Genomic DNA, 107,992 nt, shown 5'->3' on the forward strand with positions numbered 1-107,992 from the left:
AAGCGGCCGTGGCCTTAATTAAGGTACAGCCCCAGCATTTGCCTGGTGTGAAAATGGGAAACCACAGAAAACCATAATCAGGGCTGCCAATAGTGGGATTCAAACCTACTATCTCCCGGATGCAAGCTCACAGCCGCGCGCCTCTACGCGCACGGCCATCTCTCCCGGTGATCTTCCTATTTTACACACCCATTTACGAGATGCGACAATCCTCATTACACTACTGTAATACTTTGTGTAAAATGTGCTATAGGGTTTTAAATTTTGTAACTAAAAGAGATGGTCCATCACTTATTTCTAGTACTGTACAGGGCACTTTTAAACTCATACACTAAGATGGAACATTAGAGAAATATTATGGACACTGCGTCAGGTATTAAAAATCGAATTCTACTATATTTTAGTATGACCAGGCTTGAGGAACTTGAGGTTTAAACGACAGTGATTACAATGAATGAAAATGAAAAGTGCTCTTTATTGTAAGTCCAGCAGTCTTAAATATATATGCAGTACATTATGGCAGACTAGAAAAAGCACAAAGGTGCAAAATTCATTATAAAAACATATGGCACTCATAAGTAAGAAGGTAACAAAATGCAATATTTTCACTGGTACTGTATATAACTCTCGTGTGCCTAGTCTGTGGATGGTCACGCATGCTCACAATAAGACAGTAAAATGGAATGTCACAATTGACACACAGCAGCCTTAAATGGCATATGATGATGATGATGATGATGATGATGATGATGATGATAATAATAATAATAATAATAATAATAATAATAATAATAATAAGTGATACAACCACTAGTGGGGATTGGTGTGGAGGTTAGGAATGTGTCTGTATGAGACTGTAGGGATTTTTGGAATATCACAGTTGTGGGGCAAGGTGTGAGAAAATACTGAATGCTTGTTTTAAAATGGGATTGATTTTGTGTAGACCAGAATGAAACGGTCACCATCAATTATCAATTCTAAGCGGCCAAGTGTGGGAATGAACAAGCGTCCTCAATAAACTTCTTTGTTGCCACTTCTTCTCTTCCAGTATCATCTCCCAGTTTGGGCTCCTCCCGGCCGAATCAGTTGCTATCTGCTACATCTCAGCCATCTCCAAGTCTGCCTCGTGGTCTGTTTCTATTAATCTTTCTTTCAAAGAAGGCAGTAGGCATTCTTATTGATTCCGTTCTCATAATGTGGCCAAATTATCTAAGATTTTTCTAGAACACCAAGCCCACTGTTACAGCCGTAGTTGGAGGCGGAATTAATTCATTTCTGATTTTATTTCTTCTGGTCTTCTGTATGCTCACAATTTAAGATATTTCATTTCTGTTGCTTGTAGTCGACTGTTATTCCTACTGGTCAGGGTTGCAGCTTCTAGTCCGCAGTCAGAAAGGGTAGCATGTAGGTGACACTTTTGCTTCTTGGGAAAAGGTTTTATTCCTTAATAGTTGGGGATCAGAACTTTAGAATGATGTAGCCACTTCAAACCTGCTGCTAATATCATACGTAACTCTGTAGTCAGCTGACAAAACACATCTGAGGTATCTGAACCATTTCAATTTCATGCTGTTCAAGTCTCAGCCAGTTTCACTTCCTCTTCTCATCACCAAGCATTCTGTTTGGTTTAACGGATTTTAATTACAAACTTGTCAAATTCCTCTTTCAACCAATTTAGTTGTTGTATCTCATATTTTCTTTCATCCATACAATTAATTAATCCATTTGAGTACAATTACTCACCTTAAACAAAAAGAAAGTTTCAAGACTGCAACTAGGTTCACAACAGAGCAATGATGTATATCAAATTAATAAAGAAATCTAAGAATAGCAATGACTGTGGTGGTTTAATTGGTGAAATGTTAGATGCCACCATTACCAACACTAACACTACATTCACTAACACACAAAACTAGCTGTTGAATAGGGGAAGTAGTGTGAGACGGGTTAATTGAAGAATGGTCCTGTGATTAACATATCTTGCTTTGGTTCCTCTGTAACTCAAAGAGGAGCAGCATATTTATTTAAAGCCTCTTGAGCAGCATTCGATTTCTGCATACAGTGGGTTTTAATTTGCATCAAATTCAAAAATCATAGGGGCCGTTCTTTCAGGCAATCTGCCACAAAATTTCACAATTTCTAGTTACTGGCTTGATCTTTTCAGACCATAAGCATTTCCATTTTATTAAGTTATTTCAGTATAATTTTTTCACCTTAACAATAAAAAAGAAAATGTATTTATTCAATTCATCCCATCACTGAGGTCAAGTCCACCCCTTTCCCCTGCACCCACATATCCTCTTGTGCTTTGTTTCTGTCCTCTGACCTGCGTCCATACTACTTCTATCTTGTTTTTACACTCTCCTGACCTTCTCATTCTTTAATTCATTCATATTTCTTGTTCTGCGATGGTGTATATTAAAGTTCCAATGTGAAGTTCATGGCCTTATATAACACAAAGTAATGAAGTGGCACTTCAAGAGTTTAGAATAAAAATAAAAGCTTTCTTTTAAATCATATCTCGAGACCCATTTTTAAGATCACTGTTTGACACTGTCTGTATCAAATAGACGACACCCTAGCCCCTGCCCAATCAAATGAAGTTCACTGAAAATGATCTTGCATTTTAATTGAGAGTATGCATGGCTACCCTTGACTTGACCAACACAAAACTAAACGAGGAATGGTGAATATCTTCTTTACCCGCATATTCTTTGGAAAAAAAAAAGGGAAAAATATAATACCCCAGATACTGGCCACATTTCAGCTGCCGAACATAACTTTATAACGTCTGAGTCTCGAGCGTATCCGTCATGTATGGCACCTTGAGGACTCGGGAGAAGAACTGCTTCTCAGATGGCAAATTTACAGTCCAGGGAATGACACGAACACCTCGTCTGTGCCAGCGTTGCACCATGTCCCTGAAAGATAAATACAATACAATACAATACAATACAATACAATGCAATACAATACAGAATTCTTTATGAAGTAATAAAAACTGTTACCAGTCACAAGTCACAACGCAGAGTGATTCACTCCACCATGCATTCCTTTGTCAAGTGGTTAAAATGGTGACATATAATTGTTGCTCTACTTGACACACAATTGTTTTCAAAGATCATACTACTGCAGTTAAGAGTAGGAGCTATGTGCATTATGAATGTATTAAGAACCTTGATAATTCGAAATTGGTTAATTCAAAATCCCACCTAATTCGAAGAAGCTCTTTTTCCCGGAAACATGAAATACGGTTTTGCATATTATTTACATTTTTTAATTCGAAATATGGACGTAATTCGAAGTACAATGTCTGCCTCATTACCGAAATTCAGACTTTTTATTCGAAACTGCCTTTACATTTTAAAACAATAGTATGTTACTGAGTAATTTAAATTCAAAATTTATCCGCGTCATGATAGAACGCATGTTCCGGAACATGGACAGGTAGCTTTCCGCACTTACACTCACTTCGGTGTGTCTACAGTGTGTTTCATAATTGTTAACTTGAATGAAAACGTAGTTCTTTTGTATTCGACCTTTTAAAGAACGCCGTAATATCACGCAGCAGGCAGCGTGCGGAAAAACAGAATCCGTGAACACTGGCGATGCCATCAGTTGATGAAAAAGTGTGGCTCATTTATAATCAATTCGTAGGCACCGAACAATATTGTAATTGCCAATGAAACTGCATTGTTTTCTTTTAATGCCCAGCCCAAACTGTCTTCTGGTTTTAAAGGAGAAAGTGCCAGCTGGAAAAACATACAAGTGTGGGGCACATTGTACACGGAAGCGAAAAACTTGATCCCCTCATCATAGGAAAGTTCGATAAGCCACAATATTTTAAGGGCGTCGGGCACTTTCCGTAAAGTACGAGGCATCTAAAAATGCAAACAGTACAGTAATCCAAAAAAATAATGCATTTGCAGTTTGCACAGAGGCACCAGCATAATTTATCCTCGTCTTTGAATGGTGTGATTTTTTTTCTTTCACTGCGCGAGGTTATGTTTGTCAGTGATTTATCCAAGTGCATTATTTGAACATTGTAAATGCACCTTGTTGGATACATTTCAGTAATAGTTTTTTCCATGGCATTTGAAACGTTTAAACTGTGAATCAAGGTGATTGCATTCATTAATGGGTCTTAGAATACTTTGTGAGGCGGCAAGTGTTTACTTTTCTGAAGTACGAGAGAAGTGCCATGGCGGAAAATTGTACAAGGATAGAGCCATAGGACAGTTCGATTAGCCACGATGTTTTAAGGGCATCAGGTACTTTCTGTGTAAGTACAAGGCATCTAAGATGCACACAGTACAGTAATCCAATGAATAAAGCACTTGCACATGGGAGCCAGCATAGATTTCTCCTCGCTTTTGAATCATGCTTTATTTTTTCTTTCTTTCACTGCGTGAGGTTATGTTTGTCAGTGAGTTATCCAAGTGCATTATTTGAATAATGTAAATGCACCTTCCTGGATACATTTTGGAAATAGTTTTTTTCATGGCATTTCAAATGTTTAAACTGTAAATTAAGGTTAACTGCATGCAGCAACGGGCCTTAGAATATTTTGTAACACGGCAAGGGTTGGCACTTCTAAATTATGAATTGGTGGTTAATTCGAAATCACGTAATTCAAAGTCCAATTTTTGAGTCCCAATGACTTCGAATTAACGAGGTCTGTTGCATGAGTGAAACCTGGCTTTCTCGTCAACTTTTATATGGTGAACTCTGTTCCGGCACAAGACCTCACGGATCCCCTTTGAGAAATTTCAAGGATCAGCTAAAGCATACTATGAAAAGAACTGGAATTAACATTCAATCCTGGGTACGCTTGCTGAGAATCGTACACTTTGGTTACACAATGTCTGTACATCAGTTCTGGTGTTTGAAGAGGAACGACGGCGACAGATAAATGACAAGCACGGAAGCTCCATCAAGCTCAGTTTCGCCAACCATTTTGTGCTTTGGAAGTGGCCAAGTTTTGGGCAAATGTAATATAGTAATTATAACTGTGTACAACATGTATGTTTCTGATACGAGAATAATAATAATAATCTGGACGTATGTTTCGATGATGATGATGATGATTCTTGTTGTTTAAAGGGACCTAACATCTAGGTCATCGGCCCCTAATGGTAAAAAATGAGACAAAATGAAATGACAAATTAAAAATCCAAAACCATCCACTGACCACAATTCAAAATGTGAGGATGAAGAATGAATGGATGGATATGAATTTAAAATGATCTATGGAACCGACCCACAGTGCCTCACATGCACAGAAGCTGGTGTAGAACAATAGTATTACTGACCAAGGGACTGCTGCTATAGCAAAATACTGAATCGATGATACTTGTAGTCGAAAGGGGTCCAAAATCCAAGTCAGCGGTCCCTCAAAATGGTACTTATCGCTAGGAAAGTAGAACCATGGTATTTATCATGTTGCGGTGCTAATCAAGAGTAGCGTAGACTTGCGATATTCCACACATTATAGTACTACTCACAGGTAATGAAATTCACACATGTATTACAGACCTACACTGCTTTGCACATTGTTGCGCCATTTACAGGCAACGCAAACCTATGGTCTTCATCACATAAGTGCACTAACCACAGGGACTCATACTATCCCATGGTGTTCCTCATATAGTGGGTACTAATCATAGGCAAGACAGAACCATGGGATCCCTCATCCCATGGTGTCGCTCATATAGTGCTACAAATCACAGGTACTGTAAAAGCCGTCGCACTCTCATTTGTTACTAATCACAAACCTATTTGGTACCTATTTCCCCGCGTGGTGGTGCTAATCACAAGTAGTTTCAAGGTTCTAATTTGAGCATCCCTTGGTCACCCCTTTTAGTCACCTTTTACGACAGGCAGGGGATACTGTGGGTGAATTCTTCGTCTGTGTCCCCCACCCACAGGGGGTGACGTATGTTTCATGCCAAGATTGGACTACTAAGTCATATGAAACATATCACAAAGTTTTGCGAGTGTGAAAATGTAAACTGCTGAAGAATATGTTTACCTCGGATATGAGTTGCAACCGCCGAAGACATCTATGTTGAATCAACTGTAGGTGTCATCTCAGAAATATAGAGTTACTTATAAAGTTTAATAATGATTTTAAGTATTCCTTTTCAAGTTTATCATTAACCCCTTAACTGAGCATTAATTTTCCACTTGTTGCATATGTATATTTTACTACAGATAATCTTTCATCACTAAATTATTTAATTTATTTTCCGGGTTGAACCGTGTTGTACTTGTACGCATATCACGTTCAGTTTTCCTCACTAAAGGTCGATTCATACATCTCCGGGACGTGACGAAACCCTCCGTGTTCGTATCCGTCCTTCCCGACATGAATATTTCACATCTGTTCTCACACTTCAGTTCCGTGCAGTTGTAAGTCGGCAATCAAGTGTTCCATGATAAGTTTTTATAGTGATGATGAACTGTTAATGATAGCTATAATCTTGGATGAAGAGGAGAAAGAGAGGAAGAAACAGTGGGTACATCCTATATGGAAACGCAGGGGTAAGGAAGGAGAGTTTTCTACTCTATATAAGTACTTGAAGGACGGTGAAGTAAAATTTAATGGATACACTACATTTGCTTTTAATTACTTGAAAAATTAAATAATAATTACTTGAAAAATTAAATAAATGAAATTGTTGATTAATTTTTAATACCCCTGATTTTGCAGGTTGGGGGCAAGTGCCTTGCCGCGCCAAATCGGTGCCTATCTACAGACAGACTGATTTCCTTAATCTTAAAAGCAAAAAATGTTAGTTATCTACCTTCAACTTCTATTTTCTCGCCAATTTCGTCCCATACACACTTCTTCAAACCACTATCCATATATTTCTAATCAGCTAAATTATATAGAAAAGAGTGTGCCTTCACTAATTCAATCAACAGTTAGTCCTTCATTTTGGGAGGTAAAGAACAGTTCAAACGTACACAGATAACCTCAGTACTCGAAGAAAGCAGAGAAGCAGGAAGGCGGGAAGAGAGAGATCACGTCCGTGAAAACAAGAAAATATCGTTGGCGAGCGAATACGTATTGCCGGCACGGATCACAGAGAAGCACTGAAGGTCACGGCGAATAACGTCAACGGAAGTGTTGGAACTTATCCCTTCGTTTACATGGCGACGATATTTTATTTTCATGAAAGATGCCGTCACGTCACGAAAAGCGCGATCACGTCCCGGAGATGTGTGAATCAACCTTAAGAAAACGTTCAAATATTGTCAATGGTTTGGGATTATCCCTGAAGTTAGCATGAACCCCACTAAAGCCGGTAAAATCAAATCTGTTGTGCGGCCCTCCAAATGTAACCCAATCAGTCCGAATGTCTTCAATTTCTTCACATTTTGTCATCATGGAATTCATCACTCGATTCGGAAGAATAATTGTCACTTTTGTCTTCACTTTCATCGCACAGCAAGAGCAATCGCTCAATATCACTGCTAAATTATTTTGTTTGTTTACACTCGGGGGTTTTAGCATGGAAGCCATATTGCTTTGACTGCTGACCACACCGAAAAGGTACACATGGCCATATGAATTCTACATGGAATATGACATTCCATGGAAATAAAATTTATTACTTTGTTGCAAAATAAGACCAACAGATAAACATCTGATACTTATAAGTGGTTCACCCAATTTGCGTATAATTACCATGGTGCTTATAAGCTGTTGATGTAGGGAAGGATTAAGCACGTGTTGAGGACCTATTAATTCTTTTTAATTTTTTTTATTTTAAATTTGCTTTGTGTTACACCAACACAGATAGATATTATAGTGACAATGGGATAGGAAAGGATTAGGATTGGAAAGGAAGCACCTGTGGCCTTAATTAAGGTACAGTCCCAGCATTAGCCTTGTGTGAAATTGGGAAACCATTTTCAGGGCTGCTGACAATGGGGTTCGAACCCGCTATCTCCCAAATGCCATTTTACAACTACGTGACCAAAACTGTGCAGTCACTCCATGATGTATTAACCCTTTCTTGCCCAAGCATTGAACTTATATATATCTTATTACTATATTCTTAACGAGCATTGTCTAACTAAGCTATGTACTGCATTTCAAAATTTTGGGTTGAACCCAAATTGCTTTTCTGGGTATGGGACTTTAAAGTCCCGTCAGGCATCTAGATACAGGTTTCCGGGTGTGAACTTAGTTAAAATAATCATATCACAATGGACACATTTAAAGTACTCTTTTAATAAAAAAAAGACTCAGGAGTACTATTAAATTAACATTTTAATAAAAGGGACCCCGGAGTACTATTAAATCAACAGTTTGTATGACTAAACATAATGACACACACAAATCATATGGTTTATGAGAGAAAAACATGTTTTTTTACATGAACATCTTCACTGTCCTTGCAACTGATCTCAGACTAGCATTTGGTGGTATTCCACGAAGCAGTTCTTCTTCTCAATGAGGCACAGGAATACATTACAATGTGAACATTGGAAATGGGGCCTCGATTCAACTTTTTGGAAGCTGCAAACTTCATATCATCCCTTACCAGGCACAAACTTTGGGTAGTGGATGCCTGTGTTGCCCGTGCGGACATCTCGTAGAATAGAGAAAGCTGTTTTCCTTTGTTTTATATCTGATTTGCATGTAATTGCCTGTCCAGAATTTCTTTTCTGTCCACGTGATACAGCATTTCTTATCTCTTGTGCAACAGAGCATCTGAACTCTAGCATGGTAATTTTGTCAATGAGATCATTATACAGCACGTAGGCATTGACAAATGTAATGTCCAGAACACCCCAAAATATCCTGTGCCACCATGACAATATGTAAAGGCAAGAAAACACCTATAAAACACTTCAAAATTGGCCCTGATAAAATAGAACAAGTGAAACAGTTTTGCTACCTAGGAACCCTGATCACGACTGATAATCGGAGCATATCAGAAGTCACAAAGAGAACATTCCAAGATAAAAAGCATCTGCTGGCCAACAAACATATAGATATTCAAACTCGGAAGGCCTCTGCAAAAACCTCTGTATGGAGCGTGCTTCTGTATGGTTGCGAAAGCTGGACATTAGGAATTCAAGAAAAGAAAAAACTACAGGCAATTGAAATATGGATTGAAGGAAAAATTGCTGGAAAAAGAGGAAGAGGACGGCCCAGCGTGTCTTACCTCAAGAACCTGCTTCTGAGGATGAAGTGCAAGACCTATGCTGAGTTGAAAAGACTGGCTCAAGATAGACAATTGTGGCTGCAGCGACAAGGCTTGGCCTTTAGAATAAAATGATGACCATTTCCTAGACTTTCGGTCCACTGGATACAAGGCACGAAGACGATCTGCAACTTCAACACCAGCCATGAACTGGTTGTAGTCTGACAAGGTCTCAGGACACACTACACTTGTTTTTGAACCATCTTTCATTGTCCTTTGCACAGTTGTGGTTTCAGTTCCATGATAATTCGAAATGAGGTGGACAGCTCTATTATCTTTCCACTTATAAACTCTTACACCCAAATTTGAGAAGCGATAATCATAATCCCCACGAGCCAACCTCTTGTCACCGGGTGAGTTGGCCATGCGGTTAGGAGCACGCAGCTGTGGGCTTGCATCCGAGAGATAGTGGGTTTGAATCCCACTATCGGCAGCCCTGAAGATGGTTTTCCATGGTTTCCCATTTTCACACCAGGCAAATGCTGGGGCTGTACCTTAATTAAGGCCACGGCCGCTTTCCTATCCCATCGTCGCCATAAGACCTATCTGTGTCGGTGCGACGTAAAGCAAAATAGCACCCTCTTGTCATCCTCCAAGTTGTCTGGGCACCCACATCTAGTATGGCAAATCGTCCCACAGGCAAAAGTTTCTTCTGACGAAAAAATGTGCATACAATTTTTTTTTTTTTGCTATTCCACCTATTCAATACAATTGATTTTGTGTTGTTAGAAATTAATTTTACTACAACACTACATTAAAAGGGGCATGTTTCACTTGGTTTCCGAGCATCCTCAGCCGTTGTAACTTATCTCAAGGTTAAGACCTGTCATTGTTAATTTTCTTATAACTAATTTGTACTTTATTATGATTATAAAAACTAAGTGGTAAAATACGTGAACATACACATTTGTAAACACAATGGACAGTTTAACAATTTAAAATGACAGTGCTAAAATAGGGATAGACATTGATTCTAATAACATAATAACGTCCAAAACACAGTAATATCCCCACAGTAATGAGATTTGGCTAAAATTCCCAAGTTTTTTGTTTTTTAAAAACAACTGTTAGTTGACTTATTACATTGTATATATTAAAATTTGAGTAATAAATCCTGTTAAAACTCAATAGTATCTAAAGCTTAATATGCATGTCAAAGAGGTTGGAAATATTCTGCATCATGTATTGGTTTGAGGCATGTTTCTGTAATTTATTAATTGTAAACGGTAAAATGCAACTTGTTGGTAGTTTCATCAAACTGGTCTTGATTTGACGAGCAGACTTTACATTGGAAGCAGTTGTTTTTAAGAGAGCTTGGTCAAGAGGGACATGTCCCTTTTAATGTAGTGTTGTGGTAAAATGAATTTCTAACACAAAATCAATTGTACTGAATAGGTGGAATGCCATTTGGTCCTTGTTTCAATGGCTGTGAAATCCTGACATTCACCTCCCCGCGGTAGAGAGGGGACAATGACTGCATATAAAAATATTTTATATGCTGACGGCTAAAGAATGAAGGGACCGATTATCTCCTGGTATAAGGAGATCCCCTATACTAAGTGCCAACAGTCTCTTTGAGAGTGGATGAGCGGGTATAGGTAAGGGCACTCTATTGTCCTGGGGATAAGAAATTGTTCCCATAGGCGGAGGAATCAGTTTGGTCAACGGCATTAGGATGCAGAAGGCAACTGAAAACCACTGTATTAAAGATCCTGAGAGATATTCCAATAAATTCACATGGCATGGCTGCAATGTCAAGATCAGAGCTGGCCGTGTGGATCGTCATCCTCCGTTCGGAGATGACATCTTAAGAAGAAGATGCAAATTACAGCAAATTTCAATACAGGTCTAAACATGAGAATTCTTCTTCTTCTTCTTCTTCTTCTTCTTCTTCGTTTTGCCTCATGACTGAGCCGTCGTGACTATCATAATATTCAGCCCTCTAGCCGATGAACCATACTCCGCAATCCCTATCTAAGGCTTTCAATGTGGTTGCTCTGAGAGAACTCTGTAGGAGGCCATTCACCATGTAATAAGGAGAAAAAATTGTCGAAGAATACAATCCTTTCCTGTCCCCAAAATGGACTTGTTAACTGCAGAACAATACGTTCTCCCAAACTGTATTCAGTAAATTCTGCATTTTGTTCCCCCTTGCCTCGAAAAACTATGAATGAATATATCCCTGTTGGTCAGCTACACTCCACAGATAGGTTTGCCACTTTTTTATATAAGAACTAAGGGACATTTACTTAAAAATACAGGATTTTTCACAAAAATAAGGGACAGTTCATAAATACTAGAAAATCAAATGTTAGGTACCAATTTCAATTAGATTATAAATAGTTCCATTAACGGAATAAATTCGTAAAAGAAACTAACATACACACTTTTAACAGTATACAGTACAATGCATCTGACATCTTAACTGATGTCTTCGATGAACTTAGAAACTTCACAATTAATGTAGATTTAGTCTCAAACAGCATGAACAATCACGTTAGAAATTGGAGTGGAAGACCTACGGAAGTACGCGGCGGAAGACTGGGAAAATAACCCAGCATGCTCAGCTTTACCAGCAAATGGCGAGGCATCATGAGATTTCCTTCTTCTGAGGCTCCAAAGAGAAAAAAAAATAATGGAGCTTCTTTGAACTTCAATGGCGCTCAAATCAAATACAGATTTTAAAACATTCAGAGACAAAAAAAGACAAATGCTCGTTTTTACGGGACAACAATTTATAATACGGGATGCAAAATTTTCACATCAAATACATGATGTCCCGTACAATACGGGACAGGTGGCAACTCAATCCACAGCTTGTAACTGCGTTTCACTGGCTTCAAAGGATTACACTGTTTTAGCGAGTTTCTGCCTTTGAATAGTATAATAAGATTCATCGACACTTAGTTCCCACATACCATTGTAAACATCCTTATATCCGACATTTAGGCTCTTGATCATTGGTCATAGTTTGTACAGTTTATCCCATTGTTTTGTAGCATTGCATTATTGTCATTCAGGTGCAAAAAGCGCAAAACATCTTCAAATCTATTTCTAGACATAGTCTCAGCTACCACTTTTACACCCAAATCTGCATTTGTATCCCAATAATGCTTCCATGACAGTAAACAGTTGTAATCCATCAGAAAGTTTATCCCAATAAAAGAAAGTAATTCATCTTCTCGTAGGTTTAGAATCTTGCTATTCTGAGTACCATAAAGGTTTGATAAGTTATATCTTTGATGATAGGTTTTACTGACTTTCTACTTCTTCTAGATTTCACGATTTAAAATTGCACAGTGTCAATCCCTATTAACATATTTTGCCTCTTCTACTGTTTTTGTGAAAGACTCACTCTTTAATTTCTTATTTACCTATGCATTGTTTCTTGCATTTTATTCGGCTGATGATGACCCAGATTAGGGTCGAAACCGGTACCGCTTCCGCTCATAATTAAATAGGAATGTAATACTACATTTCGTATTTATTTGTACTGAATACGTTGAACTACCTTATGTATTATTTCAATTTCATTAGGTTTTACCAATGTCAGAAAGATATCTGTTGATGTCCGACAATCTGACAGTAAATCATGGAAGCACCTGCAAAAGCAGAAATGCAGTAAAACATTACGAACTCTAATTTACAATCACTGACTGTTATGCAACTCATTACAGGGTAGTGATGCTAAACAATCATGAATTCTTACCTTCTGGTTGTTTGCACGGTCGCAATGGTTTTTTCTTTTCCCTTTTTTTTTTTTTTTTTTTTTTTTTTTTTTTTTTTTTTTTTTTTTTTTACAATTGGCTTTACGTCGCACCGACACAGATAGGTCTTATGGCGACGATGGGATAGGAAAGCGCTAGGAGTGGCAAGAAAGTGGCCATGGCTTTAATTGAGGTACAGTCCCAGCAATTGCCTGGTGCAAAAACGGGAAACCACGGAAAACCATCTTCAGGACTGCCAACAGTGGGGTTCGAACCCACTATCTCCCGAATACTGGATACTGGCCGCACTTAGCCGCAGCTATCAAGCTCAGTCGCAATGTTTTTGCAGCATTCCTTTTCTTCCAACGGCGATCAGGTTCCGGAAGTCTCTTTGCGGCATTTAGCTCAGGACCTTCTGCAGACGAACTGGGTATAGAACTGGCATCATTTTCCCTTATAGTGTTATCAGGAAATTGATTCTCGGCATTTATAGAACCATTAATAGTGACCACTTCATTTGTACCATCACTTACAAGAGCAGATGCAAACACACAATCAAAATTATTTTGTGAAGCATTACTAGCATTCAAAACATTCAATAAACCGTTTTCATCATCATCTTCACTGTCTATATCAGTGTTATGAGGGCTATCTGGTAAGTCTTCAAGTAATAAGTCAGGTATATCAGCATCTGATATCACATTTGACATGATCACGTAAAAATGGTACCATTATACAGGTTATGTTACTTGGCCACAGAATGTACTCTTGATGCCCGACGGGACTTTTCAGTCCCAAGTAGATCTTTACACTTCACTCACATTACATTCAAACAACAATATATCTGAATTGATAAATACACACTTTGAAGTATTATTATAACAATAGCCACTTCCAGGATGCCTCACTTGTTTCACTCAGAATATAAACATATTTTCGCGTGTCATACTTCACACAACATAAAGGAGAGCCTCATGGCGATTTGAACTGCTCTTTAGCAATTAATGTTTACATTACTGACTTGGCAGTTCTTGTGTGTATACTGCATGGGATAAGAGAGTCCCGACAGGCATCTAGGGTACCCATATAATGGTCCGTTATTGGACATTATAAATTTTCCAGCTAACTCATTCTTGGGGCCTCCACGGTATGCACTAGCCTTGCGTCTTGGGTGGTATGCTAAGTCCCAACTGACGAGCCTAACTTAGCACACGAGGGCAAAACACAGGCAACCAAGAATGAGTTAGCTGGAAAGTTTATAATGTCCAATAACGGACCATAAATATTGGTATTATAAATTTACTCATTCAGGACAAATATTTTAGGTTCCCTATGGGAATCAACATCTACATCAGGCATCTAGGGTTCAAAAATACCTACCAGTACCGTACCATACATTTTATATGGCGAAAAATAGAACCGGGATGTAAAACAGTTACAGAATTCTGTGATTTTATATACACCAGTCTGAGTTTAATCTAGTGTATGTTGACTGAGCGTGGTAGAATCTGACCAGGTTGTTTATGATCGAGAAGCTGAAGAGTATATTAGCCTTTACCGACTTGTTAAGTCCTCTGCACTCAACTGAAAGCTGTTTCTCGCAACACCCACTGGTGTAACAGATGACCTTCTCGCCAGGTTAAGTGATGCTGGCACCAGAATCACTTTTGCATGGCTTCCAAGCCACGTTGGGATTGCGGAAAATGAACTGTGGATGAAGCTGCAAAAGAAGCAGTACTTTTACCTCCAAGACCTATGAATATATCTGCAAAAGATATTTGTTCTCAGCTATGTCAAACCATCTTGGCATTCTGGAAATCGGAGCGGCTATCTATCCGAACTCCCAACAAGCTGAGAGCATTTAAGAAGACAACTACCAAGTGACGGTCCTCTTCCTGACCTTCATGGAGAGAGGCCATAGTTTTGTGTAGGCTGACGATAGGTGATGGACGATCTACGCACTTTTATCTACTCAATAGGGAAGACCCCCCCTCCCCCCCAGTGTGTTCTTGTGATGCCGACTTCACCGTGGCCCATATCCTCACAGAGTGCACCAATCTCTCTGGCCTAAGACGGAACCTTGGCCTGCAGGAAACACTCAAACGCATATCACATTTGACATGATTATGTAAAAATGGTACCATTATACAGGTTATGTTACTTGGCCACAGAATGTACTCCTGATGTCCAACGGGACTTACGCGAGTACTGCTGATCTCGTCATCCGCTTTATGTGCAACAGATGATTAATCAAGGGCATATAAATTTCAAGTGTTCTGTTAATCAGGGAACTGACGTTCCCTTTTGATTCATTAGCGACCTTTTCAGCTTAAAATAACTGTTATTTTTTACTTCATTTCAAAATTCCTTAACTGAATAAATAATTTTGGTTATTTTAAATTTCTTTTCCATTTAATTTGTTCAGAGAGGATGATTACCTAGTTGTAATTCCTCTTAAAACAAAAATCGCCACCACCACATCTTGAGGGCCATGTGTATTTGGTATGATGCTTTTCCACCGAATGGTAAGTTGTAATAATGCACGTCTTGTTTTTGGTGTTCACTTTCTTGCATTGGTTTTTTTTTTTCTCTTTTCTTCCTGATGTTTCTAAGCATTTTATCTGTCATAATGCACATAGCTCCTACTCATAGATGCAACAGTATGATATTTTTTGAAAACAACTGTGCATCAAGGAGAGCATCAATTATATGTCACCACTTTCACCACCTGACAATGCATCAAATTCTCTGAAACGTGTTGTAGAGTAAATCATTTAATAGAACTTGTGACTGGTAACAGTTCTTATTATTTCATAAAGATTTAATTCATAGTCATGGACAAGACTTTCCTTAAAAAATAACATAGTCATGTTTGACAATACAGAATATTTAATTATCTTTCTTCTCACACCACATAACATACAGGCACAATTGATGGTGAACACTTGCTGTGTACTGTTTTCTACATGGCTTCATAATTAATTTTGGTATTATTTTCTTCAGAGAATGGAGCAATGGATATTGTGTGAATTTGTGGAGAATCTTGCAAGTCGCAAAGATGGTTTAACCCTTTCAGATCTAGTGTCCATTACAGAACACACATACAGTGTTACTTTCTTCTTATATTTCATTCGAGTTTACAACTATGGACATTTCTTGTTCGTATCTATGGCCTTCTAATTTTGGTACAGGACTTGGTTGAAAAAAGAATGAAAAATAAGCTGTCAGCAAAACAAAAGAAAAGTTTTTCAATTCTGTGAGTAAGAGAATAAGTCATGTTACATCAGTTCCTCATACAGAGAGATTCATATAAACCTGAGCTACTTAAATAGGTCATAATTTCCCTTTGATAGCCCGTAGAAACTGGAAATTTGTTTTAATGATCTCAGTGGCTCTGGGAAAATCAGTGCCACTGCCCATAGCTGACAATTTTGTTGACTGTCATGACAACAATGAGCACTGTTGGCAAATTAATCATTTGTTCACAGTCTTTAGCTGGCAGTTGTAACGGAATGAAAACGAGAGGGTATTTTTATTGTGAAAAAATACTAGAAGACAGAATCATTGGTTATAATACAACGGGCATTCCGAAGGGAATTCAATGTGCATGATGTTCCAACAAAGGCAACAATTTTATCAATTGTCAGGAAGTTGGAAACAACTGGTGTACTAAACAAAGACAGCGGTACACATAGACTATCATTGAGTGCAGAGACTATTGATAATGTTTGAAAATGCTTTGAGAACTCTCCCAAGAAATCGTTGCGTCGATTGAACCAGGAGACAGGCATTTCATATGCGAAGAAATCGGGGTTGCGACCATACAGACTGCATATGATGCAAGCATCGAAAGCAGCAGATCATGAGAAATGAATGAGTTATTGTCCATGGTTTCAGGGGTTTATTATTCAACATCCACAAATTCTCTCCATAGATTGGTTTACATCTATCAGGTTACATCAACACACAAAACATTGAATATTGGGCTGCTGTAAGCCCTCATATCATCCACAAAACACCACTGCATGTTGAAAAGATTGGAGTGTGATGCACGGTGTCAGCTTCCAGGTTTGCCCCATTTTCTTTGATACGAATGTACACAATGCAGTTTATACGGGCATCTTCAATACATTTGTGGAGCAGCTGGATGATTTCGAACTGTCAGAAGGTTATTTCCAACAAGATGGAGCAATGTGTCATACGTCTAATGTTTCCATGCAACTTGTAACCAGTTTCTTTGATGACTGAATAATCTTAAAAAAATAAAATCCGATCACTGGACTTTATCTTATGTATGTATGTATATATTCTCCCAATTGTGTATTATCATCTCCCAAAGTTGTACATGTATCCTATTATTGATTCAAATGTTATGACTCATTAAAATAGTTCAAGGTTGAGGCGCTGGCCTTCTGACTCCAACTTGGCAGGTTCGATCCTGGCTCAGTCTGGTGGTATTTGAAGGTGCTCAAATACGTCAGCCTCGCGTCGGTAGATTTACTGGCACGTAAAAGAACTCCTACGAGACTAAATTCCAGCACCTCGGCGTCTCCGAAAACCGTAAAAGAGTAGTTAGTGGGACGTAAAACAAATAACATTATTATTATTATTATTATTAAAATAGTTTAAGTTTATATGGACTGTTCTGTAGTACAAGTTACAGATTTAATTTTCAACAATTATTAAAAAAATGAAAATACCATTTTCTGAAATATGTTGATGTAGGCCTATTCATTTGATACTGTCACCATTTTTAAAACATTAAACTTATGTCCTGAAATGCAAATGATCTAGTGAAAGCATACAATAGTGTTAACAGGAAAAAGATGTAGGAAACCCTGAAAACAAAAGGATGTGGAAGACAATCAAGGGAATTAGTTAAAACAATGTATAAGAATTGTTTGTGTCCAGACTCCAGTAGGAAGAAGAGATTGCTTTAGAAACCAAACTGGACTAAAACAGGGAAATGTATTGTCTCCATTTATATTTATAATGGTTGAGGATGAAATTCTGAAGGAAACAAAGGCAAGATATAGAGAGAATATAAAAATATTGTTGTTTGCAGATGACACAGTGATCTGGGGAGTCAATAATATAGAAGTGTAAATCCAGCTAGAGACTTTAAATGACAATCTTGAGAAGTATGGTATGAAAATCTGTGTAGAGAAGAGCAAAACAGTGGTGATGACAAAATAAGAAAGAGAAGGGAAAGGAATCAATAGTATAGGGGACAAAACTTTGAGGATGTTGCCTGCTTCAAATATTTGGGAAGTGAAATAATGCAAGATGCAAGGTTGAATAAGGAGATCAGCAGAACAAGTGGGAAATATGTTCTACCAGAATGTAAGAAACCTAGTGTGGAACCGAGAAGTCCCTATGAAATGTGAAAGAGAAAACGTACACGATGTACTATACCCCCACATTAACGTATGCATCAGAGACTTGGACAGCAAGAGATGAGAGTAAAATTCAGGCTAATGAGATGAAGTTCCTGAGGAGTATGGTAGGGAAGACAAAGGAGAGGAGTATGAAATGTTGAGGTCCAAAAAGAAATAGGGTAGAAAAACTGAGTGATAGGATGGAGAAGAATAAATTGAGATGGTCCGTACATGTTATGAGGATGGAGGAGGGAAGGATACCAAAACAAGTGTTGGAGGCTAGGATAGAAGGAAAGAGAGCAAGAGGGAGGACCAGAGCAAGATGGATAGACTCTGTCAAGAACAGTATAAGAAAGAGAAGACTGGCATGGAAAACAATTACTGAAGAGGAGTGGTGGAAGGAGAGGCGATGGTGGAGAAGTATTATCAACACCCCGACTTGGCAGGAACTGGACAAGGGAAACAAAAAAATGATGATGAGTGTGATCAAAACTGTATTCATGCAGACTGTACTTACATGGTAACTTGGTCCTTGTGTATCAATACTGCTGATAGCCCCAGCAAGAAGAAGGTGAGGTTGTCAAAGAGCCAAGTATTAGCTGCATCAGTCACTCTGGCCAAGAGATGCATCGGCAGACTCTTGTGTCGCGGTCGACCCTCGCCTGCCAAGCCCGAATAAGACTCGAAAGTAAAGTAATGTGGCCGCCAAGCCATGGAGCAGACAATATGAGGATCTGCACGTCGTATCTGTTGATAAAAAAGTAATTTTTAGATTGATACTTTTTCTTTCTTTTTTTTTTGCTATTTGCTTTACGTTGCACCGACACAGATAGGTCTTATAGTGACGATGGGATAGGAAAGGCCTAGGAATGGGAAGAAAGTGGCCATGGCCTTAATTAAGGTACAACCCCAGCATTTACCTGGTGTGAAAATGGGAAACCACGGAAAACCATCTTCAGGGCTGCCGACAGTGGGGTTTGAACCACTATCTCCCGGATGCAAGCTCACAGCTGCAAGCCCCTAACTGCACGGCCAACTCGCCCGGTGATTGGTACTTTCATGATCCGTAGACACCATATAAGCTTTTGGGCTTTTGCCGTGTCAAGAAAATAAGGTGAAATTCTTTACGTTTTTCAGAGAACTTTGCTCTGCATCTTTAGAAGCAAATCTCAACTGTTCACACGTGCAGCAACACAGTGGTGAAGACATAGAGGCCACCCATCAATAGCTGCACAAATCGTGTCCAGTGGTTTTTTTTTTTTTTTGACAGCTGACGTGATAATTTCTTTAACACCTCAATATAGTGGTGTCATTTTTGACAGGTTATCGGCTCAAGCTTCTCCCACGGAGAATAATCCAATGGACTGATATCCAGACTTCCACTTGGCTAGTCAGTAGCAGCGATGAACCGTGGGACATTAGTTGCCAACCACTGGTGCATCATTTTTGCTTTGTGTACATGAGCACTATCCTGCTGAAAAATCCACGATTTCCCTTCAAACAGCTTTGAACTAATACACGGTATCACCTTTTCCAATATCATCTGGTAGATAGCTGCAGAAGTCTTTACTCCACCTTCACAAAAATACACTTTACACTTCCGATCCTCCCCGCCAGGAAACTGCTCACCATACCATGACAGAAGCTAGGTGATGTTCACGCTGCACACATGGAACTTTCTCTCTGGCTTCTTTGGATGACCGCGTGTAAACACAATTGTTTTGCTTGTGAAACAACTCTTCAACAGTGAATCACGATACTGGCCCTCCCCATATGTCCTGAACAAAGCCTGGGATCGAACCCAGTGTATCTCCTTTAATTTTTCAGTTAGTAAATTTCGTGTGTAATTTTATATGCACCAACACGTAAATCATCCTTCAAAATAAGTGAAATAGTTTGTGGAGATATATTCATTTCATGAGACAGAATTGTTTGTTTACGCGAAGGATTGCGTCAAATCCTTGCATGAACAGCACTCACAGCTTCTTTTCTGTGTACACACCTAGTTGTACCCATTTGTTTAAACCATGCTATTGTCCAAAACATAAATCATTCACTGATAGCGAGAGATTCCAGCGTAGAAAAAATTTCCTTACCTCGCTTTCCGCAACGAAGTAGCGCAAATACAGCAATACGATTCTCATACACTCACCACTCCATCTTTCACTGCTGTCTGCTGTTGGCACACTGCAAGCTGGTTGCTACAGAGTCGTGAAGGTGACCTTGAGGACGACGACATACAGCGTTATCATGCTCCTTCATTCTCAATTACCATTTTACAGCGAGTTTAGATTTTACTGACAGAACTTATGGCAGTACTGTGTAATTATTAGCTCCAAGACTTCATGAGACCCTCCCAGAGAATGTCCTTCCAAATAATTGAAAGAATTTTCTCAACACACTACAGTTATGAATTTAAACCTATGAAAACTGAAGTTATACAATTCAATAAAGGTTACAGCAACATTCCAGTAATTAAGCCCTCTATTTCCATTTCTCATAAGACCTATATGGTACAATCGTCCACAATCACATTATGAAGATAAACTTCAGTTTAGGAATCCACAAGCCAAGAATCAGTAACCCAGAATTTCCAACATGATCGCAACGTTTGAATAATTTACAAATCAAATGAATTAGATGAAATGCTTATCTCACTGTTTCAATAATTTGACAGGGGAAGAGGAGCAAGAATGCCTGGCACAAGAAAACCATGTGCATGCTTAGAAAGAAGGGTTGAAGAAATAAGGCCAGTGGGTTGAGCTAGGAAGAGATGGCTACACCAGCTGAAAGATGATGTGGAGAGAAGAGGAGAAAATTGGGAGTCAGTGGTGACAGAGAAGGCATTCCTGGATAGACAATGATGGTGAAGACTTGTTCAACACCACACTACCCGGCATGCTGGAGGGGTTCTATGATGATGATGATGATGATGATGATGATGATGAGTACGAACCTATTTGACTAGCACTCAGCAGGATGTATTTTGAAGAGAAGTGCTATCAATCCTGATTACTCAAGCTCCGATTATAAAAACTATGCTTCCTTTTCGCGTTTGTAGGCGAGATATAGTGTTTACAATGCACTATGTCTTCTGGTATGGTCTAGAATAAATTTGTTACTTTCACTGATCAGTCTCAGTCTCATCCTTGACTTTGACAATATAAAAGTGACCAAGGTATGAGCGATGCTAGTAATACCACTCCTTATACAGCCAGTCCCTGTTATGAATGGTGTGAAAATAACGCTCACAAGGTCGGTTGGTGCGTGAATTTCAGTAGGCTTGGCACACTGATATCTAATAGCAACTTCTGGCTTGGTGAGGAAAGCAATGGGAAACCACCTCACTGTACTGTTATGTGCCCAGGAGGAGGGATTTCATAGTCAACTGCTCGTAGATTGTTTTATCAAGGAAGCAGTTTTATTGTATAAGAAAAGTGGTGACTACTTAAAGAAATAGTGTCACATCCACAGATTTTAACTATTTTTAATGGATGGATTAGAAAGGGAGAGTACTAATGAAAGATGTGGAAATGTGTAGTTTTTAAATTAAAAGGGGATTAAAACTGATGACGCTAAATGCTGCAACTAGTTATGTAATATGAACAAGTTTCTTGAACACAACAGCAAGAATCTCAAGATTTGTTCAAATGATGATAAATGGGCAAAGTATTCTGAAAGTAACAAACATGTTGAATGACTTTCAGAATTGCTTAAAATGGGAGAATAGTTTTTAGCTTTCCCAGGCCATAATGCAATTGTCAAAAGGGTCCCCCACCTTAATTTCAGTACAACAGACAAATCAGAAAACAGATTCAGGTGAAAGGTTTATTGCTAGTCAAGTACAATGTTAGGAATATGTTGTTCTTTTTTGCTAGTTGCTGTACGTCGCACCGACACAGATAGGTCTTATGGCGACGATGGGACAGGAAAGGGCTAGGAATGGGAAGGAAGCGACCGTGGCCTTAATTAAGGTACAGCCCCAGCATTTGCCTGGTGTGAAAATGGGAAACCACGGAAAACCATTTTCGATATGTTCTTCAAGGGTTTAAAGTATATTCTAAGTCAACAAGGTGTTTTTAAAGGAACTTTAGGCTTTTTCAATCATGAAATTACCAGAATTTTGCCCCAGTGTGGCAGCGGGCTCATCAGTTGGTTTCCCACAAATTTCCAAAATGCTGGCAGCTACTGTCGACCAAAATATTATGTGCATTAAAGTTTGGAGGATGTTAATGAAATAACCAATAGACCTACAGAAAATCCAATAACACCATCATTTTTCTAGTTTTGTTTCACATTAGGTCATGCAGTTTTTTAATTTACTTTTTGATATTTTTTATCGCAAGTGAAACACAAAAATGCCTGTTTTTAAGCGTTTCAACAATGCCGCAATGTTAAGACAATGTTTCTCCAAAACCAGTCATCTGATCGAATCGTAATTTTCCGTACATTGCTCAGAATTTAAAAAGAATTGTATTTCTGTATCACTCATGTCCACAGTAAAAAGGAAATGCACTTTTTAATTTTCCATAATTTCTGTCTGTCTGTATGTATTGTATTCATGCTGAGTGGAATGGTAGTTTAAGGGAAAGCCTAAAATTTAATTCTCAAATATTTATGTTATTAGTGATCCAATCGTAATGAAAATTGGTATACAAAGTTGGAAAATAAGTCACTATAATCTAGGCCATAAATAATCTTATTCTCACGGAGTGAAATGGTAGTTAGGGGAAGGCCTACAATTTAATTCTCAAATATTTATGTTATTAGTGGTCGTATCGATAAATACGACATAACTAAAGTTATATAGTATTAAATTTCCGATCATTGTGTCTTATACATTGTTACCGTACCGGCTATAACAGAGATATTCATGAACTTGTATTTTTGTTACTAAGTCCATATCAGTGCAGTCACGAGAAAATAAAACCAAACCAAACCCCATGGCGCAACAGCCCTGAAGTACCATGGCCTACCAAGCGACCGCTGCTCAGCCCAAAGGTCTGCAGATTTCGAGGTATTGTGTGGTCAGCATGACGGATCCTCTTGGCCGTTATCTTGGGTTTCTAGACCTGGGCCGCCACCTCACCGTCAGATAGTTCCTCAATTGTAATCACGTAGGCTGAGTGGACTTCGAACCAGTTCTCAGATGCAGGTAAAAATCAATGACTTGGCTGGGAATCGAACCCGGGGCCTCCGGGTAAGAGACAGGCACGCTACCCCTACACCGCAGAGCTGGCCCACGAGAACATAGGTAAACAGAATTTAATGAAAATTGGTATGTAAAGTCAGAGAATAAGGAACTACAGTCTACATTATAAATCATTTTATAGAACATCCTAATATTGCAGAGTCAAAAGAAAACTAAATGTGAAGGGCTGTAATATAGAAAGCTCATAAAACTGATCAACAATAACATTACATTGATCACTGTTTATTGTGATGTGCTTTGTGTCTTCTGTTGACACTCTTCTGCGATAGATAGGATTAATGCTCAGTATCGAATTTTTTTTTTAAATTTGCTTTACGTCTCACCGAGACAGATAGATCTTCTGGTGACGATGGGATAGGAAGGGGTAGGAGCATGAAGGAAGCGGTTTGGTCTTAATTAAGGTACAGCCCCAGCATTTGCCTGGTGTGAAAATGGGTAACTATGGAATACCATCTTCAGGGCTGCTGACAGTGGGGTTCAAATCCACTATCTCCCGAATGCAAGCTCACAGCTGTATGCCCCTAACCACATGGCCAATTCACCCGGTCGTACCGAGTGTAACAGCCTGCCTGAATATTGGCAGGAAGTAGCTGGGGAGTTAGATAACTTTCTTCTTTAGCATGCCATTCCTCTGGTCCATAAATTTTCTGATACTACTGGTACGTAACACACTGGTTCTTCATAGCATTTGAGCTATTCAATCCCTACTCTGAGGCACCGATTGGGATGAGCAGTGTGCATATTTAATGGCAGAGGAGTGTTAGCGACTGTCTGCAACCTGGTCATTCCAGCTCTGGCTGGAATTTTGGACTGCTGGATCGGCACCGTAGTACTGTACTTCTTAAAATTACATTTTTTTTATTTGATCAACCACCTATTCAGTACATAAAAATCTTCATAATTAGGATTTGATCCTTGTTACAGTAGTTTGAATGGGACATGTTACAGGCATCATCAGCCATCATAACACCTCAAAGTTAGATCAGGATCCTGCTGTTGTTCAAAATGTATTATTGGATTTTATCAACATTTATAATTTTAAAAACTAATTACAAGTTCTTATATTGGAATTGAAAACATTTGTGGTAGTTTAACAATATATAAGACTAATAGCTTGGCTAGAATTGTAGATTGACTAGATATAAACACCAATATCTGATCTTAACCGCCCGACGAAATCGGAGTGCACCTGCAAGACAATTGTCGGTGGAGCTTGCAGCAGTCTCAGGAGTTGCCGTTTCCCAGCAAACTGATTACCAGAGGCTCAGAACAGTAGGGCTGTTTGCCCGACGTCCAGCGGTGTGCGTCCCGCTCACTCCAACACAAAAATAGACCCGTTTACTATGGAGCCGTCAACATCGAAACTGGACCATGAATGGAGGCATGTGCTCTTCAGAGACTAATCCTACTTCAGTTTGCAGAACGATTCCCGTCGCACATTAATCTCGAGAGACCTGGGTAACCGATACAACCACAGGAACATTGTGGAACGGGACCAGTATGGTGGTAGTGGCGTCATGGTGTGGGACGGTATTATATTGATTGGCCGCACGGACCGGCACATCTTCATGGGTGGTCCGAGGAACACTTAACGCTCAGAGATACAGGGATGAGGTACTGAGACCACATGTTCAACTCTTCAGAGGTGCGGTTGGTTTAGACTTCCTCTTAATGGACGATAATGCCCGACCACACCGTGCTGCTCTGGTGGATGAATTTCTGGCTGGGGAAGACATTCATCGCATGGACTAGCCAGCGAGGTCAGCAGATCTGAATCCTATAGAACGTGCTTGGGATGCATTGGGAGGCGAATTGCATCCTGTCAGCCTCCATCAAGGACTATCCAAGACCTTTGCATTGTCTTTTCGGAGGAATGGGAGCGACTGCCACATGAGCTCTTGGACCATCTGACAGAGAGCATGCCATGTCGCTGCGAAGCATGTGTGGTCATTAGGGGTTACAGGGCCTAATTACACCCTATTAACAGCATATTTTGTTATGGAAGACATTGCCAAGTTTTGTTAGCTGTTGTCAGAGGTGTATCTTAGCTATCAGAACCTTTCTGACGCTGGTTTGTTTTTTTTTGGACAAATTGTGCGACATATGGTGTGCGAGTCAGCTTCCGTTTGTTCACCAATCCGTCTGACATTCCTATCAGGTGGTATGCCTCGTTTAGTGATTATGCCTTTTTTTTTTTGCTATTTATTTTACATCGCACCGAAACAGATAGGTCTTATGGCGACGATGGGAGAGGAAAGGCCTAGGAATGGGAAGGAAGCGGCTGTGGCCTTAATTAAGGTACAGCCCCAGCATCTGCCTGGTGTGAAAATGGGAAACCACGGAAAACCATCTTCAGAGCTGCCGACAGCGGGGTTCGAACCCACTATCTCCCGGATGCGAGCTCATAGCTGCGCGCTCCTAACCACACGGCAGTGATTACGCTTAACTTTTGGACACTAGTATATTAATACTAATAGTAAAAAAAATGGTATGGCCACAGTTACAATATCAGTTCCAACATTCGGTTTCACTCTATCAGATGGCAGAGAAGTGATTTGCAGTTGGGCAATCTATGAATCTGTAGCCCAAGTTTTAATTCATTTTATTGGGTAAATACAAAATGTGTTACGAGAGATGTTTTTAAATACTGACATCATACGACATGGAGTCCTGAATGAACTACAGTATTTCCCAGACTTCATAAATCCAACTACCACTGCCGGATTTTAACCCGCATTCCAGCACTGATTCACAGATTAAGCTATTTTTGTAGTCATATGTAAAAAGGAAGACATATTGATGACATTTATTGATACTGAGAAAGCTTATGACAGTGTGCCCATTTAGTTAGTATGGGACACATTAAGGAAAAAACATGTTAACAGAGTTAAAGTGCAAATGATAAAAGTTATGTACAAAAATTGTGTTAGAAGCATGAAAACTAGTATAGGAAAAACAAAGTGGTTTAAAAACGAAACTGGTCTCCGACAGGGAAGTGTACTATCCCCCATACTATTCATCATAGTCATGAATGAAATTCATAAGAACATTAAACAGAGATTGGGAAGACAGGCAACAAAAGCCATGTTGTTTGCAGATGATATGCGGTGAGGATGAAATGGAAGTGCAAAAACAAGTAGATGTATAGAATCAAGAGATAGAAAAATTTGGGATGAAAGTAAGCACAGAGAAAAGTAAAACAATAGTGATGACAAGGAGAAGGAAGGAAGGAAGGAAAGAAGGAAGGAAGGGGAAAGATAAAACTAAATGGTAAAATTCTGGAACTGGTTAAAAGTTTCAAGTACTGGGGAAGTGTGATCACAGAAGATGGAAAGATAACTGAGGAAATTGGGAAAAGAATACAACAAGCAAACAACTTCTACCAGAGTGTAAGGGGTATTTTGTAGAACCAGGATGTTTCGAAGAAATGTAAGAAAGTATTATATTCAACCTATTATGAATCCATACTAACTTACGCAGTTGGATTGTGGACTACAACAAAATAAGAGGAGAGCAAAATACAGGCAGGGGAGGTGAAATTCCTAAGAGGTATTGAGGGCAAGACCAGAAAGGATAGAATTAGAAATGAAGAGATAAGGAAAACGACAGGAATCTTGAAACTTCAAGACAGGATAGAAACAACAAAGCTAAAGTGGTATGGGCACGTGATGAGAATGGGAGAAGAGAGTGTGCCAAAAAAAGTTTTTTCAGAGAATTTAACAGGAAAGAGACCATGAGGAAGACCCCTAAAGAGATGTACAGATTCAGTGTAGGATTGCAGAGAGAAAAAGGGAGGAAAACCAGAAGATATACTTAAAAAAGGAGAAGAGTAGTGGAGAGACAGGCAGCTATGGAGGTCCTCGATTCACAACCCAACCCAGGAAGCTGGAAATGGGAAATTAAGAAGAAGAAGATGATGATGATGATGATGTAACAAAGAATTACATTTCTGATCAACTACTGACACGCACGCACACACCTCTCTTACCAGGTATATAAGGAGCGGGTTAAAAGAGGAGACAACAGCTCGGCGGTAGAGCGCCTCATGCTTCTCAAACGCCTCCAGGATAACAGAAACCAGCTGAAAAAAAAAGTACAGTGTCAGTGTTACTGACCGAGTGCCAGGGAAGACAAACAGTTTTGTAACAGGAAGGCGTTACCTTCATGTTGTCACCCTTGAGGTCAAGAAACATGCGCATATCCAACTTCAAGCACTCCTTGATGGCATCCTCAAATCTTGCAACCCTTTCTTGACCAAACTTATCTCTGAAACAAACGATCAAGAGGCACATGGTGATTTGTTCATTCATAGAGTATAGGAGTGCCCAGATCCATTTTTGATGACTCAGCATTTACAGTATACTATGTCAATCAATCAATCAATCAATCAATCAATCAATCAATCAATCAATCAATCAATCAATCAATTACTACTGATCTGTATTTAGGGCAGACACCCAGGTGGTAGATTCCGTATCTGTTGTTTACCTAGTCTTTTCCTAACCCTAATACTGGTAACTGTCAAATATTCTACACTTTGGTCCCTGCTGTAGTGGCACTGTTGAATATATTCAACATGTTTGTATTTCATCATGTAATTTTCTCAATTATTCAACAGATATCATTACAATCTATTTCTTGTCATTCTCGATGTCCACAGCAGTCACAAGTTCAGTTTCATTCATAATTGCAACCTCCTTGGGTACAATTTCATGGAAATAAATGAGTGCAGTTTGCCGACCGACTGTTTGAACGCCATCGCTGTAGTGTTTGTAAATAAACATTCACGGGCTCTGCTTTGTTATTCTATTTCGTTTTATATCGTAGTTTTCCGTTCGGTGAGGGTTATTAACTACTGTATATATGTTATTTGATTGATTACATACATTTTTAGCAAAGTGTGTGTCAAAATATGGCATCTTCATTAAAGAAAATTAGTGATGAAATACAGCAAAATTTCTTGGAAGATGAAAGTGACAAATCTGTCTGAGAATATTAAGAATTAACCAACAGATTTCAAGTCGTATTTGGAATGTGTATCAGCTATTTCTTCACATCAAATACGGAAAATGAAAGTGATAATGAGCCAACCATACAGCAACCTATCGTAACAACGTGGTCTAAAGTCATGCCTCCAGAGCAAGGCATGACAATACATTTTCCCTAATATTTTCAAAAATATACCTCTCAGAGTGATGAAACATTTGCTAGGTATATTATTTACAATCCGTATAATTCACCTTCTTTGTGACGTGTTTCCATTTTGTGCAGTGTATTGTGTCAATTTATAAAACTTTGTAGATATATTTCATAGCCTGTGGATATTTTGTATTTTATTGAGACAAGTAAAAGCTGCCAAATACGGCTTGTCAGTTCTAGGATTAAGTGATATTAAACAATATGGTATGAAAATCAGCACTGAGAAAAGCAAAACTATGGTGATGAAAAAAGCAATGTGAAAATTGGTCATCAAAAGCCTTGAAATTGTTGACAGTTTCAAATACCTAGGGAGTGAATTAATGCAGAATACAAGGTTGGACATGAAGATTAGCTAGAGGGTGCATCAGGGCAATGCATTCTACCAGAGTGTAAGACACCTTGGTTGGAATAAGGAAGTGTAAAGAGATAATGAACAAAAGGTATTATGAACTCATATCGACCTGGACAATGACAAGTAGGGAGGAGAGTAGAATTCAAGCCAGTGAAATGAAATACCTAAGTATGGCAGGAAAGACACGGGAAGACAGATTGAGAAACAAAGAGGTGAGAAAGGAGTTTGGAATGGAAAACCTAAATGAGAGAATTGATAGGTTGATTTGGATATGTACAGAGGATGGAGGAGGAAAGAATATCGAAACAGATGATGAAGTTCGAGGGAAAGCGAGGGAGAGGGAGACCTAGAACAAGGTGGACTGATTCACTAAAGAGGAGTGCAAGAAGAAGAAACTTGGAATGGTGGAAGGAGAGAGGAAAGTGGAGAAATTCATCTTCCACATTTCCTACTTCAATAACTGGCATATGTTATTCTTATTTGGCAAATATGTTGCTCACTAACAATACCGGCTTAACCCTCTCCCACCCATAGCGTAGTAAAGCATACTTGTACTTCTAGTCGCATGTATGAGCCTTCTATCGGCTGATAGACAAATGAGGCGTTCAGAAGCCAAGCCGACTAACTCCAAAATTTTGACAAATGCAAGTAATAACATGGTTGGGAAGCATCACTGAATATTTGTCAGTACCCAAAACAACTAACTCCACAGTTAAATGAGTTGCCGCCAGAATGCGCTATCTGCTCTGGCAACGGAACATTTTACCAGTGGTTTCAGTGGCCAAAGTGATTAACTACACAGCTTTTCCTTTTATTGAAAAAAGAGGTAAAACTTGTAGCCACATCTATTCTCCAAGGGATTGGTATGATATCATTCTTGGCTGCAGGAAAACAAATATATCCTCACAGAAATGAACCATGAGACCTTGCATTCAACAGAAAACTTATAAAAGTGTATCACCAACAGGAAACAAAGTGTTGAAGGTGAACCAGTTAACTGGCTGACAATGAGATGGATCAGGATTGAGAAGCCTAAACAATTCACTATCAAATTTGAAACTACTTTCTTCACAGAAATGCCGTTTGGAAAAATTATTATCCAGGAGAAAAATGGTCCCTGGAGAGCCTAGCTAATGTTCCATAACATTATCCTTTATAGAACATCCAGACGGATCTCCATGGCAAAAAAGGAGGATGTAATGGACCTCTTGAAGTTTGTACCTCCTATTCATCACCACTACTATAAAAACTTGAAGACTGCAAGAGATTAACCTGTCAGTGATGACGACTGCATCACTTATGCAGAATAGAGCCAAAGAATAATGTATTTGTATTTTAGGCACTTTTCATGTGTATTTTAAGTACTACTTAATGACTTACAATAATACTAGTGCATTGTTCACATAAAAGGGTTTTGTTTGTGCATATTTGTTTAATAAAATGACTTGTATACATACCACTCAGAATACTCTGTCAAAACTTTCAGTTGGCAATCTAACTCCATAGAAAGTGGCTTCTTTAAGGGGGAAAGAGACATTGAAATGTTTTTATATATTTATAAAGTGCTGAATACATAACCTTAATTGTAAGAATATAAATGAGTGTATTGTAAATATGATGAAAAATAAATTGAGTTTTTTACAGATCAATAACTTCAACTGTTTGTACTGAACATGTGTATTTGATGGAGTTAGTTGGCTTGGCTTCTGAACGCCTCAAATATAACTTACTGTTACTAGCATGTGCACTTCCTAGAGACCAAAGATATTAGTTTTCTTCTTTTAAAACCTTAGCAGGCGTATTAGAACAGAAAATACGGAAGGCAGTGACATATTGTAAACAAACACGTCGATGCTTAATTCGCGTGAAAATATTTTATGCGATAACGACAATGAATGTTTGGTGAACGATAATTCTGACTGTGAAACTGTTAGTAGTGGCTTAAGTGAACTCAGTGAAGTGGGAAGTGAAAATGAAAGTGACGATATTTCAGGAAATGACGACGTACACATGCGTGATGATATAGATTGTAGGCCTAACTTTCAGTGGACAAATACACTGTCTTACATCGAACTGGCAGACTTAACTGAAGAGGTAGGATCTTGCCATTCTCTTCCTGTGGGTAGTACAGCATTAGAGTATTTCTCCCTTATATTTGATGAAAACATTTTCGATTTAATTGCCCAGAAAACGAATGAGCATGCTGCTTACTTGCAGCATAAGAAAGGTATAGTTGATACGAAATGGAGGGATACTTCTATTGAAGAAATAAGGGCATATTTTGGAATATTAATCTATATGGGTATTGTTCAGCTTCACGACACACACATGTATTGGTCAGATGACCTTGTGTCTTGCTTGCCTTTTAGTAGTTCAGGTAATACCGCAAAATTGCTTCAAAGACCTGACAAAATATTTGCATTTGGTGTCAGAAGAGGAACAAGATAAGGACAATTTGGATTATTTGTACAAAGTGAGACCAATTCTCAACCTTGTGGCAGTATTCAGAGAAATCTATAAACCAGAAAAGGAACTTTGTGTTGATGAGGCTATGATTGCTTTCAAGGGTAGGTTAGGTATAAAACAGTATATCAAGTCTAAACCTACCAAATGGGGGATGAAAGCTTGGGTTTTGGCAACCAGATCAGGTTATACTTAGACATTGATTTCTACCTCGGAAAGAAATAAAAGAGGAATAAAGATTTGCTGCTAGGTGAACAAGTTGTTCTCGAATTGAGTAGGAAATACTAGGGAAAGTATCATCACCTATATTTTGATAACTTTTTCACTTCACCAAGACTCCTGTCAATATTGAATGACAATAAGACTTATGGTTGTGGAACGGCGAGAACTAACAGAAAAGAATGGCCCTTACCCTCAAAAATATCAAAAGCCTGAAGATGAAAAGAGGGGATTCTAAATTTATGCAAGCTGGAGATGTTACTGCCTCAGTCTGGCATGATAAAAGAGACGTTGCTTTCCTCAGTACCAACAGTAACCCTGCAGTTTCTTTAACCCTGAAGAACGGGGCATGGCAATGAAAGAATTGTTGTGCAAACACCAGAAATTGTACACAACTACATGAAAAATATGGGTGGAGTTGACCGAAGTGATCAAGCACATTCATATTGCGAAGTTGGCAGACCATCCGTGAAATGGTGGGAGTATATCTTCTATTTCATTAGAAACATTGCTATAGTGAATTCATTTATTGTATTTGACCAAAGTAATAGACTCTGCAACAGTAGACATGGAACAACACAGCTAGAATTCAGGACGTAACTTGTCAAACAGCTGATTGGGAATTTCACTTGCCGCAAACGAGTAGGAAGAAAAAGAAGTCTTCCTGACGCAATCACATCTCCAAAACAATTCCATTCCATGGTAAAAATTCCTGGTAGGGTAAAATCGTGTGTGAAATGTGCTGCTGACAAAAAAAGGACTTTATCTGGCAGAAATGTGCAGTCAGCCTTTATGTGTAAACAATGCAACTTGTGTTTGTGCAAATCAGATTGCTTTCTATTGTTCCACCAACAAAGAGGAGTTGACGTTATAAATTAAACTCTACAATGTACCCATTTCCTATATGTATGTACTGTTAACTTCCATTTGGTGAAAGAATCATATTTCTATGTTCATTCGTTTTTGTAAAATATATGTTTTTATAAATGTCTGCATTATCATAACGATGGCTGAAAACAATTGCTTTAATTCTGGGGAAAACATGCATTTTAATATGGGCGGGAAAGGGTTAAGATATGAAATAAATTTTAACACTGAACTCACATGCATTTAAGCAATTCTGAAACACTTCAACCTTTCCGTAAGCCAGTAAAAGTAGTCTGTGAAATATCTACAACTTCCATGTCATTTGCAGATGATATACAATATGCAAGAGGGACATTTATAAACGTAAGAGAATATTTCAATGATCTAACAGAAACAAGAAGTTCCTCAATGGATCACAAATATATCTGAAGGGACAGGTTTCGCTGTGAGTAAATAAGTGATCGGATTAATCAAGTAAATAATAATTTTGTGTGGCTATTTCTAGCCAGGTGCAGCCCTTGTAAGACAGACCCTCCGATGAGGGTGAGCGGCATCTGCCATGTGTAGGTAACTGCGTGTTATTGTGGTGGAGGATAGTGTTATGTGTGGTGCGTGAGTTGCAGGGATGTTGGGGACAGCACAAACACCCAACCCCCAAGCCATTGGAATTAACCAATGAAGGTTAAAATCCCCGACCCGGCCAGGAATCGAACCTGGGACCCTCTGAACCAAAGGCCAGTAACGCTGACCATTCAGCCAAACGAGGCAGACATTAAGTAAATAAAGTTTGATAATGTTTGCCCACATGCTAGAGTAGTAACTGCAATGATCCAAGGGTAACAGGATAGGTTATAATCTGGTGACAACATACAGGATGTAATAAATAGACAATGGAACTTGAGGCCGAAAAAGATAAATTTTAGGCACCTAAATAGGTGGAAAAATGTATAAAATAGATTCTTCTTCTTCATCATCATCATCATCATCATCAATTCCCTTTTCCAGATTCTCTCTGGGTAGGGTAGTGTAATAAAGCCCTTCACCTTACTTGATCTTTCCACCACTCTTCTTCTAGTACATTATTGCTACTGACTCCTCTATTTGCAATACAGTCCACAACAGAGTTCCTCCATCTCATTCTAGGCCGTCCCCTAGGCCTCTTTGCAGTCTCTGTATCCATGAATGTTCTCTTTGGTATGCTCTCTCCTGACATTCTCATCATGTGTCCAAACCATTTTAGCTTTGCTATATCAATCTCTTCTTGAAGTTTACACACTCCCACGCTTCTCCTTATTTCCTCATTTCGTATTTTATCTCGTCTTGTCTTTCCCTGTATGCTACTCAAGAACCTCATTTTAGCTGCTTGTATCTTACTTTGGTTCCGCTTAGTCAACATCCAGGCTGCTGAACCATAAGTCAGTATAGGTTTATAATAGGACGAGTATAAAACCTTTGCACTTCATTGGCACATCTTTGTTCCATACAATGTCTCTCACACACTGGTAGAAACTTGTAGGCTGCTGTATTAAATCAATATCTCCATCCAAATTTCCATCTTGTGACATCATGCTGCCCAAATACTTAACATTTTTCACTACTTCAAGAGGTTCATTTCCTATTTTTATCACTCCCCTGGATTTTCTGTTACCTCTCGTCATGATCAAAGTCTTGCTTTTTAGCAGTACTAATCCTCATTCTAAAATTACCTAGCTCCCCATTCCATAAATCAACTTGTATCTGTACTTCCTCTTCATTATCTCCCCAAACTACAGTACAATGTCATCAGCAAAGAGCATAGACTTTACTTGCTCGTCCATCATCATCTCCTTGATATTATGTAGAATTCTATCCATGATGATAATGAAGAGTAAGGAAGACAATACACTTCCCTGTCTTAAGCCTGTCTCAACTCTGAACCATTCAGTTTGACCCACTTTGGTTCTAACACAGCTTTTGCAATTTTGATACAATGCTATTACCATCTGTATTGTTTCATTCCCAATCTGTGCCTCTGTCAATGTTTTCCATACAAAATTCCTTGGGTGAGAAATAGAAACAGAACAACAGAATGCAAAAGAGAATACAGGCACTGCAAGAAGAAGTGCTCCAGGTGGTTCAAGAAGAGAAAAAGAAATGCTGGTAAAAATTCACTGAATCTCTGCAAGAAGATACAATCGGAAGAAAAAAAAAAATATATTCCAGTGGGTAAAAAAGCAGAAAAACCCAGGTGAAGGTGCTAACTTCATTAAAAATGAACTGGAGGAAGTGATGACACAGAAGCAGGATATATTGCAGAGGTGGCGAAAATACTTTGAACAGCTTTACAACGTGCAAAATGGCACAAGAAGAAATCAAAGAACTAGATTTAGTGCAGATGGAAGATAAGGAAAACGAGGTGTCCACGGCAGAGATTGAGTGGGCCATTAAAAGAATGAAATGAGACAAGGCAGCTAGAATTCACAAGGTCACCATAGAAATGATAATAGCAGCAGGAGCAATTGGTCTACAGTGATTGTATAGACTCTTCAGAGTGATATGGAGAGAAAAGTCTGTTTGAAAAGAGTGGGCAAAAGGGTCATTATACCAATTTTCAAGAAAGGAGACTGTGAAAATTACAGGAGTGACACTGATAACTCATATAGCTAAGATCCTTGAAAGAATCTTGGATAAACAAATAAGAGACAGAGTAGAGGGAAAATTGGCAGAACATCAGTATGGATTCAGAAGAGGCAGATTCATATCTGACACAATATTGACATTGTGTCAAATGATGGAAAGGTATTGGGAATATGGAAAGGACATGGTAGTAAAGTTTCTAGATACTGAAAAGGCATATGACTGTCCCAAGGAATTTGGTATGGAAAACATTGACAGAGGCACAGATTGGGCATGAAACAATGCAGATGGTAATAGCATTGTATCAAAATTGCAAAAGCTGTGTTAGAACCAAAGTGGGTCAAACTGAATGGTTTTGAGTTGAGACAGGCTTAAGACAGGGAAGTGTATTGGGTGATATGAATAAAAATGAGCTGTAACTCGGAGACAAATCTCGAAGGAGGATTGAGACGGAAGTCACTTGCAAGACAGAACTCGTCATGTATATGAATAAAGTTTGTTTCTCGCTAACGAGACTTGTCTCCTTCTGCCTGAGATCAGTCTCGCACACTGGCTCTGGTATCTGTCAGCTGACGAGTGAATTAACAACTGGAGAGCTCCAAAGAGTGGTCTTGTTGGAACAGATGAAAGTGTTAGATTTACAAGAGAAAAAGGCTGAAAAGCGACAGTGTGTTCTCAAAAAAACAGAATAACTCATTTCAGTGCAAAAATAGGTTTTGCAACTGCAAATCGAAAATCGTTTACATGAAAGGGAGAAAAGAGCAGAATAAACAAGTACAACCGAAATGGAACACCCACCGATATTTTTTTCATTTAGAATAGTTCTTGACCGCCTTTTCTTCCTCAGTTGTGTTTCACTTGGGAGCCTATTCTGCAAACTATACCTTTTGTATTAATAAATATTCAATAATCACTACAGTTATTATTTCAATTCTTTCTAGGCTTACATAAACGTAGTGGCTTGTACACTTGGTATACTTGCACCCCAGCTTGGGAACGACTGATTTAAGGTTTCTTTTCTTGCAAGTTTCCTTCAAGATATTGTGTAAGACGTTACACTGTATTTATCATCACATTTAGGATCCACATTCAAATGCATAATTTTCTGCAGTCATTGAAAGTCACTCAAACACTTTTAAAACACGCTTCGTACCTCATTCTTCACGAATATGAAGAGTTTATCATACGTGTGCATAGCTAGGGGTGTTTCTGCATATAATGTACTTTTTCTACTATTTATTTTACGTCACACTGACACAGATACGTCTTATGGCGATGATGGAATAATTTAAGGAGTGGGATGGAAGCGGCCATGGCCTTAATTAAGATACAGTCCCAGCATTTGCCTGGTGTAAAAAAGGGAGCCAGGGAAAACGATATTCAGGTTGCAGACAGTGGGGCTGCTTGAACCCACTACCTCCCGGATGTAAGCTCACAGCCGCGCGCCCCTAACCGCACGGCCAACTCACCCGGTATATAATATACAACCAATACCTATATACTGTTGCATAAACTGTCTAAATTTCAAACTTTCAAAACATAGAAATAATACAAAATGCTACCCATATTCATAAACGAATATAACTAACAAGGGCGTTATTTGATTTGGACTGGACAAATTGCAATGAAACTTAGTAACACGATGAGCTAAGACGTCCGGAACTCAATGGTGATAACCGTTCTGCCACGAAATAATATTTTTGTACCGGTATTTATTGACAGTAAATTTTTGCTCCAGTTTTAAATGGAACGTGCTGTGTAGATGGCAGCGATTTCAATGAAACAGGGTAGGATTATCAATTAAAACATCAGAACATCGCTGCATGATTGATGTTGTTATATAGGTTACCCATAGTGTGACAAAATGAATGACTCTCAACAAGAATCCGAAAGTTTAAGGCTATTTATAGCATGCAAGTTTATATACAAATGACAAGGATTTCATATTACATGTTTTAGCTTCAATTGTAAACGACAAAGAAGTATTAAAAGCCTATTTTGAAATATTCATATACTGTGCATGTTAGTAAAATGGGTTTGACGAGCAAGACATTCTGTTCTTGTTATCAAAATCTAATTTTCACTCTAAAGCGCACTGTTTAATGTAACTTCAAAATAGAACTTTCAATGTATTTCTTTAAAAGAGAACTATCAGTGCATTTCTACAGTCCATACGCGAGGTCAATACAGTTGCATACCACTCAGCTGTTCTTTAGCAATTAATTATAACAATGTCGTTGATTTTATGACAAAGTGAATATCAGCAATAAATTTAAGACAGGTGGATTGATAATTCATCGAAGTTTCATCGAAATCTGTCTGATCCAAACCAAATGCTTCCCTTGTAGTATTCGGTGCAAGTGAGATTTTGGTGCGATAGTTGAGAAAGAGCAGCACTCATAGAGGCAGCAAATCATTGGCCGAATAATGTCATTATGCGAATTTGTTAAATGTTGTGAAACCAGTTACAACATATTTTTCTCAAAGGCACGAGCCGCCGGATGAAACTTTTAAATAAACTTAGAAACAGTGCAATTGAAAAAGGCATGGGCAGGGAATTTTACGGCACTTAAAGTAAACATAAATGGGATAGCTTACACCAGGACCAAAGATACTCACACATTCGTTCAATATCATTTGGCCAACATGTGATGAAGAGCGATAATTTTCAGACTTGAAAAAATATCCTTTCAGATATCAAAATGTGAATAATAATAATAATAATAATAATAATAATAATAATAATAATAATAATAATAATAGGTAATAATTTCGTGTGGCTATTTCTAGCCTGGTACAGCCCTTGTAAGGCAGACCCTCCGACGAGAATGGGTGTCATCTGCCGTGTTATTGTAGTGGAGGATAGTGTTGTGTGCGAGTTGCAGGAATGTTGAGGATTTAAGGTTAAAATCTCTGACCCGACCGCAAATCGCACCCGGCGCCCCCCCAAACCGAACAGTACTACGCTGACCATTCAGCTAAGGAGCAGGACAAAGTGAATAATGAAAGCCTTGAATAATTGTAAGTCATATCTTGAAGATAGCTATGTTTTGTTTCGGCCTTTTCCGTGATTGTGAATTAATTTTATCTATAAAATGTTAGTCGGAATTTGGTGAATAGAAAAAATGTCAACGTACAGAAAAAATCACAAATGTGAAATAGATTAAGAATAATTAAATTAATTTAATAAATTACTAAGAAAATTTTCAGAATTGTATGTTGCACGGTTTTGCATATTTCTGGTTTGATTTTGAACATTTTAGATTTTATGATGCATGTAAATCCTATTGCTAATGGCCATCTTCTTCCTTTTTTTTTTTCCCCCTGTTTTGCTTTACGTCGCACCGACACAGATAGGTCTTGTGGCGACGATGGGACGTGAAAGGCCTAGGAATGGGAAGAAAGTGGCTGTGGCCTTAATTAAGGTACAGCCCCAGCATTTTCCTGGTGTGAAAATGGGAAACCACAGAAAACCATCTTCAGGGCTGCCGACAGTGGGATTCAAACCCACTATCTCCCGGATGCGAGCTCACAGCTGCGCACTCCTAACCGCACAGCCTAATGGCTAACATCGTCATCATCTTTATCATTATTGTTATATAAATATATGTCTCGTGTATTGGCTCCAGAAAATGTTGTACTAACCATTCCACATTTTCTTTCCAGAAATGGTAGAGATCTTTATAATCATGTTCGAGGGAATCACTATGTGCTTTATACATTTTTTTTCTCTGTTGTAAAACCATCATAAACTCCTCCATCATGTTTTCAGCCTGATTCTATCGCCTTGAGTCACCTTCTGGGCAGTCTCAAATTCTGAGATCAGTCTCCATTCAGAGAGACTAAGCTCCAGTTTATTATATACATTTGGAGATGTGTCTCCGAGAGAATCTGCCAACGAGCTGTGTCTCAAGGAGCAAAGGTCACTGCTGAGACATCGCTTTTTTTATTCATATACATTTGAGACAAGTCTTAATATCTATGAGACAAGAGATATGTCTCCATTTTATTCATATCACCCATTGTCTCCCTTACTCTTCATTATCATCATGGATAGAATTCTACATAATATCAAGGAGAAGATAATGGACGAGCAAGTAAAGTCTATGCTGTTTATTGATGACATTGTACTGTAGTTAGGAGAGATAATGAAGAGGAAGTACAGATACAAGTTGATTTATGGAATGGGGAGCTAGGTAATTTTAGAATGAGGATTAGTACTGCGAAAAAGCAAGACTTTGATCATGACGAGAGGTAACAGAAAAATCCAGGGGAGTGATAAAAATAGGAAACAAACCTCTTGAAGTAGTGAAAAATGTTAAGTATTTGGGCAGCATGATGTCACAAGATGGAAATTTGGATAGAGATGTTGATTTAATACAGCAGCCTGCAAGTTTCTACCAGTGTGTGAGAGACATTGTATGGAACAAAGATGTGCCAATGAAGTGCAAGAAGGTGTCGTGACCCGGAATGGATCCCACGACCTTTAATGAGAATGTTGTCTGTTGGCTCCCTGAGCGGTAAGGGATGGTGCTCTGGGTCTGGACAAACCAGCTACGTGTGAAGACGAAGTATCGTAGATTCTTTCTCTAAAATATTTAATGCTGGTTAATTACAATATATACAGTCGAAGAATGATTGATTAATGGTGTAACCAGCAGCAAGAACCACAAAGTTAATATTAAGCTAAGTATAAGCCTCCTATTCTGACTAAGTCCTATACTGGACTTGAGAATATTAATAATGAATAAGTCATCTCCCCTCAACAGATCCGAGGCGATGCTCTCTAGACGGCAGGTGAAAGGCCCTGGTTTATCTCTTACGGTCCCTTTTATACTATCAGTATCACCACACCCTAACCTTGTGGAAAGCTCCAGAGCTGGCTTACATAACAGCCCTGTATGCCACAATAACTTGTGGCTTTGGTAATACCGTATTTACGCGATTAATCCCCACCACCGAATAATCCCCGCACCCTAATTTTAGGAAGGCTGATTTTTTTAAAATGCCAACATTGACTCAAATAAAACCCGCACCCCAATTTCGGGTCTCAGATTTAAAAAAAAAATATGCGGGTATTATTAACGTAAATACGGTATTCCTATTTGTCAGTGGACATACTGGACCTTGCACTTGTTTGTGCATTCCAACGCTACTCTTACTTTCCATGTTTACCCCTGTGGTTACACCGTGTCTTGCAACAACTTAGTACATTTCAATATACAGAATATGATTTCTTCCTTATAATATTATGTTTCCTTACTTTTATATTAATTATATTATCTATATAAACTCAGAAACACTATTTCTCCTACGTTCCTACACATAGGTTCGATTCTCGGAGAGAATAGCTGTCCTGTGTTTGACTTCTGAGACCTGACGTCTCCTTTCCTGTCCTGAGTTCGACTCTGGGACGCGACATCTCCCTCCCCTGGGGAGAAATTAACGCAATATACAATTGGCGTTCATTTCCCCGTTTTTCATCTTATAGTCTACCTGAGGCTATGTCCTCTTTAGTAAGGGCACATTGCACCAATGCGTCTCTACCTGCCGTCCTTAATCCGGACACGCGTTCAGACATTTCTAATTCTAACAGTGATCCAGACTGGCTGGGGGCCCTTCCAGCTAGTCTTGGATATTGAAAATGGACCGTAACGTCCTCATCTGATGCCTTAGCTTGGTTATCATTGGTTATCACATTTTGGTAAATGCAAAACTTGGGGCAACGTTCCTTGGAATCCTCTATACATTTAGGGATATATTTATACCTCCTAAAACATCCACAGCAATAACAATAGCAACAACATAGTACAAAGAGTAATGAAAATAAAATACTGCCAGTTACAATCTGATATACACTGGAGTACTGATGGGCTAACTTTTGTTTGAAATCTGACTCTTGCTGTTGTACCAACTGTTCTGCCTCTTCGGTTTTTCGACTAGCCCATTTTAAGTCGCTAATGTGATTCAATAAATTACCAACAGTTACCCTATTTAGTTCAGGTATTTGGTATAGTTTTATCTCACTACCTACTTGTGAACAACAATCATATTCTAACATTACATCCGGAATTAAATCTTTCTTTGCTGTGGTGTTTACAGATTTTGTGCCCTGTATCTTACTTGTAGGGCTATACACAGTACATAAATCTTGAAAGCTTATCATTCCTACACCTCTTAAATTTATGTCACTCGTAGTTTCCTTACAAACACATGTTACTTTTGTTTCTTGTGGTGTTACAACAATATATGTTTTCATCAACAGGTATCCATTTAAGTTCATGGATAGGTAATATGTGTTTCATACAGTCTTCAGGTAAGTGACTCGTATCTGTTATCAATTTTACAATACAATTTCCCTGTGACACTACACTTCTTATTGGAAAACTTAGTTTACATAACCTGCGATTGTCATCTATTACCTTACATTCTTGCAATTATTTATCATTTAATTGCACATACGTCTGTTTTTCTTGGTCAATTAATACAACATTTTTGTCTTCATAAATATACACAAAATGATTGGGGTTGTTCTTTAGAGAGGTCGGGAAAGGGATGCACTGACAGAAGGTATATTTTACTCCTGTTGTCAACGGTGTTTTCAATACATAAACCAATGTATCCTTGGTGATATATACACTCACTGTGCATATCTTAAAGATAAGGTACCCATAGGTAATCGCTAGGTCATATGGCAAGTCATATCCTTTCGGAAAATCACTCTGTGCCTTTTTATAGGCCTTAACTAATTTGTCAGGACTTAAATCTGTACATTTACAATACCTATTTGGGCATTTACAATACTGTCTAAAATGATCTGATAATGCTCGTGCAATTCCATTAAAAACCCTTGTAACTCAATTAAATATTTATTCAAAGTTATCTGCAGTTCGGACTGCCTGAAAGCTTCCGTGATCCCCACCGTTTCATTTTAGACGTATGCCTTAATCTGCTCAAAATTCTCACTTAATTTCAATTCATTTGCTGTGATATCATAAAGCGTGCTATTAATTGACTGTAATGTTGATTTTACTACCGTCATCTGTTCTTTGGCTACCTTAATCATAGATAGTTGTTCCTGTTCCAACTCATTTATCTTACCCTGGTAATAATTAGCATCATCCTGATCTAACGTACCAAATAGCATCTTGGCAATAGTGCCTACAATGTTTATTAATCCACGTTTGTTTCGTACTCCACTGGTGTCTACTTTAGTAACCTTTTGAATTAATTCCTTTATTCCCTGAATTCTTTGTAACTGGTGTTCCACTAGTCGGACATCGTGTTCACAAGCTACGTGTATATCCTTTTCTATCTGGATACATAGTGTTCGGGTTTTCTGCAGATTTCTCCTAGCTATGGTATATAGATCTGCTAAACGATTCAAATTTACATACGTTACCAATGTCCACTCCGTTGAGTATAACTGTGTTTCTCCTTTGTTGTCGAAGTACACTCCAGGTGTATTCTCATACTGCACGATTTTAAAATCCATTGGTCCACTTTGACCCGTACTCAAGGCCCAGCATAAGGGTCAATGTGCTTAACAGCCGACCATTCATCTTATCGGCTCGGTTTTCCCATTCGCCTGTAATAGCAAATAGCTATTATCATTATCTCATAGCACTTTGTTTATTATTTAACTACCGTCACTGTACTAGCCCATCCTGAAACATTCTATATGCTATATTGCTATATTTGTCCGCTGCCTCTGCAAGGCCAAGGCGGATCCTTAGTGTCATTTACTAACACAACTCAGCTGTGTGCCTCATTCACTCACAAACGGTTCTTCATTCCTAACAGTCTATTTCAAGTGACTTTTGTCAACTTCCTTTGGAGTACAACCATGAGTTCCCTTATCCTGCTAATATTTATTATGACCCAAGTGGTGCTACACTTGCTTGGATATAACCGATCCATTTCTCCACTGATGGAGTGCAGACACTGCGATAATACAGACAAGTAGTGTCTTACTCACTTTCCTTGGCATTTAATTCGGTTGCCTTGAAGGCACTATCGGAACTTTTCAAAACCGACACGATTCATCCTTACACTCTTGGTTATTGAACTTGACTGTCCTTAGTTCATTGACTCCTTTCATGTGTAATGGGATATTGGCTACTTTTAACTTACAATTCAGTGTGTATATATATAAATCTAGAATAATCTTAACGTGGCTAATGATTCCTTAAAATTCTAATTTTTACTCTTTCATCCCTTCTGAACCCTGTGTTTCCTGCATAGCGAGGGTTGACATCTGGACTCTCAGCCTCGCTACCTGTGGTCCCTCTGACAAGTACTAAGGATCGAACAGCAACTGTAGTCCCGTACCAAATTAATCTAGGCTCTTAGTTTTTTCAGGTTAAAATTTCTATTGCTTCCTTCGATTTCTGCACAACCTGATCGAGTATTTCTACTAACTCTCATCAGCGGTCAAAGAAACATTCAAACTGCCGTCGAGACAAGAGGAAGTCTAAACCTGTCGCAGCCGAAAATAGAGCCCATTACTTTCAATAACACATTAACTTACAGTTTCAATCTGTTTTTGTGTACTTTTACTTGCTTTCCCCGTTTATTCATCTGTAGAGTGCAGTTCACTCCTGATAGTTCGGTTACCTTATACGGACCTTGATATGGAGGGGATAATTTAGACCCACTGCGCCCTCGTCTCAAAGCGTCATTTTGCAACAAGACCAAATCTCCAACCTTAAAGGAAATCTCATTTTGCTCGGCATCGTGCAGTTCTTTTTCCTTCTTTTTACTTTCTATCAGGGTCTTTCTGGCTATTTCATGAGTTTCCTGGAGACGTTTGGTCAATTCCTCTACTACGTTTTGGTACTCGTTGTAGTTCTGCTCTGGCTTCCTTTGAAGCACACCTGGAATATTCACTTTTCGTCCGAAAATCAGTTCGAACGGGGTATAGCCTGTACTAGTATGCTTAGTAGTGTTGTATACAAACATAGCCATTGGCAAAAACTTATCCCAGTCGTCCTGTGAGCTGCATATGTAGTGACAGAGAAATTCACCTAGACCTCGATGAGATCTCTCTAGACTGCCATTCGATTGAGGTCTGAATGCAGTCGTGTGAATTTTCTGAATTCTTAAGATCCTGCATAATCTCTTAAAGACATCTGCCATAAAATTGGCACCTCGATCCATCAGTATGGTACCAGGTATACCAAAAATACTTATTACGTTGTTTATCAGAGTTCTCGCTATTGTATCAGCACTGTGATCTGGCATTGCATTTACTACTAGGTATTTTGACAAGTGATCTTGGCAGGTGAGTATGTATTTGCTGCCTGCCTCAGTCACATTCATTGGCCCTACCACATCTAAGGAGACCTTCTCAAATACTGAGCTAGGCGTGTCAGTGACTACCATCGGAGTCCTTACTTCAGGTCCGGTAACCTTTTTCTTTTGGCACGATGGGCAGGAACGAATATATTGTTCCACATCCTTTCGCATTCCGTCCCACTGTAGTCCTTTATTCGTGCGTAGGTCCTAGCAATGCCTTGGTGACCTCCGAGAAGCAAATTATGACTTTCCTGAATTATATTCAGCTTCTCCTATTCTGTTAGCTCTCTCCCAGCTATTTTCTTTGTGTCAGGCGATTCTTCTTTCTCATTATCAGACTCTGTCACCTCTGCCGTAGTGTCCTCGGCTTCAGAGCTGAGTCCTGTTCACATACCTTCCAACCCTGCGCTCGGAGTTGGAGTTTGCTCCTCGTCACCTGCATTTGCGGTTCAGTCAAACTCAGAGCTAACTAATCGTACCCCTTGCTCTACCGGTTCCTCTTCGGACACTACCGGAATCCGACTCAAGGCATCCGCATTACAGTTGTGTTTGCCTTCCTTATATACGATCTCAAAGTCGTATTCTGCTAATTTGAGACGGAACTTTAGTAATCTTGAAGATGGGTCTTGCACACTGAAAACCCACTTCAGCGGCTTATTATCGGTCACCACCGTAAAATGTCATCCAAACAGGTACGGACGGAAGTATATAGCTAGAGCCTCTCGCTCCATTGTGCTATAGTTTTTCTCTGCTTTATTTAGTGTTCTCCTTGTATAAGCTACTGGCAGGTCCTTTCCTATTTGACCCTGTGATAGAATTGCGCCCAGTGCCTCGCCGCTAGCATCGACTGTCAAAATAAAGGGTTTCTCAAAATCTGGGTACTGTAGGACTGGTTTCTTGGTGGGTTCCTGTTTCAGGACTTGAAACGCATGTTCCTGGGCTTCAGTCCACACGTATGGTACCTCCTTCATTAATAATTCATACAGAGGTTTGGCTATTTTACTGTAGTTCGGAATGAATCTACGGTAGTAGCTTGATAGCCCTAGAAAACCCTTAAGCTGCTTGATATTCTTAGGCTGCGAAAAATCTCTTACTGCCTGGACCTTCCTTTTAACTGGTTCGACACCGTTTTCTGTAATTGTGTGTCCCAAGAAAGCTACCTCTGTTCTTAAGAATTCGCATTTGTCTGGTCCCAATTTTAAATTAGTTTCTCTCAGCCTTTGGAATACATCCCTGCCGGGCTGAGTGGCTCAGACAGTTGAGGCGCTGGCCTTCTGACCCCAACTTGGCAGGTTCGATCCTGGCTCAGTCCGGTGGTATTTGAAGGTGCTCAAATACGTCAGCCTCGTGTCGGTAGATTTACTGGCACGTAAAAAGAACTCCTGTGGGACTAAATTCCGGCACCTCGGCGTCTCCGAAGACCGAAAAAGTAGTTAGTGGGACGTAAATGCATATAGCATTATTTATTAGGAACACACCCCTAAGCTTCTGATTGTGGTCATCAACAGAGCTTTCATAAATAATTATATCATCCAGGTAACAGAGGCATTTAATGTCCTCTAATCCTGCCAGCACTGTTTTCATCAATCGCATAAATGTTGCTGGGGCATCCTTTAATCAGATTGGCATGCGTACATACTCATAATGCCTACCTAGGGCAGAGAATGCTGTCTTTTCTCTATCTTCAGGTCTCAATAACACGTGGTGATACCCACTGGCCAGATCCATGGTGGAAAAGTACTTTGCTTTCCCTACGGCATCTAGCAGTTCTGATATTAGTGGAATTGGGTACACAGTTCCAATTGTAATGTCGTTTAAATGACTAAAATCGACCAGAACGCGCCATTTCTGTTTACCAGACGCGTCTACCTTTTTTTGGAACTAAGAGAATCGGACTAGACCACGGAGACGTCGAAGGAGCTATTATTTCATCATCTAACATTTTATTTATCTGACGCCCTATTTCTTCCTTCTGTGCTTCTGGCAGTCTATACTGTCTGAGATTGATCGGAGGCGGACTTGTGGGCGTCGGAATAGCATGCCGCAATATATTAGTATGTGTCAGCATATCCCCTTCTAAATGAAATACATCTTCGTAAGCCGTACAGATCGCGTATATCTTCTCACAATCCTGCGGTGCTAAATGGTCCACCCGTAACGGTTCCCTTACTCTCTGGGATCTTAGTTTAACAATTCTGTCTTTATCACCCTGAGCTTTATTACTCCCTGACTGGTCCCGAACCTGGCCATTGCTTCCTGAGACCGTTGCCTCTTCAACGGCCGGCGACCCATCCATTAAGTTCACCAGTCTGATAACATGACTTCTCAAGCTCCATTCCTTATCTGTGGTATTTAGCATGCTAACAAGAGTGATACAGTCTTTGGATCTTGTTAGACACGCCGCTAAGTACACACCAGGATTTATTTCCTGTTTCTCTATAAGACCTTCCGCTGTCTCTTTATCCACGTCTATTGCTACAATAGTTTCAGTTCTGGGTTTGAGTTTTACGATCATCGTTTCTCGACCACCCATTGGGTATCTTTTCCCAGCTATTATAGCATACCCATCCTTATAATTTAGGACGCTCTCTCTATATATGTCCTTTCCTATAATTTCATCCTGTTTTACATTAAATTCATTTCTTACCAGGTGGAATTCAGCCTGCCTTCCACCAATAGGGATTTTCACCCTACCCTTGGTTGACATGCTTCCATTATTAATTTCCCTTAACTGCAGAGTCTGTTTTCGGTTTATCCACACACCTTGTGGGACACAGCTTTCCTTCAATAGTGATACATCACTTCCCGTATCCATTAATAGTCTAAGAGAGTCTTTTTGGCCTGTTATTTCCACTAAGACAGTGCCCTCATACTTGTTACTCTCAGCCTCCCTGGGACCCTCTTCCTTTTTTTTTTGCTAGTTGCTTTACGTCGCACCGACACAGATAGGTCTTATGGCGACGATGGGACAGGGAAGGGCTAGGAGTGGGAAGGAAGCGGCCGTGGCCTTAATTAAGGTACAGCCCCAGCATTTGCCTGGTGTGAAAATGGGAAACCACAGAAAACCATTTTCAGGGCTGCCGACAGTGGGGTTCGAACCTACTATCTCCCGAATACTGGATACTGGCCGCACTTAAGCGACTGCAGCTATCGAGCTCAGTGAAAATTTTTCTCCAGGGGTAAAACTTCCTTAAAATTGGTACTATGAGCCTTAGGTTTCAGATATAAAAAACTGAACGGAAGAAAAGTGCTGCTTGCAAAGTCGCACATCATGACGGCTAGGAGTATTTTTATGAATAAACTTGTCGGTAAGGATCTCCACAAGGTAATATGGTTGGATGAGACGTGGGTGAATGCTGGGGAGTGTATTGTTAAATCTAGGACTAATGGCAGTCCTAAAAGCTTCCGTAATCGACTGACTGGGAGGGGTGTCAGATTAATAATAGCGTACGCAAGTTCATCCAGTGCTTTTGTGAAAGGTGGTCTTCTAACGTTCCGATCAAAAAAAACCCGATGATTATCATGAAGATATGGACCCCTGCCCGCTTTTTAGATTAGTTTAAGAAGCTCGTGCAACAGTCTAAAGGCCCTTTTATCATTGTTATAGATAATGCACCTTACCACATCGTAATAATGGACAATACCACTACTTCGAGCGCCCATAAAGGACTGCACTGTTAGTGGAATGACTGCAAGCAAGAAATATCCCCGCGCATATGGGTATGACTAAATTAGCCTTATATTCACTGGCGAAACAAAACAAACCGGTTTCATCGACGTATTTAGACAATGAGGTAACGAAGTAGCAAGGACACAAGGTTATTAGGTTGCTGCCGTACCACTGTCCCTTCAACCCTATTGAGTTGGTATGGAGTGAAGTGAAACATTACGTACGCACAAGTAACAAGTCCTTCACAATTACTGAAGTAGAAAGACTGTTCCAGGAGGGAATTGCTCGAATGGATGCGGCTTCTTGACAGAAGAAAGTTAGCCATGTCGCAACATAAATCTCGGCAATGGCAATAGATGGCATCATCAGTGACTGTCAGGAGTTGATTTGCCCAGAGGACAATTAAGGCAACGGTAGTGATAGCAGTGATCTGGAGGGTATTGATTCTCTACCAATGTGAATAAGGTAAGAAGAATAAGGTTTCTGAATTATCGTACATTTAATAGATTTTATCCAAAATCTTTTGTAGTAGCACCCGTGTATATTATTGTAACATTACTGGTGTATTTAAAGTGATAATCTTGTCGGTCGATCTCTTCTGTATTTTCTAACATCTCGATAATGGGCCTAATAACTTCATAGTAGATTTATCTCGTATGTGATGATATATTTTATATTAAAATAAGTGTGTTGAAAGTGAGATTGTCGTCGGCCGATTTCATTTGTATTGTGTATCATCACGATGACATTAAAAACATTTCTCCCATGTTTGTAAAAACTCATGTGTCGTGCAATCAGCTGTTGTTGTGGCGGCAAAATCGCTTCATGCGTCATTGCAGTGTGACGAACATTTTGCGCAGGTGTCATGTGCAACCTTACGCCGGCCCACCTATAACCACTATTATAATTATTTGTAAATTGAATTTGATTTAACGGACATGTTATTGTCATTGTTTCGAGTGTATCATTGTTAGAGATCAGTATACCGCCATTATAGTCAACTTCTCTCTTATCACATCAACAAAGTAATGTTGTGCCTCAAGAACAATGCCAAGAAGTATGTCAATAAACCAGCCATCCCATATAATCTTATTATTTGTAGATATAGGGAATCCTTTCATATCTCTTCATGTATATTAAATTACCGTATTTACGCGAATAATACCCACAATTTTTTTTTAAATTGAGGCAAGAAATTGGGGTGCAGGTTTTATGTGCATCAATGTTGGCAATTTTTTTTCAAAATCAGCCTTCCTAAAGTTTGGGTGCAGGGATTATTTGGTGGCGGGGATTATTTGCGTAAATACGGTACTGGCACCGAGCTCGATAGCTGCAGTCGCTTAAGTGGGGCCGGTATCCAGTATTTGGGAGATAGTGGGTTCAAACCCCACTGTCGGCAGCCCTGAAGGTGGTTTTCCATGGTTTCCCATTTTCACACCAGTACCTTGATTAAGGCCACGGCCGCTTCCTTCCCATCCCTAGCCCTTTCCTGCCCCATGTCGCCATAAGACCTATCTGTGTCGGTGCAACGCAAGGCAACTTGCAAAAAAAAAAAAATTTTTAAATAAAAACAATTACTGCCATTGCACGAGTACAGACTGCGCGGTGGCCATGATCGTTAAGGCACTGAAGTGTAAACGGTCTGACACCGAGGTTAGCCGGTTCGAGTCCCATTGGTCGAAAAAATGTTCACCATCAGAATGTTGGCCGGCAGGGAAGAGGAGGTGGTGGTATACAATTTCTAATCACTACATTGCGTGCCAAAAGCCTGCATTCAATTCCAAACCTCTCCGCAGTGCTCATATGGAGTGAGGCCATTTGATGCTGTTGATGGCGATTCGTCCGTTGGATGGGGACGTTACGCCTTGAGCAGAAACCCTTAGTGCTATTCGACAGGAGTAGGCTATGTGCCGGCACCAGGTTTCACCCTCTCCCTACTATCATATATCACGTCATTCATTTCATCTCATTAATTCCTCTGATGAGGTTGACATCAGGAAGGGCATCCGGTCATAAAACCCTGCCACGATAGATTCATCTCACCTCATACCGGGCCTCGTAGGGAAACAAGACAAGGGTTGGACAAACACTGCCATTGCATGAGATGCCTATCTGTCTCAGCTATTATTTTTTATTAAAGTGGTGATTATCTGTTGTGAGAACCTACCCTTATGAGATCAGAATATCATGTCTAGCTGGAGTTATTAATGCGATATTTACATGGTCATGCGCAAACCTTACATGTATGATAAGAGTTAATTGATGACATCCAACATATACTGACAATAATTCAGATCCAATTATATTTAATATGTATATATTTATTATGATGATAACCAAGTTTGCTAGGATGTCGTCATATGATTGATACTGGTTGCACATGATTACTATTAGGCCCGGTTTCTTCAACGAATGTTAAGTGTTAACACTGCTGTTAAGGAGACTTAACACAAAATTTAACAAAATGGTCGTCTCATCAAGAATTGTTAACTCTAACAATTGTTAAATCTTGTGTTAAATTAACCTAGCAGCACCCCTGTGTTAAACCTCTTTTAACAGTTGCTAAAATTTCAAAATGGAGACATGTAGAAGACGTAAGTTTGAAGCTTTACTGCTGTATGAGGACTATTTATAAACTGAAGAAGGCAAAGGACGACCCATACTAAGAAATAACGACCTTTTTAGAGTTTTCAGAAGAAAGATTTCTAATTACCGAAGCCATAATGAACAAGGTACTAGACGATATAGGTTAGAGTTTCCAACAGATTGCAACTTACCAATCTCTCCAGTGCAGCAGTTGCTTATAGATTTTACAAGGATGGGTCAGACCCTGCGTCCAATCGATTTCAACTAGCATAATGTACCTGTTGGGGGACACTCAACAGTAACTCGTGTAGAAGGGTTTGGGTCAATACCGTACAGTTTCGCTTTCGAAATAAATGAGGACAAATGTCATGAGGCAGGATCCGCTTCGGACCACGTGGAGGGGATAGAACACTAAAATGCGAACACATTTAACTTGAACTTGTTAGGTCCGCAACCTAATAATTTCCAAAAAAAATTACGAATTTCCGATTGTAAAGCACCGCGTATATACTTGAAAAGTTGCACACTGGTCAAGAGTAGCCGTGGCCGAGTGGTCATCGTACTTGTCTACGAACCACGACGATGAGAGTTCGAGTCCCGTGTTAGGTTACTTTTTTAAAAATACAAATTTAATTAATTATTTCAGGGAATGTGAAGGTAAAAATGCGAATAAAAGTAATGATCAAATTGCAGTGGAACTTTATTTTCTACCTCAAATTAATATAGTCCGCCTCTGTGGTGTAGTGGTTAGCGTGATTAGCCGCCACCTCCGGAGGTCCGGGTTCGATTCCTGGCTCTGCCACGAAATTTGAAAAATGGTATGAGGGCTGAAACGGGGTCCACTCAGCCTCGGAAGGTCAACTGAGTAGAGGAGGGTTCGATTCCCACCTCAGCCATCCTCGAAGTGGTTCTCCGTGTGTTCCCACTTCTCCTCCAGGCAAATGCTGGGATGGTACCTAACTTGAGGCCACGGCCGCTTCCTTTCCTGTCCCATCCAATCTTCATTCCATCCCTCCACAAGGCCCCTGTTCAGCATAGCAGGTGAGGCCGCCTAGGGGGGGTACTGATCATTCTCCCCAATTGTATCCCCCGACCCAAAGTCGGGAGCTCCAGGACATTGCCCTTGAGGCGGTACAGGTGGGATCCCTCGCTAAGTCCGAGGAAAAACCGACCCTGGAGGATAAACAGATTCAGAAGAAATTAATATATATACAGAGAAAGAGATCCAGCAGTAACTGTGAGAACGTTTAGACCTATATTAATTTCAGGTAGAAAACAAAGTGTACCGGTAGTGCAATTTGCGTAATATTTTTGTTCCAAATTTTAAATAACGTTCCCTGAAACGAGACTCGAACTCACGTCTACGATGCTCGCAGACAAGTACGATGACCACTATGCCACAACTCCTAAGTATATAAGCCTTGCATTGGAATCTGGGATTCATCAATTTTTCAGAAGTTATTAGGTTGCTGACCTGACATGTTTAAGTAAAATTTGCTCGCCTTCGTCCGAAGCGGAGGTTTGTAATGGCATCTGACCTCGAGACACTTTCATTTAGGCCTAATTGTAGGGGCAAAAGATCTTCATAGGTCGACGTCCCGAACAAATAGTTTTTTTTTTAAAGAAAAAAGGCCTAATTGTAGGCGACTATGTTCACGAGGGCACGAAAAGAGTGTGTAGGATTCTACAAAGAATTCTTGCTGCCATTGCAGCATTAACATTCTTCTTGCTAGGGGCTTTACGTCGCACCGACACAGATAGGTCTTATTGCGACGATGGGATAGGAAAGGCCTAGGAGTTGGAAGGAAGCGGCCGTGGCCTTAATTAAGGTACAGCCCCAGCATTTGCCTGGTGTGAAAATGGGAAACCACGGAAAACTATTTTCAGGGCTGCCGATAGTGGGATTCGAACCTACTATCTCCCGGATGCAAGCTCACAGCCGCGCGCCTCTACGCGCACGGCCAACTCGCAGCATTAACAAGGCACTACATTATTTTCCCCGCAATAAAAGAATGCCCGAAAATCATTCAAAACATATCAATTATCACATTTTCCCGGTGATGTAGGAACCTTAGATTGCACTCCTACAAGAATAGGCTATATCGAATGTTGTGATATAACAGTCCGTTATTTCATTTTTTTTTTTTTGCACATTCGCATAATTTTAAATTAAAACTATAACAACATTTGTCTCGCATTCATCATATTAACGCTGTTGTTGCCTCTTACTTGACATGTGTTAATTTGTCTTTAACAATTGTTTCGTAACAAATGTTGGAAATATGTTCGTGAAACAGGGTACTTTTAAACGAATTGTTAAATTAATAACAATTGTTAACATTTGTTAAGCAAAATTTAACATAGAGTTGAAGAAACCGGGCCTTAGTGTCATATTATTGAGGCACTCACCACCCTCATTCACTGGTATCTATTGTTTGGGATACCTGGTGCTTAATGTACCCATCTGACATCATGATGTCAAATTATTGATATCCCAACTTTGGGCCACTACTGTCACATTTTTGATCCCCAACGGTGGGCTTGACCCTTTTTGTCACACATTTATGTGCAATAGTTTAAATTCGGTTGAGACTGTCGTATTCACAAAGAAGCACACACGAAACACTGTCAATTGTCTACACTGTTTTACTGACAAATTATATACCCATTAATAGTTGCACATCAAATGAACCACCATCTTGAACTTAATCGACTGCCACATTAGCATCTGAACTAACTATGGAACACCTGACAAGACATCAAATGTGGTACCAACACAACATAACCACTTCAACGACAAAACCACAACATGAGTTCACACACTTAACTCGACTAACGACTCTCACTCACAACTCGACTAAACAACCCAAGACTGTCCTTTATATACTTTGCCTGGCCAGGATTCTAGAAAAATATGGCACATTATGCTTTCTTGTATCTTCGAGTCTCCAATAACCTATATACAAATGAATAGAACATTCTGTAAACTCGAGTGACAAAGGTGCATTGTTCTAGACTCTTACCCTGTGTTGCACAACATTACATTGAATTTACACATCATATTTACAGGTAATAATAAATTATATACTATTAATTAAGTTTTCTTACATTAAATAAAGTTGTAGCAATAAACATACAGCAGAAGTATCGTGACATAACCTCACATGTTCTGTTACACAAGACATCATACAACACACAAATAATAAATGATACAACCACAATTTATAACAAAAAAGTCCGTACTGACAACCTGTTAAACATAACTACGTAAATAATAATAATAGAAGTAAACCACTTCAAATATAGAAATACCAGCGTATATAGCCACACCTCACAAGTAGTAATAATAATAATAATAATAATAATAATAATAATAATAATAATAATAACAACAGAGACAAACAACTTCATAAATAGAAATACCAGTGTATATAGCCACACCTCACAGGTTATAATAATAATAATAATAATAATAATAATAATAATAATAATAATAATAATAATAATAATAATAATAATAATAATAATAATGAATAAAATAATAATAATGATGATAATAATAACACCTACTAATCCAGCTCGATATTTTTACTATTTACCCATGGTTTTAGAGAATTGTTTCCAAGTTATATTAGTCCATAACACACTTGCATCAAGATAGTAAGTAGAAGTGGCAAATAGCTTACAACATAACTACAAATTACCTTATGCATCATTATCATTCTCACTGCATTTCACTCATAACCTTGTGCATAGTAAATCTTTAACATTTCCAAACGTTGGGGTGTAAAATTATGTCTGGAGAGGATTAGCTTGAATGTTTTCATCCGACACTCTGCTTTTGTAAACACAGACAGTGATTCAGTGAGATTGAATTTTGACGACTTAATTGTGTTTAAGAACATGAAATTAGCACTAATATATGTCGGATCCCTTAGTTTCTTCTCTTGTAGTACACAGTGGGCCATGTTACCAGGTGTACGCATAAGGGTCGTATTCATGAACGAGACTTTGACTTCGACTTACGTAAGTTCACTTAGTTGAGTTTCGTGGAAGTCTGTTTCATAGACGCAACTTTTACAAAGTAGACTCTGGCGTAAGTAGACTTCGGTAAGTTACGATGTGAAGAATTAGATATGAAGTTGGCAATGAAAACAATGGAAGAGCACTGTAGCATCTCCCATCACTCAATGTTTTTTCGTAATAAAGAAGAAAAAGAAGAAGAAATTCAGCTGTTTCCTGCGTTATAGATAGCGTTATAGACTCTAAACTCAATCCAATCCAGTCAATACAGTTAATTTTTATTTCTCGACGATGGATGGAAAGAAAAAATTGCTAGCCTTCAACAACTGTGAAAGGGAGGTGTTACTAGAACTAGTGAAAGAGAAGAAAGACAGCCTATAGTTGAAATCGAAATCAATAAACTTCATCTGGTGTTTGACCATGCCCTGGCAATTGAAACTAAAAATCCCTTTCCTATTACGGAAAACCTCAGCATGGTTGCCACCTGGACTTACATGGGTGCAATCAATAGCTCCAACCACTCCAGGGAAACGGGATCTTTCATACACACTCGCGCATTATTTCGACATTCAGCTTCATTTGGGAACGAAACAAACTGTGGTCTCTTTCGGGCAGTCGGGATCGATATTCTTCTGATTATTCTACATACTCGTAAATCAGCGGAATCAATTTGGAATTTACCTGAAAACCATGGAAGTGTGAAAGGCTATTGTATTTACCATAAGGATGCATTAATCTGTACTGATCATCCCTTAACCTAACTAGATAACACGATGAGTAGAAAGTGAAAAACTGTGCGCTATAGTAACAATAATTTTACTCTTACCTGTAGCATAATATCTTAACGACCGGGCGATTTGTCCGTGCGGTTAGGGGCGCGCGGCTGTGAGCTTGCATCCGGGACATAGTAGGTTCGAACCCCACTGTCGGCAGCCCTGAAGATTGTTTCCCGTGGTTTCCCATTTTCAAACCAGGCAAATGCTGGAGGGATGTACCTTTATTAAGGCCACGGCCGCTTCCTACCCATTCCTTGGTCTTTCCTATCCCATCGTCGCCATAAGACTTATCTGTATCGATGTGACGTAAAGCAAATAGCAAAAATTCTTAACAAAATTAGCAACTGTATCATTTGAGGTATGGGTGATCCTCGATTATTATGTTTCTGTAATTCGTCTTCAAACATCGTTAGTACATCTAATACTGTACGTTTATCGAATCTATATCGTTTTATGAACTCATTTTCTGTGTAAAATTGAACTGGGTTCCTTGCATCTCTTATAATACGCCGAGGATTAGGCACAACGTACTGAACAATTTCATGGATCTCTTCAATTTCGTCTACAAAATTAACTACATCGGCAATATCTGCCATTTTATTATTTTTCTGATCTCAGAGTCTACTTAAGTACGGAACATCGGCGACTTGGAAGTAAAGTCGCCATCTAAGTTTACTTACCTCCAAGTAGCGATTATGAAATGGAAATGGCGACTTACCGCCTTCTAAGTCTAAGTCTAAGTCAAAGTCTCGTTCATGAATACGACCCTAAGTCTTTTCCGGTTTCACTAAGAGATGACGCCAGCGAACAGTACACAGCGTATGAATTTGACACATACGTCAGTTTGTTCATCTGACATTAACCTACCAACACACACAAGTCGAGTCTGCCAACACTAGCATCTGTGTTGTATCATTCAGTGATCATGTCGACGCTTGTGCCTAAAAAGAACATTTGTGGCACGCATTTCTTTTCTTATTTAATCAAAAGAAAAAAGCTGTAGAAAGTCATCGTTTGCTGGTAGAAACATATGGTGAACACGCTCCATCGATTAGAACATGCGAGACATGGTTTCGACAATTTAAACATGGTGATTTCAATGTGAAAGACAGTGTGCTCTGGTAGACCACAAAAGTGCGAAGATGAGTAATTGCAGGCATTACTGGATGATGGCCCAACTCAAACTCAATGCTATCGCCAACAAACAATTAATTTAAATCACATATTGATCGAAAGACGACCAGAATGGGCCAGAAGTGATTGATTTTGTTACACAACAATGAACCGCCTCACATGGTAAAAACCAGTGAAAGACACCTTGAAATCGCTTGGATGGGATATCCTTCTGCATCTGCAGTACACACACGACCTAGCGCCATCTGAAAACCACCTCTTCGCATCAATGGGACACGCGCTCACAGAACAGCACTTCAGCAATTTCGAGGAAGTTGGAAAATGGCTCGACAAATGGTTTGCCGCAAAAGACAAGCAATTTTCCTGGCATGGTATTCATAACTTACCTAAAAGATGGGCGAAGTATGTTGAAGCCAATGGCCAATATTTTGAATAAACAAAAAATGAATTTCCCTTGAAAATTATGGGTTTTCTTCATCATAAAAAACGGCAAAAACGTATGCATACACTTCGTAATACACTACGAGTCATCTTTCCTGTACAATGGATATTCTCAGTTTAATATTGAACAGCCTGTAACCATGAACCCTATCTTGTTAAAAAAGGTGTTGGAGCAGGGGAATGTCCAGATAGAGGAGGAGACTAATGCTAAACAAGTATTAAAATTGACATATGATAACAATGACAATAAGATTACAAGATTACAATAAGATACAAAAGTTGAAAACTAGAAAAGCAGTTGGATTTGATAAGATTTCTGGGGATACACTAAAGACAATGGGTTGGGATATAGTACCATATCTGAAGTACTTATTTGATTATTGTTTGGTTGAAGGAGCTACACCAAATGAATGGAGAGTTACTATAGTGGCCCCTGCGTATAAAGGAAAGGGTGATAGCCGTAAAGCCGAAAATTACAGGCCAGTAAGTTTGACATGCGTTGTATGTAAGCTTTGGGAAGACATTCTTTCTGATTATATTAGACATGTTTGCGAAATTAATAACTGGTTCGATAGAAGGCAGTTTGGTTTTAGGAATTATTCCGCTGAAGCTCAACTTGTAGGATTCCAGCAAGATATAGCAGATATCTTGGATCCAGGAGGTCAAATGGACTGTACCGCGATTGACCTGTCTAAAGCATTTGATAGGGTGGATCATGGGAGACTACTGGCAAAAATGAGTGCAATTGGACTAGACAAAAGAGTGACTAAATGCGTTGCTATATTTCTAGAAAATAGATCTCAGAAAATTAGAGTAGGCGAAGCTTTATCTGACCCTGTAATAATTAAGAGGGGAATTCCTCAGGGCAGTATTATTGGACATTTATGTTTTCTTGTATATATAAATGATATGAGTAAACAAGTGGAATCAGAGGTAAGGCTTTTTGCAGATGATGTTACTCTGTATAGAGTAATAAATAAGTTACAAGATTGTGAGCAACTGCAGCGTGACCTCGATAATGTTGTGAGATGGACAGCAGGCAATGGTATGTTGATAAACGGGGTTAAAAGTCAGGTTGTGAGTTTCACAAATAGGAAAAGTCCTCTCAGTTTTAATTACTGCGTTGATGGGGTGAAAGTTCCTTTTGGGGATCATTGTACGTATCTAGGTGTTAATATAAGGAAAGATCTTCATTGGGGTAATCACATAAATGGGATTGTAAATAAAGGGTACAGATCTCTGCACATGGTTATGAGGGTGTTTAGGGGTTGTAGTAAGGATGTAAAAGAGAGGGCATATAAGTCTCTGGTAAGACCCCAGCTAGAGTATGATTCCAATGTATGGGACCCTCACCAGGATTACTTGATTCAAGAACTAGAAAAAATCCAAAGAAAAGCAGCTCAATTTGTTCTGGGTGATTTCCGACAAAAGAGTAGCGTTACAAAAATGTTGCAAAGTTTGGGCTGGGAAGAACTGAGAGAAAGAAGACGAGCTGCTTGACTAAGTGGTATGTTCTGAGCTGTCAGCGGAGAGATGGCGTGGAATGACATTAGTAGACGATTAAGTTTGAGTCGCATCTTTAAAAGTAGGAAAGATCACAATATAAAGATAAAGTTGGAATTCAAGGCGACAAATTGGGGCAAATGTTCATTTATAGGAAGGGGAGTTAGGGATTGGAATAACTTACCAAGGGAGATGTTCAATAAATTTCCTATTTCTTTGAAATAATTTAAGAAAAGGATAGGAAAACAACAGATAGGGAATCGGCTACGTGGGCAAGTGTGCTAAATGCAGATCAGTATTGATTGATTGATTTGGGCACTTTTCTTCAAAAGAAGGAAATCTAGTACTTGATTTTGAAAATATGTACTTCATATACTGAAGAAATCACTCACTTTTGGGAACTGATTTCTAATTACTTCTGATACTCAGTGTAGTGCACGTGCAAGACAAGTAACAGTGAAACAGGGAAATTACATATGATAAATATCATTTTTGATCCGTATTGATGATATTTGATCGGAATAATAACAATAAGTTAATATATTAATTTGACCACCTAATAAATACAATAAGTCTTGCCTTTGTTTTAGCATCGCATCAAATTGAGATGGTCTATAGAGGTCCAATTTAAACATCGTTCATCAACCTTCAACTACAACTTCGTATTTTTTCATCAAAGTGAACCACAACTTCACCATATGCCATTGACGTTCGACTTTTATCTCATGTAAACAAATAATTACAGGTCACTTGACCATCCTTCGACATTATTTTTTGAATAAATACAATTTTGATCGTCATTCTCATCACTGTCTAATTGTAACTGCTGGTCGGTCAACATAATTTTATAGCAATATTACCACTTGTTTATAACAGACTGTTGCTTTGTTCATTTTAATTACAATAGTAGCCTTCTAATGTCAATATTGCAAATACTTTCACCAATAGTAAACTCCTCACTCATTGCAATATCTTTAAAACCAACATTGTACTAGTCTTTTACCATATGTTAATTTTAGTTCAAGTCTCTCCAAGGCTTTTTAAAAATTAGTTTTATTTTATTTATATTTAAATCAGGTGCCTGATTTTATTTCAAGGTTAAGGCAATGGTTGATGATGCCTATATACAAGGCGAAACATGTAGCATTTTAGTTAACATGTCAATGTAAATCAACAAAGACAAGACTTATTGTATTGATTAGGTGGTCAAATTAATAAATTAACTTATTGTTGTTATTCCAATGAAACAGGGAAACCCACAAATTCCTGCTTCCAACCTTGTTTCACAACCCCCACACCTGCCCTCTCGCCTGCTTGGCATGGATCTTTATCTTATATGCCTTCTGTGAAAAGTTAATTATATAATAAATTAATATTAATGTTTTATTTTATGAAATGTATAAGATTTAAAAAGGTTCTTATAGGCTCGGAAAGGCAAAAATAGGCTGAAAGTTCAAAATAGGCGTGTATAGGCACTATAAAATTTAATTTACTGTGACGGCAGGTACATAATTTGGATAACTGTGTGAGATAGGCTCGATAAGGTCTTAAGGAAAACAATAGGTAAAAGCTAAAAATCTGATGTCCAGTGATAAAAGTAATTTTCCCAAAAAATTAAAAACCTTAGATTGCTCATTTCTTTACCACGTTTGTTTTGTGGTGATGCAATTAGTCAAAGCAATACCTGCAAGGATGCTTTGCTGCAATGTCCAGCTCTTGGAGTTTCTTCCAGGTAAGGTCACTTATCAGGCCTGTAGAGTCTGTCAGCCGATCAACATCGTCATCGTGGAAGAGGATGGGTACTTCATCACATGTGAGAGCAACGTCAACCTCCACAGCAGTGCAGCCCTTCTCCTTGGCCTACAAGAGAACACATTTCCACAGTTCACAAAAGACAATTATTTTCCACCTGGTAACCCTTGGACTCCTAAGAGAGAGGTTCGTTGAACCCACAACTTCATATATCACTGATAACTTCTTTTAAAATGTTCACAGATCCTCCTCCTTTCGAGTAATTGTCCCTTGACTAGTTTATAAGCCCATAGTATTATAATTTTAGTTGTCATATTGTGCACTTGATAAAACAAATGAAAAATATTAATACAGGTTCAGCCTGGTGTAAAATGGGTAACCACAGAAAACCATCATCAATTTGGTTAATAATGGCACTTTTCAACAATGACATTCTTCATATATAGTGTCTTTCACTCAAAGTTGCATAGACCTTATTTTTCAATTTTTCCCATAAATAAAAATTGCAAACCGTAAGATCTAGAGATATTGCGGGTCACAATTGTTTACTAATTACTCTGTTGTTAAAAATCTCCTTAATTAAACTTAATGTCTCGTTAACCATATGCGCAGCTGCCGAGTCTTGCTGGAAATATCCTGACTGGCATTCATTGTCTGTCAATTGTTAAAAAGTGGTACTCTATTATCCTGTCTGCAGTTACTGCCGCCAATACTCCCAATTTCACACTGTAGATGAACTCAAAATATTACGAGAGAAATTGAGGCTATCTCGGTAGATGAACTAATGCGTATGAATGAAAATTTTCTTCGATGAAGCCAGAAATGTATAGATGCAGGTGGAAGACATTTTCAACATATTCTGTGACAAGGTGAGAAATTATTTTACTCTGATTATGCGTTATTATGTGTGCTTGTTATTTACGTGCGATTCATACGGGCGCTCTCCCGGCCCCAAGCTCAGTCAGTTGCCATGTGCTCATCTGACCAGCTTGCCCATCTACCAGCTGCGCTGAGCCGGCCGACCCCACTTTGAATGAAAGACCCTGTATTTCAATCTTAAAAAGCATAATAAGCAAAAGCTATTCCTTTTGCAAAATGGACTGGAAATGGTGACACCTCAAATGGAAAACAGAAGTGCAAATTCAAAAGGGCTTTCCAAGCAGATTACTCAGTCAAAGCAATCCATCCTAGATAGGAAAATCAAGCTAGAATGACCCCATTGAGATCAGCCTCCTACAGGGAAAGGCTGGTGTTAAGTTTACATGAGAGATGCTAAAACCAGAAAGGAAAAGTACAATTTGAGCAAGCCAAAGCAATATTGTGCACAGCGTAATAGACATGTATGTAACACACACTAAGAAAAACTTTCAAACTGTCACTTGCCTTGAAACAGATGATTTGAGTAATTTCAATGTATCATGTTGCAAAATATTACTGTAGGGCCTATTACTCGCATGACATGTTTTTCAATATTTCGAAATAGTTGAACTTATTGCATACTAGGAACATTTTTTATTGATCATAAACTCTGTTTTAAATGGGTAAGGCCTTCATTAAAAAGTGTCTTTCCTTAAAATAATTTTTTATAGTGGGTTCAACGAACCCTTCTTCGGAGTTCATGTTACAGAAAGAAACTTTGAAGTTCTAGGGTTAATAACTGAGGAAGAAAAACACAGGCCTTGATTAAGGTACAGTCCTAGCATTTGCATGATGAGAAAAAAGGAAACCACAACAAACACCAACAGGCACCGGCTGTCTCTCTGGCATAGCAAATACAGCAAGTTTGTCACTTTGAATCGTGCGCCCAGAAATAACAAAGTAACTTCATTTTCTCGAAAAGAAACATTTTCTCCGCCAATTCACTTGCACCATCGTTCTTCATATAATATGAAGTGCATCCCTGATATTTTTGTCAGTATAATTCAATCAATCAATGAACGATCTGTATTTAGTGCTGTCGCCCAGGTGGCAGATTCTCTATCAATTGTTTACCTAGCTTTTTCTTAAATAGTTTCAAAGAATTGGAAATTTATCAAACATTTCCCTTGACGTTTTATTCCAATCCCATACTCTTCAGCCTATAAATAAATATTTGCCCCAGTTTGTCCTCTTGAATTCAAATTTTATCTTCATGTTATGATCTTTCCTACTTATAAAAGCTCCACTCAAGCTTATTCTTCTACTTATGTCATTCCATGCCAACTCACCACCGACACCTCAAAACATACCACATAGTCGAGCATCTTGTCTTCTTACCCCCAAATCTTCCCAGCCCAAAGTTTGCAATATTTTCTTAACACTACTCCTTTGTTGGAAATCACCAAGAACGAACTGTGCTGTTTTCCTTTGAATTTTTTCCATTTATCGTATGAAGTAATCTTGGCAAGGGTCCCATACACTGGAACCATACTCTAACTAAAGTTTTACCAAAGACTTATACGCCTTCTCCTTTACATCCTTACTGTATGTATGTATGTTTAGTCCTCAGCCCTACAACTCCTAAATACTCTCATAACCATGTGAAGAGATCTGTAACCTTTCTTAACAACCTCATTAATATGATTACCCCAATGAAGATTATTCCTTATGTTAACACTTAGGTACTTACAGTGTTCCCCATGAAGTACTATCACCCCATCAACACAGTACGTAAAACTGAGAGAACTTGTCCCCTTGGTGAAACTTACAACTTGACTTTGCATCCCATTTACATTGATACCCTTTTTAATGTTCATTCCACGAGTTGCTTTCTTTATTTTTTTTATTTGTGTGTTTTTGAAAATAAAAATGGCAGACCTATTGTTTGAAATATAGTGTTTCTTTCACAGAATTTGTGAGCATTTTATTCTATGTATTTAACTGGTTATACCTATACTGGAGAGACATAGATCCCTAATGCCTTGTTACCATTACTATGGTTGTTCCACAGGAAAAGCAGTGGTATTTAAGATTCTTTTCCCGGTATTCAAGAAACATCAGAATGGTGGCCTGGATGTTGTGGTTCATCAACAATGGCAGAAAAGATGTAGTGCAGAATGCCGCTTCTGAATTGGATTGTCTTGAAATTTCAACGGCGGAGAAACGACTGTTAAAAATTGTTCAGGAAGAGAAACTTACCGAAAGGAACAACTTAAATTCATTGCGTCTTTTCAAAGACCAGATGGGGCTCATCAGGATTAAGACAAAAATTGCCAACAGAAAGGATGAATATGATTTCCTGCACCCATTTTATTGCCAACAAACCACTCTTTGACTCAGGTGAGAATCACAGGACATCGTTTGAGAGCTTCTCATGCTGGTGTTCAGATTCTACTCGCCATACCATGGGAGCACTACTGGATAGCAAAGGGAAGAAGAACCATTTGTAAGGTCATCAGAAAGTGTGTCCAGTGCAGAAGATTCGAAATGAAAACCTTAGTTCCTGAAATCCAGCCCTTCCTGAAGATCATGTGAGAGATGCAGATGTGTTTGAGGTGGTAGGAGTGGATCTTGCCGGACCACTATTTCTAAAATCTGAGGACAAGGCTTGGATTATGATTTTTACATGTGCAGCAGTTAGAGTGGTCCATTTTGAACTAGTAATGACTTTGTCCACTGCAGGGTTTTTGCTAGTGATTAGGCATTTCATAGCCTGATTTATAGTGACAACGGGACAAACTTCTGCTGAAGCTAACAATTTGTTCGGCAACAGTGATTGGAAAAAAATATGTGCAGAAGCATCAGTTACTAGAATTGGGTGGAAGTTTAGTCCTCCTTCAGCTCCTTGGTGGGGTGGATTCTGGGAGCATATTGTACAAATGGCCAAGAAACTATTAAGGAGTGTTTTAGGCAAGGCTACCTTGACATATGAGGAAATGTTGATTGTGAATCGGTTGTGCAAATGGTCAAGAAACTATTAAGGCATGTATTAGGCAAGGCTACCTTGACACATGAGGAACTGCTGATTGTTAATCAGTGATCAACTCCAGACCCTTCACCTACATTTCAGAAAGCTGTGATAAATTGGTACCTTTAACTTTGTCAATGTTTCTTCAAGACATTCCTGTGGTTGGCACTCCGGATTTAGACACACTAGAATCAGGTCTCTCTCTAGAAAGTTTCAGTACCTTCAACAGCTGAGGAAGGAACTGAGGAGAAGATTCCGACTGGAGTAGATGGGTAGCCTTCTGCGCTGTTTATCGAGCAAGCAGCCTGACCAGCAGTGGAAGGTAGGAGATGTGCTCATCATTGGTAGTGATGACAAGAGAAGAATCGACTGGCCACTGGATAGAGTGACAGCTATATTCCCAAGTAAAGACAAAGTGATTAGGGTAGTCCAGGTGAAGGCATCCTGAGGAGAACTAATCCGTCCTACAAGGCACCTTCATCCATTGGAGGCTGAAGGTGGGAGTGAGGAAATGGCCTTACCCAGTGATCAGGTTCCTGAGAGAGTAAGTCTTGGCAGTTGCAACTTCACCAGAAGTAGAAGAAGAGTTCAAATACCCTTTTGTCTCTGTTTATAAACATTGTGTTTTGATTGGCATCAAAAGGTGTCAGTTTATTCCACGAGTTGCTATTTTTGTTTTGTTGTTGTGAGTTTTTGAAAATAAAAATGGCAGACCTAATGTTTAAAATTGTGGCTAATATAATACAGTGTTTCTTTCACAGAAGTTGTGAGCGTTTTATTCAACGCGTGTAACTTGTTATACCTATACCGGGTAGGCATAGGTCCCGAACACCCCGGTCTGCAGTCCAACTCCTATTGTTTAAATCCCCCTGCAGTCAGTCACAATCCTCCAACTCATTTACTGCTCTATACAGTATAACATCACAAAATTAACCAATTATGGTTAAAATTCCTGACCCCGCTGGGAATCAAATCCGGGACTCCTGTGACCAAAGGCCAGCAAGCTAACCATTTAGCCATGAAGCCGGACACACTCTCTAGAGTATTTAAACTTATCTGGGATGGAGTGGAAGAGGAAAGCACAATTGTACATTCCCTAAAGATAAGAAATCCACTATTTGATGCTAGTGATCCACAAGTATATAGTTTAAATGCTAACAACCGATTGCTGCTCTATTTGGAGTCTTCTGCATTCAGTCATGCAACAGCCTAGTTCCATATTGGTGGAGCGGGACAGTTCAACTAATGTTGCCTTCATATCTTCACTATTTGTGGGCAAAAGTACACCGCTTCCCAGTTAACGTTGGCAAAATTAAAAATAAAAAAATAAAAACCACAGGCTACACTAATTATGAGATAACTTAGTTATATCCTTAATGGATAGTGCACCTGGTGGTCTTGATTGATCGTTACGGCGTCATGTCTTTTATGGTCTGATACCATGGTACCGGTAGCTAATTTGAGTCCTGCTGGGCGAAGGAAAAGTCACCATCGCAATGTTGGCTAGCAAAATAGGAGGGGTGGTGGTATATGACTTCTAATCACTAGATTGCATCCCAAGAGCCTGCAGTGTTCATATGGAGTGAGGGCATATGACACTGTTGATGGTGATTCGTCCATTGGATGGGGACATTAAAACCTTGAGCAGACCCCTTGATGCTAGCCTATGTGTCAGCACCAGATTTCACCCTTTCCCTTCCTACTATCATCTATCAGCAGCAGTGATTATTGTTTTAGGAGGAAGTACCACTAGGCAACAATCTTCTTCTTCTTCTTTTATGACCACATAGGATCACTTTAGTCAGTCCGTCGTTCAGGTCTCTTTGAAGGGATTGTTCGGGCTTTGCGGTCCTCTCAGTACTTCTTCAGACGCTCCGATCTTCGTGCCCTTTCCTCAGTTGAAACCATCCTCTATATAACACTAATCAGAGAGAAAAATGGAAGGTGTCCAACACTTCAAAAAATAAAGGTATCGGCCAAGGTAGACAAGGGTTATGAAAGCCATGAAAACTAAAGACTCCCTATGCCTTCATATCTGTCGGGGTCGGAAAAGAAAAAAGAGTTCACCAAGAGAGGTTGGATAGGACAGATGAAAGGAAGGAGTCTGACACAAATACGAAGAAGCAAGACCAGGACTCAGCTAAGAGCCTAATGGTCGCCAATCCTCGTTCCATGGGGCCCCTTTTAGTCGCCTCTTACGACAGGCAGGGGATACCGTGGATGTTATTCAACCGCCCTTACCCACAGAGGATATATCATATAGGACCTAGCACCTCATTTATTTCATCTCTGATGAGACTGACCCGTGGTAAAACTCACTAAGAAGATTCATTTCAGTTCATACCTGACCCCGTAAAGAATCTATTACGATTAATTCAGGGATATTTCCGTCGTTGTCCTACCAAAAAAATTGCACTAAAGCCTTACCAGTGCCGGAATATAGCAAGTTCTACGGAACAGTATTAATATTGATAAATACTGTGCCAACTACCTGAACACCGACAATATCAACCGAACTTACAATAGTTGATAGAGCAGCTATTCAAAATGGTATAAGGAAACAAATTTAGGTGAGTGACAAAATCTGAGGGTACAACTTAAAATGTCGGTTGTAAAACATGTTTTACCTTCCTAATAGCGGTGAGGCTATTTTCCGGAGCATCCAAGCACGCTCCCCGATGTGCAACTACTTTCATTTTGTAATTCTCCTCTTCTTTACTGTCGCTATATCCCTGGTCATACGGTAAGAGATCATACCCGAAGATTTCCTTTTCAACCGAAACGTCTGGTGAAGGGACCCTCATGAAATTCACAATAATAAATAATATAACACACCCTACAGCAGTGAGAGGGATCGCACAAAATATTAACTCCGAAGCAAATAGCCATGTCCCGTAAATATAAAACCACCCAACAACAGAACTAAAAAATATTTCTAACAACGAAGCTGCCATGACAAACGTGAAAACCAAGTGAAAACAAAACCAAAGAGCATATGATAGAACAAAACGCATCAGACAAGCCCAAAGAGTATTGAAGAGGAACCTCAGAATCATTGAACTGTAGGTATGTATTTAGATAGGTTTTTATTTCAATAATTAATTCCAACGAACCAAAGACTCATACGGATCAAGGGGGCTCATTCCCGACTCCCGCGCTTTAATTCCAGCGTGACATCGCCTCATGCTGACGTCACGTGGAGGTCTCCTGTCGGCAGCTGTTGCGGTGAACGATAAGGAACTCGCTTTCAGTATAGGTATTTTTCGCGCTACGCAATCTTGTAACATTTTCCGTATTGTGTTGATTGTCGTGTTAAAGATGAGTAAGATTTCTAAATATAAAGTTAATTGTGCTATGGCACAATGTACTAATTGGGGGATCGGAAACAACTGGTGGTACTACAGATTTCCAAAACGTGAGGAGCGCAATAAATTACAAGGAGTCTGAAAAGATCGCGGTTTTGACAGTTGATGAAATGAATATAGACGGACGTATTTCGTACGATTCATCTGATGACCGCATACTAGGGCCTCATAGCAAAGTCCAGGTAGCGATTGTTCGAGGGCTCTTTGCTGCATGGAAGCAACACATTTTTTATGATTTCGACGAGACAACGACGTCAGAGTATTTAAGAAACATAATTAGTAAACTTGAGGCTTGTGACATTCATATTGTCGCAGTAATTTTTAGGGAATCTGCCACCTGGGCGGCTGCCCTAAATGCAGATCAGTATTGATTGATTGATTGATTGATTGATTGATTGATTGATTGATTGATTGATTGATTGATTGATTGATTGATTGATTGATTGATTGATTGATTGATTGATTGACATGGGGGACAAAAGTACCAAAGTGTGGAAGGAAGTAAACGTACACAAGAACAAGTTTTTTTGGCATTCCAGTGGATGAGAAAAGGAAGGAAGGTGTGGGTGTTCTGTGACGTACCCCCACCTCTTGAAATTATTGTGAAACCACTACTTAGATAAAGGTTTGGCGTTAGATGATGGTTCAGAATTTCATAAGAAGACAATAGAACTCCTGTTACAAACCCAAACAGGAGACCTATCAACTACACATCATATTAATGAGTCTCATTTGAGTGTAACAGACAGATCCCGTCAGAATGTGAGAGTGGCTGCGCAGTTATTTTCCAGACGCACAGCACTGGCAATGCGGTATACAGTACTTTAAACAAAGACGCTGAAAGCAACTTCATCGAGCTAGAATGACACCTTCGACGTGTTGAACTCCAGGGCACCTAAAGATGAAAAGACTCCCCTTAGGATTGGATACGGCTTAAACTTAAGGAGACAGGAAAATATTCTGAAGCGCTTTCTAGAGGTGATACCACAAGTGAAGATTTGATAAACGGAAAATTTCACTTGCGTTTCAGAAGGGGTTCATAATATATATAAACTCTCTCTTAGGACTTTTTGAAGACATGGAACATGCAAATATGTCTTATATTTTTTCTGCCAGATTAAACCAAGACTGCTCGGAGATTTTTTTTAACGTGTCCATGGCCTAGGAGTTTTTTCAATAGCAATCCTTCCCCTTTGGAAGTTCGTAACAGAATTCGACTTCTATTGAAATCCCTCTCTCCTGTAATGTGTCAGTGGAAGCTGAAAATAATTCATCGCCGAGTGATATGGGTATTTTTCATTCTGGTTCTGATAATGCCGAAGATTTCTTGAGCTTCGTAAGCAATGAACTATGTAAAGATGTTTTTGATGGGCCGTTAACACCTGTACCCGTAGATGAACAGGAAGAAACGTTGGAGTTGTTAAGGATAGAAGACTTGGGCCAGGACTTCGAAACTGAAGGCGTAAACCAGGTTGCAATTAAATACCTTGCAGGCTACTTGGCATTCAAGTGTCGCTCTGTTGATGACAGCTTGGGTGATAAAGGTGAAATGTTCGCCTTACCACAGGAAGTGCCTCACGACTGGTTATCAATCATTTCAATCCAAAGAATGGTATCAAAAAATTTATGCAGTTTGGTAATTATCGCGAGCGTTATATTTCTAAATGTGAAAGAATAATGCAGACTTTGACTTCTATAATAAAATCATAATTTCCAGAACTTTGACGAGAATATTATATCGCTCTACGTCAGAACTAGGACTTTCATTAGAGTACGTCACCGCAAGATAAAACATCATATAGATGTTATGAAGAAGTATTCAGCGAAAAAGAGACGACTATGGGCAGCTTCAGCTTCTTCAATAACTTCCTAAGTCATCAAAACGTGAGTTTTTAAGTACAATTAAACCAATAGCTATTCCAGTGTTTCTATGTATGTATTGTTCTTGCAGCCGGCTTTTAAGATGTAATTACTCAGAGTTAATTCTATTTTCTATCAACAATATTATATCACTGATTGCAGGTGGTATGTAAAGTGCCACCTTCTTATAATAAGGCCAAACTTTTAACTATTTATAAGACATTAAACTTATTTTCCCTTATTATCGAGGTTTATACTGCATGCAGGCAATGCAGGCGCGCGCTTCTAGCCCTCCCGGCTACGTCACGCGCGATCAACCAATGAGAGCGCTGTGAACGGGAATGGCCTACCTAATATACTCTATCTACCTTGCATACGGATAACGAAGGCGGTGACTTGGTAGTCAAGAGACACTTCCCGATCTTGATATTTTGACATTTATTACGGTTAATGTTCATTTTTATTATAGTTTTTCTGGACTTGATGATATTTTGAAATATGTTTTATAGTTTACATTGTGGCTTGTATCGTTTTCTGCGTTTATAGTTGTTTTGTCGTGTACTTATAGGTTAGTACACGTATTGTTTGTTTACGTTCATCGAATGGTTGCTATGTTATTCTATATCACGAATATTTTGAAGATTAACTAATACAATCTCTGTTTAGGACAATTGGCAGTCTTTAGGCCCTTATGAGTAAGAATTTTATCATCTCATGACCATATTGTTTGTGGCTAAACAATCTAATCTGCTTACATACGATACCAACAATCTAGGTTAGGTACTGCATTTGGACATTTGATTGGATATATATTGAATTTTTATAACAAATCTTACAATATAATTAACTGGATGGAAGTACTGCGGTAGAACCTTTATGATATAGTATAGATTATATTAATGATCTGCATCTGATTTTTCGCCGTTACATTACCAATGTACAACCTCCGTGATAACATTGTGGGGTACCCTCTATGACGGCTTCGTTGGTTGATTTCTGTACCACTGTCGTTGAACATATGACGATATAAAAGCATTATTATTATTCTGACACTTCAAATCAGCTATATACCTTTGTGTTAGCAGTGGAGAGAACCATCTGTCTCGGTAAGATCTACAATAAATAAACTTGATATTTCCACCTATTCAATACAATTTTAATCCTGTTATTCAATTACAACATATTAAATTTCACAGGACTAGTTTCAACGCGTACTTGCGTCATCTTCAGCTTTTTCGGAAAATAGGCAACCTTAAAATTCATGACATGTCTTATAATGTTTGGCATGAAATCCCATTAAATCTATAATTAAAACCTTAACTCATTAAAAACTATTCTGACAAGTAAAAGACTTGCAAGTCAGTCGTATAATAAAAGTTCATTGGTTAAATGATATTCTTATGAACAAGCAGTTATGGAGTCCTTAAATTTGTTGAGCGATTGATAAAATACTGTGTTCCATTTCACTACAACTTGTATACTGCTGAACCACATCGAAAAACGTGAAGGTTGGTCATATGGAATTTTCTGGATAAAATCTTCTATGTCTTAGGCCTATGAGGTGAAAACATTAAAGTAGTTTCTGTGATGTTTGTGAAACCAATGTTTCCCGGTCCAATGCGGAACTTGTAAATATATTAAAACGCGGTTAACGATCCAATGTTGAATGTGTTGTGGCTCTAATCAGCAAAATGATGAAGTGATTGTATGTAGAACTCACCTCAAACTGCCGTAAGACAATGCTATTACTAGCCGCGCTCAATGAACAATGAAAGCTCTGAGCAGGTTTGCATGATCGGACGTAGCTAAAGAGGGGAAGTAGGGGTGAGTTGAAACGATGTATGTGGACCGTGCGTGTGGAGGGAGTCTGGTGGGCGTGGACTGCGGAACGAATATCGGGAAAACATATTGTGTATTATACGTAAAATTAAATTCTAGTTTGGGATTTGAACAGTTTTTAAAAATGTTATCAGGAAATCGAAGAGAACTTTTGGAGTTTCAGATATATCATTGAGATTGAGGTTACCGTTAAAATATTGGTCTACATGAATGTAACATAATTCAATAGCGTCCAGCAATGGCCCCTTGCTCAAAGTCTCTAATATTTGAATGTCTTGTTCCAAGTGTGTAAAATTATGTCTTAGCTCATGGATATGTTGTCCCACAGCGGAGAATCTATTATATTTTACTGCATTAACGTGTTCGGCATACCTTATCTTAAAGTTGCGCCCAGTTTGCCCTAGGTAGGCGCTGCCACAGTCATTGCATTGGAACCTATAAACACCTGACCTAAGATAAGGGTTAAATTTATTTACAGTAGCTGCATTGTGTAAAACTTCGGTACTTTTGTTATCTGTGCGAAAATATATCTTTACGTTATTCTTTTTGAATATATTAGTGACTCTGTGAATGTTGTTATTAAATGTAAAAGTTGAATAGGAATTATGACTTTGTTTATCTTTGGTAAGCGTGGTTTGCGGACGATGTTTAATCTTATTAATTATGCTTTCGATGAAAGAGGCCTTGTAGTCATTGGCATAGGATATATTGCTGATAGTATTCAGCTCCTTGTTTAAATTAGCTTTAGTCATAGGGATTCTAAAAGCCCGGTCTACGAGGCTGAAATACGTAGCTCTTTTGTGAGCTTGTGGGTGTGTTGAAACTTGTCTTATAGTGACGCTGGTCTGTGTTGGTTTCCTGTAGATGTTGAAGGAAAAAGTAGGAGGCTGTCTCTTAATAGTTAAATCTAAAAAGTTAATTGATCCCTTCTTTTCAGATTCCAAGGTAAACTTGATGTGCGGACCTATATCATTGAGTTTACTTAAGGTGGTCTTTGCATCTATTATCCGCTCATCTAGAACTACGAATACATCATCCACGTACCTAGACCAATGGTGTATGTTACTGAACGTGTTTCCGTTATCTATCGCGGAATCCTCTAAAAAATCCAAATAAATTTCTGCTAAAATCCCCGAGGCCGGAGACCCCATTGATAGCCCATTTTGTTTATAAATTATACTATCAAAAATAAAGTAACTATTGTTAATTAACAACCTTAATAAATTCATGAAGTCCTGTATCTCTAGTACGCTTAGGTGACTGTAAGTTTTTAAATTGTTATGAATGATCGGTATTATCTTACTGGTATTAACACTTGGAAACATGTTAACCACATCGAACGAATGTATTGTGTGGTAGGGTCGTAATTCGAAGTCGTTCAACTTGTTAACTAATTCAATAGTATTATTAATTGATTTATTAGCCCTAAATTTATACTGTTATTTGAGGAATTTCTGAATAAACTGTGCTACTTTGTAAAAAGGACTTGGTCTATAGTTTATTATTGGTCTAATGGGTACTCCGGCCTTGTGGATTTTTGGAAGTGCTTTAGCTGTTGGAAGACCCGGGTTCATGTTAATCAATTTGGTCTTTTCTTGTTCCGTAAAGAGAAAAACCGCTTTCTTTAATGATTGTTTTAATTGTCTTTGAAGTATCTGTGTTGGATCTTTTTGGACACTGTGAAGGTCTTTTCATCGAAAAATATTTTGGCTTTTTCAATGTAATCAGCCTTGTGCATAATTACTGCCGTATTACCTTTATCCGCTTTGGTTACGATAAGTTCTTCGTCTTGAATCTTCTTCTTAAGGCCTATGATGTGTTTTTTTCAGTAAAAGAAACTTCTGCCTTAACGCCAGTTCTATTATTGTTTGCAATAAAAAAATTTCGTAATTGTCTTTTAACATCTGTCCTAACATCATCCTGCAAATCATGTGGCATTTTACGAATTGCGATTTCAGATTCTGTTACTAATTTAGAGGCTATATTGGCCAAATTAACATTAGGCCAATTTGTTCGGGCCCTTTAGAAAGAATACTCTTTTCCAGCTCATTTAAATAAATTGTAGACAAGTTGACTATTGGAGTATGGAATTGATCTATTGATCCGTCATTGGGATTATGCCTAGTTTTTATAGAGGAAGGTTTGCTGGCTACTACTTCGTTATGCAACATGTTAAGTTTTTATCTAATGTTGTCTGTTTGATATTAAGAAAATTGGTAAGTTTGTCTTTAACCTGAGCTTGGAAGAGGTTCCATTGAGCTATCGTAAGTAAGCTCGTGGCCTTGAGGTGAGCCTCATACAATTTCTGGTTTAAATAGGATTTTTTCTTATAAAGAAACTTTAATTCATTCTTTAGCCATAACTTTTTAGTTTTTAAATGAACATTACTTTGATGTTTTAAAACCTTATGTTTTCTGAAAACACTTCTCAAAAATTTTGGGGTCAAATTCTGTGAAATACAATGTTTTATAAATTTTATATCTTTGCCTATTTTTCATACTTTGACTCTTAAGCCCAAATATTGGTAGGCTACGGTTTTTTGCTTGGTGAGCTGCTTCAGTTAACGTAAGAAATTTCATTTTTCCGTATTGAACCAAGAAATACAATAAATAAACTTGATATTTCCACCTATTCAATACAATTTTAATCCTGTTATTCAATTACAACATATTAAATTTCACAGGACTAGTTTCAACGCGTACTTGCGTCATCTTCAGCTTTTTCGGAAAATAGGCAACCTTAAAATTCATGACATGTCTTATAATGTTTGGCATGAAATCCCATTAAATCTATAATTAAAACCTTAACTCATTAAAAACTATTCTGACAAGTAAAAGACTTGCAAGTCAGTCGTATAATAAAAGTTCATTGGTAAAATGATATTCTTATGAACAAGCAGTTATGGAGTCCTTAAACTTGATAAAATATTGTGTTCCATTTCCTACAACTTGTATACTGCTGAACCACATCGAAAAACGTGAAGGTTGGTCATATGGAATTTTCTGGATAAAATCTTCTATGCCTTAGGAAACATTAAAGTAGTTTCTGTGATGTTTGTGAAACCAATGTTTCCTGGTCCAATGCGAAACCTGTAAGTATATTAAAATGCGGTTAAAGATCCAATGTTGAATGTGTTGTGGCTCTAATCAGCAAAATGATGAAGTGATTGTATGTAGGACTCACCTCAAACTCCCGTAAGACAATGCTATTACTAGCCGCGCTCAATGAACAATGAAAGCTCTGAGCAGGTTTGCATGATCGGACGTAGCTAAAGAGGGGAAGTAGGGATGGGTTGAGACGATATATGTGGACCGTGCGTGTGGAGGGAGTCTGGTGGGCGTGGACTGCGGAACGAATATCGGGAAAACATATTGTGTATTATACGTAAAATTAAATTCTTGTTTGGGATTTGAACAGTTTTTAAAAATGTTATCAGGAAATCGAAGAGAACTTTTGGAGTTTCAGATATGTCATTGAGATTGAGGTTAGCGTTAAAATATTGGTCTATATGAATGTAACATAATTCAGTAGCGTCCAGCAATGGCCCCCTGATCAAAGTCGCTAATATTTGAATGTCTTGTTCCAAGTTTGTAAAATTAAGTCTTAGCTGGACCAGGAAATATTGGTTTCACAAACATCACAGAAACTACTTTAATGTTTCAACCGTATAGGCCTAAGACATAGAAGATTTTATCCAGAAAATTCCATATGACCAACCTTCACATTTTTCGATGTGGTTCTGCAGTATACAAGTTGTAGTGAAATGGAACACAGTATTTTATCAATCGCTCAACAAATTTAAGGGCTCCATAACTGCTTGTTCATAAGAATATCATTTAACCAATGAACTTTTATTATACGACTGACTTGCAAGTCTTTTACTTGTCAGAATAGTTTTTAATGAGTTAAGGTTTTAATTATAGATTTAATGGGATTTCATGCCAAACATTTTAAGATATGTCATGAATTTTAAGGTTGCCTATTTTCCGAAAAAGCTGAAGATGACGCAATTACGCGTTGAAACTAGTCCTGTGAAATTTAATATGTTGTAATTGAATAACAGCATTAAAATTGTATTGAATAGGTGGAAATATCAAGTTTATTTATTGTAATTCTTGGTTCAATACGGAAAACTGAAATTTCTTACGTTAACTCGGTAAGATCTATCATTCAAAAACAGCATTATTACAGATTAGCAAAACACTCCAAAGCATGGTCGATTCTCGGGAAGCATCAAGCACTTCGAGTGCTGTGCCTACATTTATTGAATGCAAGATATGTCACAGAAAGTTTACAAAGAGGGGTATTTACATACACATAGCAAGAGCTCACGAGCAACTATCTCAGGACTCATCATTGGTAGATAGTGAACAATTGTACGTTAATTTAGGAATTCCTCAGGCATCTCAAAATCTTCATACAAATTTATCAGCTAGACACAGTGCGAATTCTTCAAACCAGGCATTTGACAACATAAATTGTCAGTGTCCACACTGCAGATGTCATTACCCCAGTTCCCGTGGGGTCAAAATACACATCAGCAGAGCTCATCCTGATATTCACCGTCAAATTTTAGTTTCTAGAAATCGACAGAAAGTTGATCCCTCTCAAAATGTCGAAACAATCGTTAAAGAAAGTGACCCTAATGCTAACACGGAAACTAAAGATGTCAACACACTACCGCATGAATTTAAGCAGAAAATGGTGCAGTGGCGAAGTAGATTTTTAAACAATTTGAAAGACGAGCAACTTTACCATGAGATTAACATTTGGAGTGAGTTCTTGGCCTCAGAGATTGATCTACTTCCTGGCCCAAAACATCCGTCACGGAAATACTACCTGTATAGGAAAAATAAACAAATCACAGACAACCGAAGGAAATATAAACAGACAACCAACCCTGAACGGGCAACAAAAGGGGACCGAAAAAAACGCCGCGAAAAATACAAATATCAGCTTGCCCAGTACCACTTTTACAATCAGCCCAGAAAGGCTATTAGATCTGTTTTAAATTCCAATGCTGTAAACTGTAAAATTTCTTCGGATGAAATATTTCATTATTTCTCTGAAATTCTCGGGCAACCTAATGACATGATTCGATCCGAATACCCATCTCATACAAGTGATATTGATAGGGAACAAATTGACATTTTATTTAATGACACTATAAGCCCAGATGAAATCAGCTTTGCTGTTAATGATATAGCCGTAGACACATAACCCTGTCCAGACCACGTCCTCGTCAGAGTTATCAAAGACAGTATTGCAATCGACATAATATCTCACATTGCCACACGTATGTTGAAAACTGGGGTTGTACCTTCTATCTTCAAAAAGGCCAGGACTGTTCTAATTCATAAAGGTGGAGATACAGTCAATGTTAAGAACTGGAGACCTATCACAATCTGTTCAGTAATAAAGAGAATAATTGAGCGGGTCCTTGACAGGCGTCTTCGTGAACATATTGTCTTAAACCCCAATTACGAGGATTTACTAACTCCTCTGGAACGCATGTCAACACTGCGATACTCGACTCTCTTCTCCTTGAAGCAAAAAACAAACAAGCTAATCTGACTGCTATATTCTTAGATATCCAGAGAGCTTTTGACAACGTTGGTCATGCCCATTTAAATGAGACACTAAAGTCGTTACCAATTCCAACAAAACTTAAGAATTTAATCATGAATCTGCAAACAGGAAAAGTCACACAAATTCAGACGCAGGGAAGCAAAATAGACCTCTCTTGATAAGCAGGGGAGTTACGCAAGGTTCTCCTCTGTCGCCAATCCTGTTCAATCTCGCCATCAATCATATTCTGGATGACCTTAGCGAAACGTCGATATCTACCTAGTATGGCTTTCAGTTGAGTCCAGGTCGTGAAGCTCTAACAGTATTAAGTTTTGCTGATGATGTAGTTATTGTTGGAAAAGATTCTGAGTCAGCTTTAGTACTTGCTCATGCGGCCATACATCAATTACAATAAATTGGACTTAGCATCAATATTGGAAAATGTAAAGGAATATGCATCAAACATGGTCACCTATCAGAAGAAAAACTATTCACGGCAGATGAAAAACAGATACCATGTCTGAAGAAAGGAGAATCTATCAAATATTTGGGTGTAAATTGTTCCAATGAAATTACTTTCCAGTCCGTCGAGGTCCTAAATAAGCTCAAAAACACCCTAGAGCTCCTCATTTCTTCACCCGTTTTGCATTCCGATCAAAAATTTGTAATCATAAACACTTCAATCTGTCCCAGTTTGGTATATAAATTTCAGACAGTACCACCACAAAAGATTCCAGTCAAATTTAAAAATGACGCCGATATTATGGTTAGTGGGGCATTAAAGGAAATTTTGCAACTTCCCATGGATGTCCCGAATGATATGATATACGCTGAAATGAAATTTAAAGATCTGGGTTTATTTTGTGTATCATGGGAAATATATCTGCAACATATTAATGCATGCAAAATTTTGAAATCTTCCAATAATAATTTTCTACATTCAACGAGAAACTTATGTCAAGAAATCAGCACAAGCCTCGCCGCATTGAATTTAGCAGAAACAGAATCTATTCGAGACAAAAGACATTGTTTTGTAGATACAAAGAAAGTCCGACTCGAATTGAGAAGAAGAGCTTATGACAACTGGAGCAAGAAAGGGCATAAAGGCAAATGTGTAGTCCTAAACAGTATACTCCAGCGAATACATGGATTCGTGATCATAAAGGATTGTCTTGCAGTGAATCGCGTGATGCAAAAAAAATGAACACCAATGTCTCTGCTGTGCGTACTGTACCTGGCAGATCCCAGGGCAACAGCCTCTGTCGGCGTTGCCACAGAGAGTTCGCAATTCTTTCAGACGTCCTGGGAGCCTGTCCACACCTTGAATTACTACGCACCTCACGTCATAATTTAGCCAAATCAATGATAGCTAACGCTCTTAGAGGACAAGGTTATAATGTCTATGAAGAAGTACACGGTCTCTCCAACAAAGGAAGCAACCGACGCGTTGACATTATTGCTTTTAAGCCATCCTGTTCTGAAGGATTTATCATTGATCCAACAATTAGATTTGAGACCAACGGAAACCAGCTGTAAGAGGTCGATGCAGAAAAAAGAATAATTTATGAAGAAACGGCGGACTGCTACAAGCGAAAATATAAGCTCTCATCCATTTCTGTAATCGGTTTGATGTTAGGTGCTCGAGGAACCATACCTACATTTTTGTCAACTTCTGCAATACCCTTGGGCTAAATAGAGATTTTATCTATAACATCGCCATTACCACACTCAAGAAGTCCATCATGATCTTCAAGAACCATGCTTGCGGACCTCAAATAAATGTTTGACATGCCTCACTCGACTGCCTACATTTAACATCATACGATCACATTATCTATTGTATCCACATCCATTATTGTTCTGAAGGTACTCTTTGTCTTTGGGCAACCTGCAGCTGTTGCAGGAAGATTGTATAATAAAAATAAAAGTCAATGGCGGGTCTACAAATTCTGAATATTTACTCAATGATATTCGTTTTTCTTCCTTGAGGAGATTGTTTGGGATTGAGTGTTCTGTTTCCCAGTCTCAAGCCATCTAATATTTCACTTAATTCACTTTACGATACACACGCAACACGAGTAAACTTTATGTGCACAAGTATACCAGGTAATATGAAATATTAGGAAACACTACAAGACCTTCAAAATAAGAAAAGATGTGGGCGAAGCCCTTGGAACCTATAGAAGTGTCACTTCCATGCACGCATTGAACAAATAATTGAATGTAGCATAATTACAACGGTATTTGAATACATACATACATACATACATACATACATACATACATACATACATACATACATACATACATACATACATACATACATAAATACATACATACATACATACATACATACATACATACATACATACATACATTATCATTATAGACTGTTATGCCTTTCAGCGTTCAGTCTGCAAGCCTCTGAGAATTTACTAAACGTTGCCACAATCCTCGATTTGCAACTAGTGTTGTGGCCTCATTTAGTTCTATACCTCTTATCTTTAAATCGTTAGAAACCGAGTCTAACCATCGTCGTCTTGGTCTCCCTCTACTTCTCTTACCCTCCATAACAGAGTCCATTATTCTCCTAGGTAACCTATCATCCACAATTCGCCTCACACGACCCCACCACCGAAGCCGGTTTATGCGTACAGCTTCATCCATCGAGTTCATTCCTAAATTAGCCTTTATCTCCTCATTCCGAGTACCCTCCTGCCATTGTTCCCACCTGTTTGTACCAACAATCATTCTTGCTACTTTCATGTCTGTTACTTCCAACTTATGAATATGATATCCTGAGTTCATCCAGCTTTCGCACCCGTAAAGCAAAGTTGGTCTGAAAACAGACCGATGTAAAGATAGTTTCGTCTGGGAGCTAACTTCCTTCTTACAGAATACTGCTGATCGCAACTGCGAGCTCACTGCATTAGCTTTACGACTCCTTGATTCAATCTCACTTACTATATTACCACCCTGGGAGAACACACAACCTAAATACTTGAAATTATCGACCTGTTCTAGCTTTGTATCACCAATCTGACATTCAATTCTGTTGAATTTCTTACCTACTGACATCAATTTAGTCTTCGAGAGGCTAATTTTCATATCATACTCATTGTACCTATTTTCAAGTTCCAAGATATTAGACTGCAGGCTTTCGGCACAGTCTGCCATTAAGACCAAGTCGTCAGCATAGGCCAAACTGCTTACTACATTTCCACCTAACTGAATCCCTCCCTGCCATTTTATACCTTTCAGCAGATGATCCATGTAAACTACGAACAGCAAAGGTGAAAGATTACAGCCTTGTCTAACTCCTGTAAGTACCCTGAACCAAGAACTCATTCTACCATCAATTCTCACTGAAGCCCAATTGTCAACATAAATGCCTTTGATTGATTTTAATAATCTACATTTAATTCCATAGTCCCCCAGTATGGCGAAAATCTTTTCCCTCGGTACCCTGTCACACTGGCGTACCCAAGGGGGGGGGGGCAGTGGGGCCGAGCCCCCCCCCCAAAATATTTCCTGAAACTAGAGCGAGGATCAGCCGTTGTTTTACGTCGGTACGAACAACTTAAAAACGTACGTCGAAATGTTAATTTAACGTAGCGACAAGAATATACTAGCAGGGCTCCATAGGGCCATACATAATTCTCCATATTTGTACTGCTTCAATGAAAGGAAGACACTTAGGATTGTGATGCGCGGGGATATTTCCCTGTAGAGGTCTCACTACTGAGAATGTAACCGTGTGTTGAAAAATGGCAAGACATGAAGGAAGGGGCAATTAGCAAGGGATTACTCAGAAGGGGGGCGGAACATGACCACCGAGATGACGGGGGCGACGGCCAGAAACAGTTGTAAGCTTACAACATCGTGTCAGCTTTTGCATATCGATTCCAGGAAACAACAATGTCCTAGCGATCCTCGGGTTGTACCGTGGTTGAGAGATGTGCTGTGTTTAATTTGCAGCGTTGGGAAGACCGTGACACGATTGTGATCTGCACGTTAGTTCCTCATTTTGTGCCATATACGTAACGTTTTTTGAAGAGGGAACGTTTTGTCACTGAGAATCCAACACTATGTGCGTCCTCAATAAGTTATGAAAAAGTTTTTTATTCTTACAGTAGCAAGACAATCGCGGATGCGTGCCTAAGTTCAATAGGTAGGCCTATATATTTTGTCAAATGCCCGGGGACTGATTGGAACCTCAAATGGCACCATCAAAAGTGCGGGTAACTATTTTGTAATTGGCGGGCGTGATAACTCAGTTACAATGGGTCTATCTTCTCATCAGGACGGCCCAGGCTTGAATCGCAGTCGATGCATGAAACATTTTTAAATGGGAAGTCACATTCTATTGATACTGATTCTACTTAAAACACCAGATCCCGTCCCTAACCTTTCCTTATAGACTTATTTATGGTGGTGTATTTTGGGTATTCAACCATTACTCGGACTTACCTTGTACCTTAAATGGTGAGTGGATGCAGTGGCGTACCCACAAAATAATTTCAGTGGCCAGTAGTGTGGATACAACTTTTCCTTGGAAGGAGTTGTCAAAAGATTTATTAGTTTTTATTTAGAATTTGCTTTACATCGCCCCGTAGGTCTTATGGCGACGATGGGAAAGGAAAGGGCTGAGGGTGGGAAGATGCGGCCGTGGCCTTAATTAAGGTACAGCCCCAGCATTTGCCTGGTGTGAAAATGCGAAACCACAGAAAGCCATCTCTAGGGCTGCCGACAGTGGTGTTTGAACTCACTGTCTCCCGGATGCAAGCACTAGCTGTGCGCCCCTAACCGCACGCTCAACTAGCCCGGTGGATATGAAAAGAAAGCCGGTCCTACCGAGTGCGGTGACGGATCTTCAGTAGATTTTGTTGGTTTTGATTGTTACCATGTACAATCATAGCTTCTGTACTCTTAACATAAACCTGCTGCATTATTGAAACTGTTCGTAAAATTTATAATATCGTTCTTCGTTTGTGAGGAAGTAGAATCTTCATTTAATTTGTCTTCTTAAAAAAAGAACCACTTTGGTGGAGTACAACACCCCGTGAAGGTGACTACCTTCCAGGCCGTAGATATTTTGATTACGGGAGACTCAAGGAAAACTCTACTGCACCCACAAACAAGCCTGTATCCTCCTCATCCCATGCCTTTCTTAACTCTGTCAGTGCCGGGAATCGAATGCAGGATACCTTAAGTCAAATTCGAAAATCAGGATACCTAAAAGTAACCAGACGGCCCCACGGTGTAGGGGTAACGTACCTGCCTCTTACCGGAGGCCCCGGGTTCGATTCCCGGCAAGGTCAGGGACTGGATCTGAGGGCTGGTTCGAGGTACACTCAGTCCACGTGTTTATAATTGAGCAGCTATCTGACGGTGAGATGGCGGCCCCGGTCTAGAAAGCCAAGAATAACGGCGGAGAGTATTCGTCGTGCTGACCACACGACACCTCGTAATCTGTAGGCCTTCGGATTGAACAGCGGCCGCTTGGTAGGCGATGGCCCTTCGGGGCTCTTACGCCATGGGGTTTGGTTTGGAAAAGTGAACAGAGAAGGAAGCGATACCCCTGCAAGGCTCTTTAGCTTCCAGCAAGTTCTTCTGTCCGGCCTCGTGCATTTAGGACAGTAAGAAAACGTACGCCTTAATAAATGCTCCTCATAAAACCTGTGTAAACATACTAACTGAATCTATTTATAACAATAATCACAAACGCCTCCTTTTCATGTGGCTCAGTTGGTTGAGTCGCTGTCCTTCTGAGTCTGAGTTCGCAGGTTCAAACCCCGGCTTGTATCGGTAACCCTTAAAACGGTGTTGAAATGGCAACAGTTCAGTGTCGTTGCTTGCTGGCACGTTAATCAACATTATACATACTGTGCCCTGACAGCAATACCTGTGACCATTTTTGTAAATTTTAATTCTGTATCTCAGTGTTGGGTTAGGCCGCGGCGAAGCAATGCAGTCGGAGATTCATGAAGGCTCCACTCAAGGGACGTGCAAGTCCGACGAGTTGGGTCACAGGTTAATTAAGTGGACTGTTATCATCGTGGCTTTAACGTAGAATGTAATCATCATTTCTGCCTAAATTACGTGAATATCCCGCAATAGAGTATTAAGAGATTGAGAATATTGGCATATTCGTTAAGATACATTGACCATCATTCAATCTTATCTTAAATTAAATAACTAACCTAGTGTTCCTACGCTACTTTAAATGAGAACTCCGTAAAATGTTTTATTTATGGAAGGATTCTCCGTTTAATGATTTTTAAATAACTTCAGAAGCATCAATTACATTAAGAGCAAATTAATGGCAACTCAAACGGACATAGGAAGGAAAATATTATGTTAAATAGAAAATAAACACCTAACTTCACGCTCTTGTTACAAATAAGTTATACATCGTCAATCGAAAAACAAAAAAAAAGACAAAGTGTCCCCCTGCTGAAGGCTTACAGTGAAAGATCAGTTATCAACCTTGCATTTTTCTAAAATAAATCACAGGTAATTATAGAATCATCCACTTCAGAATGCTATTTTCTACCCGAATATCTCACAATATTCCGTCATTTCTCTTTTAAAAATCACCGCATTATATGTCGGTATCTGTCTATCTAGCAACTTGAAAAATACCGTTATTCTAACTTCATAAAATCACCATAAATGCAATAGAAATGTTTGAAAGACACAGGATCGTAACATAATATGACATCCATCAAAATCATGCATTTAAAAGACAGACTCGATCCTCTCATACATTCATCGGTGACTGCGCCTAGATAAAAGACATCAAAAGACATTGCAACGTCTACAATACCCTTGTATAACTACGTTGATTCTGCGCCTCCGGATATCACTACGACGTTTGACCTGGAATATTACATTAGCACTAGGCGTCAACTCAAATGATCTACAAAATCCAACTAGCAAAGAAATGATTTACTTACCATAGAAGATCATATTTCCTTTACGACATGACCTCAATATCTTTACGTTACCGATTATCTTGCGAAGATCCTAAACATCCCTTTAATATCGTGCGCTCTGGTCAATCTTGTATTTAAATAGGATAAATGTGACGACCAACTACTAGTGTTCGTGAGTGCAACATCCTATAACATTATTCTAAAATACGGCCTCGTACCTAAATAAATTATTCATCACGACAACAACAAAATTCACGCATGACCAACATAGTTCCTACCGTCAATACCATCATCAGGACCTTCACATAACGTCATCATAAAATTCGCAATCCTAATGACACGTCTATAATCATCACATCTCTCTATCCACGTAAATACTTTCAAAGATCCTACCGTAACTAACACCTTATTACATCGCACAACTCGTCATGCACAGCGAATTCACAATACTAAAGAACAATCTATTCAGGCAATTACGTAAAATTACTAAATACGTTGCCGCATTAACTTCATATCACCACAATAGTATCACACTTCTATTATCAAAACACTGTATTTCCACACAAGCACATAACATTTTGAAGACCACAGAATCGCACGTCGCAAAATACCGAGCTCCTCCGAGGTATTCTGAGCTACAAGTTAAATTAACGTTCAATACCATAACACCATTACGATACCAATAACATCCATGTCGAAAAATCTTTCCGTAAAACCTTGCTAACAAACATTAAAGAAATCTTTCACAACCATCGCATATTATCACAACGTAGTCTGGCTCACCACACTAGACGTACGATCATAAGTATTACAACGCAATGTCCAACAAATAACGGTCGCTTTCAAGTTAAAATTGTTTATGTCAGATCGACAACAAAATAAGTACTACTCTACAACTACAATAAGCAATTACGTGGCGGAATATATAAGATATTCAAGTACCCATCCTGGGTTGTTGCTCCACGACGGTGTCACCTTCCGAGTTCAGCTCTCACTCAATAACATTATCAAGTATTGTCCATCACATTTCTGGTCAGATCCTTTGAGGTCCCTCTATTTTAGTTGTTCATGTTGATACGTGCACTCATTTCATCTGAATAATTAATTGCTGACGGTTCCATATTACCTGAAACTCAGAGATATCAATTAGAACAAGGTCATACACCTTAATACAATTTTTACAGTTCAAATGATACACTTGCCTTTTTCATTCAATAACAAGATATCTTGTTTTACAATATTATATGTTTATAATATGCCAATATCTCTTTAATATTTCCTTTCAATACAATCTTTCCCTACGAATTCTTGCTTCCGATCTTTCTGAGATGCAGATTGAGAGTGTCAACTTCTTCAGAGACAAAACAGATTCTACCACAACATAATAATTGCAGACGGTTTGCTTTTCAGAATTCTTCTCAGCTTCTAGCTTCCATATGTTCCTGACAATTGGAAACATTTGACACATAATGTAAGACGATCTCGTACAAATCAGCTGTACTAGCAAAGGAACTTATTTAATAATTGCCGCCTCGTATTTAGGTTAGTAATCGACAGTTTCTTTTCTTCATCTCGATCGTTGGATCGTGCGAGACTAGATGTACAAGGTATGGCCCTCTCATATGAATTTATTATTTACATATTTCATGGCCCTCAGTAACATTCTGTCATAGATATTCTGCCGTTCATGCATTTCGGAAAGTTTACTTGAGGAATACGTATTATTCATTTAATCCTGCCCTATGTTTCCCGATGTTTAACTTTCTACTAATATTTCCGAGATACCACGGGGTTTAGAGCTTGTTATCAATCCGCTGATATCTTCAATTCAGCGATGCCGTTCACGTAATTAGACAAACCAACTGCCTTCTAATTCATCTGGAGGTGTGATAACCGGACATAAGATTTCATTGACATTATTTCTCGACATAAACTTCCAATGTGTTCACCAATCTCATCCTGACATACATTGGAAGGTTATAATACGAATATTATCGTCACAAAATTCTTAACTTTATGCTACTACATTCTGTATCCCAGGCTTGCGAGGGAAAGTAATTAACACTTTACTTTACGTCGCACCGACACAGATAGATCTTATGGCGACGGTGGGATAGGAAAGTCCTAGGCGTGGGAAGGAAGTGGCCGTGGCCTTAATTAAGGTATAGCTAGGTGTGAAAATGGGAATCTACGGGAAATCATTTTCAGGGCTGCCGACCGTGGGGTTCGAATCCACTATCTCCCGAATGCAAGCTCACAGCTGCGTGGCCCTAACCGCGTTGGGAACTAATAGGACAAGGTAAACCCTACATAGCATATGTTGTAACGTGTATTTTTCTTTGCCGACTAACAAAATATCTATACCCATACGCTTTACATTTTATATATATGTTTGTTTGTTTGTTTGTTTGTTTGTTTGTTTGTTTGTTTGTTTGTTTATTTGTTTGTTTGTTTATATATTAGTGCCTTCAGTACAGTGGCGAAGTTAGGGCTCCAGGCCCTCTCGTACACTGAACCACATACTAATCAGAATCTTAAATAAAATACTGAGATACTTAAAATAGTTAAAACTACATAAATTAAGAAAACTGAAAATAAATTTAAATACATTACTTACTAAATTAATATTAGAACTAATTAATATTAAAAACTCTTTACAATGGCTAATCCTCAGGAACGCACACATTCATACTTCAACCATTCAGTCAGCTGTCCTCAGCAGGTGACCTTAAATCGTGATATAAGAAAAGCTAGTTTCTCTGACCTGAGCTGGCAGGGAATTCCATAATCTGGCGCCAGTCACCACAAATGATCTATTAACTTTATTTGTGCGGTGCAGTGGAATAGAAAGAATGAATCTAGAACGTGTATTTAAGTTGTGAAATGATGATAAAAAGATGAATTTAGAAGAAATATACATTGGCTGACGTTCAGCTACCACTCTGATCACTATCGTTCAAGTGTGTAGCTGCCAACGATTATCAGACATCAGCCATGAGACAGCCTGATAGTATGGGTTGACATGAACATCGTACCCGATATTGTAAATAAATCGCAGAGGAATTCGGTGCTGGTTGAAGTTTAACTGTTTCTTCTCTCGCCATGTCAACTAAAACAACGTCACAATAGTCAAGAATAGGGAGAATGAGTGTCTGGATTAGTTCGACCTGTAGCTCAAATGGAAATACATCCCTCTGCCGTTTAAGAGGGTTAAGAACTCCAAAATTCTTTTTACGTATTTCTTTCGTGTGATCAGACCAATCAACTGTTTCATTCATCATTACGCCGTGATTTTTAACCGTTTTACTGTAGAGAATAATGTTACCATTCAGTAGGATAGGCGGGATTGCGACATTGTTTGAGCAGCTCAGTAATTTTCGTTATCCAATTATAACTGTCTGATTTTTTTTCATTTTAGTATAAGTGAGCTTCGTTGTGCATATTCACTGAGTTGTCGGAGGTCCCTGTTAATATCTTGTTTTGCAGTGTCGATATATTTGAAGATCGTGAGCATAGAAGTCATGTGTGTTATTTCCTGTCACAGATAGTATGTCATTGATATAAATGCAGAAAATTAGGGGCCGTAGAATACCGCCCTGTGGGGCAACACTAAGTTTTACTTTCCATTTAGAGGCCTTGTCGTTTACTGTTACACGCTGTTGACGGTTATTCAAATAAGAACTAAAAACCTTATGCGCAGCCAGGTCGAAATTTAGCAGTTCCATTTTCTTTATCACAGTCGGAATTACTATGGTGTCAAATTCGTTACTGAAGTCCAGAAGGATACGTGTAGTGAGCAGTCGTTTGTCCATAGCGTTTCTAATGTCTTCATTAATCTTCAAAAATGCGATCGCGGTACTGTGAAACTTCTCAAATCCAGATTGCAAAGGGTCCAAAAGAGCATTTTTATTTAGGTATTCCAGAACTTCCTCGTATACTAAACGTTCAAATTCTTTAGAAAGCGCAGGGTGTACGGACATAGGACGATAGTCAGAGGGTGATTATGGGCCTAAACTCTTAGGTACCGATATTATATTGGCTGTTTTCCAGACAGTAGGGAAAGTTCCATTTAGTAAACCGTAGTTCAGTATGTGCGTCAGTATAGTTGAGATAGCACCCATAGTGTTATGTATAAAAGTAATAGGAATATCATATACACCTGTAGTCTTTGATTTAATTTAATTTAATTTAATTTAAGTTGATTTAATTTAATTTGATTTAACCTGATTTTCTGCAACACTGTGAAATGTGAATGGTGGATTGGCTGGAGAGGAGGGCGGTGAGTCGGTGCAGTTTATTTGGGTAGGTTGAATATTTATTCAACTAAAGTAATCGTTCAGTTCGTCAAGTCAGGAGTTGTCTGTCTCTGTTGATGTTTTTCTATTCCCAGAGCTCTAAGTTGGACCCATGCGCGATTAGAGTTTAAGTTGTTAGCTAAATTCCGAAAATATATACATTTAAAAAAAATTCTGATTAACTGCTTTGTGCGATTTCTTAAGATGCGGTTAGATTCGAAGTCTATGTCATCTAGGGTTTGTTTATAATGTCGAAATAACGAGTCACGGTGGGCCATCATTCTCTTGCCTTTATTATCTAGCCATGGACAAGAAGGACGAGAAACCTGTATTCGACGCGTGTGTGTGTATACCTTTGCCGCATTATTCGTATAAAATGTAACTTCTTTATTGCTTATCACATGACCATAATTATAATAACATTACCGTATTTATTCTAAACCAGAATATTGCATCCTTACTCAAACTGTTTATTCTTGCATTCATTTCGCTTGTACTCGGTATAAGTTATATGAAATGCTGCAGTTATGTTGGGATGGGAGTAACAGAGGTAGCCGGAGAACAGGGGAGTTGTCGTCGAAGGAGTCCAGACACCCCAGGAGTTTTAACGAATGTCCTTTTATTGAGCATTTTATACATAATGTACATTAATATTAGCTTCCGGAGTCCGACTCATTGGCTGAATGATCAGTGTTGAGGCCATCGGTTCAGACGGTCCCGGGTTCGATTCCCGGCTGGAACTGGGATTTTAATCGCGTCTGATTAATTCTTCTGGATGAGGACTGGGTGTTTGTCCCAACATATTCATATTCAGACAACATACTACACTACCAACCACCAAAGAAACACACAACACTGATTACATCCCTCTATATAGGGTTGGCGTCGGGAAGGACATCCGACCGTAAAACAGGGCCAAATCCACATGTGCGGCACAGTTCACACCCGCGACTATTAGCTTCCGGAATCCGCACGAATCCACCACTCTTACTTGGATCTAAGGACACTCATTTCCTTTCTCGGTATTCTACACCACCTAAACTATGGAAGTTTGGACACCTATCAAAATAAAATTCTGGATGGATGGGCCCCCCCCAAAATGAAATCCTGGCTACGCTACTGCCCTGTCATATGCTTTCTCTAGATCTACGAAACATAAACACAACTGCCTATTCCTCTCGTAGCATTTTTCAATTACCTGGCGCATACTGAAAATCTGATCCAGAGTAGAGTCAAGAAAATGGATAAGGATTGTGATTATCTGTGGTGACGGTTGGAATAACAAGACTGAAATTCGCGTAGGCAAAGGTACGTGAATACGTACTAATTTCCGAATTAAGAGTCTTTGTTGAGGTGGATATTGTGGACAATGAAAAAATAAATGAACACTATCGCCATTAATGTATCCACAAGTACAAGATGGACTGTTATCGATATTAAAACGAAGTTTGTAAGCTGGGGTTAACGAGTGATTAAAACGTTATCGTATAATATTGATAATATGTCGACACGTGTACGTACCTTTGAAAAACCATGGTTGTTTCGGAATGTTAGGCTGCAATTGGTAATAATGTTGTCCTTTCATATCTGCAGAAAGTCGCCATAGTGTATGCCACGCCTGTTTAGCGTCCATCTTAATACGTGAAAATAGGTCTGAAATCGGAATTTTAATTTATAGTAGATTTGAGGTATCATTACTTGCCTCTTTAGCTGCCGAATCGGCTTTATCATTACCGAAGTTATTAATATGCCCTTTTATCCAGATTAACGTTATATAAAAGCCTGGCTTCTCGAGTTGACAGAGCAGTGTTTAACTTCGTATATATACATATTATAAGTTTGTGAAAAAGATTGTAACGCCTGGAGAACACTTTGAGAATCACTAAATATATTTATCTTCCGGAATCTCAGTCGTTGAACATATAAAAGTGCTTGATAAATCGCATAGAGTTCTGCTGTAAATATAGTTATACTATTCGGTAGAGGATATTTGAAACTTAGTTGTACCTGAGAATCAAAGAAAGCTGCTCCTACTCCATTAGGTGATTTTTTCCCCATCGGTAAATATAATCTTGTGAATGTAATAAACCTTTAATTTTTTTATGAGGAGGGATATATACGAGTCGGTTTCGCGTGAATATTGGGTCAATGGACAGGAAGAAGATATAATTATGGACGGTCTGAATGTGAGAATGTCATAATTGTTTGAATACATAATTGTATGAATACATAATTGCATGAATACATAATTGATGATGCTTGTTGTTTTAAGGGGCCTAACATCGAAGGTCATCGGCCCGAATACATAATTAAGCGGGGTGTTCGTAGAAGTGAGTCATGAGTATTCTGCATGTCAACATATGCCATATATATCGCTGGGTATCGGAGATTTGTTGGTAGTATTCATACAATAATTTCAGTTTAGGAAATATAATAGAGTTCGATCTACCGATATGTTTGAGCAGAAATTTTTTCGCAATTTTTAATCGACGTATATGAAGAGGTTCTTCTGTGGCTTCAAAGCGTTTGTAGGTGTAGTTTTGAGTGCACCAATACTTATACGTAAAGCGCAAAATTGTATTCTATCTAATTTTAAAAGATTTTGTTTGGGTGCTAAGTCAATTATATGTGCACAGTAGTCCAATGTAGATCGAATGGTAGCGCGATATAACTGTAAAGCTGAAGAGGGATCAGCACCCCAATTACGCCTAGTTACTGTTTTCAAAATGTTTATATACCGTTCTGACTGTCTAGTTAACCGCTGAAGTTGATAATGCCAATTTAAATTTTGATCTATACAAATTCCTAAATATAAATGTTGGGGGACAAAGGGGATTCTATAATCATGGAAAGTAATAGGACTTTTGTCAAAAACTCGTTTGGTAGTGAAAACCATTGCTGCACACTTAGGTAGTGAAAGATGAAGGCCATGAGAAGTTAGCCACCAAAAACAATACTCAGGACATGCGATATTGTGTTCCTGCAATTGTCAATGTTAGTATGGGAACAATAAATGACATAATCATCCGCTAAAGCTAATATACGGGCATAAGGTGTTACAATGCTTTCGAGTTCCTGCATATATAAAGCAAATAATATTCCACTCAAGATAGACCCCTGTGGTAAACCGTTCGATGTTTTACGACTGTCAGTTTGATATTGAGTAGATTTGACTGTTAAAGTGCCGTTTGTGAATAATTGGTGCAAAATAGGTATAAAATTAAAGGGAAATCCATAACTAGATAATTTTCCCCACAACATATGCAATGACACTGAATCGTAAGCACGTTTGATGTCCAGGAAAACGGGAATAATAGTTTGCTTCCGCCATTTAACTAATAAAATATCAAGAATCAATATAGTGGTAGGATCTTGTGTACTGCGTCCTCTCATAAAGGCAAATTGATACTTAGGAAACAGGGAATAATATTCTAACGTCCACACAATTCTTTTCAGTAAAATTTTGCAAAATGTTTTGCGTATGCATGATCCTAATACAATTCCTCTAAAATTTTCGGGTGCATTTGGACGTTTGGTAGGTTTTAATATTGGGGTTATATAAAAATTATCCCATTGTGTTGGTACTTGAAGAGACGTAATAATATCATTATAATATTGTAGTAATAAGACTTGAGCTTGGGGAGGAAGTAATTTCAGCATATTATACGTGATAGCATCCGGTCCTTGCGATGAACTATTTACATTAGAGATTACGGATTGAAGCTCATTATAGGTTATTGGTTGTAACAATGTAGTGAGCTGGCGAGAATGAAAGGGTGGTGAATGTAAAAATGGAGGAAGTGCCGAAACCGGGGTGATCGATTGCAGAAATTCTTCTAAGACCATACGAGGAAAGGAATATTGAGCTTGATATTGAAACGTTCTCCTTATCATACGAATGGCAGTCCATAATTTTGCTGAGGGTAGCTGAGGGGTTAATGATGAAATAAATGCTTGCCAAGCCTTACGTTTCTTGGTATTAAAATGAGTTTCGTCTTTGCGATATGCTTTCGTAATTGCAAATATTTGTGTTGAGTCATACACTGACGGTATAATTTAAATAGTTGTTTTCTCGTAGTAATGAGATCATGACAGTCTTTATCCCACCATTTAATGACGTTAACCGGGGGAGGACTAGATGCTTTGATGGTTCTGCAAGGGTGAAATGTATTTAAGTATTGGGTCAAATAATCAACTAATGATGTAAATGTTATATGGTTACCACTATCCTGGTGCAGAATATGAATAATATATGCACGATAAGTTTGGGAATTGAAATTTTTGTATGAGCGGACGTTACTTACTGTGTGAAAGGCTAATGATGTAGGGATATATTGTCTAACTCCATACGTTATGATAATAGGGAAATGATCGCTGATGTGTGTATCTGCCAAAGTATGCCACGTGGTAACGGGAACCATGTTCGTACGGCAAAGTGTCAGATCCACCGCGCTAGGTGGGGATCCGGTAGGTGAAAGACGAGTCGGGGAGCCATCATTTAAAATGAAAAACTCGTGTCTATTAGATATTAATAATAGATTTAACCCTTTTATCGTATCTGTTGTACATCCCCATTCGGTGTGATGACAATTGAAGTCATCTACAACGAAGATGTGCTGAAAGTGTGCAAATTGAGCAAAAATTCTGCCCATTGTCCTTGGGTGACATAAATGTGCGGAGGACAATATATATTCATAAAACAAATGTTCTAATAAACTATTCCTACCGCATAGGTGTGTGGGATAAAATATTGAAGAGTTAGCGTGGTATAACTTAATGACTTCTGAATGCACGTGGCAACACCGTCATAACCATTACCATCATGTCGTATAACCTGATAGCCACTTAATCGAAAGGGAAAGTGAGGTTTAAACCACGTTTCCTGTAAAATTATGAGATTAGCCTGAGTCTCACTTATTAATAAATGCAATTCATGTTACTTGGAAATGACACTTCTACTGTTCCATTGCAGTAATCTGATCATGAACTAATAGTCATGATATGATCCCTCAATTTATATAGATGATATTACTTAGTTGGTTTTCGTGAACTGTGCTGTATTAACATTATTAGAATACGTTGAATTTCGTTGTGAAGGTATTCATTCGTGGGAATATAACTTGTGGCTTGGGAGGCCGAAATATTTCTCTGACCGCGTTGCTGAGACGGAATATTTTGTGTATGTAACACTGGTTCAGTTGCCACCGTTGTACTCGATAATGGAGTTGATCGTTCTAGCTCGTTGGTTGAAGGCTAGTCCAGTGAAATGTCGTTCCCATAATTCAATACAGACAGAAGTTATGACCAACTTACGCGATCAAAAGACCTAAGAGTGAGGCAATGTCAAAGAATAACCATATGAAACAAATAAGAGTAAGAATATCTGGCTATGTTGAACTATGGTAGTGACATTAGATAGGGCAAATCTTCAGGCGATGCAGAGTCCATTCGTGCCAACGCCAGCCACGATTATATAACAACGTGATGAAATAGTTGAGACGTTTCGATGCAGTAATTACGATTCTAAACACTTGAAACCATAGATAGCGCTAGTTATGCTTAAATATGAATACGAAATAGAGGCTTAAATCCGCGCGACTTGTGCTTTAATATAAAAAAGATAAGGAGGCCTAATTATTAGTAGTACGTAGCGTTCCCGACACCGGAAGAAAAAATCACAAGGATATGTAACCTGAATGATAAACAATGTATAATAGAGAAGGAGAATGTATGTAAATGGAACCAACCTTAATGTAGTGGAGGTTAGGCGACGACACGAAAAAACAACATGATTGAACTTCTCATTCACTAATAATTTGACGTGACGGCCACACCGTTCACATACTCTGCTATTTGAAATCAAATTGTGACGTACATAGAATTGAAGTAAATCATTGAAGTTGTTCTTGTAATTCGCTGAAAAACTTTTTACATTCATAACACATCCATCGCACGATGCCACGTCAATATAATTAGATATGTTTTCTGTATCAACAATGGCCAGATGCACTGGATGCGCTATGTACGAAGAAAGAAGTAGTAGGCTTTGCTTCTATCAATCCTATCATTTCGTGACCAGTAAGCGACATAGAATGCCGTAGTGTATTAATATGAAGAGAAACGTCTCTGTGGTCCAGAGGGCTAAGTCGTGCGAGTCGTCTGCGAGAAAAATAAACATAGTCCAGGGCTAACCTAACCTAACCTAACCGCGAGTCGTCTGCGAGAAAAATAAATAACCTAACCTGCGATAAAATTAAACATAGTTCTATCCTAACCTAACCTAACCTATGTGAAAAGAAATGTAATTGTGGTCCAGGGCTCAACAAATGTAATTGTGGTCCAGGGCTCAGTACCATTTAGTTCCTAAGTACAGTGGTTGGCAGCATCGGCGAGTCGTGCATGTCGTCTGCGAGAAAAATAAACATAGGACAGTCATACCGCGCGTAGATATTGCCGATGCAAGCGGTAACCATGGTACTAATGTTGCGTGACATAGACTGAATTTCTAATGAAATTGGTTCGGCTGTTGATCTGGGTAGTAAACTGTGAGTACTACTCGAGCCATTGCCTCCGGAAATGAGATGTATTCCGCACTCATAAGCTTTTTAATTTGGACTTGATATTTATGCTAAGGATAATCCTGTGATCCCGTAATATGGTCCTTCTTACAATATGCACATTGAAGGAATTGCTCAGTACAGTCATTAGTTTCGTGTAAGTGGGAACATTTTCCACATCGGGAATTATTTGCTTGACATTGTTTTATTGTGTGTCCATATCGTTGACATTTTTGGCAACGGATAGGTGAAAAAATGAAGGGCTAAATCTCCATATAAACTTTATATAAAGCTACCTGTTGAGGTAGCATTTGTGCACGAAAAACAATCTTAATAGAGCCGGTAGGAAGATAAGTTGTTTCACCGCCCTGGACAACCTTACGATTTAGCCTTTGAATGGATTTAACTGGTGCTACAGATTCTAGATGATTGAGAATTTCCTCATGTGAGATGCCCTTATCGACCCCACGTATTATTCCCACTCGTAATACTTGGGAGGAGGGAATATACGCCTTAAATTTCAAAGTTTCTAAGATCGAATTTCGCAAAAAGCATTGGCTTGCGTGGCATTATGAAAGGTCACCTGGATTCGGTTTCTGCCTTTAAGATTAATGGATTTGACATGCAAGTCTTGTTCATAAAAACGGCGACCAAGGGCCATGGGATGTAACCTACCGACATTCTTTTCTACAATAGATTCGGCGAACACTATATATGGCCCATGATGAAATTTATTATAATACTCAAGTGTAGGCACTTCTTGTTGCACTGTAGATTGTTGATTAAGCTGTTCGTCATTAGAACGAAGTTATTCTCCTGTATCTAGACGTTGTTGGTCACGCTTGGTTGAATTGGATAATGGCAGTTGCTCGTAATCAGAAGATTTATCAGACATAGATTCTTCTTCCATTGGAAGTTCAATTTCACGTCCCACTACTATCTTATCACCCGTCACTGGCAATGGCGCTCCACTGGAGGCAGCCATGGCCTAACACCCACTCACTACTCACACACAAGGAAAACTAGTCACCAAAGCCGTACACGACTAACACACTCTCACGAGCTAGCTTACCGCGCGGCGAGCGTAGAAGGACTTACAATGAAATAATCAGGTGACTTAAACAGTAAAAGTAGAGACATCAATACAGAAAGTGTAAAAAAAATAAAAAAATACCATTCTATAATTCCTTAATTATACTAAGATACTTAAGGGTCGTATTCATGAACGAGACTTTGACTTCGACTTACCTAAGTTCGCTTAGTTGAGTTTCGTGGAAGTCTGCTTCATAGACGCAATTTTTACAAAGTAGATTCTGGCGTAAATAGACTTTGGTAAGTTACGATGTGAAGAATTAGATATGAAGTTGGCAATGATAACAATGGAAGAGCAGTGTAGCATCTCCCATCACTCGATGTTTTTTATTAATAAAGGAAAAGGAGTAGAAGAAGGAGAAATTCAGCTGTTTCCTGCGTTATAGATCGCATTGTATTCTAAACTCAATCCAATCCAGTTAATACAGTTAATTTTTATTTTTCGACGATGGATGGAAAGAAAAAATTGCCAGCCTTCAACAACTATGAAAGGGAGGTGTTACTAGAACTAGTGAAAAGAAGAAAGATATACCATAACTTAAAACGAAATCAATAAACTTCATCTGGTGGTTGGCTATGCCCTGATAATTGAAACTAATAATCTCTTTCCTATTACGGAAAACCTGAGCATGGTTGCCACCTGGACTTATTATTGGTACATGGGTGCAATCAAAGCTCCAACCACACCAGTTAATCGGGATCTTTCATACACACGTCGCGCATTATTTCGACATTCAGCTTCATTTGGGAACGAAACAAACTGTGCTCTCTTTCGGGCAGTCAGGATCGATATTCTTTTGATTATTCTACATACTGAGGGCTGGCTTAGTCCTCGTAAATCAGCGGAATCAATTTGGAAGTTACCTGAAAACCATGGAAGTGTGAAAGACTATTGTATTTACCATAAGAATGCATTAATATGTAGCATAATATCTTAACGACCGGGCGATTTGTCTGTGCGGTTAGGGGCGCGCGGCTGTGAGCTTGCATCCGGGAGATAGTGGGTTCGAACCCACTGTAGGCAGCCCTGAAGATGGTTTCCCATTTTCGCACCAGGCAAATGCTGGGGGGCTGTACCTTAATTAAGGCCACGGCCGCTTCCTTCCTATTCCTTGGTTTTCCTATCCCACCGTCGCCATAAGACCTATCTGTGTCGATGTCACGTAAAGTTAAAAAACCTTAACGAAATTAGCAACTGTATTATTGGACGTATGGGTGATCCTCGATTATTATATTTCTGTAATTCGTTTTCAAGCATCGTTAGTACATCTAATATTGTACGTTGCTCGAATCTATATAGTTTTCTGAACCCATTTTATGTATTTAATTCAACTGGGTTCCGTGCATCTCTTTATAACACGCCGAGGATTAGGCACAACGGACTGAATAATTTCCTGGACCCCTTCAATTTCGTCTACAAAATTAACTACACTAGCAATATCTGCCATTTTATTATTTTTCTGATCTCAGAGCCTACTGAACTGACACTAAGGATAAGATGAAGACCCAGTGCAGTGGATTTTGTCAAAACTAGCGAAAAGAAAACTGCTAGGAACTGGACTCGGGCCTCTTACAGATAATAGAAACATATAAGAGACGCAAAGAAATAAAAAACATAACGGTGATAAGGGTAAGAACATAAATTTATTATGGAGAGAAAATCAAAAGAAAATAGTATAAGTAAAACAAGGGGGCCAAAAATCAACTGGGTAAAGTAAATAATGTGTGGCCCGTGATTAAAATACACCAGACACAATGGTAAAAGTACTTTCACAAACGCTTACCTTCGTAAAGGACGTGAAGCAAAGTTTAGCATAAAGATATGGCATCCATATATACTAGCTGAAGCATATGAATTTAGACGGTACAAAACATTTCTTTATATCACGTCAGGTCAACACAGTCATAAAAGATTAAAGAGTAATAGCCTTACATCATAAAGTACTCTCATTCGATTCCACCGTCAAGGCATCAAGACTCTCAACAACAAAAATCACATTCCCCGAGAATACAATAACATTAAGTAAAAGGAGCATAAAATGGAGAAGAGGGAAGGGTGCATCTAGCTCGTAAAATTCAACCAGAGAGAAAAGGAATAGGGGCGGTTACCGTGGTTTCACGCAACACAACAAGAAAGTATGGGAAGGCAACCATCAAGGAATAAAACATATTAAACTAGAAAATAAGTAAGGAAAGCCAATGACGGCGATATGAAACGATCAATAAACCGCTAAATTAAGCACAAAAGATATCACGAATCAAACGTCGGAACCACCCACGCTCACACAGAGACCAAGGGGTTAGGTTGTCGCAAATAAAGGGACGTATAAGAGCGTCGACGTAAAGTACATAATAAATAAACAACCGCTCTTGAGCTCAGACAGTATGAACCAGAAAGTGGTCCATCAAAAGAGACGGAGTGTCTCCAACAGCAAAACACACAGAAGCAGCCAAATCGCGTGGTTAGCTTGAATTTATACCAGATCAATGAAATGGATATAAATTATACAGAACGCGCGATAAAATAATACGACATGAGCTCATGCGGAATGTTAATGAAGCGACATGGGTAAAAGTTCTCGGAAGCACACAGCAAACAATCTCATACACACATGAATCCGTGTTACCTTCTATTCTCAAAATAAACATAGCGGATCAATAAAAGAAAATCAAGGTTAACACACGAATAAATCAGAAAAACACGTAATGAGGGAAGCCTTTCTAACCCAACTAAAAGAAGATTAAAGAAAAATAAATACCTCGATTATATAAGCAAACAGCATACTCAAAAGGTTGAGATGTGTACAAAGACATCTTGAATTTCTTAAAATATATTTTATAAGCCATAAAGGCGACTTGAAAATCGAATCCTTCCATCTTCTCAAGTCGAAAGATCTCAAAAAAAGTCCATCAGAAAGATAATCCAACAAGACGGGGCCAAAAGAAATGCTTTGAACTATCCTATCGTATAAGACGCCATCTGTCGGAATAGAGAAGTATTAAATAGTGCTAACGACGCATGATTGGAAAGAGTAATAGTTCATAGATACTAGAGTTCGCTAGGAACGTGAAGACATCAGAAAAAGTAAACGTACCATAAAATGATATGGTGCGGTAGACTACTTAAGTACGGAACATCGGCGACTTGGAAGTAAAGTCGCCATCTAAGTTTACTTACTTCCAAGCTTAGCCTACAAGGAATACAAAGCGTGCTCACTCGCAGTGTTCTCATCAGAAACAATGTCCGCCTGGCAGCGCGCGCCTTGACCACTGCAGCGCTAGTATACCACCTCACATCAGCACCCACTAGCATTGCTAACGACAGTTAAAACCAGCACAAAATCTCTACACTATACTTCCTGTATGTTGTATACGTTACTGAGCAGAATGAAGTAGAAAATAATAAAATGCTCACATTTTACCCCTAGGAGTTCAATTCAGCTGTGTATTTTCATTTCAGATAACACACATAACTGTCGAAATTTTTGTATGGCATTTAAAGGGATATAAGGTCTGCACTAGATATTTTTACTACCAATGATTTTCGGTGAAAAGGAACGACTTTAACTATTTTCCTTGATATTTTCTTCTCATAAATTGTTTTTATTCTCGAAGAAGTATTCTCAGCGATACTCATCTCTCATGCCATTCGCGTAGTTAGTGACAGAGGGATGCAGAAACTTCTGCAGTATTATTCTGCTTTGTTCCTCAGGATGATCACTTTTCCCACACTGTCGAATAGGACTTTTACCAACACATGGCAACAGTATTTCGGTTAATGTTTGTGCTATTTTTGGACTGCCCAGCGTTACCGATAACATTTCATCCATTATTTGTTCCATTTTCATCAGCAGTGAAACAAAACTTGGCTTTGTATACCTAAGACGTGAGACCATCTCTGGATACTACAAATTTTATCAACACACGCTTGACATGGCATGTGGCCTTTGACAACACTTACCAAATACCCTCCAATATATGCCATAGCAGCACTCGACGGAGCGGTCACTGGGGTTCCATAACTTTTCCTTGGTACCACTTACACAACAGAATAAGGAAATTATCTTTTTTTGCTATTTGCTTTACGTAGCACCGACACAGATAGGTCTTATGGCGACGATGAGACAGGAAAGGACTAGGAGTGGGAAGGAAGCGGCCGTGGCCTTAATTAAGGTACAGCCCCGGCATTTGCCTGGTGTGAAAATGGGAAACCACGGAAAACCATATTCAGGGCTGCCGACAGTGGGGTTCGAACTTACTATCTCCCGAATACTGGATACTGGTCGCACTTAAGCGACTACAGCTATCGAGCTCGGTAAATTATTATCATCAGAACAGGAGCAATAATAATAAGTAACCTAATTTTTTGCCATCACATAGTCTGCGTATTTACTGTACCATACCTTGTCTGCTTATTGCTTTAATCCATAATTCCCTAGTTGGCTCTTAGCAAGGGAATTCATGGAAATTAGTTCCAGGAACTTTTTTCTATAGACTAGTTTACACAACGGAACGCAGCAGTACACCAGTATAATATGATTGACGTATTTTAACAACACCTTTTTCCCAGTTGGTCAGTGTGCGAATTAAGCAAAAAGTGTCAGAGTCCAATTCATCCTTAATTTACAAGAGTTTACCCGTTTCACATCGGATGGTAAAATTATATTCTGTGACATTTGCAGCAAGTGGTGAGTGAAACTTGTTTTATATTTCCCCATAACGAATTATTATCAATTTAGCAAAATCAACACGGTGTTTTAAATAATGCATATTAAGATACGTAAAACTGCAGCTGCCTAAAAATATTGTAGAGGCTATTTGAGAGTCTGTTTTAGGCAGCTAAAGTAAATATCCGAAGTGTAGTAATCACTATATCAAGAAACACAAACACCAGTCCCCGAGCCAGAAGAATTAATTAGAGGTGATTATAATTACCCATCCGGCCGGCAATCGAATCTGGGACCTTCTGAACCGAAGGCCTCAACGCTGATCATTCAACCAAGGATTCGGACAAAACAAAATCATTATTGAGTTTCATTATTTCTATCAGTGTTAACATTCAACTTCGTAGTAAACGTCACCAGTAAGCATAGAACGTGTAGAAATACCGCCAACCGAGGTGTTCTTGTGAGGTTGAATTGCAGCACCTCTAGCGGCAAATATAGCATCCACAGGGCGGACAGCTATGAGTAGCTATTGGGCAGGCTTTGTATTCCTTGTAGGCTAAGCTCCAAGTAGCGATTATGAAATGGAAATGGCGACTTACCGCCTTCAATGTCTGTCTAAGTCTAGTTCATGAATACGACACAACGGGTCAGAGAAATTACCCTGTTGCCAAGGTTATGTATCTACTGGCGAAGAAATGTCTGAACACATCATTTCGGAGCGCGAGGCGTGTTGTTCTCTCTCAAGCTCCTGATGTTACTTCATACAATGTTTCGAAACAAATTATAGTAGAGTAGAAACAAGAAAGCTGGACCAGCTTTTCGAGGCAAGAAAGCTGGACCAGCTTTTGGAGAGAAGAATTCTGGACCAGCGGCAGCCACTGCGCATGCCCCGTGCGCTTCACTCCCTGAAGGGGCCTCTCACTTAGGCACCTCTCGCTGTCAAGGCTACACACAAGTGTGGAATGTCGCTCCTTGCGGTAGCTTACTACTGCTATGCGTTGGGGGGGGGTGATAGGTGACATCACTTGTTTTGGTGCGTAATTGAGTATCTTTTTACTGAAAGGTATTGTAAGAGCAAAACAAGTTCACTATTAACCTTACTCTTCTAGTAGAGATTTAAAAAAAACTCTATTGAGTGTAATTAATTATTGTAATTATCAAATATATATATATTCTACCCTACTTGCCTATGTGATTACCTCTTGAATTGTTTATGTTGGTGACAGGAAAGACATTTAGACAAAAATCATCATGTTAGATATGGTAATAAATTTATATTTTTTTTTTTTGCTGATGTCTTTTTACTTGTTAGGGTGCATGTAGGAAATGTTAACTACACTTCCCCAGACGTCTTTATGTAAGAGGTAAATATTTCTTGAAAGGCAAGGTGCTGTGAGTAGATTTGCTCCTAAAAGTTACGTGCTGGAGTTCCTCTCACTGCTCAAGGTGAGACAGCTACATGTTAAATAATTGCAGCAACTGGATTTGCTTCACAAGGTTACTTGCGGTCGAAAGGTGAACAGGATATGAGATTTTTTTTTGTAAAAAAGAATCGCTCCTCTCCTCCTGCTCAGCGGAGTGAAGGTTAGGTACTAACGACTCTAACCAACTGGTGATGAGTGAAAGCGCAACACAAAAGTGCTTAGTTTAATTAAATAATAAAAATATTTTTCTCGACTACTTACCTTGAATTATTTTTTCGACAGGATGCACATCTAGCTGTATTTCTTGACGATAGATACACGCATTGTTTACTAACCTTACATCAATAAATGTCATCAATGAAATATCATTGTACTAGGTAAAAAACAAATTTTTTAAAAAAACTCAGATAAAGTCTGAAATCAGAGGTTGATTAAGACATTCCGTTGTTACGAACGCGATAGTATGAATTTTTACATACGGAATAAAACACATCTCGCCATTTTTGTTGGATACGTCGGCAACTGTTTGTACTCATCGAGGTCAAACAGCCCATACATGAGAGTGTCATGTCTGTGATTTCTTATTATCTTTGTCCAAGATGGCTAACACAAAAAAAATGCATTATGATCTCCGAACGAATAAATTAGTTAGGCTAACACATGATGTGTCATCTCATCAAAAATTATATCGAATATATATGATTAGCAGGGAAGATGAAATAATAAATCGTCTAATGAATCAGTTAGGGGCGCGTGAATTCACCGCAAAGAACAACAGCAAAGAACTTCAGTGACCAAAGACATCAAACACGACAGTGTTTTAACAAAAGAACGTGCTGCCACGTAGCCGAAATATTGGTTGAAAAACTGTAAAGCATGGTTTCTTTTAAAATAAAATATTACGGAATATTTCTTAATCAACCTCTGAATTGAGACAGTGTGTGAGTGAAAGCTATAATTTGTCACACCTACACAGGTTGTTGATTTGAGGATAGAAAAAATAAAATCTGGTAAAGGATTCAAGGTTATAGCATTTGGTTGGTGTAAAAAAAAATACGTGTATGCATATATAGGTTAGGATGAATTATTCAAGCAACTCGAATAATAAGTGGAACATCACACTGTTTTATTTACCTGTTAGTTCAAAATACATGATTAAATTCTTTCTTACATGCTTCACAGTCTTTAATCATTGGATTCGCTCCGTCAAAACCATCAACCTCGTCTTGTCCTCTGTAGCAATAATGTCTGACACATGGGCTGCAGACTGCTATTTCCAGTTTTGCTTTTACATAGTAGGGTAGTTTCTCCCATGCTTCATCTAAATCTTTAGCGGCATATGTTGAGAGAAACCCAGATGGTAAATAGCGAATTAGATGTTGTGGCATTCGAAGTAAACTGCCATGTGTATAGTATGATGTAATAGCCTCACTTACTAGTGAGAAATATATTGTACGTAAAGGATCAGGTTTAATACTTGGTGTACATAGTTCACATTTACACTGGATGTTACGGTTTCTCTTCTCACCAAACTCATTCTTTACTTGTCGCTCCATGACTGATGACACGCACACACTGTTGTCAACAAAGACATCACCTTAATATTTATTCACACACTTTTTTAAATAGTGTGCTACAGTTTACGTTACGTCACACTGACATGGCGTATACTCCAGTTAGCTTTAAAGTACACTTCTCTTAGCAGTTGCCTAGTGTGAAAATTGCGAACTAGAGAGAATAATTTTATGATTGCCAACGAGGAGGATCGAACTTGTACTCTTCTAGATGTGAGCGAATTCACTTGCTTTATATATAAATTTTAATGCTAGGTGTAAGATAATCTCACATTATATTTACCAGACGCGACTTTATTGTGTGTAAAATTATTATTTTGTAGACATATGTTTGAAGTAGAACATTCCTTTGTAGTGTATATCTATCCCGGATGTTTTCTGCAAGCAGCTTTCGCATAAACCGGTTAACGCCTTACTTCTTTCGCGGTCATTGCTGGTCATGGTCGTGCTTTGACCACGGTTTCATCAAGGCTACAAAAAAAAGGATGCTTGAACTTAAATCCGGGTCGCGGCTTACTAGCAGATGTTGTATCCAGGCAGGTTTTTTTTTGAAACTAGTTGTTGTTTCAAATTACATATCGCCGTTAGAACAGGTATATATACTGCGATTCGGTTGCTGTAGGTACGTTAAAGTTTAGAAAAATGACTGCTGTACAACGTAGCCTTGTAGAAAAGCTAGTGGCGCTCAGGGATGTAATCAGACTACAAGAAGAATGTGAATTAAACAATATTGCGGAAGTAGAGGGTGGCTTTGAACGCGCCATTGTGAATAGAATGAGGGAGTTCACTGACGAAGAGTTTCAGCTCTTTATTAGTGTGTACTCCGACATTATATCACGGCGCAATAGCCCTTATTTCCACCTATTTTTAATTCATAAATTTAATTACTTTCTCTGCTGCGCGTTATTAGCTGAGCTACGAGCGATGATAGAAGAAGAAAGTAACGAAGATGTTATTGGTGAGTTTCAACTTTTGTTTAATTTTAAGAAATTCGTTTACTGTAGGACTGCGAATTTCTTTCAAACTATCCTGCGCAGCCTCTCCTTTTATTCCTTGTACTCTTAACTAAAGTAGGAGTAGGAGAATGAAAAAAAAGAGAACATATTTCCTTTTTACAATCAAGTTTATTGAATAGGAAACTACAGAGGTTTTTCAAAATATAAACTTCTGATTGAATTTGTAACTGCAACCACGAGGAGAGATCTGCAGAGACTGAATCTTCGACCGCCACCAGAGGAGAGTCCTGCAGGGAAAAAAAAAGAAAGAAAAATTAGTTGATAGCAGCATAAAACAGAAAAAGCAAGCAAGAAAGAAAAAAAAGGAAACTATTTTTTTTTCTTTACCTTAATAATTGATGAAATAGTAACTAATATCAATCTCAGACGTTGTTGTTGTTGTTGTTGTTGTTGATGTCACTATGAGGAGACACCTGCAGAGGAGAAAAAATAAATAAATTAGTTAGAAGCAGAATAAAACCGAAAAAACAAGCAAGGAAAAAGGATGGTATTATATCTTTTTTTTTCACCTTAATAATTGATGTATTAGTAGCTGATATCAAGCTCGCACGATGTCGTTGTTGTTAGCTCCTGAATCCTGACAAGCCTGGTGTAAGTTCGCCTTCAGATGATCTGGTAGATACTGCCAGAGCGCACTTAACTGATGTTGTTCGTAAATAGATAATATGTTTTCAGGGAAGAAAGTCCACTCAAATTTATTGAATCTGCTCACACCTTCTTTCTTAAATTTGTTTATCACTGAACACACTATTCTCATCACACCATCTGACGATTTTAGCCAACTATGAACTGCGTGAACGTTGAACATAGCACAGCTGCCTGAATGTCTTGCAACATGTGGTAAATGGCGCGGACACTCAACAGGGAAACACTCGTTACGCATTGTTCTTATATCAGGTACACCTTCTATAGTGTTCAAGTCAATTATGCATGTACGAGGATACTCTTGCAGTGCTAATAGACGTAACTCATTAACACAGTTGCACACAACCAGATATTGGTATTGTTGTTCACTGAGAAGATTGAAAAACGACGTAAGCGTGAAATCTAAATTAGGTACACTCATACCTAATAGAGCAGTAGATAACACATTTGTAGACGAATCTATATTACAACAGGCTATCTCGTAACCTCCAGTAGGTAACCTCTGAATGTCAACTATCACTCCTCTGGGTTTTGCACTCATGGTGTGCTTGATATCGAAGAACTGAAGCAGAGAATCTTCACTCTCTCGTTTATATACACTATTAGAAAGAAAAAAAGGAAGAAAAACTCGCGCAAGATTATTGGAAGAAAAATACTTCATTCGTTAGTGGTTTATAATTTATTATGCGATCATGAATAATAATGCAATGCAGAGTAGTGTTGGCTGGAATAGGTTCGTTTGTTTCAATTTCAACGCGAACATCTACAGAGGAAGATTTTATCGATTCAACCTGTTCCATGCAATTAACAACAACAATAGGACAATGCGAGTGAAATTCACTTCGTGATATGTTCGGTTCGGAACGATTATCATCAAGCTGATAGTACGCATTACGAAACTTGATGAACATATCATACAATTCACTGTAGTCGCCATTGTTAAAATCAGCTACAGCCTTTTCATAGGGATGAAAGTTTGAATTTAAGAATACGCCAACGGATCGAATATTACAGTGATCGAACAGAGAAGAAGAAACATTAATTTTCTTACGATCGGTTTGGAAAGCAAGCATAAAAACTCTCGGTTTTTCTATTTGTGACGTAGTCATAACAGTCCAATTAATTTTCGTTGAATTTGGAATAGTAGGTAACTCGTGATAACTCCACGATCGAAATGCTACAGGAATAGAAGGATTTTTTTGGATTAACTTTATGCGTTTAACTTCTTCCTCGTCGGACAGTATTAGAGTTGGTAGCTTTATATACATTTTTCGTACTTTGACCTTAGCTGTATCTTCCGCGTTGGCTGAAAACAGTGCACATTTGTCATCTCTAGAACGAATAAAGATAAATTCAAGTTTACAGTTTATGAATGGTTTCCTGTAGTCTTCAAATAATCCACAAAGAAGACTCAGTGGGATAATTGCATGGAACAGCTTTGTAGTTGCGTGGGCAATATTAGCTTCGTTTGGTGGTGTAGAAATTGATAGAAAATAGCCAGTATTTTGCAGCGCTAACATTTCATTTTTAGAATAAGAGGCGAAAGTTTTTATAGCACTAGTTGTGCCTACACGTCGTGTTCTTTCAATCTCTTTCCCATTCAATTCAATACGCATTTCATCGAAGAGATTTGCTGCAAAGTTTTGATCGGGAACGGCTGTAGCTGAAGGTGTATTATCTGCGCTTGATCTAACTATTTCACCTTCGATGTGAACATCAGCTTCAGAGGGTAAAAATATATGTTCTTGGTTGTGTACAGGAACTCGAATTTCATCGTTGTTTTCATATTTCGTGCCAGCATATGGATGATAGCTCCTTACTTCCCGCCTAGCAACTCTGTTGTCAAATATAACTTTGTCCGTTACGTTGAACATATTTCTCCTTGATGTTAGCGTGATTGTACACAAAAAGAGACTAAAGTAGTTTTTGGTAGAGAATTAGAATTTATATGCTTTATCCTAGGGGGGCAGTCGGTAGCATTGTAAAGTGATTTCACACAAAAAGAGAGTGATGTTACCTTGATTACGCACACGAAAAGAGAGTAAAGTAGTTTCTGTAGGAGAAATAGAACTTATAGTAGTCGGTAGCCTAGCGATTGTAAAAAGTCTTTATTGTTTGTGGTTAATTTTTTCTTGTCGCGTACACGATGAGATTGTTTTTTTAGCTTTACTCTATATTTTACTACTCTAGCTGCTTCCTCTTTTAATCCTCGGTTTTTTGACTGGTTGTTGTAAATTACTACCATGATGTTGTTGTTCAACTGTTCCTTACTCGAATGATAGTACATAAGTGTACGCTTTATGTTATATATGATTACTGTATTTTTACTGGACGAATAATTAACTCTACTGTTACATCCTCATTTTGTAAGTCGATTGGGTTTTCGAACTGATCTTCGAGTACGACGGATATATGTTGAATAACACTAGTGTTTACCGGTAAGAAGCTTATAGTTGACGGTTGAACTACGATAGGATAGCCTGCTGGAACAAGCGGTTTAAAATTGTATAACGAATGTGTTTGTTTACCGTTGAGGTAGGAACCGGAACCTAACACGAGATTACAACATACACGAATCGAGTTCACGTTATTAATTTTAATAATCTCTCCTGAAATATGTAATTTATTAGCATCATATTTTCGGCGTGAAAATCCTAACAAATCAGCAATTGAATCGGAAACATCAAAGTCTACGTCTAGGTTGGAGGACATTTTACAGCGAAGATAGGTCTTTTCGTAAGTAATAGTAATAAGTTTACTATCTCCATCTAGAGGATCATTCTCCTCTTCGAGAATAGGAAAGTTGTTAATTATTGCTTCTTGAACTAGAGCTCCTATTTCCGAAAAAGT

General features: G+C 38.7%; 1 protein-coding gene across 1 annotated transcript; it reads right to left on the reverse strand.

Moving 5' to 3' along the window:
• Nucleotides 1-455: 455 nt before the first annotated feature.
• On the reverse strand, nt 456-67,274 carry LOC136857384 (glycerophosphodiester phosphodiesterase 1). The gene is made up of 6 exons (XM_067136019.2): nt 66,930-67,274; nt 60,349-60,524; nt 27,679-27,784; nt 27,507-27,599; nt 18,824-19,053; nt 456-2,921 (listed from the first exon to the last, which is right to left on the reverse strand). The coding sequence occupies exons 1-6, from the start codon at nt 67,254-67,256 to the stop codon at nt 2,783-2,785; spliced, it is 1,071 nt and encodes a 356-aa protein (XP_066992120.2). The 5' UTR covers nt 67,257-67,274; the 3' UTR covers nt 456-2,782.
• Between the last annotated feature and the right edge of the window lie 40,718 nt (nt 67,275-107,992).

The sequence above is a fragment of the Anabrus simplex genome, chromosome 1 (assembly GCF_040414725.1).
Source record: "Anabrus simplex isolate iqAnaSimp1 chromosome 1, ASM4041472v1, whole genome shotgun sequence".
NCBI classification, from domain to species: Eukaryota; Metazoa; Arthropoda; class Insecta; order Orthoptera; family Tettigoniidae; genus Anabrus; species Anabrus simplex.

What these genes read in the sequence shown, in the direction of transcription:
- LOC136857384 (XM_067136019.2), bottom strand. Translation starts at nt 67,256, where the DNA reads ATGGCAGCTTCGTTGTTAGAAATATTTTTTAGTTCTGTTGTTGGGTGG. An exon ending in GCCTCACCGCTATTAGGAAG is followed by an intron (nt 60,525 to 66,929) that starts GTAAAACATGTT and finishes GTTCTCTTGTAG; the next exon opens with GCCAAGGAGAAGGGCTGCAC. An exon ending in ACCCGCTCCTTATATACCTG is followed by an intron (nt 19,054 to 27,506) that starts GTAAGAGAGGTG and finishes TTTTATCAACAG; the next exon opens with ATACGACGTGCAGATCCTCA.